Genomic DNA, 144179 nt, shown 5'->3' on the forward strand with positions numbered 1-144179 from the left:
AATTCGATATTTATCCACTCAAGACAGTTAAATTTTCAAATTTAAAACGTGAGGCTTGCCAAGAGTGGATAAATATCGTTTCACACGAGATTGGAGGTGAAATCTGTTTCTCTAATGATTTTTAACATTATGCAGGCAATCTTATGCCTTCTTCTCAAATTATCTGCAAAAAGATGTGTTCTTTTTATTTGATGTCATCAAGCATGGTCGCCTTTTTTCATGCCGTCACAGTAGGAAATTCAGAGGAAAGCAAAAAAAAATTGATGTCATAATCAAATTTTAACCAATGAAGTACTGAGATCAAACAAACCACACATTGATTAAACTTTTTTTCATACAATGGGTGCCGAAAGAGATAAATCAACGAAGAATTAGAGAAATAGAGATAAGACAATAAATAACAAAGAGTTTAAATGTTAACATTTATTGACCTTTCATCACAGAATTATTTATAAGTAGCATTGTCAACTGTGTCTACAATCATTCTACTATAAGTAAGTTTAAAAAGTTATATAATAGCCATGTGTATTTGCAAAGTGTGTTTTTAATTTCATCAATTCTTGCTACTCAAATTTAACACGAAAAATTGAATATTCTGCTTTTATTTCATTCAGTTTATTTTTTAAACATTAGCAATGAGTGCAAAAATATCTTAAATATAAATACATTCATTGAAAAAGAATGATTGTGTAAAAATCATGTTAAAAGTTCAATGGTTTATACAAATTGAATTAGAGACAAAAAATGAAGCAAGGCCTTGCTAATTATTAAGTCTACCTGTACATACAAATAATATGCAATACAATTTTGTTTTCTGAGTCACAGTGACATAATTAACAGATATACCCAGAATGTGACCATTACTTTAATATGGGTCACATTGACCTAATTACCACAACAATCTCTCTAGCCACAACAATGTTTATTTAAAACTAAGTCGCAATGACCTTATTCATATTTAACCTCTCTCTAGCAACAACAGTGTTTTAAAACTAGGTCACAACGACCTTATTCATAATTTACCTCTCTCTAGCAACAACAATGTTATAAAACTAGGTCACAACGACCTTATTCATAATTTACCTCTCTCTAGCAACAACAATGTTTATAATGACGTGCTTCAACACACATATATCCCATTTACATGTACATGCATATTAATTGAAGAGTATCCATATAAAATACAGTAAAATACTTTAACTTGATATAACTGTACAAAACATCATCTTCTGTTATTTAATAACGAAAAAGAAACACAAAAAAAATAACAATGAATACATAATTACAACATAATACATGTAGCTTACTATTTTACACTCAAACTCATTCAAGTGTTACATACTATCTTCTTAGATGGTCACTTCTGTGAATAAAAATCTATGTGTAAATATATGCCAATGAATCTGATTAAACAAAATAAAAACCTAAAGACATTCTCAGGTCAATATACTGATTTCAATATTTGACAAATATCCAAAAAATATGGCTTAAGCCAAGCTCTTAATCAAATTGAGTTTAGACTGTAATATAAATTGAGATACAAGTTCTAAAAATTTATAAATAAATAATTCAATTGAGTCTATGATTTTTATGCTTCAGATAATTCCACAGAAAATGTTGAAAAAATGGTGTACTTCTATGAAAATATTTGAGATCAATTACAAAGGGAGACGAATTCAATGCAATATTTCAGTTTTCAATATTTTCATGACAGAGTGTCCCATATTTTTAACAAAGACTGGCAGTATAAAATTCAAATATAGAATAGCTGTAGCAAAAAAAAAAAAAAATATAAACCACAGCATAATTATCTAAAATTCTTGGAAGCCTAATAGGAATGCAGTTTGATTTTTGGAATGTGCAAAAGCATGACTGTTGTTCAAGCATAGTGAAGATATTTTTAATTAAATGAGTATTGAAATGAAAAGAAAACAAGCCCTGAATAAAGAGTGCAAATTCGAGAAATTATTCAATGAGTATTTGAAAAACTAAAATAATTAACTAGGTCTTAAAGTAAAAAACTTTCAGCATCACATTAAATATGTAGAGGCTTAAACTTTCTGGATTGGAAGAAATTTATTTTTAGGGTAAATGTCCATTGGACAGCAAACCAACAACACAAACCTATGAGACTAACCTGTTTTTAAAAGACATATAACTGTGACCATGCTTTTAACAGTATTATAAAAGAACTTGGTTTATATCAACTATTGTAAAGTGGTTTATTTTTACCGAGTTCAAATTCCCACTTTCAAATTTTTTTTTTTGCATGATTGACTTGTTTCTGATTCTCATCTTCTTTGAAGCACAAATTGAGGATTTAAGGAGTGAATTAGTATGCTTGTAACCTGATATCTTGATTTCAATTACATCTCAAAATAAGCAAAATATAAACCCCTCACAAATATATCCAACTTTACTTAAATGAAGTTTGACACAAAATAACATTGAAAATGCAAACTGTTTATTTCTAATAATTTACATAATTATGCAACATAAGTAGCACTATTGCATATCATACCCATAAATATGCACCAGCCAACAGACTTTTTTGGACAGGTTACTTTCTCTGTGGTTGGACGTCCGGGTACTTAGTCAAGTAGGAGCAATCAAAAGAAGTAAAATCAAGCTTACGATTGGTACAATTTAGGATGGAAATTGGTCATTTAATTTTTTCTATGCATGACAAAAACTTCATAAAACAGTAAAATTTTCCTTCAAATTACACTGATTATAAGTGATTTTACTTCTTTTGTTTGATCTTACTTGACAGAATAATATGTTATTTTATCCAAGAGAAGGTAATGTCAAAAATTATAAAATCAAGGATCAAAAGCAGAGTATGAAAATGGTCTTCTGAGAGATCTTATAGATATGGAAAAATTAACACACTGATGATAGATAAACATTACAGTAGAATATCACATCTAATAAAATAATGACTAGCATCTTCAACTACTATATTGCAAATAAAATTAAAAGAATAACATTAGTGTATTTGATACAAATCATAATTTTTCTCCCTAAAATAATAGTTAATAAATTTACATCTTGATTACATAGTGTAATAACAATAATCAGATATTAAAAAGAAAAATATATATATACTTTGATCAAAAATATGAAAAAAATCAACATCAGCTGATGATCATGAAAACACTAAATTTGTGATATTATTGGTAAATGTAAAACAGACTTTTTCATGATGGCTATTATTCCTATTTTGATCTTCAAAACCCAATTTCAAGAGAACAAATGGAAGTTCTCAACTACCTGGCCTGGCTTTACAGCCCTTGCAAGGTCAAGAGAGACTAGGAAAGGACCCTTTATTGGTTTGAAAGATCTGTAGAACTATTTCTTTACCAGGTTTTTGCGTAGAAATATTTCATACACAAAATATTACTATCTGTTTACCTATTTTTCTATAGAGCACTTTCACTTAAAACAAGGACGGAACATTAAACAAATAAATTCTGTGAATTTTCCTAAGCTGACATATTTGTGACCAATCAAAAACAAGCAGAACCATAGCAGAACACTCAATAATTAATGTTTGTAAGACCATACATAATATGACAGTAAATTTGGATTAACAGGAAAAGGAAACAGTAAACTTGTATAATTTAACTCTTTTGGTTCTTTTCCCTTTTTCTTTTTCTGAAAATGTAAATTACTGGTACTACATAAACACGAAAAGGGGTGACACTATACCAAAATCACAGAATTTGATTGCGAACATAATACATAAATTATGAATTTCCACATAACATCAGATGACAGAGAGTGATTATCTATTGTGTAATGTACATAAATACACATATTTACCCACAATTCTTCTACAATGTACATGTGCACTTTTAAAAAGAAGTACAAATAATACTCTAATACACTGTTTTACTTGACTACATAAAATTATTTACAAAATCTTTATTTATAGTGCACTATGTACAATACAAGTGAAAGACTGGATTATTTAGCTAACGTGCAACAAAAATCATATAACTGTTAACATTTTATAATCAAATGGTCACCTGTTCTTTGACAGCAGAAGACATATGTTGTAGCTTAACTGCGCTTCATTTTTTTCTAAAGGAGGGGCAAAAATCAGAACCTATGCTTTATTAACAATTTTGGGCTAAAATTGTATCTCTGGAAGTTTCTTTTTAATAGACTTAGGTCGATGGGTGATTTAATAGCTTGACACTAATCTATTGTTGATTATTATGCTGATCTTTGAAAATATTTTACTTTTATCCAAATGGATTGCTATCTTATTCCATTGGAACCACAGGGGAAAGAGGCCAGGAAGATTATTTTTTTGACGACAATTTCAGCATTATATCTTTATCATGGAAGTCTGTTCTTTTTGAGGAAGCTGAAGTGGCTGGAGAGACCACATAGACCTTTGACAGGAAAACTGACAATCCTAGTTCATGTCCAGCAAGATTTAATTGAGCACACCTGCTATATACGGGCTTTCCAACTCATAACCACAGTGTTAACAGATTAGTTATACAGTAGATGAACAACTTGAACCAGTCTGAGGTTACACTGTAGCATGACCTTCACCTTTTGACATGTTTTACTCGTATAATCATTTTTGCTGTAAATATTTACGAAATAAAAAAGATCCTGACATATTGATATAATGCTAAATTTTTTCACATATCTGTGCTTTGGCGAAATCTTCCCAAGAATATTCATAACAACCAGATTTTTTTTTTTCAATCTGTAAATCCCCATGCTTCAAAACAACTGACAACAAAGTCTTCTGAGATTGTTAAAATGTCATTATCATAGGTCTCACAATGATTGGTCCTACCATGGTAAATATCTCCATCAAACCAAAGTCCAAACTGACCTCTGAAAAAAGAACAAATACAGTACAGGTAAGTATATCAAACAAAGAAAATATTTGATTTTGTATATGAATATGTATTGATACTGTGGATTTGTTTCGTAGGTATCAATTTTCGTGGATTCAGGAAATCTTGCATTGTTTATATCAGTAGCCAATTTTTTTAATTTCCAAGAGGCAAAGTTCTGTTGAGACTACCACTGACCTTTTAATTGTGTTTATCGGACCACAGATGAATTATCACGTTGTGATTAGTTAAACGCCGTCACGTGGTGACCCCCTATGAGACCCTATGGGGTTAGTAAGTTTCATATGGGGTTCATGACGCGTTAATGGCGACGTCATCTATTAATGTTGTTGTGTTTCATTGTTTATTTTTCAACAAAACGCCGCAGAAAAAGTCCAGCGTCCGATAAATTCGTTATAGGTTAACTATTGACCCCCTACGGATCCATAAATGGTGAATAAAGTCATAGGGGATTCGGCCTCCGACCTCACCACCTATGGATTTTACTTACCCTCTATGGATCCATAGGGGGTCAGTAGCGAACCATATAACTTATAATATATGTGTTGAAAATTTAAATTCATTGTTTGATCACGAAAACATTAATGAATCCATAATCAATTAAAACTAAATTTCAGACTTACTGTCCAGCACCAATAGATAAACTCTCCTGGTTTCCCTTCATGAAGAAATTATTTTCTCCGGTCCATCTGAATACCTACAGAAAAACAAAGGAAAGATAGAAATTTAGAGTTATTGTTATGTATTCTATCAAAATGCATTATAACATTGAAATTAATATGACAGCTTTATACTATACCCTAAAAGAAGATTTAAAATAACAATTATCTTGTACTTTTCTTACAACCTGGGCACAGTTGTTTAAAAGCGTTGTTAAATTTAACGATGATTATGCCTAAATGGTCGTTAAATCTTAGTTCAGTTATTGTCATCTGTTGATGTGGGTCATAAGTGTTCTTGTTTTTGTGCCCTAATCATTTTTATGCTGCCAATATGCCCTAGTAATATTTTTCAAATTATCCTCATAGACGATATAAAAAACCATCAATTATAATGAAGAATAATTCTTTTTTTCTCACCTTAAATTCTGGATAAAATGAATAAAGGAAAGATTCTCCTGTTCCATAGAAATGATCACTAACTTTCATCTCACATGACGTCATGGCACCAAACACCTAAAATATAACATAGAGATATTGAATAAAGGAAAGATTCTCCTGTTCCATAGCAATAATCACTAACTTTCATCTTACACAACGTCGTGGCACCAAACACCTAAAATATATCATAGAAATATTGAATAAAGGAACGATTCCCCTGTTCCATAGAAATGATCACTAACTTTCATCTTACACAACGTCGTGGCACCAAACACCTAAAATATATCATAGAAAGATTGAATAAAGGAAAGATTCCCCTGTTTCATAGCAATAATCACTAACTTTCATCTCACACGACGTCGTGGCACCAAACACCTAAAATATAGCATAGAAAGATTGAATAAAGGAAAGATTCCCCTGTTCCATAGAAATGATCACTAACTTTCATCTCACATGACGTCGTGGCACCAAACACCTAAAATATAGCATAGAAAGATTGAATAAAGGAAAGATTCCCCTGTTCCATAGCAATAATCACTAACTTTCATCTCACACGACGTCGTGGCACCAAACACCTAAAATATAGCATAGAAAGATTGAATAAAGGAAAGATTCCCCTGTTCCATAGCAATAATCACTAACTTTCATCTCACACGACGTCGTGGCACCAAACACCTAAAATATAGCATTGAAAGATTGAATAAAGGAAAGATTCCCCTGTTCCATAGCAATAATCACTAACTTTCATCTCACACGACGTCGTGGCACCAAACACCTAAAATATAGCATAGAAAGATTGAATAAAGGAAAGATTCCCCTGTTCCATAGCAATAATCACTAACTTTCATCTCACACGACGCCATGACACCAAACACCTAAAATATAGCATAGAAAGATTGAATAAAGGAAAGATTCCCCTGTTCCATAGCAATAATCACTAACTTTCATCTCACACGACGCCATGACACCAAACACCTGAAATATAACATAGAAAGATTGAATAAAGGAAAGATTCCCCTTTTCCATAGAAATGATCACTAACTTTCATCTCACACGACGACATGGCACCAAACACCTAAAATATAACATAGAAATAATGCAGAATTTCAACTGATTTTTTTAACATCAAACAACTTTGGTTATAACAAATAAACATACCCATTGTTGCTAATGGCAATGGACACATTTGGTTACAAATTGCATTCCGTGTCAGAGGATTAACATCTAAAATTTTCCTAAAAGTTCTGGACAACCAGTAACTAAGGACTAAATCTATATTGCCACGTTTCGCCCGTACCAAGTCAGGAATATAACAGTTGTTTAACATTCGTTTGATAGATTTGTGCTTTTGATTTTGCCATTTGATTAGGGACTTTCCGTTTGGAATTTTCCTCAGATTTCAGCATTTTTTCTATTTTACTTTTTTCCAGTAATATAGGACTAAACGTAAAGTGCCTTTTTTTCTGAATGGGAATAAATCTATAAACAGTACTTACATTTTCTGCAGTATCCTTGACAACCAGTAATATAGGAGTATCTATATCATTCATGTGTCTGTACATAGTCTTCAGACTGAAGCCATGTTTCTCTGTGCTGTATATCAGAGACCAGGGATATCCAACAGTTCGGGGAGGCATCACTGAGTTCAACTGTACAGATTTAGAAATTAAGTACTCAACTTTATCATTTTTATAAATCTAGCAATTCTTAAAAAAAATCTAATTTAATTTTACAATATTCTAACCAACTCACAAAAAACACAATGATTTTCTAATAAAGCTTATTTCTGTTTTCCAATGTCATAAATTAATTTAAATTGTAATCCTTATCATTGGTGCAGTATTTATTTTCTTGAATTTCTGGGGTGAAGTTAAACTATGAACTCAAATCTTTGACAAACTACAAATTTCCTATCAAATTGTTCGAAGAATTTTCAAACCAAGAAATCCAGTATTCGTTACATTACAATTTTTTTTTCTGATTGCAAGAAAATAAATAAATCAACAGTACACATAATAGGCTTCACAAACTGGAACCTTTTACAATATGGTCAGCAGATTAAGTTTTGTAAATTGTAGAAGGCTGTACAGTGACCTATAGATACTAACATCTACATCATTTGAACCCTGGTGGATAGTTGTCTTGTTTGCAACCATACAACATCTCCTTATTCTACATTAAAGGTCATAAAGGTTAAATGGTACAAAATACTGAACATGGAGAACTGAACTCGTGCATATAGTATTTTGGATCTTTGACAACCAACTTTCTGATGTCAAAACATGTTGCAATCCAAATACTAACTTATTGAAATGAGACTTTCTATCATTGTAATGATTATCTTGTAAATTTTTTTGAAAAAACAAAAAGATCACATTTATTTTTGAATGTGCAGTTTTATTCATTCCTGATCATATTATACTGTGGATTCTTTTATTTTTGTTGGTATCGATTTCTCATGGATAAAAGATTTTATTTTCTCATTGATATTTGATTTTGTGTGTGATTTTGTCAAAGCTTGGGTACAAGCCTATTAAACATCGGTACTTTGTCACATTGAAATTTGTAGTTATACTGTACCCATGAAATCCAGAAAATTGGTGTCCAGTGAATGTTAATGAATCCACAGTATTCTTGAACAATGGCCGAAAAGTAACCATGTATTAATAGCTATAGGAAGTAGGCATACATATTTAAACCTACCATTTCTAGGTGAAAGTCCTCTAAGATATTAGATTTAGCCAGTAATTCAGGCATCAAGATAATATCATCAGTATCTATAGATTTTCTCTTCATCATCTCTTCAGCACTGATTATCTGAAGAAAAAAAAACATGTAAATAAGATATTTACTATTGTGATTGCACATGTCAGCATACCATAAACTGTAATTTGTAAAATTAATGCAACATTTGTATTCACATTTTAGAGAAGTCTAATATTTTTAACAATACACCAAGGTAATTTTCATTAGGAATAACAAAGTGGTCATACTTGCAGCTAAAATCTATTGACTTTCTTTAGAAGTTGAATTTTAGGGTAATATTGTTTGGTGGTAACTAGATATTTATTTATAATTTCTAAAACAATCCTCATTTCTGAAATGTATTGTGATAATATAAAATTTGAAGTTGCATAAATCGTAAAAATATTCAGGATACTCTGAAAGTTTGAAGGTGTTATCTAGATTTCATAATACGGTAGGAAGGTAATAGTAAAGGAAAGACAACCCAAATCACATGATACCCAGGCTTCTCTGAAACGTTTTAGTAGAATTCCTTTCAATGCATGCTTCGTTTCTTTGTTCAATAATGCATGCATAAAATACTTTAAAAGACTTTCATAAAAAAATTCTGTAACTTCTAATCCCTATTTGTTAGTTTAAACATGTACATCATAGAAGCATGTCTCATAATGACAAAGCTTAAGCGATTTCAGTCCAATTTAATTTTTTTCTAAAATAAAGAAGAATTTATTTGATACAGATGCTTGTAAATATACAACAAACTCAGCAATTTTTCCAATAATAAAGGGACATAACTCAAGAACTATGTAAATTGATCTGTTTTGGTGATAATAAGCATTGTTTATAATATTTGATTACAAACTAGTTAGAGAATGGAAACCAATTTTGGGATGCATATTTTCAACAAAACTATGAGGGTAAAGCTTAATACCATGTCACCTGAAGAAGATTTACATGAACCAACATATATTTCTATCTTAGTGAGTTTGATTAATATAGATTCTTTCATTGATACGAGTGGATTATGGGATTAATCCAATCGAGATAGTTAAATAATCAATTTTTAAACCTGGGCAAATTCTTTAAAATTTATAATTTAACTATTGAAATTGGATAAATCCGATAATCCACGAGTAGCTATGTAAGAATCTGTTTCTCTAATAATTAAAAAATAAACTTGTTTTTTTTGTTGAATGAAAATCCCCTTCGAGTGCCTTTCACATTCCAAGAAGTTGTCAATTTCATTAACACCAGTTAGCATATTTTGATTCATCCAGTTAGCTAAAAAGGTTATGATTCTTAAAACATCCAATGATCTTTTTAGATCACCGGCAACCACACGTTGATTAAATTTTTATACAATGGGTTCGGAAAGGGATAAATTTCATATAATTAGAGAAACTGTATTAAATAATAATAGAAGCTGTGAATGATAAAGGCTTGCCTGCATTTTACTCTTGTGATTGATGAACAATTAACAACATTGCGAGATTAGGTTTCTTGCAGTTTCTGGAACTTATTAGAAGCAATCGTTAGAATTGGCTTTTATCTTGAAAGCGCTAAACTTTCATTTGTCAATCAATTTATTTTTAAACAAACCATTTCCACCACCTTCAAGTTATAAATAAATTTTTCAAGCCATAAATTAATTTATTCAAACCTTTTTATCTGCAATAAACTGTAATTCAGAATAAGTTATTATATCTTCTAATCTATACTATGTCTAATTTCAAGCCAACTTACATAGTAATCAACATAGCTCTGTACCTAAAGTTATAGGTCATGTGGTCTGACAGCAGTTATTTCAAAGTGCATTTTCATTTAGACAATAAATGAAAATTAAAAAATCCCACCTGCGCTTTTGTCAATAATATTTTTCAGTGTGTTGTACTACTTTTGCAGACAAACTATATCAAAATTATAGATAACTTTGTTGGCTCTAACTCAAAATATGGACAATATCATGTTAATAAGGGTGTCTTGAAATCTTTTGACAGCTTTCGAAGTGATAATGTCTAACCTTTTTCAGTATATCAAATGATGTAAGCTGAGATACACATTTATACACAGAAGTTGATTCTAAATGTTCTAAAATTGCCAATTTACTTAAAAAGTAGAGGCTCCTATGAACCTAACTTTCTCACTTGGCAAATACATGTATATTCCTCAAGAGAAAATGAACTTGTAACAAATTTAGCTGGAAATGACTATGTTTACATCTAAAGTCTTATTCAAGTTTGATTTCTAGAGACTTTAGCTTAAATTACCCATAGAGCCTGGTAAGCTATAAGGATTAACAAAAGGGGGTTCAAATATTGTGTATCAACTAAATGGGGACCAAAGTATATATTTATAATATTATAAGGTATTTCCATGAAAACATTCCATTACTATTAAATCTACCCAATGATATGTGATATAGATAGTTATATACATACAGATGTCTGGCAAACACAATACTTACTCTGCAAACTTTTTTCAACTGCAGAAACAAAACACATCTCACAAACTTACTCTAAACTTGTGAAGAGATGTCTCATCAGCAATCATACCACATCTTCTTTTTAATATAAGTCCCCAACTGCACTTGAGCAATAATTGATCTTTCATTTTCAGACTTGACAGGATTTTTTTTTAAACATACTCTGGCCTTTTGAAAATTTGTTAATGATTAAAAGATAAACTACCAAACCCATGATTTTAGTTAGTTCATAACATGAAAGACAAATAGCTTTGATTTAGTCCCTAAAGTTAGAATAGATTTTAATAGAGACAACAATTGTAAAAATTAAGAAAGAACAGTTTTAAAATGTTACTCTAAAAAGTTTAGTTTTTCATCTAGCATTTACTCCCAGAAGTGCCATTTTAATTATTATTAACCATAGAAAAAAAGTGTCTTGAATTGTTAGACGTGTCATACAAATTACATGCTCCATTCTAAAACAACCTCAAAATTTCAGTATATCTTTACCTCCCAATCTTTTTGTAAACTACCTCCTCCAAAATATTCATCTAAAATTTCAATGTCCCCCGACTCTTCTGCATCTTCGGACAAGACAACAAATCCTCGTTTTTCAGCCATCATGTCGTCGTCATCTCCGTATATCTCAGGTTTCCATTGGACAAAAAAAGCATACAAAGGATCTACTCTGAAATAGTAAATAAAACATATAAATATACAGATTTGATCTTCACAAAAATGACTTTTTCAATTATGTTTTTGTTAAATGTTAAATGTTTTTCTAATTGTATACTGTGGATTCATTATTATTCGTTGGATACCAATTTTCATGGATTTCGTGGTAACAGGTGAACCACGAAATTCAATGTTCAACGAACAGGCTTGTATGCAGATTTTGGCAAAACCACGAAATTAAATATCCACGAACATGTAAATTTTTCTCAATCCACGAAAATTGGTACCCACGAAAATAAATGAATCCACAGTACATCTTGTGAGTTTAGCCTTCTTCAACTGATTTTTCATAGTTTCTTCTTATGTTGTACTGTTATAGCACTGTCCAAGGTAAGGGGAGGGTTGATCTCTCAGAACATGCTTTACCCTGCCACATCTATTATGTGCCTGTAATTTAAATGTTTTATATCTTTCATGCCTGGGCCCTTAATAGCCGACCAAACCGTATGAGTTTTTCTCATTGTTGAAGTCTGTACAAACTGTTGCCTATAATTGTGGTAAAATACATCCACTTCATTTGAACTTTGCCAGATAGTTGCCACATTTGAAATCATAACACATATCTTTATCTTTATATTAGTATAGATTTTGAGTTCAATTCCTTGCAAACGTAAAGAACAAGGTACGAAAAAGCCTGTATTTGGCCCCCCCTATTTTCAAATTCTGTTTTGGAAAGCTACTTATTATGTTAAAATATTCTTAAGGTTTGAAGTTTGTTTGGATGAACTTCAAAACCACTAATTTTAGAAACTGGGTGAGGTGAGGGGGTAAACTTTCTATTTTTATTCAAATATTGTAATTATCCATCACTTTGCAGGTGTTCTGTACAACAAATTTTTAGATTTTAAGTGCCTGCGCCAAAGTGACCTACGAATATTTTTATTCCAATGTCATGAAAACTGTTTTTGCTGCATTAACCGCCATAATTTTCTCCTCTAATTACGTAGGCGCACATTATGAAATCTTAAGAAACAATGTTGAAAAATCGTAATTTTTCCTTCTTTTGGCGTTTTTTATGTCCTTTTACCCCCTTCACCTCCCCCATTTTCTGAAATTAATGGTTTTGAAGTTCATTCAAACAACCTTCAAACCTAAGAGAATATTTTAACGTGATAAGTATCTTTCCAATATAAAATTTGACAAATGAGAAAATAGGAGGGCCAAAAACGGGCCATATCGTACCTTGTCCTTTGGTGGCTAATGTCTCTTTGAAAATAGGCGCAGAGAACAAGTCTTCAGACAGTCGCTACTGCTAAAATTTCTCATGGGAAGGAAAATGATAATTGAGATTTGTCATATACCAATGAGTTTAACATCCCTTTGGTATCTTAAGCTTCTCTTAAATTTTCATAGGGGGAGGGGGAGATCTCACAAAACATGTTTAACCTCAACTGCAATTTTGTAATGAACGTCTAGCCTTTGTTAGTCCAAATTTTGTGTGTCCTTCAATTCACTGAGTTTCTGTATATTCTTGTTTAGGGGCAAGTTGAAGCCCACTTCCAGGTGAGAGATTTTATTGCTTCTTTGAAGACCCTTGGGCTGTTTTTTTGCTCTATGGTTGGGTTGTTGACTCTCAGACATATCCTGTTTCTATTCTCAATTCTGTTTTATTTTTGCTATACCTATCCTGTCACAATTTCGGAATGATAAAAACTTTTTTTTTTTCTTTCTTTTTTTTTACGGTTTTGAGACGTTTACTCACTCAGTTTCCACAATTTTATCTTGGTTCTGACAACCAGTTGTCTATCAACAACTAGTACCACTTACTTTTCTCTTGGTATTGAGAACCAGTATTCTGGTTTCTTTTTCTGTTTACTGTAAGCAGCAATAGGACAGGTCTGTGATATCTCTCCTCTGATTGGTTTACCTAGTCGTATGCAGAGGTACAATGGTGGATCTTCATAACTTACTGCTGGTTTTGGTATTAATTCTGGAAATAAAAAAATACACAATATCATCAACAGTTCATAAAATGACATAAATACAGCTATTTCAAATCAACTTTTGAACCTAACTTTTTTAAGTGTTTACCTTTTTTTCCAGTTTTGACTTTTTTTTGCGTTAATAATTATTTTTTTTAATTTAAATTGATAATGCTAATGTCAGAATGATTAACTGATTGAGTTTTTGGAGTATAACATCAACTAAGTTCAATCCTAATGGCTATTTTCCTGACTGTTGATATTTTTGGTGGAAGAAACCTGAGAGAACCACAAACATTAAGCAGGAAAACTGGCAATCCTAGTCAATTAAGATTAAAAATTAACCCAACTGCCACGGTGGAGATCCTGTTTATGGCAATAAAAAATGAAATAATAGCATTCAACTGGGCTTTGGATGAAAATGCAGATAATCCAATCATTTTAGAGTACTTTGAAAAATAAACCATTTATTTATTGCTAGTACCCTTTCTTCTCAATTTGCAACAGTAAAATAGAAGACTTACCTTCTAAAGTTTTTGAATTGCTATAAATTCTGTTTAAAACCCTACCTTCAAACACTGGGCATTTGTTATGAAATTTCATTGAATAACTGTCAACAACATTTATTCATGATAAAATAAAAGCAAATCTGACATAAAATCTAGGTTGTTCAATAAAAATATAGAAAAACTAAATTTCCCTGGCAACAGCTGTAATTGATTATAAACACTTTAATCTAAATATAGACGAATGTTTACATTTTATGTTAAAACGTTAACTTTGTAATGTCCAATGTCACTTAAGTGTACAGTAAAACATGATTTTGTTAAGATTGATCATAATATAATTTTTTAAGTTTAATCAGATAAATTTATTGGTTATTGTTTGCATGAGGCCCAGGAGGACTATCTATTGGTCAATTCCAACACTGAGAGAGAAAATTAATGTGAAAATAAAATGAAACTGAAATATTTTCTTCGAAAAAGTATATGCAATTTCACTAATTATTTGATATTTTCTATATTTCCTTATCTTTAATTCAAACCCCAAAATTCAAAGCCATCTTTCAGGAATCATTAATGTTTAATTGGCTTTGTGAGAATTAAAGACAACATGAAAGAGGAAAATTAAAACCTAAAGAGTGTGTTTGATGAAATATAAATAAGAATGGTGCAAAAGAAAATATGCTACTTGGTGCTCGAAATCTGAAGTAAAAATTGACAAAAGAGAACCACACAACAACTATATATTTAATATATTTAAAAAAATCATAACATCTGAATCATGTCAATAGAAAAATCACAACATTTTCCACACACTACAGAACTAATATGTCTAAACAAACATATGGTTCAGCATTTAAATTTTCAACCCTGGCCGGGTGAATCCATAGACTTGAAAATTGGTATTTGGTGCTTCCCTCAGCTAAGCACACAGCATTTAATAGGGGTAAGAGCAAAGACTAGTCAGGATATTGTGTCCAGGTCGAGTGACATGTCTACCAGTAGACTGTTACCTAGTGAACTGAAGCACATTTAAAATATTGCTGAGGGCTTTGGGTAAGCACAAATCAGAGTTTATTTTCATATCAAGGTCATAGACGTTATTGGAAATAAGAAGCAGACTCAGTCTGTAAATTACAATCATGACCACTATCATGACTATACATACTTTTAATCTCCCTCAGGAAAAGTTGACCACAGACTATTTTAGATGTTCTATCTGACCGTTTTTGAATCATGGCTCATAAACATTTGATGTGTTTGTCTTTCCAATCATTTGCAAGGGGTACAATCAAGATCACGTGATGGATATACACACACTGGAAGTTACAGTCGAACTTGCCGATTGAAAGGTCAGAAGTTGCATTTTCTTGTTTATATCAATTAAATTTTGATTAATAAGTTGGCACACCGAATGTCGGATAGTATGTAGTTTTAAAATACACAATTGTTTTTGCTAGAAAGCGAGCAGTTATTGCAAACACTTCGACACAGTTCCAAAATTTCGACGGATAACTATGTCGAAGTGTTAGCATTAACTGCACGCTTTCCAGCAAGGATAATTGTGTATTTCAAAACTAGATAGTATCGGACATTCGGTGCACTACCTTATTTATTAAATTTTGTTGATATAAACAAGTTAATACAACTACTTACCTTTCAAGAGGTCTGCTCGACTGTTACTTCCGGTGTGTGTATATCCATCACGTGATTTTGGTTGTACCCCTTGCATTTGGTTGATATTGGAATAACTGTCATAGGTACACTATATGTGCCCTGTCACTATTGAAATAATGGAAGCATTTTTGCAATATAATTATAGGGTTAGTTCACATGCCATGTTATCAGTTTATTAGATAATTTTAAATATGAATGAAAATCATATAGCCAATGAAATTTTAAACTCATAAATTGAAATGCATTGTGGGAAAGTATTTGGTTAGTGTTTCAGCATAAAGGGACAAAATGCACTCAAATCTTTATTTTTAATACAATTTTAGTACGAAGACAGTCTATTTTGATAATCTTACATACTGGAGGTTTCCCCACCTCTGCCACACTTTCATGCATATAACGGTTAAAAGCAAATGTTCATATAGGATATTTTATACAAAATCCATAACCTGTCAAGGGCATGGTATAGAGTTAAAAAAATTATATTACATACATATGAGGACAGGAACAAGTGACTGCTATAAGTATTTACAACAACTCATGTTGAAAAATACTCCTTTCAAAATGCAGTTTAAAGATCTATCGATCATGTAATTAAAAGGAATAGGTAGAGGAAAGGCTGTGATTACTACAACAATAATGACAGACATGTATAATATTGTCCGATTATCTCCCTTGTAAATGTATGTTATATTATAAGATTATCTCCCTTGGCAATATTTACAAGTAACTCGGTTTTCATCCTTGGTTAGGCTGGTAACCAATTACAACATGCATATGAAGACTCAAGAAATTTGGATATACATTAGGATGACAGCAAACTAACAACACAAAATAAGCAGAAGACATCTCAAGATTTATTATGTCTGATCTTATTTTTAGTTAAATTAAAATGGGAAAATCATGGGTTTTAGTGTAAGACACATGAGACAGGAGAGGTCAAGATGATCACATTTCTCAATCATTTATAGTTCACAGGGTCATTTGAATGATACATCTGGTCACATGGTCTTCTGCAAAAAAAACAAAGGTCACAGGTTAGATTTGCCAATGCTGGAGCCACAGGTAGCTTTCATTCAAGTCATATAAGATCTTTAATTTCCATTCCTGTAACTGCAGGATAGTCAGAATAACTCAACAAATAATGCATTTCTTCTAAACAGAGGGATCATACAAAACTTTACTCCAAAAAATGTTTAAGCAAAGGGTATGACTGAAAGACAATGTTTAACAATCATACATGCAGATACTTACCCATAACTAAGCAGTCAAAGAAATAAATAATATTTCATGTATTTATCAAAAAACCATCAAATCAACTTACAATTCATTGTATAAATCTCTGATTCAATAGCAGAATATTTTGGCTGTATCTTTAAGCTACAGCTCATATGGATTTTTTTTCTGCCAACTGTGAACAGTCTGTTCCTTTCCACACAATATAAATTTAACCCTAAGATTTTGTTCAAATATTAAATTCATAAGGCATATTTTGTTCATCTGTGCAGTTGTAAATCAAATTTTTTTTGGTGTTTTTATTCAAGGTTTTATCATCATTATCATGATTATGAACGAAGCAAAAAATGGCTTCAATTCATGATTTTGCATTTTACTTCAGCCTCTATATGTACTGTTAATCTATTCTCTTGATTATTTATGACTGAACACAGGCATTTTATTACAGAAAAGGGTCCAACATTTTATCAACATACTTAGCAATTATATTTTTTTCTTTTTCTTCTAATTGACTATCAACAAGGCAAACATCCTTTTAATCTGTCCCTTCTGACAGATAATAAAATGAAAAGGATCAAAATTAATAAAACAAAATTCCGAAATTGAGGTACCCTTTCACCAATACTTACTATCAAATGACTGAAATAATTCTGGTTTATCAGCAAGTTTTACAGCACTTTCAACAGCCACAGCAAAATCCTGCTCCGTCATGTTAATACTTAAATTAGTACCAGATGAGGAAAAGTTCCGTGGAGTTTCCTTCCGGACTTCACTATTCCGTGGGTTTTCCTTTGGGATTTCACTAACATCTTTAATATCAGCCCTACTGTCTGGTTTGAATAATCCTGTTGCATAATTTACAAAAGTGTTAATGTGAGGCGAAATAGAGGTTAGTGATCCACTGAATGATCCCAGAGATTTTGGTTGACTTGACGATTCTTTTTCTTTCCTACTTGTCATGCTAACAATCGGCACATCAACCGGAGCAGAGGATGTTCGATCCCTACTTTCAAAATCGGTCATACTTAATCTTGACAATGTAGTTTTGACATCCTGTATATCTTTTTCAGAAACTTCGCCTTTACTGTTTTCAGAGACAGGCATGTAAACAATGTTACCGATTCTCATCTCACCCGGAGATTGATTTCCATTTGTATCATCACTTCCAGAATTGTTTTCAGAAACCAGTTGATTTTCAATAATAACATCTTTATTATCATTTTTGTCTGAATTTTGATTGGTTAAATCATTTTCATTATCTTCTAGATAGAATTTTTCTGTTTTATTTTCTGGCACACTTAAATCAATTAAATCCACAATACCTTCATCATTTGTTTTGTCTTCGACCAAAGTATTTTCATTTTCTGATGCTTCATTGTCAAACAATGTTTTACGAACATCACTATTTTCATGTTCTTTTGTTGTTTCCCCGCCAAAAGACGACTGACTTATAATTTCAAAGTTTGAAGACACAGGTGAATAGCTCTGAGTAAGAACTCGATTGCTACTCGGACTTTTTTGTGGCGAAAGTTTTTGATCAGCTACACCACATGAACAAATACTTGTTGTTTCTGAATGTTCACTGGTTCCTGATGGACTCGACTTTTCTTGTATGACCTTTGAACCTATTTTGAAGGTCGTAACACTATGACCTCTGACCCATGACTGATAATGAGCACAAGTTCTATCATGGTATACCTCTGGTTTTGGAGTATCTTCTGATTCATCCCTGTCAAAAACAATTGTAATAATAAAACAAATGTAAGTAAGTAAAGTATCCATCTATAATTCAAATGATGCAGGGTAGCAGATAAATGCAGAGTACCAGTTAAAATAATTATACCTTTGTGAATTCTGTAGTCACATACATACAATCACTATTATACTTGCAGTAGTATACCAGTATAAAATATATATTTGTCTTAGTTCTGAACGTATTTTTATAAAACATATTTGAACACTAGAGGTCACCTTTTTTTGTTATAGGTTGATTTTGAAAATAAGGTACATTGAGTAATAATTACAAAGTTGATGCAAATTTTATGTGGTCTATCAAGAAATAAATGTATCAGGAACAAAAAGCACTTTCAATAAAATTGTGAAGCTCTGACTCCTTGCACAAGCTTTTTTTCTTTATATGGATTTGTAAACATCTTGCCCTCAAGCATTACTGAAGATCTGTTAATTGTTGAAATGCACATATAATGCATATAAACTGGTAGCATTTAATATTACAATGGACTAGAAGACTATATAAGTTTCATTAACTTGTGTATCATCCCTTTTGCACATTTAAGCAAATAAAATATATTTAAACTAATTACTATGGTCCATCACCAAAGGAAAATCTATCTGAGGATACATTTTAAACCTATAAGTTATCTCCCCTAGTGCAAACAAGTTATCCCCCTTGTTGCATTGTAGTTTTCCCCTTTTTCCTTACAATAAAATGCAATACAAACTTGTTTTTCTTTCTATTCATAGCAACTATATCGTGGTACATGGCACAGCTTATGATCATATCCATAGGGGCAATAACTCCGTATGTGTCTGCTCCATGCTCTATGACTAAAAGGTCTGACACATTTGGGTCAAACATAACAGCATTAGGGGTAACCAGCAATACACCAGACACCACACCCTGAAATTAAAACAGAAAAAGCATTATAAGATGTGAATTAAGCATCTAGGTGAACAGTTTCCAAAATTACGGTTGATTAATTTATTTTCATGAGTACCAAATTTTCAGTGGTTGTCTTTACTTTGACCTATAATGGTTAATTTTGGACTTGGACGGTGAGTTGTCTCATTGCCACTCATATACCACATCTTCATTGGCACTCAAATACCACATCTTCTTACATCTATTAAACTTGTTTTATTATAACACATTCATGGCTATCAAAACTAACCAAAAATGCATTATTTGATTAGATGTGAAAACAAAGATCTATACCTAAGGATATGTTAAAAATAAATTGGGAATGTGTTCATGGGACATAGATTATGCCCCCAATTTTTACTGATTTTGTGGTAAAAACTGTTGTGTACAAGTTTCAGAATATTTGGTTGAGGCAAACTTAAGTAAGATAACGGAAACTTTTCCATTTGTAAAGGGGCATAACTCTTATAGTTATTAAAGTGACACCACCCAAAATTCTAACATGATCTGTGTTTGGTGGTAATAAGCATTATACATAAGTTTCATAAGTTTTGGTTGAGGCAGACTTAAGTTAGAGAACAGAATCCAACTTTGGGTTGTACAGACAGACGGATGACAAGGGTAACCCTAATGAAACCTCGACAATGGAGGAGCATAAAAATCACAAACCTGGCCATCAGTAATATGTTTACAGTTGACTTTAATAAATCTCTCATAACAATCTTGGTCCAGCTGTTGTATTTCATCCTCATCTAATACATGTGGTATGACAAACTCAGCATCATCTTTAGGGGAGGTAACTGGTGTCTGTCTTTGAGCATGACCTGGTACCCTTGACGGTGGCTTGTCGGCCATCTTGACAATCGGTATGTCCTACAAAAGGTCACTTTAATATTAATTATTCAAAAAATCGCTAAGAATATCATTATTTTCAGGTTAACATATTTTTTTTTAATTTACTGAGATATTTAATCAATTGATATCTATACATTTGTTACATGTAGTTGATAAACATCTAATACCCTTACCTTATCACAGCTTTGTAAACATTGGTAAATATTATATATGTGCAGAAGTATGTTTGTGCCTGTCCAAAGTCAGGAGCTAACAATTCAGTGGTTGTGGTTTGTGTTTGTTGATGTGTAACATATTTGTTTTTTCTCTTAATTTTTTGTACATAAATTATGCCGTTAGTTTTCTTTGTTTTACTTTTGTCATTTTGGGGCCTTTTAATTTATAGCTGACTATGCAGTATGGGCTTTGCTCATTATTGAAGGTCAAAGGGTGACCTATAGTCATTAGTTGTTAATTTCTGTGTCATTTAGTCTCTTGGTGAGAGTTGTCTCATTGGCAATCATTACTACATCTTCTTTTTTATAGACGTAATTATTTGTAAGAAATAATCACAAATCTAAATGTCATATATTCAACACAAGGGAAAACAATTTGGATGACAATTTCATGACACAAGGATACAATTTTTCATAGTTGCAAATAAAGTAAATTCTCAATTGTTTAATTTTTTTTACAAGGGTCTGTAGTTGATCCATTTTAAAACAATTAAGTTTTGGATGTAACAAGTCTTCTGATTGGCTGACAGTGTTTTGTCTACCAGTTCATATATAGACATAATGTTGTCCTGTAATTATGCAATCTAATTAAAATCAAATCCTTTAATTGCTCCTGTTCTGATATGTCGTGTATGACAAATCAGTTTGAACAATCTAGCTAAATTTTTGTAAAAATTTGTTCTCGTCCTAAATAAGCATGAAACATTTGTCAATGGACAGTAAGCAATCACTCAATCCATATTTCATCTATTCATGGAACTTATTTGTTAATAATTCATCCTATTTAAAATTAATTGTAGATCATGAGCTGATCATGCATGCTTTCAACTATTTGTTTTGTTTTTGTTTTTTCTTTCTTGTAATTTGACTGTTGTTCATGTAAAGCACTGTTTGAATTTAAAGTCCCGTTGAAATTTTCAATGTTACTTCTTTTCCATCCTTGTCTTACCATTCTAGGTCTGTCATCCTTTGGTGGACTACCGACTACCATCTCTACTTCTTTCTTCTTCTCTGTTTTTTTCTTTCTATCTTCTGATGGAATGTACAATACCTGGAAAAATAAAATAAAGATATTTAACTGAAGATGAGAGTCGACTACCAATGTTCAAATTTTTCCTACTTCTAGGTACAACATAATGATACTTGGCAGACAAGAGTAATGGTTCTTTTAGACTTACACAGATAAACACTTTCTCACTTTTATTTCTAGTAAAAATTTTCGCTTTTCATGTTTTCAAGTTACAATCTATTTACCTTAAAAACTTGAACTTTCAAAGAAAGTATAGTGATTTGAAATTTTGTCATTACTATTATGTTTTTACATACAGTTTAACAGTGTCTTTTTTTCCCCACTTTTATCAACAACAAAAAAATCTAAAGGAAACTTTTTTCCATGAAATATTCTTGCATTTCACAATAAAAATATAGAAGAATCTTTCTCAGTGAAAAATTAAACAATAGATATAGGAAGATGTGGTGTGAGTGCCAATGAGACAAGTTCATTATGTATAATCATTGATTAAGATTTCTGAAATGTTGTTAAAAAAAAAGATAAAGCTACACCACACTTCAAAACAGAACTGAGAAACAATTTATATGTTATAACTGTGACAAACAAAGGTCTGGTCTATTATGCTGCTAGTTATTTTACTAATCTTTTAGTAATATTAAAAATATTTTCAAAACTTTCAAAACTTTTATTTAAAATTCTGAATATTTGAAAGAATTTTAACTCTTGTTTCAAAATACCAATGAGGAACACATATTACATTATTTTGAGTTTTTTTTATTGCCAAACACAATGAATAGAACATTTTAAATATTTTTTTAAAATATATTTTTCTTCCTTATAAAATTATACATTAAAATGTGTTTCCTTAGGAATTGAATATATATGGTTATATTACCTTTTTATAGACTTTAGAAATACTCCAATGTTTTCTAATTTTATGAATCTTTTTAAATTTTGACTTCAACATTTTTTTAACATCTGCCATCGTTAAAATTTATTATAAAATTGATTAAAAACCAACTTTTTCTGGTTTTGAAATATATTTGCACAATATCACATGTCTTGAATCATGATTACGAATGATCACCCTCACACCTGAGATAACCAATGTTTACTTATAAAACTATGTAACTGTTTAATCATTGCCAAGAGGTCAACAATTCTGATGTACACGACCTTTACATTGAATCAACCAAAAATAACAAAATTTTAAAATCACTACGAAAGTAAAAAAATACCATAGAAAAATTGATAAGTAAATAAATATTATGTTTGTAAACACCTGGACTACCCACAACCTTGTCTTACATTCCATAAAGAAGTTCAAGGTTTCCTTTATTATCTTTCAAATTCCTACTTCAATATCAAACATTATATTTTCTTTCTCAGGTCACAGTCCAATATCTACTCTAAGTTTTTAAATAACAAGATTTCTTGTTTTATTTTGAAAACCTGTATAAATCTATCAATAATTAAATTATGATTACTAAATCATTACATAATATTTTGAAACAATCAATACATTATTTATATTGCAATAGCAGTAGCTGTCTTTGGTTTATTAAAAATGAAACAAGTCGCCCATACTCATTTTTAAAAAGGGATCTTGGTTCAGAGGGGGAGGGGTAATTCAACAATATGTCCTCATCCGAAAATCATATTTATTGTAAAAAAAAAAAGGGAGAGTATATTACTTTATGATTTCAATATGATTCTGCCTCATTTTCAAAAGGGGAGAGGGTTCAACCATAAGTCCCTAAAATCAAAAGCATTGATTGTAAAAAATGGAGGGTATATTAGTTCAATATCACAGCTAAGTGAACAATTCTTCCCTTGTAGGTTCTAGTGACTCCAAAAATTTGGGGAAAACTCTGGATAGTTAGTTGAAAACACATTCTTAAGACTGCCATACCCAGAAACAATCGGAAGTTTCACTCAAATGTATAGGCAAACTTTTTGTTAACATGCTTACTGGGGTCCATTCTATATAAACAGACTCTAGTGAAATACATCTATCCCCATCCCTGTGTCTTCCACATCAAGTAAAAGGTGATAAAATCAGCCAGACCCTATTTGCACCAGATGACCAACTTCAATGCAGCATCGTTCCTGTCCACCCATTTAAGTATAGAAACAAGATAGCTGGCATGAAAAACAAACATTCTAAACAAGATTCTTAATTGCTGATGGTTTGACTTCACATTCAGTCTAACTTTACAACCAGATGCTTCGCAGGGCGTAGCTTTATACGACCGCAGAGGTTGAACCCTGAACGGTTGGGGCAAGTATGGACACAACATTCAAGCTGGATTCAGCTCTAAATTTGGATTGTGATTAAATAGTTGACACAGCATAGGTTTCTGACACAGAATGAATGTGTTCTAATGAACTTAAAATTTTTGTTTTCTCTTAGAGCAATTCACTATGCTGTTCAATATTAATCCTCTGAAAATAATTTTTGAAGAAATTTTCTTTTTATTTATGAAATTTCAAATGAGAAAAATTGAACCCAATTTTTTAATCACATCCCCCTTTCCCTTCTTCCAAAACTAATCTCAATTGAAATATTCTAATGGAGTTTGCAACAATAACTCATTTAAATACATCATAAAATAAACTGTAAATAAAATGTAAAAAAACTGCTTGATATCACTGAATGGTAAAGATTATTTAAATTTATCAGTTGGTAGTAAAAAGTGAATATACATTGTATATTGTATATAACAAAGATTTAAGTTGATTCTGGACAAAGAAAGATAACTCCAATTAAAAAAAAATTCTTGCAATAAGATATTTCTTGCTTACTATTTTGGACAAAGAAAGATAACTCTAATTAAAAAAAATTTGCTATTTCACAATATTGTGAAATTAGATATTTCTTGCCATTGCACAATACAGTGCAATTGAAAAGACTTGCTATTCCACAATACTTAATATAATAATTTTAGATCCTGATTTGGACCAACTTGAAAACTGGGCCCATAATCAAAAATCTAAGTACATGTTTAGATTCAGCATATCAAAGAGGCCCAAGAATTTAATTTTTGTTAAAATCAAACTTAGTTTAATTTTGGACTCTTTGGACCTTAATGTAGGCCAATTTGAAAACGGGACCAAAAATGAAGAATCTACATACACAGTTAGATTTGGCATATCAAAGAACCCCATTTATTCAATTTTTGATGAAATCAAAAAAGTTTAATTTTGGACCCCGATTTGGGCCAACTTGAAAACTGGGCCAATAATAAAAAATCTAAGTTCATTTTTAGATTCAGCATATCAAAGAACCCCAAGGATTCAATTTTTGTTAAAATCAAACTAAGTTTAATTTTGGACCCTTTGGACCTTAATGTAGACCAATTTGAAAACGGGACCAAAAGTTAAGAATCTACATACACAGTTAGATTCGGCATATCAAAGAACCCCAATTATTCAATTTTGATGAAATCAAACAAAGTTTAATTTTGGACCCTTTGGGCCCCTTTTTCCTAAACTGTTGGGACCAAAACTCCCAAAATCAATACCAACTTTCCTTTTATGGTCATTAACCTTGTGTTTAAATTTCATAGATTTCTATTTACTTATACTAACGTTATGGTGCAAAAACCAAGAAAAATGCTTATTTGGGTCCCTTTTTGGCCCCTAATTCCTAAACTGTTTGGACCTAAACTCCCAAAATCAATACCAATCTTCCTTTTGTGTTCATAAACATTATATTTAAATTTCATTCATTTCTATTTACTTTAACTTAAGTTATTGTGCGAAAACCCAGAATAATGCTTATTTGGGCCCTTTTCTGGCCCCTAATTCCTAAACTGTTAAAACCAAAACTCCCAAAATCAATCCCAACCTTTCTTTTGTGGTCATCAACCTTGTGTCAAAATTTCATAGATTTCTATTAACTTAAACTAAAGTTATAGTGCGAAAACCAAGAAAATGCTTATTTGGGCCCTTTTTGGCCCCTTATTCCTAAAATGTTGGGACCAAAACTCCCAAAATCAATACCAACCTTCCTTTCATGGTCATAAACCTTGTGTTAAAATTTCATAGATTTCTATTCACTTTTACTAAAGTTAGAGTGCGAAAACTAAAAGTATTCGGACGACGACGACGACGACGACTGACGACGACGACGACGACGACGACGACGACGACGACGCCAACGTGATAGCAATATACGACGAAAATTTTTTCAAAATTTGCGGTCGTATAAAAAGTATAATCATGTTTAGTTGTAAATTGATGCTGGCTATAAACTTTACAAACAGTCAGAAGTTTTTTAGGTGTTACATAATAACTTCAAGTAGTTCCTCATATGAACCAACATATTTGAAGTACATGTACTGTATTACCTTTAAGCCATCTCTCTTCCCCCTTCCAATGTATCCTAGTATTTACATCCAAACGAGCTTGTCAAACATTTTTGAGTCACATGACAATACGACAAATTCTCATTTATTCAAATTTTTTTATCTCCAAAAAAGTACAAATATTGAACAAACTGTCAAATATTATAAATATTTCTAAAATAAATCTACAATCTTTTTCAAAGTTTTGTTTTGCATATATAAGTACATTTATTGTTAACACATGTAACAGATGGGTCAATCTGTCTCCTATAGCTTTGTGGTAAAACTCAAACAATGTACAAGGTTAAAAATAAGTGAGCTATACATTGAAAGCAATCAGTAAAAAAAAGAATTCAAGGCATTCTTTCAATTACATTTCTTGTAACAAATTGATAGACTAATTTAATAGTTAACAGTTTATATCTAACATGGGTTAATTTAAACATCCTCAGATTTCAAATGTTTGGCTTTGAGCGTTCCTGATGAAGGTAAATCCAGAAAAGCGCTTTGGACGCATGAAATTGTTAAACGTGTTGTTTTCAATTTTTTACATCACTGGGTGGATACCTCTGCTGGTGGACTATCAGTCCCTGAGGATATCATCAGCTCAGGAGTCAGTACTGACATGATTTAACATGTTTAACAAGCTTTTCTAAAATTCCTCATTTATAAATTTTGAAATTATCAAGAAACTATAAGGTTTCAACTCCTTCAGGCAAAGTTGACTTTTAATAGACGAATTTGGCCTTTAAGTTTAGGTATTTTTTGACATATAGCTCTTAAAAGGTTTCGGTACTTATACATCCTCGGATTTCAAATGTTTGGCTTAGAGTGTTCCTGATGGAGGTAAATCCAGAAAAGTGATTAGGCCGCATGAAATAATTAAACATGTTGTTTTCGTTTTTTTATAGTCATGCAGCAGGTCAACTTAACTGCTTTTTAAAAGGAATCTGAAATTTTAACACTACGAAGACTTTTTAGGGGCCAGCTGAAGGATGCCTCGGGGTGTGGAAATTTCTTGTTTCATTGAAGACCTGCTGTTTTTTTCCCTGTGGTTGTTGTCTCTTTGACACATTCCCCATTTCCATTCTCAATTTTATCTAACATGGTTCATTGTGACAAAATAGTCGACAGCTTTACATCTGCTGTACATGTGAAAGATGAAAAATATATGGCAAAATTTTTTCTTTGTCTACAAAGTTTCTTAAATAATAAAAATTGTGAAAAAATAAGTCAATACAAATTTATGACAATCATCACTTACTTCTTACAAAGGTGAATTTGGGGGGAGAGGGACCTGACCCCCCTTTCTTGAAAAAAAATGGTTGATTATAGAATTATATAGGGAATCAATGAAGAATGACTAGAGCAGGTCTCCTGTTAGACAGTCAAAGTGACTCCTCTCATAAAAATGTCTGGATCTGCCACTTTATCAGATGAAAACTTTCATTATCTTAGTCTATTGACCATGTTGACAATGCATTGATAGTAAGGTCAAAAATAGCTATGTCAACTAATTCAAAACAACAATTTAAAAAAAATATTAAGTAGTCCCTGGCTGTAACTCCATCTTATAAACTCATCACTGATATCAGGATTAAAATTTGGTAAGCCAGTAGTGTTTTCCATCTCAACTCAATCAGTGACTCTCAAAGCAAAAGCAGAAGAAAAGCAATCAGAACAAAAATCATTTGTAATTCATAACTTATATGCAATACACCATTTAGGTATAAGTACAATTTTCAAAGGACATGCAGCTAGAAACATGCATTTATAAGAAAACTTTTATTTTGAAATTGTCTTTATACCCAAGTTATAATTTGTGTACAACTCGACCAGATCCCAGTAAAATAAGATATTTTATTCAAATCATACAATACCACATGTACTATTGGATGTAAAATATCGGTTTGTTGATCATGACCAACTTTTAAAGGCAAGATTAATGACCAAAAGGTCAGGATCAAATAAATTGGAAAATAACATTGAAATATATGAGGACTAAATTTAACCTAGCAAGATAGCATTATTTAGGATAACTTTCAATAATGCACACCAAAAAAAATATAGGTTTATGACCTCAAAATAAATATTATGAGGTGTGTGTGATCTACAAACCATTGCTCAGCCCCTTTGTAGATAAGGCAAATTTTAAAGTTCATATTCCTCTTTGGGAAATAAAAAAAATATTTGAATCAAAGGTGCAAGAAGTTTTGTGAAAGTTTCATTAAAAGAAACTTAAACTATAGCGCAAGAGATAGATTCATGATTATAAAATGTCTTGCAAAGTCCATGTTTTGCAAAGGGAAACCCCAAAATAAAACAGGATGTTATGCAGAATGCCATTAGTTGTTACCAGAGGTGAATTTATAAGGTTCTTCAGGGAGCCCATCCCATCCCCCCCCCCATTTTAATGGAAAAATTTGGTTTTTATGTAGGGAATCACTGAAGTCTGACTGGAGCGGGCCCCCTCTTAGGCAGTCGGTTGGGCCACCCTCTTATGGAAATTTCTGGATCCCCCATTCCCCCACTGGAACTTGCCTTAGTTTTCATATAAATTGTGGATATACTGTTAATTCAGAAATTATTGCGTGCATTTATTATTGCGATTTTGTCATTTTAGACTTAAATGCGATTTTAATGTTTACGATTTTTAGAAAAATCCTGTTTATTTCATATAAATTATTTTAAATTATTGCGTTTACAACTCTGTCCCTTTTTTCGCAATAATAAAAACCTCACATTAATTTCTGAATTTACAGTACTAATGAAAGTATGAAGAAACAAAAATGTTGACTGATCTTAAGTTTTGCAGGTAACTAATGTGGTCATATACAATAAACTGTTTCCAAACTGACAAAATAGCTACATTTTTCAATAAATGACAGACAATTTCACTGTAAAATGAAGCTGAGGCAATAACATGATTGTTGTGTGCCTTTATATCTTTTTTTCATTCTTTCATTAGCATGTCCAATCTATTTCATCTTGACCATGTGATCCTTAATCTTGAGGATTAGGTGTAACACCACTAATTCAGGCCCGGCCAGAAAGCACATACCAGAAAGTAGTACATATTTAACACAAAATAGTTCCTATGCATGAGTGTAACTTTCAAAATATGTAGAATATTTAGGTATTTTTGGTATCAAATGAAAGCTGAAGGACTGGTGATCATTGTAGAACACTTTTGGACTTTTAGTTTTGAATATTAAAAAAACTGCACCAAATTTTAAAAAGAGGGTACATTTGGTCTGATTGTCAGATCTGAAGTACCTGTTTTGGTACATCTGAAGTTCCGGGAACCAGTTCTTTCTTATATGCCATGCAAGGTATGTTGATTTTTTCAGTACAAGACACCATAAAGTGTTGCTTTGAAATGCAATGATTGCCACTTTATTTGAACTTAAAATAAAAGAGGTGTGCCAGCTTGAAACGGAGGAATTTAACATAGAAAGCAAGGGGACCATGAATTAGTGGTGTACTTCCTATTACAGAGAATCACCAGAAATCCAATTTTTAGAAGTTGTACCTATTCCAATGAAAATAAGTCAAATATGATGTTAGTAATCATGATTCATCATCTTTTTTTGGTCAACCAACCTGCTTATGGGAAATTTAAGCTCTTAAATTGGTTTACTCAAATATGTTAGCCTTTTATGGTCATACAACATGCATGCAGTTAGGACTTGACTCCAAGTTCTTATTTTTGCATTTTTATTGATTGAAATCCATAAAACATGTATTTTATGACTTGTATATGGAACAGAACAGCTCTTGGTCAAAATAATTTTCTGATTTTTCAAGATTTTTTGTTTTTCTTATGGTAGCCTTTTACAATCTAGGCAAATGGTATATACTCGTATAAGAATTCTAAAATCTCACTGTGCATGCAATTTTGAACCAGTTTAGCAAGTTATCTAGCTGAGGGATATATAAATTGCTCTTATTAATCTATGTTTTACCACAGAATTCATGGTTCATACAAAAAAAAGCCTTTTTTGAATTTCAAGAAAAAAGGGGGGATAATTTCTCATTTATGTCTTAAGTTTGGACTAATATATTTTTATTTAATGAAGAACCTCTGATAAAAATATGACTATTAGTAAGCGCATAGCTTTACTTATAGAAATTAATAATTAAAACAATGATATTGAGAATAAAAAAAGTATATTGGCCACTGGTAATATACATATGCAGTTTTCTTTGAATAACCCATATGTTACTACCAGTCCAATTTGAGCTTTGAAGTAATAAAATAGTCTTTGGACTAAAGCTTTATATGTTTTTTATTGCTTGAAATAGATCATAGAATGAAAAAAAGTAATGCTCAAGTCAATATAGCAAGTTTGGTTCTGTTATAGGTGTAACACCACTAATTCAGGCCCGGCCAGAAAGCACATACCAGAAAGTAGTACATATTTAACACAAAATAGTTCCTATGCATGAGTGTAACTTTCAAAATATGTAGAATATTTAGGTATTTTTGGTATCAAATGAAAGCTGAAGGACTGGTGATCATTGTAGAACACTTTTAGACTTTTAGTTTTGAATATTAAAAAAACTGCACCAAATTTTAAAAAGAGGGTACATTTGGTCTGATTGTCAGATCTGAAGTACCTGTTTTGGTACATCTGAAGTTCCGGGAACCAGTTCTTTCTTATATGCCATGCAAGGTATGTTGATTTTTTCAGTACAAGACACCATAAAGTGTTGCTTTGAAATGCAATGATTGCCACTTTATTTGAACTTAAAATAAAAGAGGTGTGCCAGCTTGAAACGGAGGAATTTAACATAGAAAGCAAGGGGACCATGAATTAGTGGTGTACTTCCATTATACAGATGTCAAGTGTAACCACATAAACTCTAGATCAAGTGACCACATAGCCTATGGGTCAAGTGACCACATTAAGCCACTCCGTCAAAAGATCAAACAAGGCACAATTTTACAACTGATGTGTGCACTTACACTACAAAAACAAGAAAAAAATTTGCTTTGCGATTTTTTAGAAAGCTTTGTCTCACAACTCAGACAAAGAAATACTGATAACATGCACATGTGTCGTAACTTTTTATACCTGACCTTAATAGAAATGATTTACATCTGTTGTATGAAAGTCTTTATTAATAAAAAACTTAACACAACAAAACAGACAAGAGTGTTTTTTTTTACAACTCAAAATGAAATCAAGTCAAATTTACACAAACCTGTAAAATTTCATAATTTCTTTCTCCAGTTATGAATTTTATCATGTTTAAGGCGATGCAACATGTGTTATTCTATATTTAGACATTATTTCCTTTGTAAATTCCGGTAATCCTATCAAGGCTATCCAAACGTAAAATCTAAGTTATGTGTGGAAAATTATGTAAAACATTTACATTTCAATGCATTCTTTATTATAGCTTTATTTCAAAATCTACAAACTTCCCGCAAGTATTCATGGAAATAGTTCCTTTTTTGAAATGTTTTACAAAGATCAGTATTTTGTTTTAGCAATACAAAGACTTGGTGTATAGAATTTATAAAACCAAACTAATGGAGCAAACTGCCTGTCTAAATTTGAAACACAAATGCTTTCCTTTTTATACATTACATGTAGTACATGATGTACATTAACTTGTGACCATATTATGCAGTTAGTACAAATTTTAATTATCTAAAATCAGGTAAAAAAATTGTGTACTGTAATATCAACAGTAAAAAAAAATTCTTTGATTTGCCTTAAATATAAAGGTTACTAAGTTACTTAACATATTTTATCAATGGGCATTTCCTTATACAGTCAAATCAGTCTTAACTGAAACTTAAAATTAAATTTATATACAAATATCAAATTATAACCAAGGTTTTTTGTAAGAACTTTATTTTTGATTTTATTTACAAAATTCATTATCAAGAAAACACCTGTTCAAAATCAATAAAACATGTTGAGATATACATTTTTTTCTTAGTACAGTATTAATTCAAATGGAATTTTCCATTAACTACAGCCAGAATAAAATAATTAACCAAATAAGTCTTCGCTGGTTTACATTTGAGTCCAGCTGCAAATATTTAATGCATATTGAAGACTACTAAGAACAAACTACGTATTCATACAATTACCTGGGAGAATATAAATAAATGTATTATTATGGACTTTCCTTTTTGAATTTTCCTCGGATTTCAGTATTTTTGTGATTTTACTTTTTAAATATTTTCTGTAAAGCATTTCAGATTGGTTGTCTTACGTATTCCATCTGTTCAAAAAGGTTGAACAATATTTTTTGAGTTTTTTTTATTAAACATCTAGAAAATTGCTGCATAAATTTTTTTCACTTTCCATAATAGGAATTAAATTTTGATAGTTATTTTAATGCGTTCAGTTAAAAATAATTCACTTTAAAATATAGTTGTATTTTTTTCAATTCAACACCATCCAGGAAGTGACACTTGAGTGACTGCAAATGGTATATCCAATTACCCAACCTTCACCTGGTTTTATAACTTCCTTGATCATTACCTGGATATGTTAAGGAATTCATTGAAGTACATCTTTTATCATTTATAGGGATAATATATACAGTACAGGTGCTCTTAGCACACTAAAATCTTATAACTTAAAACTATCCACAACTATGCTGAAATTTTCATAATCTTCAAGTATTTTTCTCCAAAAGTTTTTGTGAAATAGATTGGAAAAGCCAGAAACAATTGAAGATACTAAATAAAACATTACTTAACTTTAGTCTTGGTCTAATATTGAAGTCTAAATGGTTATTTATGGAATATTTTTTTTAACATATAATCAACATTCCCCCCCCCCCCTTTATAAAATTTACAGATTTAATATATTTTATAGAAAACAACTATTTTGCCAGAACTTTTTTAAAATTTAAAACTTCATACCTGGCTGCAAACATAAGTATTTTTAACAACAGAAAATAAAACAAGTTGTTTTAATCAAGGCCTAGAAATATCTGAAGTCAATTATGGTTAATGGTTTAAATAATAATTTTGTATATTTCTAATGATCACTTAAAATGGACAAAATTTTCCCAACCCTTATAGTTCAGATAAATTTATATGAAAGCCATACATTAAAACTCCTATGTGAAATGTCACAAAAAGTTTCATGTTTCATGCACAAAACTTGTTATTGATGATGCTTAAAAATATTTTTCAAGGTTTGTTACTTCTGAATGTGACAGTGAGAAAAACAACCCTATTCCTAACCTTGCAAGGGCTGTATAGCCAGTCAAGGTAATTAAAAACATCCATCAGCATCACCTGTTCTCATAATTGCCAAAAATTATAAGAAACCAAAGGCACTTCTTTCACAACTCCCCCCCCCCCCCCCCCCCTATAAACTTTGTATAAGTTGTATAAAGGTCTACATGGGAAAATTATAAAACAAGTGCCTGTGTGAGAAACAAATCTAAAAACAGGAGAAAGACTTTAACATTTACAGGATGGCTGAACTGTGGTCACCTTCAACTATAAAGAGCAGCCAGACCTGCTATTGGAATATTGTTACAAATGAAAATATTGATTATTCTACAATGAAATATTAATATAATAAACAATATATCCGTCTATTGACTTACAATCAAATGGAGGAATGAAAGAATTTTAATCATGAACAGCAGATATAATATAATCCTTGTGATATTTCTTTTAAGGTTTAATTTTCATCCATGGATATCTCTTTATGATATCTTTCAATCTTGAAGCCTCTTTTCTAAAAAAAATCTTTAAATGGCAAACAAGAATGTGTCCATAGTACACGGATACCCCACCACACTGTCATTTCTATGTTCAGTAGACCCTAAGATTGCGGTCAAAACTTTCAATTTGGCATTAGAATAAGAAAGATCATATCATAGGAACATGTGTGCTAAGTTTCAAATTGATTGGACTTCAACTTCACCAAAAAGGGCAGCGCTTTAGTGCATGATACGCCTGTTGCTCTTTTAACTTGTCTTTTATGCTTTAAATGTATTGCCCCTTTTTTAAGCATGAAAATTCATAACACGGAAATGAAAAATCTGAAATTTATAAAAACTGAAAGGGAGCTTACATCAATAGATATTAACCATTCACCAGTTTCATGGACATTGGTGAAAGCCTTATTGAGTTATTGTCCGAAGTGTTAAAAATCCCCCTTTTTTTATGAAAAAGTCCCGTCTTAAAGACAGGCGTATAAAAACTGTCTCGACCAAAAACTCTAAGCTGAAGCGGAACAGAAGAACGGATGAACGGAAACACAGACCAAAAAACATAATGCCTGAGTTGGGCATAAAAAGGAACTCTAAAAAAGCATTTAAAAATTTGGATTAAAAAAAATAACTGTTAAGTTTAATATGAAGCTTGAAGGAACCTCTTTACACATATCTATATATTACAATTGGTCATGAAAATTATCTGTATCTTATTCCCTACCTGTCCTAAAAGGTGTATTCTTTATCAGTTTTTCAGATAAGAACTATTAAACACCCAGATTATGATCATTCCTATGTTTTCAAGGTTAATACAATCAGATCAGTAAACTATATCTACATTCTGAAATATGTATATCAGACCTCTTATAAAAAAAATATAATTGCAAGCACTATTAGTGGAGGCAATAACAACCTGACATGTAAAATACCTTTTCTGGTCATTTGGTCTTTTAACAATGTATCATTTGCCTAGCACTGAAATTGCTATAACAATTTGAGGAAAATGCTCCAATTACATAGAAATTAAGCTAACCAGAATGAAAAAGATCTGTTAGACCTTTTTCTACCTACATGCTGTGGAAATATGTATTGACTTTGGTGTTCTGACATTATTTTTTTTTTAATTTACAAGCAATTAGAGGAGGCTAGCTTGTAACCTGAAAGGCTCAATACAGTTCAGACTTAATAAAATTTGTATCCAATATGAAAAGGATTATCATAGGAATATCTGACTTAAATTTATTTGATGAAATAGTTGTTTTTTCGCAATGCCTTAATACTTTAAAGCATATGTTCAGCATTTTATAAAAAAATCCTATGCGAATCAAGTATGCAAAAAAAAAATTTCAATGGAGGAAAGGGTTAGATAGTATCATTTGTCAAACATGGAAAATTGCAATTTAAGGAAAAATGCTTCATTTACATAGGAATTAAGCTAATCAACATGATAAAGACCTGTTAGACAGTTTACTACCTACCAGCTGAGTGTATATAAATATCAATTCCTGAAAGACTAAATACCTTTTTTTTTTACATAGTCGGTAAAGTTTTGGTTTGTACCCTTTGAACTTAAGGCAGTTAACTATGGCAACAGAATATGCATGCCTGAAAATCCTTCTGTGATTGGACAAAATGTTGTCTTGGTGGGTGATTTGGTTGTGTTTGAAAAAACGTCTCGTTAATTATGTTGTGATGGAAAGCAAGTGAAAAACTATAAATATTGAACTAGATCTTACAAAGATTTATATTTTTATTAAAATAATTGTTTCTCCAATAGCTCTTAATTTTGCATCCATGACAGCTGTTTATTCGAGACAATTATATAATTTTCAATGTAAACTTTGTTGTACGAACGTACATGACTTTTAGAACGCACCTACGCATGTGTGATTTCCGCGGGGTTTTGGTGAATATAAACAGAAAGATACCAGGACCGAGAATACTGAACACAAACAGAGAAAACGTTATTTAAATGGTAAATCGAAATAATAGTTTTAAACATATACTCAAATTTAATATATAAAAATACGTTGGATTTCTTTTTTAAAGATAGTTCTTGTTTTTCATTTGGTCATTTAACTTGGTCATTACAAAGTATCATTTTTCCAACATGGAAAATTGCAATTTAGGGAAAAAACTCTTCATTTACATAAGAACCAAGCTTATCAACATGACAAAGAGCTGTTATACATTGTTTTACCTACCAAATGTTGAGAAATATATATATTGGTGTTCTAACATTTTTTTTTAATTTGCAAGCAATCAGAGCAGGTCTATAAGACTCCTATCAAACATTATTTATCATTTGTCCAACATGGAAAATTGCAATTTAAGGAAAAACGCTTTAATTACCATGATTATATAGGAATTACGCTAATCAGAATGACGAAGATCTGACAGAAAATTTTCTACCTACCAGTTGAGGGTATATATATATATATCAATTTCTGAAAGACTCAATACTATTTTCTACCTACCAGTTGAGGGTATATATATATATCAATTTCTGAAAGACTCAATATCTTTTTTTTCTCACTTGGTCATTTAATTTGGACTTTACATCATTGTACATAGAAACATTTCTCTAACATGGAAAATTGCAATTTAAGGGAAAATAGTCAATTTACATAGAAATTAAGCTAATATACATGACAAAGAGCTGTTAGACAATTTTCTCCTACCTGCTGAGGGAATATATATTGACTTGTCAGTTTGTTAAGCTTCTTTAATTCCGATGGCGTTACATCGTAATGAGCTGCGATACTTGAAAGTGTGTCTGTGGCCTTCACCTACAAAACAATGTTTGAGAGATAAATTTTTATAACAAAAAACATTTATTTAGAACCCATCATCATGAAATACTTTAATTCATCGAAATTCTATTAAAAAAACTTTGGTTTAAATCACATATATATACATTGTAAAAATTTGAAAATAAATAATATTAAGTAAACTTACCAGTATCGTTTTAGTTTATAATCATAATTCAAATATTTCTAGATAGGGACTGTTATAAATAATTCCCATACACTGACAGTTTCAGTTTAACAACATTCATGCATTTTTGGCTATTACTATTTTGGGTCCACTAAGTATTTTCAGTTTAATAACATGTATGTAACTGAAAAACATGTATGTTTTATTTTAATAACTATTTCCAGTACACTTATGCAAACAGATTACCATACTATTACATAATAAATAAATGTATTGGACTTTTTAATCTGAAACTGTAAATTTGTCAATAACAGGTCATATAATGACGAGATTATAATACATTCAAACTGTCGGAGAATTATTATATCATAATATGACTAACTTTCCCATGTTTAAACCAACCACATACTTTATGATTTGATTTGATTTTATGGGTTATTTCTTGACGGCCAGTTTTTATTGGTGGAAGAAGCTGGAAAGCCCAGAGAAAACTAAGATTGGAGTCGAGTGCACCCTCACGAGCAGGATTTGAACTCACAACCCTCAGCGATGACTGGCTAGTTAATACATACTTTATGTGCCCCTCTTAAAAGGAGTGATAATTTTGTTAGGTACAAAACAAAGTCTTATGAGATATAAATAAGACTAATTATTTGTTGATAATTGACCTTGTGGTGGAAAGGGAAAGGTTACAGCAACAACTAAACAGATATGGGACAAAATTTCAGTTTTCCACCATTTGACATAATTAATTGCTGCCTGTTTCACCAAAATGGAAAAAAAAAACTTGCCACAAAATGTTCTTCTCATCTTCCCTATCATTTTTCTATCAATACAGTTTTTATATTATCATGATTATTTATAAACAGATACCCTTTTATATCTGATTGGGTTCACTTCAATATTTAATTGATAGGTGGTAGAGTTCTGATACTCCATCCTTCTTGTAAAATGTTAACCTACAGCAAGACTTTCAGCCATAGAGAAATTACGAGGCTTTTCATATATAACGTTACAAGTAAATGAGAACTTTATTGACCTCATCATATATTTCTGATAGTTTTCCTCACCTATTCACACATTTTCAAGCTGAAAATATTATCTATCATTAGTTAGAGGCATTTCCAATCTCACAGTGTATAAACACAGTATGATATAGTGATGAATGCTATGTATTAATGAGGTTAGCCTTTCGTAGGACAATGAAGGTGACATTTCTTACAGTTTCTTAGGGAGTCAATTAAGACAGGTGATTTTGTTTGAAATAGACAATTAGGGTTCAACTTGCAAAGTTATCAAAAAGTTATGGTCTGAAGGTTTTTATCCCCATAATTTTAGCAAGGGTCGACACAAGGTTGGTATTGACAAGAAAATTTTAATCAAGGACCTGACCAGGAAAAATCAGATTTCAAGAACATTGAGGTTGGCACCAAAAAATTTGAAAATAATAAACATGTTGATGGACGCGACTCTACCAAAATTCAAATTTGATCTGTGTTTTGTGGTAATAAGCATTTTGTATAAGTTTCATAACATTTGGTTGAGTCAAACTAAAGTCAGAGAAAGGAAACCAACTTTGGGACGTACATACAGACAAGGGTAAAACTTGAATGCCCCCTCCGCTACCACAGGGGAAATTAAAACCAATTTTTACTTACATCATACACAAATGTTCCATCTGGCTGAACCTTCTTCTTAGAACCAAGACTGCCAGCCCTTTCTAACTTAACAGGAGCATATGATTGGTCAGGGGGTGATTCCTTCTTACTGGTATCTGCCTGCAAATTGGATTCATCTTGAAGGAACCAGTTGCTAGAAATTTTTCCAGGAACTAGATAAAAAAAATTAACATTTTTATGATTGCCAATTGGTGAAATTAAAAGCAAGAAGAGAGTTCTTCATGTCTTAATATCAAGTTTTCATTTTCAAGTTGTATTCTGTATTTACCCAAAGATATATTTGTCTATTCGGTTTAAAGTATAATTCTAAATAAATGTGGATTCATGATCAGCATTATCTGTTGGGATACCAATTTTCATGTGTTTCATGGACACCGGCAAATCACAAAATTCAACAAATTACATTTTTTTTTTCTTAAGGCTTTGTATATACACTGATTGCATTGACAAAATCATGAAATCAAAATCCATGGAGATGCAAGTTTTCCACTATCCATCAAAATAAATGAAAACACAGTATGGCATACTGTGTTTCTATACATGTATCATATCTATTACAAATTCATTCACATACAATTATTGTTGTTTAAAAAAAAAGGAAATGAGTGCAAGGAGGATGTCCTAGGGAAATATAAAAATGGTAAAAAAAAATAATTCTGAAGCACTTTAACTGCATGCATAACTAATACCCATATCAATAAATACAAACATACAAATTGCATGTATTACAAGCCTATTATGAATAATAGATCTGATTATCATATATTACATTCAATTCTGAAATTCTACTTGAACCATTTTTTTCCAAGAGACTTGATTACCTGTTATGGAGCAAACATTATCTGTTTATCACCTTATACTTACAGTTAATAAGTTATCAATTACATTATTAAAACACCAAAATGTTCATCTCTAACTTTAAAAGTACTTCTTGTATAATAACGCAAGTCTACACAGCTACTTTTGCATAGGTACTATTTCTGTGCTATTTCTGTACTAAAAATGTGTAGTACTGGAAATTTACTTTTAACATTCAGTAGTATTTTGGTACTTTAAAATTATGGTAATATTTAGGTACCTGTATTTTACAGTACTTTATTTGTACTTGAAATTTAGGTACTACAGATTTTTGGTTACTATTGTTACATTTTCAGCATTATGAATGTTTTTTATTTCAAATCTCTTGACAATATGATTTTCAAACATTGTATTATTTCTGTACAAAAATGTTTAGAACAAATCAAGTACTGTAAACTACAAGTACCTAAATATTACAATAAATTTAATGTAAAGAAATAGTACTAAATATTCAAAGTAAATTTCCAGTACTACATACTGTTAGTACAGAAATAGTACCTCTGAAAAAGTAGCTGTGTTGTGTAAAAAAAAGTTGTAAAATCAATCTCTGAATCCCAATGTGGCAAAGCATGATAGAGGTAAGGTTGGAATTTCACAGCACTATGTTAGGTTATTGTATTAACTTAAAAAAGCTTTACAGCCCAAATTCACTGTGGGCCAAAGGTTAAAGGTTAAGTCAAACTAAATTCTACCAGTCTTTGATGTTTTCTTTGTTTTATTAGATAATGATCCTTTCTCTCCTGTGTCGATCAGCGGTTCTATTTCTGATTCACCATCATGGACATACCATGTAGTAGTTGAAGCTTTTCCTGAGGTCAAACATAATAAATATCAAATTGATTATCTCCCCTTTTATACCATGTGACCTGGAAGACTTTCCTGAGGTCAAACATTATATTGAAAAAATATTATTTCCCCTTTTATACTATGTGACCTTGCAGACTTTGCTGAGGTCAAACATAATAAATATCATTGATTATCTCCCCTTTTATACCATGTGACCTGGAAGACTTTCATGAGGTCAAACATAATAAATATCAAATTGATTATCTCCCCTTTTATACTATGTGACCTTGCAGACTTTGCTGAGGTCAAACATAATAAATATCAAAATAATTATCTCCCCTTAATTGAAATTCAAATTCAAACATTTAATACCTCTCATGGTGAGTTTTCGGTACTTGTATATTTCTTATAGTTTACAGTATTAAAAAGTGTCAGGAATCAGTGGAAACACTAATTTGAAGGGATGAATTTTTTGTCAACTTTTATAATTCAAAAGACATATTTATGTTTTCTATAAATTTCAAGATAGGGCCAAGACACACTAAGTTGACTAACCTGCATTGTTAGGGTTGACTGGCAAATTCTCATCACTGTGTGAACTCTTTGTGAACCTGAAACAAAAATTTGAACACTTGGTTACATGTTTAAATTCAAACCAGCAAACATATCCAGAATGAGAACTTGTTGATTATGTTTACCCAGTTTTTAACCTCAGATAGCAGCTCAGACTGAAGTCAGAAACAAAACACACTATTTTGTACACTCAAATTTTCAAAAGTACAGAAAGCATGTCAGGGCCTTTTATAGCCAACCACCGATTTGGATTTTTCTCATTGTTGAAGCCTATTATAAACTTCATACATCCACTTTATTTGAACTTTGGTGGATAGTTGTATCAGTGTCGTCATACCACATCTCTTTATTTTCATATTTCCTTCTTGGAACTCTAAAAGAACTTTTGATGCTACTTTTTGAAAAATTGTTAACAAATATTGACCTGGTAGAAACAATTGCATCATTCAATGCCATGAAACAAAATATAACCTAGTAAATTCATAGGGTACAACCTAAATATGTTATTTAGGTCAATATAACTGTGAATTCTGGTTTCCTATTTTAAGAAAGATAAATATATGATAACTGTACCTGCTACAGAAAATATTCATTGTGTCAAAGTTTCAGTCGTCATACAAATATGACAATAACATGTGACATTTTGTATAAGAAATAAATATGATCATTTCTCGATGCAATCTTATGTAGCCAGATGTTACCACTGCTAACATCCAATTATGCAAGCTGTACATAGTTTAATTGTTTTACATATTTATAACATAAATACAAAAAAATCTATTTTAGAGCTTTTCAATATTGTATGTCCTCTGTTTCCCTGCATAAAGTTTAAAGGAGTTTTCTACTTACATTTATACCCTGCTAATTCAATACTACTGGTACATATATATGTGTATGTATATTACTGTAGATTCATTACTTTTTGTGGCATACCAAATCATGTGGATTTTGTTGTTGCAGGTGAAACAAGAATATAAATGTTCACACAGAACACTTTTCCAGAAGGCTTAAATGTTCCAGTTTACAATATATCAAGAGTAAGTAACGTTCAATATTTTTTCATGCATACTTCAATACTTATTCAGAAAAACACCTATTCAAAGAACCTACTTTTTGAACCTAGCAATATTTCCTTATATTTAATCAGTAAATGATCATTGTACACTACAAAGAAGGTAATACATTTGTCAATATTGAAATTTTGCATTCTTGTTTTTAAATGATCGAAATGGTATACAAAAACCAAGTGCAAAGGATCTAATTTTCTAGATTGAATTGTTGTATATTGTCATTTCAGGGTCTTTTAAAGCTAGCTGACTATGGGGTATGGGCTTTGCTCATTGTTGAAGGCTGTATGGTGACCTACATTTGTTAATTTCTGTGTCATAATGGAGGGTTTTCTCATTAGCAATCAAACGACATCTTCTTTTTTTTTTATAATACAGCACTTTTTTCTTAAATTTAAGAGTTATCTCCCCAAAATACATTTTTTTCTTGTTATTGTGTCTTCATCATAACTAATAAATATAAGGAAAAAAATTCTTCACAAAGCCATCAACAATTCCTGTGGGATAAGGATCATCAAGTTCTCATCACCTCTCAACATTTTTTGTGGAGAAGACAAAATTATACAAAGCTATCTAAAATACACAGCCTGTTATTATATTACAGAAGTTCAAGGTCATTTAATAAATAAAACAAGATCAATCAAAAAGCCATTCAACCACTTACACAAATTAATTTATTTAGAAGGAGGGAGATCATTCTTCTCTATTTTACATTATTGAATCTGACCGCTGTGACAATATTGGGAATATCAGAGATTACGCGATGAAAAAATGCAATTATAGATGTATTCTTATCAATTCCCAGGAATATATTCAGCTTTCAATAATAGAATACCGGACAGAATTTATCGTATTTATTTCTACAATACAATATAGCAGGATAATATCTGATCATGCATTAGTCTTTTTTTATTCAGACAATGTTTTCCAGGAAGAAGAATAACAAATGAACTCGGAGGATTTCCCTGATTATTGTACAATAACAGACAGATTGATTCATTGATGTTTGTCTGGATAAGAACATTTTGGGCTCCAAGTTTACTTCAATTTAATTTCATTGAAATGTAGAAACGTTCGATAATTTGTTTGAGATGTTCAACAGTTCATTTCCCTCAATTTAATTTGTTGATTGCATAAGGGATTACATCAAAAGTTCAATGAAGGATAAAAAACTTAATTCACATAGTTTTTTCACTGACCCCCACCCCAAACTATTTGATTTAAGTTTTTTATCCTACATCGATCTTTTGATGTCATCCCTAAAAGGTTCATTTTTCAAATTTGTCAAATAAAAATTATCACAATAGAAAAAGGAGTAGGGGCATTAAGGCCTAGTTTTGGCCCAAGAAAATAAAATGTTTGATAACCATTTCAAATTGGCACATGATGTTTAGAAATGCATAGGGTCAAGAAATATAAATTAAAAACAGAAAGATTTTTATCTGCTGACGTCACAATTACGTCATAATATGTATTGTTTTCACAAAAACGATTAAAAATATAGAATTTATGCAGTTTTCTATCATTATTTCCTTTGAGGGAACATCCTGCGCAGCCGAGAAACAACAAAATAATTTAACAGAAGCTTTATTATAACTATTGGCATAATTTCACCAAATATAAAGTTGTTTCTTGGGTGCACACATACTTTTTCAATCTAAAATATACTTAAAATTTGATGAAAAAACAAGGAAAATCACGAAATTTAACAAAATATGCAAATTAGGTCATGATTCGTTGCCATGGTTACTTGTTTGATGTCAAATTTGTTTTGTTTTTCTTAGTACCTTATACCTTAGGTAGCACTCCACAGTTAGGTGTGTAGTTTCGCATTTTGGCCCCTGTGGATTTTTTAAATATGAGAGCTAGTGTGCAATAAAATTCATTTTTGGATAGCTGAGTATTAAAATAGCCTTTGTATTGGGTTTATATGAACATCAAGGTTATGTAATGTATGTAATATAGGCTGTTTTCTGTATGACAGTCCGTATTTGCATGTCCATACCATACATTGGTCCGGCAATTATTGTAATGTTTTTTTCCAACTTTTTATCGCACGAACTTTGTGATTGGATTTTACGAAAAAATGAGGCGAAAGACACCCATTTTTTATTTGATCATTAGGAAGATTTAAGAAAACAGTTTCTAAAAAGGTATCACTCAAAGGCATTGAAATTCTAGTTTGATCCAAATTTTGGGGGGATATATGACATGTTCACCCCCCTTTTTGCAATATTTTATGGTAAATAAATGCTGAATGTTGCCATGGATACACATAAAAGGAATTAATTTTCACCCTTTTAACTTTGGAAAATTGAATCTATGGAAGATACTGATTACATACATATGCACATGTACAACACAAACAGTTAGGTTTATGTATTAGAAATCCTGAAATAGGAGATGATAAAACATTTTGGGGCTCATTTTTAATTTTATTTTCTAACTGTGGAGTGCTACCTTATGGCACATCAGAAAGCACAGAAATGCACTTTTAAAGTTAAAATTGACCACAAATCTTTAGTCTTTTATGTTCTTGTTTTAGTTCTTTAGGTAAAAAAACTGCTAGGAATGCAATTTATGTTAATTTTATTGTTTACTGTCCTTAGCAACCAAATATACACATTTTGACACTTAGACATGTTGCGGTCTTAAATTTGTACCCCGTTAGCTTTGCCCTTGTAACCAAAGATTGCGCTTTATATGATAATCTCAGAATGTATCGCTTTATATTTTTGAATGCGAATAAGTCAAATAAACATTTTTAGCAGGATTTTATATCATAATTTGGCATTAATTAAATTTAATGATGCCAGTACTGTTAGAAATTTATACCCTGCTTGAGAACTTCTAAACCAAGGTAAGGTATGCTATTTACAGCAAAAATTACCTATAAGTGCTTTCAAACACCTAAAACTTGTACAATTTGTCCTCTTTTAAGGTAATTTTATAATTTCAAATAAAAAAAAAGGAAAAGTTTTAGAAATTTACCCCAAAAATGAGACAGACTTGAAGTTTTTCACTATGATCCAGCATTTATTTTAAAATCACTTTTTGTCGCGTTTCAACACCAACTGCTAACCTTCATAAAATCTTTATTACTGAACCAATTTTAAAAACCAAGGTACCATTTTCATCGTAACAACTAGTAGAACACAGAAAACATAAAAAAAGTTGAGGCAGGAGGGAAAAAATTTCACCTTAAGGTAGCACTCCACAGTTAGGTGTGTAGTTTCGCATTTTGGCCCCTGTGGATTTTTTAAATATGAGAGCTAGTGTGCAATAAAATTCATTTTTGGATAGCTGAGTATTAAAATAGCCTTTGTATTGGGTTTATATGAACATCAAGGTTATGTAATGTATGTAATATAGGCTGTTTTCTGTATGACAGTCCGTATTTGCATGTCCATACCATACATTGGTCCGGCAATTATTGTAATGTTTTTTTCCAACTTTTTATCGCACGAACTTTGTGATTGGATTTTACGAAAAAATGAGGCGAAAGACACCCATTTTTTATTTGATCATTAGGAAGATTTAAGAAAACAGTTTCTAAAAAGGTATCACTCAAAGGCATTGAAATTCTAGTTTGATCCAAATTTTGGGGGGATATATGACATGTTCACCCCCCTTTTTGCAATATTTTATGGTAAATAAATGCTGAATGTTGCCATGGATACACATAAAAGGAATTAATTTTCACCCTTTTAACTTTGGAAAATTGAATCTATGGAAGATACTGATTACATACATATGCACATGTACAACACAAACAGTTAGGTTTATGTATTAGAAATCCTGAAATAGGAGATGATAAAACATTTTGGGGCTCATTTTTAATTTTATTTTCTAACTGTGGAGTGCTACCTTAGTCAAGTTTTCAGTAATTTAAAAATATGTATGATAACTTTTAAATTTGCAGTAATTTTTGGGCCAAATAAGGGCCTTATTGCCCCTACTCCTTTATAAATTTCAAGTTTTTACAATCGGAAATATAATGTCATTACAAGGTGGAATATACAAAAATTCTAAAAATATGTTGGACAAGAGAATTTTCTTCATGATGAAAAATTTCAATTTTCATAAACTGGTATAGAAGAGACTGACCGCTGTGACAATATTTAGAATATCAGAGATTGCGCAATGAAAAAATGCAATTATAGATGTACGGTACTCTTATCAATTCCCAGCTTTCAATTATAAAATATCAAAAGGAATTTATCATATTTATTCCTACAATACAATAAAGGCAGATAACATCAGATCATGCATTAGTCTTTTTTATTCAGGCTATGTTTCACAGGAAGAAGAATAACAAATGAACTCAGAGGATTTCCCTGATTATTGTTACATAACAGACTGATGGATTGGGTCATAGCTGTGTGTCTGGATATAGGAGACTTTTGGCTCCAAGTTTATTATAATTTAATTTCATTCAAAAGTATATTTCAATTAAATTAAAATGTACAAACTTTCGATTATTGGTTTGAGATGTCTTATACATGTATCAATAAATTTCCATTAATTTTGTTATAAAAGGATCATTCGTGAATTTATCACATTTCAAAATATTAAAAAAACAAATTTTCCCCAAGAAAATTTGAATGAGTAGAAGTTCAAGTTACAATGGGAAATATAATGTCATTGCAAGGTGCATTATACAAAAGTTCTATAAAAAAAAGAGTAAGAAAAGAGAATTTCTCTTTATAAGTTTTTTCCCCATTTTCTCGCACTGGTCACTCCTGTTTTGACCCTACTAATACATGTTCTGACCATACTGACCTTCACAAATAAATGATATACAGCTTTGTAATGATCAGTACGATCTGTCAACAAGTTTTGATAGATGGCAAATCAAATTGTACAATTGTGTTAACATCCTTATAGAGCTATGGGCATTCACAGTTATATTGGATTTTCTCTTGTACAAAATATTCATGCCTTGAATGTTTTTATCCAGATTTTTTTTTCTCATTTCAAAATTTCAAGAGGGAACACATATACATGTACATGTATTATTAAACTATTTTTTGACTAATTGATCAAAGTATGATTGACATTAATAATAAGAAATCATTTGAAAAGTCCAGAATATACATGTACATTGAATAAGTATATATGGCCATTCATGTGGCTTACAGTGGGTAACATTTTTCGTGTCAATCATCACTCGCAATGAATATATTTCTTTTTTAAGTGTTTATTTTTATGCATGAATTTATGAAAACATAAATATACTGACTGAGTAAAAAGTTTTGCAAGATATATTTCAATTAGGAAACTTTATCTTAAACATTTCCAAAATTGTTAAAATTGATTTTTATAAAAAGCTTTTGTAGAATAAAAATTGCAACTATTTTGTTTACTTTCTTTGCTACATTAATTTATCTATCATTTTTATTAGCACTAGTGTATTTTTCAAAGATGAAATTTAAAACGATTGCAGCTACATGTAAACTTTTCTAACTCAGTACATATAAACCATTCAAATCTATTTTTATTGTATGGAAACATTTTTAATGTGTATATTGAACCAAAAAGGAAGAAAAATTTCCACATCTTCAAACAAAGCAATATAAACAAAGAAAGACAATAAAAATTGCAACTTTTTCAATTTTGTTTACTTTCTTTGCTCCATTAATCTATTTATTGTTATGTGTAGAACTAAAATGTATTTGTTTGATAAAAAATTCAAAACATTTGTACCTAAACTTTTATAACTCAATATATATAAACCCTTACAACCTATTATTTTGTATGGAAACATCTAATGTGTATATTGAACCAAAAAGGAAGTAAAATTTCCACACCTTCATACAAAGCAATATAAACAAAGAAAGACATTAACACAGTTGATCAATAACTAATTTTTAACAAAGTACCATGACCATCTGTATCCCTATATCTATACTGATTTAGTTTGGTCAAAATTAAATAGCAATTTTCTCCGACCCATCGTTACTGTACATTTACACCACTAGCATGACTAAAATAAATTGCTGGTATCTTTTGATGCCATTCACATCCAAACAAAGGAATCAATATTAATATGATCACGGCTACATGATTGATAAACTGTTATCCTGATGTATAGATCTGACCGAGATATTGTTCAATATTATTCTTAATAAGACCGACTTTAAATTCATTAGGTATAGATGTTCTGAAGGTTCAGAAGCATCCTTAACGAAATTACAATCTTCATAAAACTTTTTGTTTCTTCAATGATGTCATACTGTTCAATAGGATCCTTGACAAAAATTTAACAACTTTATAAAACTTTTATTCATTTGGCAGATGTTGTACCACTCGATGACAGCATCCATAATGATATTTATCTTGAAAAAAACACTTGATAAAGAAATTCAAAAATTTGTAAGATTTTACATTAGGGATATCAATTTTAAAAGTATCAATAAAACTTATTTTTGGCCTCTTTTATCTTTAGAAATATAATGAATCAGAATGTTCCGTTAAAAAAAATATGAATAAGCAACAACTTGCCAATTAGTTCAAAAACTGAATAAAGTCCAAAGGACTAAATGTGGATTTACCATAATTATTCGTAGGATATCATTGTTCATGAATTTGTAGAGAAAAAGTGAAACACAAATTCAAATATCCCACGAGGATCAAATTTAATAGCAAATATAAGACTGAAATTAACAACCATACATTGTACATGTAGGTCTTACCTGTTTCCTAATAACTTCTTAATCGTTCTGTCTTTAAATGACTGCTTTTCTGTTGCCATGGTTATAAAGGTAAAAGGTCATCAACAGAGTTGTCATTCAGCATGGTGTCTGTAAAACAATCATTTTTATTAAAATTAACAATTTTAACATGAATTCAAATTATTATGGTTTTTATGAACATGATGAAGGGATCAATAAATTTCGTTAGTAGGTAATCACCCTTCTTGAGTTTATCTGCTTTGCTTATCAATGTTAAAATAAGGGCAATAGCTCCTAGAAGAAGATACCTAACAGTTCTTTAGTAAAAAGGACAATATGTACATGTAGAGCTCAACAATCGGAAAATGTTTGCCTGGTAAGATTTTTCTCTTTACCTTGTACATGTATATGCAGGTTTCCAAAATAATAGACCATGTTAAACCCTGCCACATTATTTATGTATCACATACAGTATGTGTCTGTCCCAAGTCAGGAGCCTGTAATTTAGTGGTTGTCATTTTTTTATGTGTTACATATTTGTTTTTCATTCCTTTTTTTTTCTTATATAAATAAGGCCGTTAGTTTTCTCGTTTGAATTGTTTTACATTGTCATATCGTGGCCTTTTATAGCTGACTATGCAGTATGGGCTTTGCTCATTGTTCAAGGCAGTACAGTGACCTATAATTGTTAATGTATATGTCATTTTGGTCTCTTGTGGACAGTTGTCTCATTGGCAATCATACCACATCTTCTTTTTTCACATGTTTTATAAAACCTGCATTTTATCTCTATGTTCTACTTAAGCTACATATACAATGTATGTCAGAAATATTCCTAACCTAGATTGATACCCAATTTTGGGCCAGTAGTTTCAGAAGAGAAGACTTTTTAAAATAAGCCTTGACTGATGACTGACTCCAAGTGACGTGAAAAGCTCACAGTAGCCACTTGGATCTTTGGACTGGGTGAGCTTAAAAGGAGTCTGTTTTATAAAAATACAATTGATAAACACATGATATACATAAACTGAAAACAAATAAAGGATGGTGATTTGGACAGACACAAAGAAATTTGCAAGGTTAATCCTGTTTGCGAGTGATCATTCCTACATGTATAACCTATTATTTTGCATGTTTTGTAGAACTAATATCAAATAATTATAATGTAGACAGTTGAAATTACTGTCTGTGTTTAACCTGTATAAATTATGTGTCAAGTTTAAGAATCTCTTGTTTGTCTCACAATTGAATATATACATGTAGACAGGAAAAAGTTATTGTTTTAAATTGCTACAACATTTTTTATCACTTTTTTTATTGTTGTAATACAATGTATAAGCATTTAAGTAATTATAAATGTATACATCTGTCATTCGTGTGATAGGTTATAATCAAGACTTTGTACATGTAATTGAGTCACCTGCATTTTTTATAACTGTAAAAATGATATATTTTCAAAAAACAAAATACAGAAATATCAAAGGCAGACATTCTTAAAATGTCAAAAGTCTATTGCACAATCAAAACACCTAAAGACTAAGTACATGAAGTATGTACAATTTCATGATCAACTTTTAGGTTGGAAATTTTCTGGAAAGCTTTCAAAATCAATTAATTAATAGAAATAATCTGAAATCATACTCTGATTTCATTTTGAATATAATAAGTTTAAAATTTATATGTTAAACATGTTTATTATAAATGTATTACATGTATGTAATAAAATTACTGTAACACTAAAATAATTTTTCCCACAGAGTTCAATGCCAGTTTTCAAGAAAATATCCAACAATGTCGCAATATGGCATGGTCTAGTAGAAACATGTACATAAAATTTTATACAAAAAAAGTAAATACACATGTATGTACAAAATTGTAGTTTTCAAGGCAACTTTCCGTGTAGTAGTCATGGCACATTTAATAGACCAAGTAAAATTTGACTACACCTTTCAATCTGACTGCAGATACAAAAACATGTATTAAACTATATTGCAGGATTAATTTGACCATGATGAAAGATTTCAATGTATTTTTTCAACGACAAGGATCATTTGACCATGGTAGAATATAATTTAACTGAAGGCAATCATAAACAGGTCATTGAGTTTCTTGCGTTAGTGTAAAAACATTGGTTGCAGATCACAAGTACAAAATGTAGTTTTACAAAAAAAATAATCAGAAAAAGACTTATTAGGGCGTGATAAGGGATTCTTAGGGCCTGCTATTCAGAAATCCACTTTCAACACATTTCTCAGGAAGTGGTCACCAAAAAGAAAATATGTGTAGACTTTCAAGAGTCATAACGATTTGGACAAGCTCATCACCCAACCCTTTAAACATAACATGCATAAGCAACCGGTGTAACAGCACAACATTTTAATTTTTCATAACCCTTTTTCCTCCTATGAATATACACCTTATCGCTTTTTGTTCGACATTACTGGTCATCACAAAGTTTCCCGTAAATTTTAGACGTCATACATTTTGTCATAATACAAAATATCTGATGCCACAATGGAAAAGTGATTGTCATGTGACGTCAATAGTTCAAGCAGGACAGATTGTCGAGTCAGGCTGGACAAATAGCGATAAGTTGTATTTTGTAATATCATATAATTTGGACAAAATAATTTGTGGGAGAATCATGAGTTATCATGGTTATCACTGTTATAAAGATTCACGACTGAAAAAATAATATTTGTCAAATGATAACCTTACTATTAAACCCCTGTTTGGTTTCATAAAACAAAGACTAACTGATCAGGGTTTTCAGGAACAACATGCAAATATTTCAGCATCTCCTAAATTAATATTTTTCCAGAGTGTCTACAAAATTAATGAACGGGCAGGTTATGTTGATGCTTTAAAAAATAGATCAGATCGATCATCATTATGTAAATTAAGAGTTAGTGCTCATAACCTTGCCATTGAAAGAGGAAGATATTTAAAAATGCCCAGAGATCAAAGGATTTGTGAAATCTGTAAAAGTGGCGAAATTGAAAATGAACAGCACATGTTGCTACACTGTAGCGGTTACTCCAGTATTAGAGAGTCTTTTGTATTAAAAATGTTTAATATTACAGGAAAAAGTGTAACCACATTGTGTGATAAAAATATAATAAATCTTATACTTAATAATACATCTTATAAGGCACTAAAATTATCTTCCTCTTTCGTAACAAATTGTTTTAATGCAAGAAGTAATCTATTGTAATAGATTTTCATTATACATTTATAGTCGCCGTCAGCTGAAATTCGTAGCGGTTATCAATTAAAATAATCTAAGCTATCAACCACGTTCACTGGAGATATAGTTTTTCACATTCCATTCATAAATCGCAAAAAGAAAAACCACTACTGACCTACCTTATAAGTGAAAATGAACATGAAGTGATTGCACTGTGATAATCCTGACCTTCACATTTTCCAAGACTATTTTGAATGGTGGAATCCGCCATTGTTTTTTCCGGAAGTGTTCCCCTGGAGTTCAATTTCATAACATTTGCATAAAGCGCGGGAAACCGTATCACATCAATGAAAAGAACATTTCAGGAAACTGCGTAAATGACGAATTTAACATGTAAACAAATGATCCTCATAGAAACGAAGATGGCGGAATTACAATGGAAAACATTCTGTAAAATGTGAAGGTCAGGATTATTACAGTGCGATCACTTAAAAGGTAGGTCAGTAGTGGTTTTTCTTTTCGCGATTTATGAATGGAATGAGAAAAACTATATCTCGAGAGAACGCGGTTGATAGTTAAGATTATTTTTACCGATTACCGCTACGAATTTCAGCTGACGGCAACTATAATCGTTTATTCACATATATATATATAATTGTTTGTATTTTACTACCATGTATAGCAAATTGTTTATCCATTCGGTCATTACCATTTATTGTAAATGCGTTTGTGCCAATAAAATATTGTCTATATTGTCTATTTATTCATCCACTGATATAACGCTGCTTCAACATTTAAGAAAGCAATAGATATATCGATATTTACTTTGTTTTAGTGTTTGAGTGAGAGAGAGAAAAATATCTGGCGAAAGTTTGACGTTTGCAACAAACACTCTTTGTTTCATTTGTTCATGACTGATACGCTATATATCAGCATCGGTTGGATTGAGCAAACGTTTAATTGACAAGTGCTATGGATTGTTACCTTATTATCTACTAAAAACAAATACAAACAGCTGATTTTCAATCAGAAAGACACCCACAATAATTTCGCCATGTTTATTTGTATGTGTACTTTCTACTTCCGGTAAAAATCAAGAAAGGTAACCTGTGGAAAAAATAGTTAAAAACGCGGGGAATTTGTAATTTTTTATTAAAAAAAAATATTAATTAATGAAGAATTAGAAAAACAATTTAGTGAACTGGTGAATGGACAATTGGTCTCACTTCATTTAACAGTGAGCACATATCTGGGCAAGGTTTAGTTGCTCTGCTTTCTAAATTAAATTAAACACGTTTTTATTGGTCACGCAGTCAGAGACATATAATATATGTCTCTGACGCAGTACAGTAATTTAAAAGTAGAACTCACTATTGATTTTCACTTTTCAGAAACACCAGAAAACAGGTAGTCAACATTTTAATAATTTAGAATTTTTATGTTTAAATATGTCTTAGTTTGTCGTTGAAACTTCTATCAGCGTAATACGTAGCCAATTTGTTAAAGAACATTGTGTTTCGTCGTTTGTTCTTTTTTCAAAATCCTCCCTCCCATTCCCTAAAGGTGAAATATGTGTGTACGAGGCGGGTATGAAATTTATGTTTCATTTGTATTTCATAGAATTTTTAATTTGTTATGCTTCATTCTTTAAATTTATGAAGATACTACTTAGTAGTTCTTTAATTCAGTTTATTTGTCAGTTATAATCTATGATCACTTTGTATTTCATTTGTATTATATTCTTGACATATGTATATTATTCAAGTGGTGAGACTTTAATAAACTATTGAATCTGTATATATATGATTATGACTACCTGCTAAGCCTTTATTAGATTCAAATAATAGATCATAGTAGATCTAGAATTTTATACTTTTGCGGTTAGTGCAAACTTTTTTGACAACAATATATATATTGAACTGTTGTTAAATAAACAAACTAGCACTACTTATATAAACTATTGATACAAATGATTGGATTACTTGTCAAAATTTATACTTCATTCTATTGAATCGGTATATTCACATTTTTTCTTAATTTGAAACAAAAGACATATATAGTCAATTGTAGTAAACATAGTAATTTTTGTTATCTTTTCATCTTTTAAACTTTTTGTTATAGCTGTTTTGTTTCTCAATCCTTGGAATAATGTATTTAGCTCCAATAGAGCAATAGTCCGGTTTGCTTCCGACCTCAGTAAAATTGGAAACTTTCCAGATGCTAAAATTTTCAAAATACCTTGAAAGATGTTTCAAAACTTTATGTTTTGAGAAAAAAGAGGTCAAGCAAAACAAAAATAGAAGGAGCAAAAACATCGTCATGACCGGGAGAAAAAAACCAAAAAATAGTTCAAAAGACACTCCGAAAACTTTAGACAGAACAACACGAATCTTACATGATAAACAGAGACGAAATCATCCGCTCCGGAAGGCTCTAGTAGTGACAGTCGGCATGCTGTTAATTTAAAATAAAAACCCAACGAGAAAGTTACAGTAAGTGATGTTCAAACATGACGAAAAGATGATGGTATTATACCTAAGTTCGGAAATTCTTGCGTTTGTCTATTTGTTTGATGTGTTTTAGCTTTGGATTTTGCCATTTGATAAGGGACTTTCCCTTTTGAATTTTTACTCGGAGTTCAGTATTTTTTGTGATTTTACTTTTTTCCAAACAAAACTGTTGTACAATGCACACATACTGTGTTCTTAACCTTTTTCTGTTTCCAGTTTTACCAAGGCTTTTTGTCCTTATTGCATCAAGTTTTCAGTATTAAACAAAGTTGAACCATTCTACTCAAATCTACCACAATGAATTTAAAAGAAACATAGACGGATCCATGCCCCCCCCCCCCCTTTTCGTGGGAAAAATGATTGATTATATAGGGAATCACGGAAGCGTGACTGGTTGGGGACAGCGGTTCCCATTACAAAAAGTTATGAATCCGCCACTGAGGAAGAACAACTTAGATATGGAGTGGAAGTTACCAAGAGGACATTCAAAAAGAGGGACGAAAGATGCCAAAGGGACAGACAAACTCATAAATCGAAATTAAACTGACAACGCCATGACTAAAAATGAAAAAAGACAAGCAGACAAACAATAAAAAAACTAAAGAATAAACAACACGAACCCCAAACTCGAGTCGAACAAAATTGACAAAGCCATATGGCGAAATACGAAAACGACGGAACAAGTCCAGAAAAACTACATATAAATGTAAATATTTAGCAACATGAATCCCACCAAATAGGGGGATAAATAAGCCCCCACCGGAATAATTAGTAGTTTAAAAGTTTGTCCATCATTTTTTATACATTTGGAAATGCCTGTACCAAGTCATGAATATGACAGTTGTTGTCCATTTATTTGATGTGTTTCGTCATTTAAATTTTGCCATGCGATTAGGGACTTCACGATTGAATTTTCCTCGGAGTTCAGAATTTGTGCTTTTACTTTTTGCTATAATGTAAATGTTGAACGTCACCGTGTCTCAATTTCTTCACTCAGCCAACCTACATCACCCGGAAATTGTTACCGGTTTTATAATGAACTTGTTCTTGAGAGTTAACACTGATTGTACCTTTGGATTTATGTCACAAATGCTGCATAAATAGCAGGACATGTATGATTATATAGTTTACCGGCCATTCATGCAATTTTTAACTTCCAGGTTGTCTGCTTTGTATATGATTTACTGATATTTTAACCGAACATTTATTTCCTGTTTTTTTGTGTACAATCTCCATTGAGATATCTTGAATTGATTACAGTGTTACAAATCGTGTAAGTCTTCTGAATTTATCTCCAAATGCCGCATGAGACAGGACACTATTCCTTTAAAAGAATCTGCTAGCTATATATATATAATATATACAACTCGTCTAAACATCAACCAAACAATGTTAGATCTGTAAATTTGCTTTCGCAAATTTTTGGTTCTTCCCTCGCCGGGATTCGAACCCATGCTACTGTGATATCGTGACACCAAATAGCCTGCACTTCAGCTGTCCCGCTAGACCACACGACCACCTGGGCTCTCAAAAAAAGAGCTTTCGCTGGCCATGTGTTACCTTTCAACGTCAGTTTTAATCTAGCGGCGTACTACAGTACATGATATATAAGGCATGAATACATCTTCATGCCTTATATATCATTGTTGGGTTGATGTTTAGACGAGTTGTATATACATTATGTACACAGCCATGTATCACCATCATTGATGGCGATCCGATGGATACATCTGTTGTAGGGTTGTCACTGACTCAGACGTACTTATGTATATAATATATATATATATAGTGAGAGGTTGGATTTCGTTCAAGTGTTGTTTATTTTTGACATTCATACCTATTATATAAAAAAAGAAGATGTGGTATGATTGCCAATGAGACAACTGTCCACAAGAGATATGTCTGGGTTTTTTTCACACATTGTTGTCAATATAATGGAATTTGATACGATTGTCATCCAACCTGATACAAGAGGGGCGAAAGATACAAAATGAAAGCGATAGTCAACTCATAGATCAGAGATAAACCGACAACGCCATGAGTAACAAAGAAAAAGACAAATCTCCTTGAATTGATTGCCGTGTTGCAAATCGTGTATGTCTACTAAATCATATTCCTAATGCCGTATGAGACAGGAAACTTTCATCAAGAGAGTCTTTTAAAATCTGCTAAAGAATGTGCTAGTGAGAGTTTGATTTTGATTTAAAAGTGTTTCCTTATGTTTCCTTCACCTAAACATACTTCTACTTCTTATACGTTTAGGTATTTCACGTCCAATTTTTTATGGAAATATTCTTTATAAAGCACAAAAATGTCAGTATTCACCGCAGAAACTAAAAAAACCTTTCAATAGACTTATTAAGAAGGGATATAGTTACGATACTGTTGTCAGATCATTAAAGATTGCATATTTTGGCGTTAATATTGATTCACTTATAGCGTCTTTGCATCGGAACTAAACACATTTATTAAAAAAACAGTCGTTGGCATGACACGGGTTATGTTCTTCTCATATATGTTATGATGGTATGATACTTACCCCTTAACAGGAAGGATTGTGCCTGATATTCATATAATGAAATCATAATCTTTCAATCAGTTTAATTGATGTCCGGAGCTGGCATGTCAGTTAACTGCTAGTAGTCTGTTGTTATTTATGTATTATTGTCATTTTGTCTATTTTCTTTGGTTACATCATTTTTGCGCCTGTCCCGAGTCAGGAGCCTCTGGTCTTTGTTAGTCTTGTATTATTTTAATTATAGTTTCTTGTGTACAATTTGAAAATTAGTATGGCGTTCATTATCACTGTCTAGTATGTATTTGTTTAGAGGCCAGCTGAAGGACGCCTCTGGGTGCGGGAATTTCTCGTTAAATTGAAGACCTGTTGGTGACCTTCTGCTGTTGTTTTTTCTATGGTCGGGTTGTTGTCTCTTTAAAATATTCCGCATTTCCATTCTCAATTTTATTCTTAGACACATTTGTTTGTACATTATTCAGCATGATATGTAATAATTCATAAAAGTATTTGCATAACATTAGCATTGACCTAACACAGTAACTCAATATCAAATCCTTTTTACGATTAGAAAAGTATGTAACTAGCTGGAGTATTATTTTGAAAAGCATTTAGGACCTAAATTCCGAAAGATTTCACTAAACAAAGCTTAGGTAATGTATTGCTGTGTTGGAAAGTCTCTTGTACTTAATTTCAAAGTTTTGTAAACAGTTGATTTATAATTGTGGCTATATCAATGATAGCAGTGCAAACAACTCGGCGAAGGAAACCTCCACCAGTAGTGGCATACCCTTAAACATCCCGACATTGCGTTATTTTACTATGGTAAACTTTAATATTATTGTCTTTTATTTTAGCTATTATGCTTTGTCTTTATGACTTTTTGTTTTTCTTAGTTTTTTTTATAGCGACTAAGAGGATACGATGTTGACTGCTGTACCCCTATTTTTGACATGTTTACATATTATTTCCTTTTTTTTTCATCCATTGTTATCAATATAATGAAATTTTAAACGACTGTCATTCAAATGAGAAGTTAAGCTAGCTATACATCTAGATTTAACACCGTTTCTGCAAAAGAAAGTGCATGTACCAAGTCCGGAACATGATAATTGTAATCCATTAATTCGTGTGCTGTGTTATAGCCGCTTTAATTTTGCCATTTAATTATGGATTTTTCGTTTTGAATTTTCCTCGGAGTTTTGTATTTTGTTGTCTTGCTTTTTATAAACCCAATGGAAAGGTTTAACTTTTTGACGGTAACATATCAGTTGATGGTACCGGGCGAAGGTTGAGTAAAATATCTAGATCAGAATGAACATATATATAGATCCAATGCTTAGGCTAAACGTTAGGAAATCAAAATACAAACTTTTTTTATAAAGATTATATTTGAATAGTTTTACACAAGTAGTTTTGGGGCCCATTATAGCTTGTTGTTCGGTGTGAGCCAAGGCTTCGTGATGAAGGCCGCACATGGACCTATAACTTTTTTTAAATTGTTATTTGGATGGAGAGTTGTGTCATTGGCACTCACACCACATCTTCCTATATCTATTATAGTGTTGAACAGTAAATATAAATATAGTTTAAACTGTTCAAGTAAAACATAAACAAATAAACCAAACATGACATAAATTTATATGATAAAGTAAGACACTTCAAATAGGTCAATTATATTTTAATAATAGATAATGTTGACCAACCCTTGTCAACATGAACAATGCCTGATTTCCTGTCTCCAGCAGATGCTAGAACACTTATTGAATCCCCCATGCGTAGTTCAGTTGAAACCACACTTGTTCCACTCTGATCATTATCTCCGACTTTTCCTTGGATATAAACTTGAGATAAAGTAATGTTATTTTTATGAATTTCGAACCCCGAATCTTTTGTACCAGAATTCACTGTAACTGCAATTATGTATACGCCATCTACTTCCACTTTAAAGGTTCCAGTTGAATTAATGGCCGACAGGTTACTTATTCCAGTCGATGTCTTTACTTCATTGAATTTTATTTCACTTCCAATGGTAACATCCCCGCCTGCATTCCAGGCAGTGAGAGCAACTGTAAATTAAAATAAGTAAGTTTAAGAAAAAAAGTAAAATCACAAAAATACTAAACTACGACGAAAATTCAAAACGGAAAGCCCCTCATCAAATGACAAAATCAAAAGACCAGACGTGTATTGGAAACTTAACCATAAAATAAGTATAAAACACCTTGTGGAAAATAGGTTTTGGTCATACTTAAGCTGATATCTAAGACATATTTGGAATATCTAAATACGAGGCAATTGGATTTTCCTCAAATGTAAAAGTCTGAAGGCATAATCTATATATGTAAAAAAAATATATCCTTGAATCAATTCTAAAATATGACAAATGTTGTGTTAACTTCTGTTATTTTTTGACAAATTGCTTTACGATTTTTTTTGTTCTAGGAATAAAAAAGGTAGATAAGCATATGTCTATAGCATAGAAACAAACATTCAACCTGTTTTGAGGTAGATATACTATGTCAACTAGCTATCATTATCATCGTGCCCCTCCTCCTCCTCCTCCTCCTCCTCCTCCTCATTATATGTAAGCATATAATGTATGGACAAGAGGCAACAACAGTTTTACCGATGTTTAAATCTCATAAATATTTTGTATAAAATTTGAGTGAATCGCGTGCAAACTATTACCATTATTATTAATCACCTGGATAATTTTGCTGTGCTAATGTTGCTACTTGGATACTCTGGTTAGCTGCCAAATTTGCTATTTTCAAATCCAAGGCTTTGCTAAACTCTCGGTAAACAACTGTGTCTAAAAAAATCAAAGCAAGTGTTATCTAAAATAGGAGGAACACATGCAATGCGGACTAGAATTGATATCATTCATAGGCTGGTTGTCTCCCTTGTAACATATCTGATATACCATTGTGTGTCTTATATCTGTCAGAGCCAAACAAATGAAGAACAGGGTACCTGTTGTTGGTTTTCATGTAAGCGTTTAGTTTATACATATTTTTTTTGCTCAACTAGGCAAAAGGGATCGTCTCCCATCATGTAAGCGTTAAACAACATCAAGGAACGACAAAACACAAACCTAAACAGCTACCTTTTCTTTCATGTTTACGTTAGTAGACGACTTTCCATTGAGTAAGCTTATATATCTTGACTGTTTGAAATTTGAATAGTGGAAGGATTTGATCACAGTCTGTTTATATAGAAATTCATTTGTTTAAAAAAAAGTCATGATATTCAAAGCAAAGTGCTCATTGTGCTAATATTATTAAAATGGCATAGGTTAGTAGGTTGAAGGAGAGAGAAAGATACACAAATGAACAAACCAACGAGTTATGAGATGAAATGAAAGATAAACGAAATAATGAAAGTAAAATTTTTCCCCGAGAAAATTTTCTTAGTTACACAACCAGCTACAAAATTAAAGCAAACGACTTTTGACTTAGCACAAGGTTTGCATGAGAGAAATGAAATATAAACTATTTGTTTTTATATGTTGTAACGTTCAATAATTCAATTGAACACATTAGAATTTCTAAACTTACCATTTCGGGATTTTTCTCGAAATACCCTTTCAACGGATGTGATTTGCTGGGTAAGTTTGTGGCCAATAGTTTTGACATCCAATTGGTTCTGACGGGTTATATTGGAAATGGCGATTATATCTTGATTCCTCACCATATTGTTATATTCGAGTTGGTTCACTTTGTTTGATGTTGCCTGTACTTGCTGTTTTAAATTTTCAATGCTGACGACTGATTGGGTTTGTTTCAGAGTTGCAACGTCTTGTGATAGTTTCTGGTTTTCATCCTTCAACAAAGTATAATTAATCTCCAAGTCTTTGATTTTGCCTTCTAATACTCCGAAATTGTTTTGACTTAAACTGCACGTAGCAACTAGACCATTGACTTGCAGTTGCAAAGCAGAAATTTCCTGCGCATGCTTCGAAATGTCCTTTTGTTCAAGAGATTGCACTTTCTGTTGTAAGCTAGTAACAACGTGCTCTAAAAGATGTCGTGCTTGTCTTTCCTCCATTAGCAAATCAACGACGGCAATATAATGTTTGTCAGTTATAACGCCGGCATATTTGGGCGTAGTGCTGTCAATTAAAAATCCACTTACGCATTGGAAGATGAGAAAAATGAACATTGAATGATGAATCAACTCAGCCATCAATACTACAGACTTTTGTAAATACAAGGCAATACGTGCATTATCTACTTGTCTTATCTATCTATTGGTTTGTTCCAATTACAATGACATTTAATACAATAACCAATCCATCCGTTGACATATCATTAACCTGAACACAATGACAATTCTCGATCTCGAGCTCTACTAGTTTACAAATAGACAATTCAAACAGGAATTATGGGTAAATGGCTGCCAATTGGACACGATTTATCTCTAAAAGAAGCACATGAAGGTTTCCTGGTTATTTCTAATTCTTGCAGGGTTTTATCCATTTTTTTTCTTTTAAATAGTAATATATATACATCAGTGAACGCCATGACAAGTAAAGATCCCCCTCCTCCCAGTAAACCATCGGAATTTATAATAAATAATAACAAATACAATTTATTCATAGTAAATGTATGTAAGTATACAGAAATATATCCGTGTATAGTACTGAAAACTATTGGAATTGATAGTAAATAGCAAATATTATTTATTGTCGTTTCCTCCCAAAATATTCCAAACTGAAACACTTGCAAGGATGATAAATGTTAGAACTCCAAATGATAACAGAAAGGAAATGTATACATAGTCTGTGTATTTTCAAAGTACAGAAAAACACAAACCGGAAGTCTAATCTGACTTAAAGTTTTGTCCAATAACGGGAAAATATCCGGACGCATTTTTTTCGTTTTTCTCCCAAAATAACCCAAACTGAATGATCATAAGAATGGATGACAAATGCGACTATACATGTTACCTATAGGACACAAAGGTATAATGATTAATTTATTGTGGAAGGAGGAGAAGCGACACACAACATGAGGTCTTCTCGTTTAAAAGTAGAGATATATATATATATACAACTCGTCTTAACATCAATTCAACAATGTTAGATCTGTAAATTTGCTTTTGCAAATTTTGTGTTCTTCCCTTGCATGGATTCGAACTTATGCTACTGAGAAATCGTGAAACCAAATCGTCGCCTACACTGTATCCGACGCGCTTGACCACTCAACCATATTGGCTTCACAAATATAAAGCTGTTGATGGCCGGGTGTTACTTTTCCTCGTCAGTTTCAATCTAGCGTCTACAAATTAATGCAAGATACAGTCACACAAATCAAACTATGAGAACAAGTACTATATGCCAGATGTATCTGTTTGCAACAAGAGTGTTAATATTCTGCTGCAATTTTACAATGCGTATTATATGAATTGAAATAAAGGTTTGAGTTTTCACAAACCTCAATAGATTTGATTACTCTCATAAAATCTTGCATCTCCAAGTCCTTCTCATACGAAACCACTGTTGACTTTTGCCCTATTGTCTCATGATAAATTTTCTTTCCTAGTCACATTTTATCATTCTCATTGGTCCTTGTCGGTTTTATCAGCACTTCGTCGTTTACATTTTGTTCTGATTTTACAAATATTTGGTTTAAGCATCACTGAAGAGACATTCATTGTGAATGCGGTTCCGGTACAGTAAATTTGATACCGTTAAAATTTGTTATTACTGCTACTGGATCGATAACTCTGATGATTGACTGCTGGTTCCTGAGGGTAACATTCACCTAGTATCTTGGAAATCGGTACTTGCATGAAAATGTTAAAATCCTTTCAGATTAACTTATTTCCCCATACATGGTTCTGATTCTTTGTGCGATTTAATTCGATCATTTTTGGTTATATCAGCTCCTCGACGTTTGTCAGGTTTTATGATATCAAATTATTTGATCTAGAGCATAACAAATACATTAATACTCCAAATGCGTAGCTGGTGCAATTAAATAGATACTGGTAATGATATCAAAATTCAAATAAGGGATATTATAAGTTCGATGATACCAATTTTTAGGGATTTGATCTTACAACAAAGTTGTCCTTCCAGGCCAATTTGTCGGTTGTTTGAAATATAAAAAAATCGACTTCTTTAAAATTCGGAAGAACCTGTTTAAAAATTGAATTAAGGATATGATAGGCTGTGACATTTTTCCAACTATTTTTTTCCCTGGGACAATAAGACAAAAGCAGAGTTATAATCATTATATATGTAATCACTTTTATTTTTTAATCATATGTTATATATGTATACATTGCATGTTACAATATTTGATTATAGAATGGTCCATTTAAGATAATGTCCTATACAATTATCAGTTTTTATATGAAACGATCAGCCTTTTTAATTCTTCTCAAACTACATCAATATTCCTGTAATATAGAAATATGAATATAAAGCCAAAACCTTTTTGAATATCTTCATTATATATGTTATATAAAATCATTATTAACATCGCATTCAGTCAATTGCTACACTGGAAACATTCTAATAAAATAGTTTCACAATGTTAACTATATACCTGTTGCAAAAATGGATAATCTTTTAACAATAATAAGGACATTGAAAGACAACAAGTCAAATAAACTCATCATAGATACCAGGACTAAATTTTGTATATACGCCAAACGCGTGTTTCGTCTACAAAAGACTTATCAGTGACGCTCGAATCCATAAATATTAAAAAAGGCAAATAAAATACAAAGTTGAAGAGCATTGAGGAACAAAATTCCTAAAAGTTTTGCCAAATCCAGCTAAGGCATTCTATGCCTGAGGTAGAAAAGCCTTAGTATTTCAAAAATTCTAAGTTTTGTAAACACATAATTTATAAATATTACCATATCAATGACAATTCATGTCAGCATAAAAAGTGCTGACTACTGGGCTGGTGATACCCTCGGAGAAATAAATCTCCACCAGCAGTGGCATCGACCCAGTGGTAGTAAATAAACTCATCATAGATACCAGGACTAAATTTTGTATATACACTAGACGCGCGTTTCGTCTACAAAAGACTCATCAGTAACGCTCGAATCCAAAAATATTAAAAAAGCCAAATAAAATACGAAGTTGAAGAGCATTGAGGACCAAAATTCTTAAAAGTTTTGCCAAATCCAGCTAAGGTAATCCATGCCTGAGTTAGAAAAGCCTTAGTTTTTCAAAAATTCTAAATTTTGTAAACATATAATTTATAAATATTACCATATCAATGACAATTTATGTCAGCATAAAAAGTGCTGACTACTGGGCTGGTGATACCCTCGGGGAAATAAATCTCCACCAGGAGTGGCAGCGACCCAGTGGTAGTAAATAAACTCATTATAGATACCAGGACTAAATTTTGTATATACGCCAGACGCGCGCTTCGTCTACAAAAGACTCATCAGTGATGCTCGAATACGAAGTTGAAGAGCATTGAGGACCAAAATTCCTAAAAGTTTTGACAAATCCAGCTAAGGTTATCTATGCCTGAGGTAGAAAAGCCTTAGTATTTCAAAAATTCTAAATTTTGTAAACATATAATTTATAAATATTACCATATCAATGACAATTCATGTCAGCATAAAAAGTGCTGAATACTGGGATGGTGGTACCCTCGGGGAAGTAAATCTCCACCAGGAGTGGCATCGACCCAGTGGTAGTAAATAAACTCATCGTAGATACCAAGACTAAATTTTGTATATACGCCAGACGCACGTTTCGTCTACATAAGACTCATCAGTGACGCTCGAATACGAAGTTGAAGAGCATTGAGGAACAAAATTCCTAAAAGTTTGACCAAATCCAGCTAAGGTAATCTATGCCTGAGGTAGAAAAGCCTTAGTATTTCAAAAATTCTAAATTTTGTAAACATATAATTTATAAATATTACCATATCAATGACAATTCATGTCAGCATAAAAAGTGCTGACTACTGGGATGGTGATACCCTCGGGGAAATAAATCTCCACCAGGAGTGGCATCGACCCAGTGGTAGTAAATAAACTCATCATAGATATTAGGACTTAATTTTGAATATATACGCCAGACGCGCGTTTCGTCTACAAAAGACTCATCAGTGACGCTCGAATACGAATTGAAGTTGAAGAGCATTGAGGACCAAAATTCCTAAAAGTTTTGCCAATTCCAGCTAAGGTAATATATGCCTGAGGTAGAAAAGCCTTAGTATTTCAAAAATTCTTAATTTTGTAAACATATAATTTATAAATTTTACCATATCAATGAAATTCATGTCAGCATAAAAACTGCTGACTACTAGGCTGGTGATACCGAGACAGCATGGGAGGCGAAATATACCTTAAAGAAATTGTTACTCATTAAGCGAATAACAAACCGACAATGCAAAGGCAAAAAAAAAAAAAACCAGCCAATTGACAAACAACAGTATACAAAACAGAAAACTGAAGACTGAGTACCACCCCCCCCCCCCCCCCCCCAAAAAAAAAAAAAAAAACACAACACAAAACAAAACGGTATTGATCTCAGGTGCTGAGGAAGTTTTAGCAAATCCTGCTCTACATGTTGCATTCGTAGTGTTGCTCATGAAAGAACAAACCACGTGTTAAGTTTAATTTGGTAAGTAACGTTTGAGGAAAAAGAAAAGACTGTGGTTTCGACAATTTATAACATATCCGTTGTCATATGTGTAACATATATTCCATAACGGTAAAATATCTCGTGATGGCGTTCTTCAAAACTAAGGGATTATTCCAACTCCACCACTTAAGATGATATGATATCCACATAAAACTTACTTTTTACTTAAATGTTGCCCACCAAAAAATGTCTAGGATTAACACATAATAATAAGGACACGAATTAAAAAATACAACGGCTATCATAGTCATCTTGACGGTTACACTTCAAATGACAGGAGGTCGTGAGGCCTGGAGTAAATATGGAAGACAAACGTCAAATATATTGTATCTACTAAGTATATACCTGATTCAATATTAAGGTTGTATTTTGCTTTTTCAATGTATGTGGAATTTTTTAAATCAAAATTCAGATTATTTATGGTATAACTAAATGTCATGTTTTAAAATAAAATACGACAACATATAACCAAAACGAGGCATGGTTTTAACGAGTGCACACGCAGTCTTGTGTTTTTCAAATGAATAAATAATCTTGGTTTTACTTTGAAATTTTATAATTACTATTAATATCGCGGCATTAAAAGCCGATTTTGACCTTTCTTCAATATAAGACCTATAATCTTTTATGCTGTGCAGTCATTACGATCGGTAATACATATCATACATGAGATTGTCTTGTGCTTGTCTAATTCGTTCTTCTGTGTATATTTTGTTATCTTCGTGTTAGAAATTTAAGGTGGATAATACCGTGTTAAAGCATATTTTGATGTACATGTGTCTGTTCACAGTCCGGGACTGCTTCAGTGTTATACATGTTTCTGTTCCTTAAGAAAAATGAAGTTATGGTAGATTTTTCATAGGTTCTATCTTATTAATTCAAGACTTAAGTAGCAGATTAAAGAACCGATTACGGAACATAGTATAAACACATACCTTTTGTTCAATACTGTAGAGGGCATTTATTTTTTTCTGTCTTTTGGTTGCAGCCTTTTTAATGCATACCCGATATCTTTTTTTAATTCATATCTATGACTTTGTATAGTAGTAACCCAATTTCATAAAATTACTTGAAAATTTATATATTTAAGTATAAGTCTATGCCCTACACATGAATTACCTGCTTCTAGGTTCTTCCACGTCACCCTTCTACCGCCCCTGTCGACCGCACTGTCTCAATTTCTTTCGTGGAAGTTTTTGCCTGTTTTCCGATTTTTTTCTTGACGTACTTGGAATCAAATAATAAAAAAAAAAAGAGAAATGCATTCCATATTATACATATATACAAGCAATATACCATTTATCCTTATCTTTATTTGATTTATCTTTGGAAGATTTTTTTGAAGGTCACAAAACTATTTTCTGAGGATAAAGAGGATCAGTTATATTCAAATTATAAACGTTATGACAAATACTTTTAGAAACGATCAGAATGTTACAAATCAAGAAATCACATAGATAACTAGAATTGCCATTGCAAGTAATAGCGGATGTCACCCTTCCCCCTATTGTCACTAAGTGACAGCCATTTGAAAAAAAATGTTTAAAATTGAATGCACAAATATACATGGCTATACATCTTTCTGTATTTTTTTTAGTTTATTTAGAACATTTTAAAACAAATTTTATTTCTGTCGTTTCCATGGCAACGACAGCCATTTTGAAATTTCAAAGTCATAAGTTTCATCTGTACTTGCCAGTTAATTAACCAAAATATCAAGTTTCAATAAGTTCAAAGCATTTTGAATGTTTTTGACATTTTGGCAGTTTTCATGGCAACAGTGGCCTTTTTGGAAATTCCATCATCAAAAGTCTCATTCAGACATGCCAGTCTACAATCATATAAAGTTTCATAAAATTTTGAGCATTTTGAAATTTTTGAAATTTTTGAAATTTTTTATGGTTCCTATGGCAACAGAAACATTCCCAAAAGATAATGGCATATACCACATTGGTTCATGGGAGGGACCATACCATCAAATTTTCGATCAATTTGACCTATCATTTTAAGAAACTAAATTCCACTTTAAGGTTTTTGGACCACTTTGACCTGTTTTGGATTGTTTCCATGGTAACAGCAGACAATTTTTAAATTCTATACACCAAATTCCACATCTACCAATGTTCCTCATTATTACTGTAAAGTTTTATTAAATTTGAGCAGAAACAGAGGAAATGCAATATGTCACCCGAAATTGTCGATCGGGTGACATAATAAAGCAGAAAAGAAGATTCCATTGGTTAAGAGATAAGCATTCAAACTAAATGTTCAAAAGTTTGAAAGGATTTACGAAATGGTTCTGATACATAAAGATGCAATCATACTTTATCAATACATTAAAAGAAAGGTCTTATTTGAAGAAAGGCAAAAATATCCTGTAGATATACAGTAGAATGTTACCTCTTTTTGCATATCCAATGTATGCAAGTGGTTTTGGTGTTTTTTCTTTGGAGTTCTACTTTCAATGCTATGCGTTTTACAGTAAGCCTGAAATTATATGTAAAAGCTTCAAATGGAGTTTCTATCGATTTTTAACAATAAATGAAATCATTAAAAAGAAGTTGTCTCTAAATTTATCAAGAATGTTCTATGACGCATAGTATTGTCAAGGTTATGAGTAATAAATCTGTTTACAGTGCTTCTACCAATATGCTACTCCCCATGGGTGACTGGGGAATAGAAATATGGTCACCTCGTCTTCCTTCAACTTCCGGTCAGAACGGGGACGTTAAATCGGATGCCTCGTGTAAAGAGAGTGCATCGCTCTTTGCACGTTAAGAACTATTAAAAGGGTCCGTAGGTGGCCTGTTGCAAAAGTTCTGCTCCTATCAAATATACCTTCATTTGTTATTGGCAGTCAAATGAAAGAAAATATGAAGGTAAGTGCACCCATGAAAAATCAGAAATCAAATCATATCGGGATATCACGAATAACAATTAAATCCATGACGTTGTAACCAGGAAATAGTAAATAAGCAAAATCAAATTGAGATACATTTTTACGAGTTTTTTTCTCTTGAGAGAGATGTGCATTTTCAATGACAATGGAGTGAAAGTGGAGAGAGCATTTGTATATATGTTATCTTTAAGTTTTTGGCAAAGAGAACCAATGTGTGTTAAAATTGTATATATAATGACCATATAAAACCAAATCGGCAACTGACAAATAAATTAGTACTAAGCAGTTTCGAATTATAAGAGAGACGGAAGATATCAATGGGATAGACATACTCATAAGTCGAAAACGAAATGACAGTGCCATGGTGATGGTAATTTAAACATGTTCAAATATCGTTGGTCGATGTAGAAGAGATAATTCATGAACTTCAACAGGCGCAATACCGTGTGTATCGAGAGTGTACAGAAGACGTCTCCTGATATGCATACATCACCCGTTATTCGAATTTTAACAAAGTCATAATGTCACAATAAAGAACTGGAAACCATTGGTAAATAACAGTATAGACGATGTTAATGGCATCAAATTGCAAAGATCTAAAACACGCTGCTGATAAATTGGCACATATACAAATGGTATCGGTCATTCAATTCGTGATAGTGATCGTAAAACTTATGAATTCTCGATTTGAAACATTGTTTATTGTGACAGAACGTAAACAATATATCTGAAAGTGAAATTTAAGAACTTTGTAAATTGTCTTTTTCTTTTTGTCTAAGGGAAAGTTCTGTATGAGTTCAAAAACAAATCGGTCCGTAGCGGTGCTAAATTCGTAACTCAGAAGTCAGTGTTTCAGTACTAAATTGATTGTTAACATTTTTTCCCTTAAATTCTCCGTTAATTAAGCAATTACTAAAAATGCTAGGCAAAAATACCTTTAGACGAATTGGCTACTTTTAAGTCCGTTTTGGTAATATAGCTCTTTACGTGTTTATGTCTTGTTAATCCATAGCTTTCAATTACTTAGGTTTTGGCGTTCATGATAAAAAGTGAATCTAGAAAATATTCGCACGCAAGAAATTGATAAAGTGTTAAGTTCATTTCGAACTGCAACTGTCTGCAGAAATTTCAATCACACAGACTCAACAAATGACCTGTGTGGTTCTTCACGAAGTAAGGTTTCTTTATTACCTAAAACAAGGACTTGTATCTACCTTTCCTATTTTTGTAGAAAAAAACCTTCTGTTTAATGAGACGATGAAGTCACAACCACCGTGGACAATAATACCATATTTTTTTTTATATAACTAATAGGTTAAATATAAATCCATATCATTTGAATAACTTATTTAAAAAGAGAGTATTTTTTTAAGTGCATTACTTTTATAGAATCTTCGTTAATTTTGTTTATACCTGTAAAGTGAGATCTGGGTTAACGTCTGAAGAGAATGTATCCATTCGTAAACCATGTGAATATGCACACGTTACATGGAATGATTTAGCACAATTCCTTACAATGCACTTGATACATGCTCCATATTTTTTTTTACACAACGAACAGCTACGAGACCACATCTCTTCCTACAACAATACAATACAATACAATGTGATACATGTGAAACAAGAGGTAAATTACAAAATACAATTACATACAATTAAATAAATAAATAAAACAACTTAGATATTAAATGTGTAGAAAATTACTTGACTAAACATATATATTATAAGTAAGCTAACCAAACTAGCAACTTGATTCATTGATCATTGTAATATATTAAACGATTCGTTAGGTAAAAGAAGAATTATCATTAAGTTGCCCCAGTGGCCTCAAACACACACTTTAAGCAGTTTATGTTATTAATTTTAAATTTATTTATTCAAAATAAGTACAATACAACGGTCCAGTTTACTTATTGTTTCTTTTGTAGGGGATATAGTTACGGAACTTACCGGAATTGTTTCTCTGCCTTCTATCGGTGACATATTTTTTTGGTTTCCTATTGTCAATCTTGATATCCAAAATGCACAGTTAACGTGAGCCCATTGAGTATCATCGCTAATAAAAGTTTGAAAAATAAAAGAATAAGTCACGAGCATTACTTTATTAGCGTATACGTCGTAAGAATGGTGAGCAGATAAGTTTTAAAGCCAATGATCCTGTAATTTCAGATTCATTTGTACGAGTTGTTTACCATAGGAAGAACATAAATTGTCAGTATCAAAGGTGAGTAGAAGGAGCACATTTATCTTTTCGTAATGTATAATATCTGTATGTGTTTTTTCAAACTTTTAACTACAATTTAATAATTTATTAAGCTAAACCTTTGTTATATTAAGGGTTTTTTCAATACAAATTTGTTTAGCGCCTCTATCTCGCTTTTAAAAAGTCATGATTTTCAGGGACAGTAGCTAGTCTAAAACCGATTACAATTGTATTAACCTTGAACTTCACAACCGACTAAGTTGTAGCTCGTATTATATTTGATTATATATATAATAAGATCCAATCCCAAGTGAGGTTCTTCAGTTAACATCTGAAAACCTTAATTGACCGACGGACTGGTAAACACTGTGTGTACTTTTCCGTCGTAGCGTAGAGTAGTAATTATACACAGGTAATTGTCACAACACGAACAGACAAAACGTCATGAGAGATTGAGACCCCAAGAAATGCACAATGCAATAATAATTATGGAACGTTCGTCATTGAAAAACTGTAAATATAACAGACGACTGAAGTTATGACGAATACTGTATAATTATTAAGAACTATGCGCTTGAGATCTTTAAAAGATAGAAGGTATTTCCAACAATATAAGTTGGAATAATGCGAACACAATAACGAATAATGGTGTGTGCTCATTAAACTTTTGTTCCAAAGACGTTGTTCAAATTATTTTGTCCGGACATTTATAAGAAGTGAATCCATTTTTTTTTCTCTTAACCAAAAGTGTACAAAGCTTAACTTAAGATTTATTACAAAATTTTTTTTTCAATCATGGCAATTATACATTACATGTATTCCGGCAAATATTTAAAGTTTTCTGTTTAGTTTGTTTTAACATGATTAGTTTAGACCAAATGGTTATTGTGAGCGAAATACACTTTATAGTCCTTAATTATTATGTTGATAGAGGCAAAGAATATTCCTTGCTTATGTAATAATGGATGATATTTCATTTTCTAATATAAAATTGTATACCTCATCATCATCATCGCACCACCGTATTGTGGACACAGCAAACACTTTGGTTCGACACCTGCTACACATACTTCGCAAAACCAGTCTCCTTCCGGAATTACTCGAACCCCATAACATGCCTACACAATAATTATATCATATGTAAGAAATCAAAATGATAAAATAGTTGATAATGAAAACATTTGTAAATATAATAACAAGCAAAAGAATAACGTTGAAAATTTGAAAAACTTTATTTAACATTCATAAAATAATGCAATATGTCAATTTATTTTTAAGAGAATAATAGAAGTTAAACCGATTTTAAACGAAATAAATGAAAAGCAATAACATTCGATTAAATCTACTAACTTACTTTAAACATAGACAACTACAAATTGTAGATTTCGAAAAAGCGATCACTAATGAGCAAACGACACTAGAATATACAGTAAAATTCATCGTGACATAAATACAAAAACCGTTTCAATCTCGAAACAAAACAGGACGCATCAAATTAGGCACTTATTAAAAAAGTAATAAGACTGAGAGCACACTAAGAATCTTTAAAAAAAAATATTTGAATATATATACAAATATATCTAACATACACAAGATAATTGTATAATTTATCTGAATTTGTTTCATTTATGTGCCCAACATAAAAGTAAGAAGATGTGGTATAATTGCCAATGAAACAACTCTAAACTAAACACCAAATGACATGGAAGTTAACAGACAGCGATATGTCAATGTACGGTCTTCAACAATAAGCAAAAACAAAAACCCATAATGCATGTGAAACAATAAAAACGAGAAAACTAATGGCTTGATCTATGTACAAAATAATGAACGAAACACAAATATGATGTACAGCAACAAACGACAACCACTTTTAAAATTACAGGATCTTGACTTGGAATAGGAACATACAAAATGTGGCGGGGTTAAACTATTTTGAAAACTCCAACCCTCTCCCAACCTGGGACAATGGTGTAAAAATACAACATAAAAACAAACTAAAAAACAAACTGAAAATGGTTTAACTCATCAGATTGATACACAGGAGAAATATATCTAACAAAAAAAACAAAAAAAAAACGGACGTGGCAGTGTACTTATACATCCCAATAACAAAAAAGACAACACGTACAGTAATGAAAGAAATCGCAGTAACTGACAACTAGTTCAAAACCAATAACAACTAATAACAAAATCATGTATCTAAGACTTAAATATCAGTAAGTACACATCCAACATCCAATGGATTTAGTATAAAGACGCCATTAACAGGTAGAGTTAAACTTGACCTTGAGCAATGCTACATTTTTTGTAAGATACACGTATCGACATTGAAGAATGTAAATGTGTTATATTTTTTGTAAGTTATTATAGCAAGAATAAGAAAACAGAGTTTTACTCTTGATGAGACTGTCGTACAAAGTGAGAGATTTAGCGCTATAAAACCAGTTTAGTCCACCACTCTCTACATTTGAAAGTTCCTGTACCAAGTCAGGAATATGACAGTGCTTGTCCATTCGTTTTTTTTTATATGTTTTGTCATTTGATTTTGCAATTTGATTAGGGACTTTCCGATTTGATTTTCCTCTGAGGTCAGTATTTTTGTGATTTTACTTTTAGCTCCTTTCTATTTAAGAATACAATGTAAACACCAGATAAAAGTTGACGCAACTAACAATTGTACATGTGAGTTGAATGATCAATCTTATATTTTACATACCTGATGAACACATAAATTGCAGCCGTCGCAAAATATCATTCGATCTTTGTGTGTTTCTGTGCCCTGAAAGTGAAAGAGTTTTCAACTGTTGAACATTTTAGATAAATCACATTTTGTATATCAAGCGGTAATTTATGTTTGTTTATACGACGACAGTTTTAATGAATCAATGTTCGAAAAAAGAAATAGGACAATGAATTAGTGTCTTTTGTTAAAATAAATGTGTGTGTTATAAATATCAAATAACCGTTATAGTATTAATTGAACTCAATGGTATATTTTCCAGTCGTTCCGATTGTTGGTACAGTCGAGCATTTTATTTTGTCATTTATTTTTCATGGTCTTCCCCTCTGTGAATTTTCATTGATGTTTAGTATTTCTGTTCTTACATATCTAATTCTTTTCTTATTCTCAGCTTAACTGCACTGAATTTCTTATTTTGCTTTGAATAAACCAATCCTCATTAAAAAAAAACTTTTATCTGAATTGAAATGGTGTGCATAGAAAATCAGTTATAACATTAATTCCTGAAAAGTAACTAATAGCGGTTGCGAGGGCCGAGTGGTCTTAGTAGTCGAACTATATCTGTAGCCTGTCAGCACTGAAGTTGTAAGTTCGAATCCCGCTCTTTGTAGAAGCACTTCAATCTTAATTAACTAGAGCTGTCAGTTCTCCTCACTACTGTCATTGGATACTTAAAAATTCCAAAGATCTTTTAGAGTACATACAATCTAACTCTCTTTCATCTTGTAACAGTATTAAAACATTTGACTTTTCTACTCTTTACACAAGTATTCCACATTCCAAACTAAATTAAAAGAGTTGGTATTACTTTGCTTCATAAAAAAGAATGGCCAACGTAGATATAAGCATCTCGTCTTAGGGAGAGATAAATCCTACTTTGTAAAGAATCACTCTGATTCAAACAAAAAATTCTCTGAAACCGATATTATCAAGATGCTTGATTTTTTGATTGACAACATATTTGTTACGTTCGGAGGACGTGTTTTTCAACAGACTGTCGGCATCCCAATGGGAACAAACTGTGTCCCTCTACTTGCTGACTTGTTTCTTTACTATTATGAGGCTGACTTCATGCAGGAACTTCTTAGGAAGAAAGAGCAATATCCTTTAACTCTACTTTCCGCTATATTGATGACGTTCTTTCACTAAACAATTCAAAATTTGGTGACTATGTGGATCGCATCTATCCCATAGAATTGGAAATAGAGGATACTACAGATACAGTTAAGTCGGCTTTATATCTTGACTTACATCTAGAAATTGACAATGAGGGTCGGTTGAAGACAAAACTTTACGACAAAAGATATGATTTCAGCTTTCCAATTGTGAACTTTCCATTTCTTAGTAGCAACATTCCAGCAGCACCCGCATACGGGGTATATATCTCTCATTTGATACGATATTCCCGTGCTTGCATTTCCTATCATGATTTTCTTGATAGAGGGTTACTGCTAACAAGGAAGCTATTAAACCAAGAGTTCCCAATGGTGAAGTTGAAATCATCCCTTCGTAAATTTTACGGACGACATCACGAGTTGGTTGACCGTTATGGAATAACCGTTTCACAAATGATATCGAATATGTTCCTTACGTCGTAACTACAATCCCCTTCCCTTTCATGAATTTGACCTACCGAATTAGACTATTTACCGGATTTGTAATCACATAAGCAACACGGCGGGTGCCGCATGTGGAGCAGGATCTGCTTACCCTTCCGGAGCACCTGAGATCACCCCTTTGTTTTTCTGTTTGTCTTTTTCATTTTTAGCCATGGCGTTGTCAGTTTGTTTTTGATTTATGAGTTTGACTGTCCCTTGGTATCTTTTACTGTTTGTTTCTCTCCAGACACACTGGCTACCTCCGCAAACCACAACTGACCGTCACGAAATATCACAAAATTGTTGAAACTGGCGTTAAATACCAATCAACCAATTACTCAATGTAAACTTATACAGAGAAAAATGTTAAGGAAATTACATCAAGTGAAAGGAGTAGGTCCGGTAAGGACCGATTTTGGCCTCAAATTTCAGGTTCATCTGACGAAAGATTTTGACCAGTTTTAAACACTTAAGTGTCTATTTCATTAGATTCAACTAGTTTATGTGAAAGACTTCACACAAGAGGACACTCGAGTAGATCCATGTGTTCGTGGATAGGTTTTTGTTTCCTGTTAAATTGTTCCTTTTGTAAGTTTTGGATTCTCATAAATTCTATGTATAACTTTTGGACTAGTTTGATTTCTGTAATTTATTCTTACATACTTTTGATTTTTTAACCCTGTCTGCGCTCATTGCCTATGTAAAATTTAAAATTGTTTATAATCCAGGTACTTTTGATAACTATTGTATGCACATTGAACGACAAATTTATGTGACGTATATAATTTTTCTGACGTCAGACACTCAAATCAATCCATGTGTTCGTAGATAGTAGATGTTGTTGTGTCCTGTTAAATTGTTATACGATGATGACTGATGTTCCCATATTTTGACTATTTTATTGATTGTGACTGTTTATTTAACGCATCATGTAAATGTAACGGAATTTGATGAGACTGTTATTAAAGTGAGAGGGTTAGCGCTATAGAACCAGGTTTAATCCACCATTTTCTACATTTGAAAATGCCTGTACCAAGTCAGGAATATGACAGTTCTTGACCATTCGTTTTTGATGCGTTTTGTTTGATTTTGCCATGTGATTATGGACTTTCCAAATTGATTTTCCTCTGAGTTCAGTATTTTTGTGATTTTACTCTTTAGTCTTTGAAAACGATTCGATTCAAGCTCAAATATGAAAAATCTACCAAATATGCCGAAAAAAGTCGTTTTTCAGATGGTTTTTGCCAAAAATGAAAGTGGCCGCATCCGTGTTCATCCTCAACCTTTACTTATGTTATGTATTATCATCAAATACAACTTACATTTCAATATTAAGGATGAACACGAATGCGGCCACTTTCGTTTTACACGGAAATCGTCTAAATTTAACTAAAATGCTAGAATTGTGAAGATTTCATTAATTTAACATGACTTAATGGTGCTAGTACCCGACATATAAGCATTGTATTGTCAAAAACAGCCCATATTTATGCAGCAGAAGCATTATCTAGCCAATAAATAACTAAAAGTTTTAATTTTAACAATTTTGTAAAACTTCTATATTTTGGGGCCAAACAGGGGTCTTACTGGACCTACCCCTTTAAGCGGTTGTAATAATTCCATATTTCTGTTCCAAACTATATATATTATTTATCCAAAAGGATTCAGTTCTTTGGTATTGACACGGTTCAATATATTTCTTTTTTTTAGTTAGGGAGATTCTATGTGTTAAATTAAGTTATATTATTTATAAATATAAAACTGGCAAGAACAGTAAAAAAACGAGTTCTTGTTTTGAATTTAGATGTGTGGTTAATATATGCACGTCAAATACTTTGGCGGTTTAATTTGTGAAGTTTCTTTATACTAAATAAATAATTGTTGAGCTCTCGGTTCATTGAATGGGCACACAGTAACTACAACGTACATTTTGCAGTTTATTGCCTGTGTATATAATGCCCAACGTAGATCTAGACCACGATATAAGAAGTGCGGAAGAATCTGAAGGCACTATAAACGACTAATTTACAGATGTTGCTGTTTCTTTTTTTTTCAACTGTCTTGAACAACGCATAATTGCGTACTAAATTATAATCCTGGTACATTTGATAACTATTGAGCAACAACATACTAACATTATTCACAATTTTGTTAGTCAGTATATTTGCGAGAAGCTTTTTGACTTGATGCAACATAGCTGTGGTCTGCAAAATTACGACACACTGACCTTAAATGACAGTAACAGCAAGTTAGCTTAGTTAGATGCTGTCACTTATAATATGATTACAGAACAGAAGGAAGCAACAATAAAGCGTAACAAAATATTTAAGATAGCCGTCAATACGACAGTTCATGACAAAATTGTGTTTAGGTGATTGTGATGTGTTTGTACATCTTACTTTACTGAACATTCTTGCTGCTTACAATTATCTCTATCTATAATGAACTTGTCCGTGTAGTTTCAGTGGAAAATGTTAGTAAAAATTTACAAATTTTATGAAAATTGTTAAAAATTGATTATAAAGGACAGTAACTTCTTAAGGAGTCAATTGACTATTTTGGTCATTTTGACTTATTTTTTAGTCTTAAATTGCTGTACATTATTGCTGTTTACAGTTTATCTCTATCTATAATAATATTCGAGATAATAACCCAAAACAGCAAAATTTCCTTAAAATGACCAATTTAGGGGCAGCAACCTAACAACGAGTTTTTTTAGTTATAAGCCAAAAACTGCATTTTACCCCTATGTTCTATTTTTAGCCGTAGCGGCCATCCTGGTTGGTTTGCCCGGTCACAAAACACAATTTTTACACTAGATAGCCTAATAATGATTCTGGCCAAGTTTGGTTTAATTTGACCCAGTAGTTTCAGAGGAGAAGATTTGGTAGCACTCCACAGTTAGGTGTGTAGTTTCGCATTTTGGCCCCTGTGGATTTTTTAAATATGAGAGCAAGTGTGCAATAAAATTCATTTTTGGATAGCTGAGTATTGAAATAGCCTTTGTATTGGGTTTATATGAACATCAAGGTTATGTAATGTATGTAAGATAGGCTGTTTTCTGTATGACAGTCCGTATTTGCATGTCCATACCATACATTGGTCCGGCAATTATTGTAATGTTTTTTTCCAACTTTTTATCGCACGAACTTTGTGATTGGATTAAACGAAAAAATGAGGCGAAAGACACCCATTTTTTATTTGATCATTAGGAAGATTTAAGAAAACAGTTTCTAAAAAGGTATCACTCAATGGCATTGGAATTCTAGTTTGATCCAAATTTTGGGGGGATATATGACATGTTCACCCCCTTTTTGGCTATATTTTATGGTAAATAAATACAGAATGTTGCCATGGATACACATAAAAGGAATTAATTTTCACCCTTTTAACTTTTAAAAGTTGAATCTATGGAATCTACTGATTACATACATATGCACATGTACAACACAAACAGTTAGGTTGATGTATTAGAAATCCAGAAATAGGAGTTGATAAAACATTTTGGGGCTCATTTTTAATTTTATTTTCTAACTGTGGAGTGCTACCTTATGGCACATCAGAAAGCACAGAAATGCACTTTTTAAGTTAAAATTGACCACAAATCTTTAGTCTTTTATGTTCTTGTTTTAGTTCTGAAGGTAAAAAAACTGCTAGGAATGCAATTTATGTTAATTTTATTGTTTCCTGTCCTTAGCAACCAAATATACACATTTTGACACTTAGACATGTTGCGGTCTTAAATTTGTACTCCGTAAGCTTTGCCCTTGTAGCCAAAGATTGCGCTTTATATGATATTCTCAGAATGTATCGCTTTATATTTTTGAATGCGAATAAGTCAAATAAACATTTTTAGCAGGATTTTATATCATAATTTGGCATTAATTAAATTTAATGATGTCAGTACTGTTAGAAATGTATACCCTGCTTGAGAGCTTCTAAACCAAGGTAAGGTATGCTATTAACAGCAAAAATGACCTATGAGTGCTTTCAATCACCTTAAACTTGTACAATTTGTCCCCTTTAAAGGTAATTCTATAATTTCAAATAAAAAAAGGGAAAAGTTTTAGAAATTTGCCCCCAAAATGAGACAGACTTGTAGTTTTTCACTATGATCCAGCATTTATTTTTAAATCACTTTTTGTCGCGTTTTAACACCAACTGCTAACCTTCATAAAATCTTTATTACTGAACCAATTTTAAAAAACTAAGTTACCATTTTCATCGTAACAACTAGTAGAACACAGAAAACATAAAAAAAATTGAGACAGGAGGGGAAAATTTCACCTTAAGGTAGCACTCCACAGTTAGGTGTGTAGTTTCGCATTTTGGCCCCTGCGGATTTTTTAAATATGAGAGCAAGTGTGCAATAAAATTCATTTTTGGATAGCTGAGTATTAAAATAGCCTTTGTATTGGGTTTATATGAACATCAAGGTTATGTAATATATGTAATATAGGCTGTTTTCTGTATGACAGTCCGTATTTGCATGTCCATACCATACATGGGTCCGGCAATTATTGTAATGTTTTTTCCAACTTTTTATCGCACGAACTTTGTGATTGGATTTAACGAAAAAATGAGGCGAAAGACACCCATTTTTTATTTGATCATTAGGAAGATTTAAGAAAACAGATTCTAAAAAGGTATCACTCAATGGCATTGAAATTCTAGTTTGATCCAAATTTTGGGGGGATATATGACATGTTCACCCCCCTTTTTGCTATATTTTATGGTAAATAAATACAGAATGTTGCCATGGATACACATAAAAGGAATTAATTTTCACCCTTTTAACTTTTAAAAGTTGAATCTATGGAATCTACTGATGTGCACATGTACAACACAAACAGTTAGGTTGATGTATTAGAAATCCAGAAATAGGAGATGATAAAACATTTTGGGGCTCATTTTTAATTTTATTTTCTAACTGTGGAGTGCTACCTTATGGCACATCAGAAAGCACAGAAATGCACTTTTTAAGTTAAAATTGACCACAAATCTTTAGTCTTTTATGTTCTTGTTTTAGTTCTGAAGGTAAAAAAACTGCTAGGAATGCAATTTATGTTAATTTTATTGTTTACTGTCCTTAGCAACCAAATATACACATTTTGACACTTTTGACACTGTGGAGTGCTACCTTTTGTAAAAGTTAACGACGCCGGACGACGGACGCCAGACGCCGGACGCCAAGTGATGAGAAAAGCTCACTTGGCCTTTTAGGCCAGGTGAGCTAAAAAATAGAAAAAATGGATGGAAATGAAATCTGTCAAAAGTATAGATTTAAAATTATAGCATCTGATGTTAAATTTTGAAAACCTGTAAAAACTTATACAGATGTTCTGTAAGTAATACATGCACTTATATTTGCTATTTGTTGTATAAAAATTCATCATAGAAACCATACCATTCTATTGATTTACATTAGGTTAAAATTTTTGAATAAGAGAGAATAACATAATTAACTCATAATTTATAGTTCAATTACTTTCTATGATTTTGCAACTTTTAACGTTCAATGCGTTTAAGGTTAAGTTAAAGTAAGGCAACATAACAGTCAATGCATGTCAAAACTTACCATTCCTTTTGCCGAAAATTTAACATACTTGCATATTAAAGCGCACTTATTCCCAGAAGTTTAGACGTATTAAACTGCTACTTCTGATCGGAGCCACAGGGGAAAGTATGTCCTCTAATTTTAATTTCAGTTATTTTTTTATTTTATGGTAACCTTACCCAAGTCGTTAAGTTTATATTTGATACAAAACTTCCCAAATGTTTTGCTGATTGAGAAAGTTTTAGTTCTGCATTTTTAGGTACTATTTTGTGTAAATATGTACTAAGTATGTTTTTTTTAATACCAAGCCGCATTAATGGTTATATACCTTGAAGAAGAATAGATAATCAGAAGGAATGCAGACGAGCTCAGTAAATATTTGATTTTAGTGACTGAGGTGTTTGCTTCCGGTGTTTGTGCATATAAAGAGAATGTCAGATTTAAGTTATTTAAACATTATAGTGAATGAGTTATGTACTATAAAGACATTTTTTTACAAGATCGCTTGTTGTGAGGTGTTTGTCGCCCAGTGCGACATGAAATGTTGTTAAATGTTTGATTTATAGGGATAATGATATTTGTAATTTTCATTAAGTATATTTTAGGAATCTATTTACTTTTATGAAACAGACAAGAGAAATTGGATATAAATTAAATCTTCTAAAATTAAAATAATAATACATGCAATTTGGAAACTCATATGATAACAGTATTTTATAAGGAAAGACTCGCACAGTTTGTTCACTTTACTTGATGTTATGGAATGCAGTAATCTTTGCGCAGTTCGAAGATGATTATTATCACGCAGGATGATTTGAGTTACAGTTAGTTTGAACTGTTTTTATTTTTGTTACGCATGTTGACTTGTTTATCAATTAGTTTGAACTGTAGTTACATTTATGTATGACACTCAGGGTCACCTGAGTTGGTTAGTTTGAATAGTTATCAAAGGTACCAGGATTATAATTTAATACCCCAGGAACGCGTTTCGTCTACATAAGACTCATCAGTGAAAGCATCAAAAAGTTGTGCCAAATACAGCTAATATTATCTATTCCTGGGATAAGAAAATCCGTAGTTTTACGAAAAATTCAAAATTTTGCAAAAGTTAATTTATAAAAATAGACCATATAATTGATATTCATGTCAACACCGAAGTGCTGACTACTGGGCTGGTGATACCCTTGGGGACGAAACGTCAAACAGCAGTGGAATCGACCCAGTGGTATGAATAGTTAACAAAGGTACAAGGATTATAAATTAAATCATCGTATAGTAATGTTCAATATACATTATTTCACCAGATCGTTTGGTGCAATGTTTAAAGTAGTCCTATGCTACAATGTTGCTACTAGTTTGATATATATATATGTACGAATATAAATGTTTGTGATTTTTACTTTTTATTTATTTATAGTCACAACAGAAATCAAAGATTTACCAGTTCATCTGATTTTTGGGTTGCCGTGTTTAATGGAATCATCAAAGCCAGTATCATGAAATACAGCATTGATTTGAGACATTTGAGTTTGATGCTTGTGTTTCATATGGTTTATAGTATTACTGCGTTTTTATCGATGGAATCATTCGATGGGGAAATAGTGTGTCTAATTTAAAATCTAATTTCCTTCGATAAAGTGTAATAATATTTTTTTTCTCAGTTTGGTAAAGAATTTGAATCAAGCCATCTTGACATTTGGTTCAAATTGTATTTACAATGGAGTATACGTTGCCCGCGCGGCCGGTGATACCGCGCGTGAGCTGATTTCGTCATATCAACAAAGTATCACAAATAAAATCGTTCTTGTTATTGTTCTAGCCTTCCGAAGGGATAAAAAAGAATAAAATTGATAAGTTCAAGAGTTAAATATAACTGCAATCCGTGCTTTTCAACATTTGTCCAATTTCCGTTAAACAAATTACATCATCAGTTAAAATTTGTTTATCTATATCAGATTGAAATAAGTTTTGCTGTGCATCCTTGACATGCTGTGTGGTTGGTTCAATTGCAGCTATATTTCGGAGTAGGAAGTCTTTCCTTTTTTCAAAATAAGCTATTTTTGAAAGGCATGCGCGAAATCACCGGACATTGGAGTAACTCTCAGAACAGGGGTTTCCCTTATTTTGCACACACAATACACAAAATCTTGAAGGTGAAACCATACAAACAATAGATTTTATGAAATAAAAGTATGTTATAAATGTGTTCACACAATATTTTGCAATTATTGGTTGTATCAGTTGACTGAAGTGAAGTCAAAAGTCTTAGGTGCTAGGAAAAACCAGACTGCACCGTCCTCCTTGGTTTCGTCGAAATAATTGCATTAGATTTTTATCTAATGTTTACTAAGAAATATTATAGATTTGGACTAGTATGAAGAGGGATAATTTGAAATAACAGATGTTTTGTGATCATAAAGAAATATGCAATTGTAATTAAGCTAAGGTTGCAACTCCCTCGGGAAGGGTAAACTTTTAAGTCAAAAATGGGAAAAAAAAACATAGTAATAATAACTGAAGCAAGAATTGACGTTCATAGCCAACAAAACACAAAACATTTAAAGGCGCTATCATGATGGTAGCTCAGAAAACAACAATGTGAAAGAGAAGAAAATAAAAACAGACCTTAAGAATAGAGTCAGTTTTGAATGTGATTCGTCAATAATCATATATATTCCACAATATTTTCCAATTTCGGAAATGTGGAGTTAGATTTTAATACAATTATTTTGATTAGGTTTAAGACCCAGTCTCATTCAATGTCCTTATTGCATGTTGAGTTGAAATTAACACTTGTTAGCATATCATTTATACCTCAAATATAGGAAGTACAGCAAAAATGTGTTATCAATAGTAACAAGAGGAGAAATCTAGTGTTAAGGGGTTTCATTTCATAAAATTGATTAAAATACATCGTGGCCGATTACGTTTTTAAAAGCTTTACAACGATAACATAAAAAAAATTCGTGCACTTTCCCCTACATTTCCTATGTCACAATGCTTATGTAATTACGTCGCAGTAAGACCCGATTGTTCAAGAACGTTATTTACATCGATTGAGCTATGGTCAACAGGTGTAACTAATTCATAAAAAAACCAAATAGAGATCGAAGTAAAAGTAGTACTGCTGGAAAGAAATATATATGTTTTTCAAAAGACTTCAAATTAAGAAGAATGATGAAGTAGTGTTTAAATATCGTTATGGATTAACTAAAACTACACAACTATTTTTTTCTTTTTCGTCAACAAGGAATAAGTTGAAATTAGGATACCGTGTCCGTGTGTGATACCTTTTCTCCCGGTATACAGCTATCTGGTGACTTAGCCAACACAAATCAAAGTCTGTCTTAAGGGATTTGTTACGTATGCAGCCAGGAATATGTTCATATTGAATCAGCATGCATTGTCCGAATATGATTGAACTAAACGTATAACAAATCGCTTTGTCAAAACTTTTAGATAAAGAAATGCACAAGAAGGACTAATGATATGTACATAGAAATGGTTATGGACCCCACATGGAGATAACCGGTGTCACAATCAGAATAATGTCAGACACAATAAAAGTGCTGATTTGTTTCAATATACCCGGGATATATATCTTACATATATACACATAATTAGTTCAATAATAATGTGTATATAAAAGTCTCCCTTTCCTATATAGCTTTCAATTTATAGTCAAACATTGAAATTTCAAATAGTTCAATCCAAAAAAATCCCCACAACTATTTTTGATTTTAACTGTAAATCTGCTGCACCTCTTGATTGACAAATACAAATTGTTGTTGTTGTTACAAACATTGGCGAAACACTAGTATCATCTGTATATATTGAGCCTTTAAGGTGCTTTTTTTATCACTGATTAAGAAAGACTTTACAAAAACTTAGTAATCAAGATTTATCCCATGCAAAACCTGACGAAAATCTGCTTATGTCGAGAAAAATCATATTCTTACTTCTTTGCAAACATCACATAATGCATCTTCATCAACCTCCTTTGCATCTTGTCTTTCCTGAAGTTCACGACCTGAATGGAGTTTGAAAGAATTATGAAAAAACAGTTATTCGTTATGGTCATTTTGAACAAGGATGCATGCATATAATGTATTAAACTGAACAAAATTATCTAGATTTTGCAGTTCCTTTATCCTTAATTAAATATATTATACAGTTGTATATAAAAAAAGAAGACGTGGTATGATTTCCATTGAGACAACTATCCACAAAAGACCAAAATGACACAAACATTAACAATTATAGGTCACCGTACGGCCTTTAACAACGAGCAAAGCCCATACCGCATATAGTCAGCTATAAAAGGCCCCGATAAGACAATGTAAAACAATTCAAACGAGAAAACTAACGGCCTTCTTTATGTAAAAAAATGAACGGAAAACAAATATGTAACACATAAACAAACGACAACCACTGAGTAATAGGCTCCTGACTTGGGACAGGCACATACATAAATAATGTGGCGGGATTAAACATGTTAGCGGGATCCCAACCCTCCCCCTAACCTGGGACAGTGGTATAACATTACAACATAAAAACGCAGTATAAAAATCAGTTGAAAAAGGCTTAACTCATCAGATAGACAAAAAATACAAGTGGAAGTAGTATGTTTAGATATATATAGTGTTATTATTTTTTCCCCATAATTTATATCCTAACAATCATCAGGTACAGATTTAAAATTCAAATTAAGGTGTTAGATAAATGGCCTATTTACAAGTTTCTCAAAAAGGCTTCTTTTGTAGAGTAAATGTATTTCCATATATATACGTCATTAATACTGTTTATATCAGATAGAAAAGTATATTTACCGCTTCTCGTATCACCAACCTCTTCCTCATCAAATTTTGCCTTCTTTGTTTGTCGTTCTTAAATAAAGCAGAAATTTGTTTAATCGTCAGTAACTTAAACGATTTTAGAGTTTTTTATGAGTTATTTTTGGGTGAATTTTAATACTGCCCAACTTGTGTCGAACTGTCAACATTTACATTTAAAAAAAAGAGATAAAATGCTTTATACGTATAAAGAATATTAGGTTTAAGTAAGTAAAAGGCAAGTACTTTGTATATATTGCAGACATTATATACAGTATCTTTGCTGTCTTGATTGTAGATGCACTTGTAATGGTAACGTGAAATATCCTCGAGAATTACATAACAGGCAAATTATTATGTAACAATCCCCTACCTCTGTGATTTCAATTTACTTTAAAGAAATCAAATTCAAATTAATAATTTCTCTCTAAAATCGATCACCAAATATAACAATTTAGGATTTAAACTTTAAAGAAAACTTCCGTGCTCTTTCTATAATGTTTGATAAATGCCATTAAATAAACATCTGTTTTATCATTTTTTTTTCATTTACTGTTAGGTCTGAGATATACATTTAGCTATGAAAGTGAAGTGGTGCAACTGGTTCTTGTTTTTGTTCTTATCCATGATTCTTATATCACAAATTTTATATTTTAAGGGAAAAGAAGATGTTGTGGCAACGTAATTTTCCCTATTTCTTTAAAATCGAACAGCATTATGATTTTTTCAAAATCGATCCTCAGATATTAATGATAAACAGTTCTGTAATGTATCAATAACAATATATTTGTATTGTTGTTGGCATTTCTGGTTCAATAGAACAAAATTCTTTTACTTCGGCAAAAACTTCTTAATCTGGTAGATCCCTGTCTTATTTTCCGATCTTTTCATTAATCAATAGATCTAATCCAAAACGTTGCCCCCTCCTCTCTCTCCCTTCCAAGCCATTTTTGTTTATCATACGCATATTAGAATTTACCCCGAAAAAGGTTTACATAAGAACATAAACGATACTTATCTTAATGCACCAGATGTGCATTTCTCCAATAAATTTCTCGAAAATATGCTAGTGATGACTTGTTTTTGCTTTCACAATGACATTACAAATGAAAGTTCCTAGTTTTAATACCAATAACCAGAATACATGGTCCAATTTATTTTGCAATTTTTATGGCCAGATTATATCTTTCCAATTTAGTCATGCGCTCAATCAGTTATAAAACTGGCCCTATATCATAGTAAAATGAAATAAAAATGAAATAAAAACCAACCCTATTCCCAAAGAAGCGAATTTATTCATAATTCAATAACATGTACCTTCATATGCATGTTCTTCCTCCTCATCCAGTATTACATATTCCCCTGCAACATCGATCGATATCTTATTCGTTTTGCCTTTTTTCCATTAACATGATATACATAAATGATATAAAAGAACGAAAAAAAAATGAAAAAAACCCAACATAATACCCGGGATTATCGTTATTATGAAATACATGTATTATCAATATCAGAAATAGTGAACAAATAACTGCATAATACAAGGCATTTCATTTTTACAACTGAATTTCAAATTGCTTGATTTTTTTATTTGATCGGTGTTGTTTTTTTTTAATCCGGAATGCTTTTATTTGTAGTAAGTTGTATATGTTATCTTGAAAAATCGAGAAATGTATGTGTATTAATAAATCAGAAAATTATGTATACTACTAATGAACCTAGAACAAGTGCTTTTACTGATTGAACGTCCTCTACTATACATGCATGACCCGCCACAATTATCACGAATCACTTAAAAATGACAAGAACGGTTAATTGTCTTTAAATTAAAGATCGTGAAAACATACCTAACTGTACAAATATTTCCATTAATGTTTTCCTTTCTGATATTGTTATTTAAACTCACTTTTTGTTTCTTCAAATTGGTCAAACATCTCTGAAATTAAATTTAAAACTGCATATGTATGTTGTAATTCACCTTAATTCACAGTAGAAACGTTAATATCAAATTTATTGAACATTTTATAAAGAACATTGTATTTCATATTGAAGTGCGTGTGTATGTTTTTTTTAAATGAATTTTATTGTATTTTGTGATGTTTTATTGTTTCCTCATCTGAGGGGGAGGACAGGGATAAGGGAGACAGGGAGAAAGGGGATAGAAGAAAGGAGAAAGGGGGTGGGAGAAAGGAGAAAGGGGATAGGAGAAAGGAGAGGAAGGCTAGGAGAAATGAGAAAAAGTTGGAGAAAAAAAAACTATGAAAAAATAAAATATCTCTCTTCTTTCCGGTAAATTAAAAAAAAAAAAAATAAGGAGAAGAGGGGTAGGAGAAAGAAGAAGAGGGGTAGGAGAAATGTGAAGAGGGATGGGAGAAGGGTATCCCCTGTCCTAATTTTTCTTATAATTTTGCAATGTTCCCTAGGCATCTTCTTACCCTTTGTTCAGAGTCCTTGCACAGATATATATTTCATGAGCTGGAACATTTAGTTATAAACGCATAAGGATATATGATTAAACATAAGAGAAGACAAGTTTACGTGCCCATTCCTTGTAAAAGGATTACAAAGAGTTAAGAAAAATAAACCCATCAAAATTTGATTCATAATGTAAAATTACTTGTTATGACGCTCTTCTTTAGCTTTCTGTAGTTTGCCATAGTATGAATCTTTTCTCTCTCCTTTTCACTCTGATTTTCTAGGGTCTTCATTTTTTCATTGGTTGCCTTACATTTCTTTTCCAATTCTGTGATCTTTTGACGACTTTTTTCTTCCTGTTTTCTTGCCATAGCACTCTGCTTTTCTAGGATTTTGATTTTTTCATTATTTGCTTCATATTTCTTTTCTAAATCTGCAATCTTTTGACGACTTCCTTCTTCCTTTTTTATCAGAGCTTGATTATGTTCATGACTTTTTTCATGTTGCTGTTCCATGATTTTCATCTTTTGGACACTCTTTTCACACTTCGTGCAGCAAACATTATAATGACACGGTGAACATTCGTGTAAACAATTACCATCAGTTAAAGGTGAAGTACATTCTGTTATTATCGTCGTTCCTTCAGTTTTCAAAGAAAGCATGCTATTTTCTATCAAATCTTTACAATATTTAAGAAATTATCATTCACAATGTAGCGTTTATTATTACAATTTGTTTTTGTGTACATGACATTGAAAGGAGTAGGTCCGGTAAGGACTCATTTTGGCCTCAAATTTGAGTTTCATCTGACGAAAGATTTTGACCACTTTTTAAACACTTAAGTGTCTATTTCACTTGATTCAATTAATTTATGTGACAGATTTTAACTGATTTAGTCATTAAAAACGATCCGATTCAAGCTCAAATATGAAAAATCTCTCAAATATGCCAAAAAGACACTTTTCAGATGTTTTTTGTCAAAAACGAAAGTGGTCGCATCCGTGTTAATCCACAACCTTTATATATGTTATGTATTACCATGAAATACAACTTAAATTTTAATATTAAGGATGAACACGAATGCGGCCACTTTCGTTTTACACGGAAACCGTCTAAAATTTAACTAAAATGATAGAACTTTGAAGATTTCCGTAATTTAGCATGACTTAATAGTGCTACAACCCGATATATATGCATTGTATTGTCAAAAACTACCCATATTTATGTAGCAGAATCATTTAACTGTCCAATAAATAACTAAAAGTTTTATTTTAACAATTTTGTAAAACTGTTATATTTTGGGGCCAAAAAGGGGTCTTACCGGACCTACTCCTTTCGATGATACAAGTGAGGATTATGTACCCTTTACTTGTTGCAATGCTAAACATATGGAAATTTTATATTTCAAAAAAGTGCAGAGGATTTTATTTTCACTTGACAATGGCATATAAATTGTATTATACACTTTTGCAGTTCTGATATTGTAGCACTGAAAATATCGTCACACAGGCTTATAAACCCTAATCAGTATAAATTCTACAATAATATAAATTCAATGATCTGTCAATCGATTCTTCATTGACAACGAAAACACTTGCCGAATTTATATTGCAATACACGAAGTTAAGTTTAAATGCATGATACATTTGCAATGGGGCAGAGTTCCCTCCGTTTTTATTTGGTACATTGGTAAGTTTCTTCTTCACCGATTTACGGGATTTGAACATTGGTAAACTAGTATAGACTTAATTTATATTACAGCAAAAAATCCAGCAGATTTATATTAATCAGTATTTAGAGTGATTCTTTTCCCCCTTAGCTTCTATTCGTACCTTTGCCTCGCTGAAAGTCTTCGTTCAATTCATCTCTTAGAGCACCAAGCTGATATTGACTGTTGGTTTTGAATATGTCAGTGCTATTGCTGCCGTCCTGTTTCCTGTTTCCAGGAAACTGCATTTGTATAAGGAATATTTGTATTATTGATTTACCTTTGTTAACGGTCATTTTAAACATTGATTTGGATAAAAGCTAAGGATTTTCTACCCTAGGTATAAATTAGTTCAAAATCAATATAAAAAACGAGAAACGAGAAACACATATAAATTACATAAACAAACGACAACAACTGTACACCAGATTCCTGACTTCGGACATGTGCAAACATTTGCAGCGGGCTTAAACGTTCTAATGGATCCAAACCTTCTCCCTTTTTCTTAAACAATGGCATAACACCACAACATAGACAAACATGCGATAAAATATCAATTGGCAGACTTAATTCAATCAAAAAACGTAAATTAATACACAATAATGCATTGACTCGTTATAATGTATATAGCATTTTGTGTGTATTTTAGAATAGACGTCATCTCAGATAAAATATATTTGTGCTGAGGCGGCGTAAAGCAAACACCAAACAACCAATCTAATTAACCATTTCCGCTGAAACTGTCGATAGTCATTCGACCCGATATCCACATAACTATGAATACAGATAGGATGAGAGGAACATGAAATTGTGTAATAACGAGTTATCCAAGTAGTTTTAATTTCATATCAAAGAGGAAACATGTAAATCTTTGTTTTACCTGGATATGAATGATATCCTATAGAATGGTCATACTGCGCATCAATCAAATACAGAAGGTCGTAAATCCAATCAATTCCCTATTCCTTATATTTTACGTAGTCCTTATTTCTTTTGAGTAACATATTCCTTACTCATTATTTGCTGCTCTTTCGTTATTCTTACTTTGAATAACATTTATTCCTTTAATTATTTTCTTAATTTTAACAAGATGTTTAGTTACTTAGAAAGGAGGCAAGTGTGTTAACCACAACTGGACCTTTCTTAGGGCTTACTCAGTCTGTAAAACATGTAAAACGTGTAAACCGTCTCAACGTTAGATTATTAGGTTTTAAATAACTTTCTTTTGTTATGCCTTTATTGTTTTCCTTTCTCCTGTAAGTTTAAAATTCGTCGATGCAAATTTACCCTCTTATTACCGTGCGTATGTTCACGTCTCCGCGCTCGACGGATACCCGGTTACGTTTTCGCTACTGATTCATTTTTTGTATGAAATGCACTGCCGCTTTTTCATGATTATTTGTCTCTGGTATTAGTTGTGGGTTTGCACATGTGTGAATACCCAGTTAGCGAGTTTGTATCCGTCATCCGAGCTAAACAAGTACCCTATTACTTATTCATTCCTGATTTGCATTGTATACGTTTCACTTTTTTAATAATTTCTTTTGTGATATTTTTTTATTCTCTTGTGAAAATTTGAGGACATTCAATTACCTTGTTAGTGCGTAGGTATTCATTTCCGGCCATGCCTGATACCCTGTTACTTGCAAAGAGGTAATTTATCCTCCACACACCCATAAAAAAAAGCAATCACACGGGGTACATTCACGCTATCTGAAAAAATTCTCATCGAGGACTTTAGAACTTACAAAGGACAGAGGCAAAAAAGAAAAAAAATAAAGGCATAAAAGATCAAGTTATTTATACCAGATAGTCTAATGGTGGAACGGTTAACACGTTTTACAAAATTATTTCGCCCTGAAATAGGTTGATTTGTGGTTGGCATACATGACTCTTTCAAAATCTATAAAAAATCGTTAAAATTAAGAAAAGAATGATCAAAGCAAAGAGCTGAAAGAGATCAAAGTTCACACAACTCAACAATTTATGACTAATTATCCTTTTATTCAAGATAAATTTTGGTTAACTGCCAAATCCGTTTCATTCTATCATACCTATTCGTTATCTTTTGATTCTTTGCAATAAAATATTGACCTGAATTGAAACGAACTATTCTAAAATCAAACTCGACTGAATCTTTTTGGGTGAAAATGAAATGATCAAATCACAAAGAATAAAAAGCAAAACAAACAATATACTCTTTCTATTTTCCTTTGCAGTATTTGCGCCAATGGACCCGCTTCATCGCAAAGATTATTTAAATATTCATAATATGTTCACTAAACGCATGGTATATTTACCTGAAAATAAATAATTATAGGTACATTTGTTTTACAAAAAAATCTTTTCAATAACGAGGTTAAGGCTTTCATTCCGAATACAGTGTTTTATTTCAAAACCATTTTGTCAACTTTGCATTATTAATGAAAAACGTGGGATTATGATTTGAGGTATATGTTTGCGATATTTTCAACGGTTAAATCCATTGTTACTGTAAAAAAAGAGTATATAATAAATTCCATTCAAGAACTTACCATGTATATATAGTTCTTTAATTCCAAAATAAGTATTGGAAGTGAACTTTTAAAACAGTGAAGTTTAAGTCAATCCGATCTGCATAAATGTTTTTTGTAAAATACATGTGACCTAGTAAGTTTAAAATTCAAATCTTATCGTATAACGTTTACAGAATGTATGGCGGGTCAATGTAACATATTTAGAATACAGAATGGAAACGGAAAATATTTCAACTAATAACCAAATATTTACAAAACACAAATAAGACATACAAGCTACAATCTTCTGACTTGGTATAGACGTATAAAGAATGTGGCATGGATCATGTTTTGAGTGCTAAATCCTGCCCTAACATGGGACAGTGGTGAAACAGTACATCATAAGAAAGAACTATTGACATCATGTAAAAGAGGCTTTACTCATCTGAAGAATAGAAAAAGCTTAAGGTTCCAAGACAAACACATTTACCTGTTATTCAAATCATGTGTCTAAGACATAAATATGAATCAGTAAACATCTAACATCACATGGATTTATTGTAATGACGTCATTAACAGTCATGATGAAAACACAACCGTATACAAGGCCAAACTATAAGTATTGACAGAGTGAAGGAACGTGAAAGTTGTGTAATATTTAGTATGGTTTTAATTTACTGATAACAAAATCAATACTACACCTATAAATGCAATATTCAAAAAATCAATAACAGTGTTGTATAGATTAAATTTATCTAAAAAATTGATAAATTAACCCAGATCGTATCTAAATTGCCGGCTTGGTTTACAACATCACCGTTTAATTAGTAATGCGGTATTCCGTGTGAACAAAAATTTCTACTTCAATAGCTAACCTTGATACAATGAGTTCTGTGCTTTATCTGTGGCCTTTTTTTCAGTAATTGTCGTTTGTTTCAATATATGATTTTTGTTAATTTCACTTTATTGTTTTGTAAATAGATCAGGCCGTTATTTTTTTTAATGTGTTAAATTTGTCATGTCATATTTATTTTCTTCAGATGAAACGATAACATACGTTTCTTAATCATTAGAAACAACAAAATAGAGCAACCTACACAAAGATAAAAGTTTAAAACATTAAGCAACTATACCAATTTCTAAATTTCATAAATCGATTTAGAAGATAAAAATAGAGACATGTGCTTCTAACGCAGTACATTTTTTTAACTGCATATGAACTTTGAACGCTAGGTCTATTCCGCAGCCGTTGAGTTTATGGTATCATTAGATCAATATGAAGAACGTCGGTACTGGCATAAACATTCTTTTATTTTCTTCATTCCTAATATTTCACAGTTGGTATGCTACTTTTTTTTTTATTCTGGTCAACTTTCTACCCCTGATAATGTTAAACAATCAAACAACGACCTGATCAAACGTATCTGAATTGGCCAATACGTAAATTATTACCTGATTCCTTTTGCGATACCGAACTCGAATAAAAAAAATCTCTATATAGAAAAATGTTGGCAACTGTCATGACAGAAGTTTTCCGATGTTCAAATCTAACTAAATGATTACGAAGATATAAATCAAGGTAGTAAACAAACTAAAGAATCTTAAAAATTCAAAGGAGCAACGCTTTGTGCATCGACAGGAAAGGCATTACGTGCAATGCGCGAATCACTTGTCAAAACATCTTACAATTTAAATTTATACATGTAATAAAATTGTGTACTCCCCCATCCTTTACTTTTTGCCTACTTCAGAATTAATTTTTCACATCAAAATTATGCTGTTATACTGGTACCTTCTGAAGATATGTCTTTATGAGATGAAACATAGAGATGATATCTATTTTATGGATGGCGTGAATCAGGTGTGAATATAAAAATGCAAAGATCTTTTAGAGTCAATACAATCTAAGACTCTTTCATCTTGCAAATATTATCAAAACATTTGCCTTTTTTCCCTTTACACAAGTATTCCCCCATTCAAAACTAAAAGACGTATTGAAATAAGTGACCACTGGTATAGCTTTGTTTCTTACACAAAACGGCCAAATAGATAAAAGTAACTTGTCTTAAGGAGGGATAAATCCTACTTTAAAAAGAATCACTTTGATTAAAAAAAATCTCTGAAACCAAAATTATCAGGAAGCTTGATTTCTTGATTGACAACATATTTGTTACGTTTGGAGGACGTGTTTTTCAACAGACTGTCGGCGCTCAATGGGAACCAATCGTGCCTCTTTTAACCGACTGGTTCCTTTATTATTATTACGAGGCTGACATCTTATGGAAACTTATTAGGAAGACAGATAAGAAGATAGCAATATCCTTTAACTTAACTTGCCGTTTTTTAGATAATGTTCTCTCACTAAATAAATTTGGTGATTTTGTTGAACGAATCTATCCAATCGAACTAGAGATCAAGGAAGAAACAGATACAGGTTAGTGTCATGTCTTGACTTACATCTCAAAATCGATAGTGATGGTCGATTGAAAACAAAGCTTTACACCAATTTACTTCCCAATTGTGAACGTACAATTTCTATGTAGCAACATTCCAGCAGTGCCTGTATACGGAGTATACATCTCCCAATTAATTCGATATTCTAGGGCTTGTATTTTCTATCATGATTTCAATGATAGAGGGTTTCTGCTAACAAGGAAGCTTTTAACCAAAAGTTATAAATGAAGCAATTGAAATCATCTTTACGAAAATGTTATGGACGCCATCACGAGTTGGTTGACCGTTATGAACTAACCGTTTCTCAGATAATATCGGATATGTTCCTCGTGGGGTAACTAAAATCCCCTTTCCTTTTAACGAATGTGAACTTCCAAATCATACCGTTTCCTGAGTTTATAATAACATGAGCAACACGACAGGTGCCACATGTGATGGAGAGAACTTCTTACACTTTTGGGGCACCTGAGAACACTCCCATTTTTTTGTAGGGTTCGTATTGCTAAGTCTAAAATGTTCTATGTTTTGTCTTGTGTACTTTTATTTGTCTGTTTCCTTTTTTTTTTAGCTATGGCGTTGTAAGTTTATTTTTGATCTAGGTGTTTATATGTTCTTCTTGTATCTTTCATCACATAAATCAAAGACTCGAGGCATCACTAGAAATGAAATACTCTTGTTTTAAATCTGTCCATCAATATCAATCTTAAAGTTTTTGTATGTGATTTGTTTAATCAGTTGTTTAATTTGTTTAATCAGTCAATATGACATATGGAATGATGCTAAGGAAAGGTACAACATATTCCAGATACTTTAATTCCCTAATGCAAAACATCATACTTTGGCAAGGGTAAATGTAACATTACGCTACAGTATACAGAAAAAAAACCTAACATTTAATAGCAAAGCATCTAAAAATTCAATAAAACAATTGTATACGAGTTTAATAATAGATTACTCGAATATCAAAAGAGTTTTACTATAAAGATTAACAATAAGAGGTTGGGTCTAGTAAAAATTCAAGTTCTTTTTTGTGTTCTAAACTTGATCTCATGAATTTTTCGTATTCTGTATTTTGTAATTGAAAGCATTCTTAAAAAAAAGCATATAAACAAAACTATCGAACTGACACTACCGAATATATCAGTACAAGAAATAAAAATGTAAGGTATAAGACTACAGAGCAACCCAACAAAACGAATAATCAGAGACATCTTGAGGTCAAAATATAGTAAGGCTTAATGTTATGAAGACATAACAATACTGACTGAAATGATTACTTACTGCAAAATGATTACTGAGTCCTTTATAAGATTTCCACATAGACGTTAAACCGTAATGTTAAAAAAAACCGCATTTGAAAGTTAACGAATTTTGAAAATAGAACACCTGACCAGATCAAAAGATTAATTCAATCCATATACAGGTGATAAATAAAAAAATACATCTTAACAATAAAGAGCAGACAAAAACCAAGAAAAAATCTAAATGTGCCTGACATTGAGGCATTGCATACTATAAGGAAAAGTAAATCTGTTACAGCTGTTTGAACTAAATTTTAATAATAGATAATGTTGACCAACCCATCTCAACATGAAGTGTTTCGCGTGAACCAACACTGACTGTATCTCCATTTTGTAAATCAATCGAAACCACACTTGTTCCACTTTGGTCATTGTGACCAACTTTTCCTTGAATATAAACCCGAGATAGAGGAGTATTGTTTTTATAAATTTCAAAAGCTGAATCGTTCGTATCAGAGTTGACTGTCACCGCAATAATGTACACACCATCTATTTCTACAGTAAAAGTTCCAGTTGAATGAATGGCCGGCAGGTTACTTACACCAATTGATGTCTTAATTTTGTTGAATTTTATCACCTTGTCAGAGGTAACGTTCCCACCTTCATTCCAGGCAGTGAAGGCAACTGAAAATTAAAACATACAATTACTTTCAATTGAGTAAAATTCATTTTGACTTAAACCAATTTGAAAGAATAATAACGGACATATTACTTGGTCGGTTCCTACATTTCAACAACAACATATACAGTTCTGATTTCAATATTATAACATTCAAACTGGACAAAAGTGTAATTATCTGTTTGAAACTATTTTTGTGACATTTATGTTATGACTGTATCATAACCATGTCTTAATGAATTCAATCGATGAAATATTGCAGTTCTACGTATATTGTAAAATAAATGAAATATTATTGTATAACAGGATTTTGTTTAAGACTTTTTCTATGAGAAATTATAGTGTGATGGGTTATCTATTGCATGAGAAGAAATGTGAAAATTCAACAAAGCATGTTGTTTTATTATCTAATTCATTACCTGGTTGATTGTTATGTGTAAATGATGCTAGCTGAGTATTCAGAAAAGTCATATTAATTTCCAAACTTGCTATTCTCAAATCTAGGTCTTCGGTTAACCGTTTAATAGCTGTATCTGAAATATTAAAAGTGTTATTATTTGGAAACACATGTAATGTGAACAAGAAGGTTACTTGTATATATATATATATATATATATAATTTATTTCATGATGATGATATGAATAACAAAAGGTATTATGATTAAAAGTTCACATTTGCACAAGTATTCATATAAATTAAACATACGGTTAAAATATTAAAAAAGCATCGAGCATAAAATGAAAGAAAAGTTGAGCTCTGCATTACATTAAAAAAGACGGTTTATGTATTAAAGACCAAACAGCCTATTTATTTCTATCAGTGATTTTTCCTTCAAATTTTGTGTGAAGGTGTTGCATGATTTGAAGAACAAAAAATGATGAAAAAAATTGGGGGTCACCGACTTAGTTTTGTCACTATAGCAACCTCAGTTTCGTGTTTTCCCGAATATTAACATAATATTTGCTTGTTATCTAAACTCTCAAAAAATGCTTCATATCAAACCTACAAACATAATTTTTGTTTCACGTTAACCAGTAGATTTGTATCTTTCAAATTCAGGTTTAAGAGTTTAAGGCTCCTATTGATTTGATCTTTAAAAATATGATTTATTTCATTCCCGCCAAAAATTAAATGTAAAACTGAAAAACGTTTCCAGTTTAAAAAAATATCTACCAGTGATTTCTTCATAAAAATTTAAAGAAGGAAAGTGCCATATGTACTCTTCAAAATAAAGCAAAATAAAGTGTATGTCACCGACCTTTCAAAAAAGTTATGAGTAATTTTCATGTTTATTTCTCGTTCGTTTTGAAGAAACGAGTTGTTTTCTTCAGAACATTGCATCTGACGTCATAGTACAAACTTTCCTTGCTGGCGCACTATTTGAAAAAAGAAATCGCAAACTGGACGTTTGAAACCCACATTTAAATTTCCAAGAACAACAACTATATTCACCTACTTTATTATCCGGTAATACAAGAGATTAAGCATGTATCAATTTCAGATCTTTATGATAAGTTGTTGTCGCACAATATTAACCTTCAGAAACACCATCCATCGGAAAGGAAAATTGTTTGAAATAACCTTTCACGCCACTTTTGTATTGAAAGTCTGTTTTGTCCTTTGTCCCACATAAGCAAAATTATTGAAAATAAAAAAAGAAATGAAAGATGGCACTGGTTAATTTACACAGTATTTGACTATACCAGACTAGATGTGCTTGTTTCTTTTTTGCGTCAATTTCAGAAGTTTGCCGTAACGAACTCATTCGGTACTGTTGAAAGACGGACATACAAAAGCATCTGAGTTTTTGATACCATTATTTTCCCGACTAAGACGAACATTTAGAAATTATTGCATTGAGTTTGTGAATTCATTATTTTTGAATATCTAAGATATAAGGAAATAAAAATTATAGGTATGATATATGAATGAAAGTTTTGATTCTAAAACGTTATACATCTATCTTAAAACACAATCCTTTTATTACTACCTCATGTGTTTTCAAAATACGAGACAGTAAATATAAAATACAAAAAGTTTTTGATTCAAAAATTAATTTAGAACAAATTTTCCGTTGAAAACTACAAAGTAAGATACTCCAACAGGATAAAATATAATAAATATAAATTGCTCATTTTGGAAATTGAAACAAAGAAAAGGTTGTTGCCGGCATTGAAAATCGAAATTTGTTTTCAATCTTTCCGGTCACAGTTGTAGCTAAATGAAAGGGAGCGATTTTATGTAAGATAGTATTCTTGGAGCAATTGTTTTTGTCATAAGTTAAATTTACAACAATTTAGTTTTAAATCCAAAAATTTGAATTTAATTCACATTCGCTGAGTATTTTTTTGCCTTACAGCTAATTTCCTAATGCGTGTAGGGTAAAACTATGATGGCTTCCTTGCTTTGTTTGTATAAATGTTTACTCAAGCTCTGTAATTAAGCAGTATATATGCTATTTAATTGAATTGGACATTATCAAAATATAGTTATACAAAATATGCAAACAAAGCAAGCAGGCAAACCAAAGTGTTGATCTACATACATTAGGAAATTAGATGTACGTTTCAGTGAGATTAAACGATATGTTTATCATATCTCCTTATCACAATTTGAAATGAAACAAATGACAAACAAAAATGACCCTTTTTCATCATTTTATTTTTTACTATAAGATTTTGTCAAATAAGCAGTTTGAATAAATTTTAACTTCATTGCAAGATCGGACAATATTTTACGAGAATTCATCCAGACATCAGTTATATGCACATGTTGCCAGTGTGTCAAAACTTTTAGGAATAATTGATTATCGGCCTAACCTTGTGAACATACACATTTTTTTTTTAATTTTTTGCAAAAAACGACACTAAAATTAGAAGGATCATTGCTTAAGGAACATGTTTACTAAGTTTAAAGTTGATAGGACTTCAACTCCGTCAAAAACTACCTTGACTAAAAACTGTAACCAAAAACTTTAACCTGCAGCTGGACAGACGAACAGACGAACGGACGCACAAACGGACGCACAGACCAGAAAACATAATGCCCATAAATCGGGCATGAAATTAACTTTCACCTAATCTGTACACAATCGGGGCAAACGAAAGACAGAATCTACGCAAGTGAAGAAGAAAAAAAAATGAAATGCAGATTGACGCAAATATAAGACAAAATTTACGCATGTGAAAGAATAAAAAAAAACTGAAATGCAGAACGGCGCAAATGCAAAAAGTCGAGATCAATGACTTTTTTATATTTTATTATTTTTATTAGAACGAAGGATACATATAGTGTAGTATCTTATGTGTCCATTTGTGTTGAATTTCCACAGGATATTAAAGTAGCGCGACACATAATAGTTCCTCTTTTCTTGGGACACGTAGCGTTTTTTAATTGCTAGAAACAACGTCATTGAGCTTTTATGTCACTACCAAGTTGCGTTAGCTGATGCGCATAAACAATAGACTGTTTGGTCTTTAAACAATAGGTCACACTTATAAATATCTATGCTTACCATTTTGGGTTTTCTTTAGGAATTCTTGTTTAATCGATGTGATTTGCTTAGTAAGATTTTGGCCAACACTTGTGCACGTTGTGATATCCATTTCATTTTGGTTAGTTCTTTTCGACAGGGCAATAATATCCTGATGCGTCACCGTATTGTTATATTCGAGTTGTTTTACTCTGTTTGTTGTTGCCTGTACTTGCTGTTTTAAAGTTCCTATGTTACCAACTGATTGGGTTTGTCTCAAGATTGCAACGTCTTGTGATAGTTTCTGGTTTTCATCCTTCAACAACGTATAATTCATTTCTAAATCGTTGAATTTGCTTTTCAAATCTCCCAAATTGTTTTGACATAAACTGCATGAAGCATTTAAAGTATTGACTTTCAACTGCAAAGCCGAAATATCTTCTATATGCTTTGAAATGTGCTTTTGTTCAAGAGATTGTAATTTCTGTTGTAAACTATTCACAACCTGCTCTAACATATGACGTGATTGTCTTTCCTCCATTAGCAAACCGATGACGGCAATATAATGTTTGTCCGTTATAACGCTGGGATAGTTGGTCGTCGTACTGCTGTCAATCAAAAATCCATTGATGAGGTCAGAAAGTACGTATTGGAAGATGACGAAAAGAATGTTGAGATTATGAAGCATTTCCGTTATTAAGACCACAAACTATTGGACACAACGATACGTATAACGACTGTAATTCGTGTACTATCTACTTATCTTATTTATCTTCAGGTTTATTTGCCCTAATTACCATGACCTATAGTACAGAAGTACATATAATTATCCTTAACACAATCAGAATGTGTCCTCATTTCTTTGTCAAATCAAATTGTTCAAATTTAACATTGAAGAAGATTTTCAAGTTATTTTCCATCCGTTCATTTGCACGGTTTTATTCTATGAAAGATTGGACTTTGGTTGATAAATAAAGGTATACCGCTGTTCGAATTTCATCGGTTTTTATGGACTTTCCTCTTTTTCATATACCTTCGATTTCGGTATTATTGTTAATGCTTTTTCACTTTATTTTTCAAAGTTTAATATATATTCAAGTATATATGTATGTTTCTCTTTGAATTAGTTATTAGAAGTAACAGCTGTGAGTATTACTTGTTTTTGTAAGTTTGATGGAATGATGATGGGATTGCCCAAGACAAAGTTACAAAGTAGAAAAGTATCTAGTATCTAATTTCGTGATTCTAGCAAAGTAGTAATAAATACTAATTGAAATCTCTATGTGACGAGCACCTTTTTTCTGTGCAAAACGAAGCAAGGAGTGTACTTCATTCATACTATTTCTGAAAATTTCGGTACCGTTGAGTACATTTAAAAAGTGTAATTTTTGAAATTCTATGGAAAAAGCTGCGGAACCATATGTGTTTATAATTTTATTCACACCCATATGTGTTGTCAATTCGGAAATTGTTAATCTTTAATAGCATGAATAGTGAAAACGCTCTGCCACAAAGCTTATATTGTTTCCTATGTAAAACATTATTTGCTTTAAAATCAATTGTTTTTTTTATTAATTTTGAAATTTTAAATGGCGTCTTTACATTTTGAGTACTTTTTGTCCGTTTTAATTTTGTCAAAATATATAATAACCGGATAAATTTTAGCTCACGGCTCACTTCAAAATAAAACCCCATATCATAAAGCCAGGTAAGTCATTCATTAACAATACTTATCGTTCTTGATTTAAATTTGGAATTTGCTGTCCTCCGTCATACCTTTAATTTCAAATCAGTACAACATGGCTCAGGCTGCGTCTAAAACATGTGAAATTTGTGTGAGTGCCCCTGGATCACAATACTGCTTAGACTGTGAGCAATACTATTGTGAAAATTGTAAGTCACTGCATAAAAGGCAGAAGTTATCGACAAACCATCTGTTTCAACACGCCTCCAAACTTATCCCGGAAGGTAAATCTAGATGTAGCCAACACAAAGAAGAATTCAACCTAATGTGTAATACATGCAATGTACCGGTATGTACAAGTTGTGTGACAGGAAATCACAACGGTCATAAATTTTCTAAATTGGTCGATGTAATTGCTCAATTACGAGGGGAAAACGAAAAGCAAATTCGGGACAAGACAAATGAAGCAAATAAAAATATAACGAAAATTGTGGATAGCTTGACATCGTTTGATAATGCCGTAGAATCTGTTATAAAAGCTATTACCGATGAAAGTAACAATATTAAACACATGGTTGATAAATCAGTAGCTCAGATGATTATTTTAGTAAAGGAACAATCAATGAAGGAAAAAGATAAACTAACCCAACTGTTATCTGCTGCTAAATCCGTACTTGTTGCTGGACAGAACTTAGATAAGAGAAGACAGGATCTAGATAAAACAAGACCGGATGAAACTATGGTACAACAGATCAACAAGATGAAAGAAGAGATCAACGGACTTCATTTTGAATCTCTTCCCGAGTTTCCAAAGATATCCTTCAATAGCAAAGCTGTAACTGAGTATGACATTAGGCAACTAATTGGTTCATATACTTTAACATGTTTAAGGTAAATATAAAAAATTATGTTATCTGCTTTTTCGAAAACCCCGAATAACCGATGAGAAATATCTTTAACGTTTATTCATAATGTCAAACTATTTATAAATAAAAACAATTATTTCAAGCTTTAAGTAAAAGACAGGAATGTCTTAGTTCAGAGATCTCTAATCAACAAGTCATTCTTTATATTGACCGTATAAACTACTTATCTAAAGGCAGTCACCCATAAAGATCATAACTATGAGTACTTAGACGAACTATCTTTCTGAAACAAATCAAACAAGGGATTATTATTTCGATTTCAATTGTTTTCTCTATTACCTTTAATTGTCATCTAAAATTATCAGATGTCTCTACCTTGAATCGAAACGAACTCAAGCGTTATCAAGAGTAAAACTATTTCTTATTTCATAACAATTCCTCATTTTTTAGGTTTCGTCTCTTATTTTCTATAATGTTGTCTTGTTTCTTTCTTCGAATTTTTTTTTAAAGCTGTATGACAGCACTTGTATATTAACCCTTCTTCAAAGCGTCATCTCAAAGACATATCAGGATAACTGCTTAAGTTCGTCAGTTGCGCATTTCGTGTACACAGGTACCCTGGGTCAAAACTGTTGGAGATAAAATTTTAAATCAATCAATCAAATACTTGTTTTTAAAAAAAGGAAGAAGGGGCATTAAGGCCTAGTTTTGGCCCAAGAAAATAAAATGTTTGATAACCATTTCAAATTGGCACATAATGTTTAGAAATGCATAGGGTCAAGAAATATAAATCAAAAACAGAAAGATTTTAATCTGATGACGTCACAATTACGTCATGATATGTATTGTTTTCACAAAAACGATGACAAATACAAAATTTATGCAGTTTTCAATCATTATTTCCGTTGAGGAAACAACCTGCGCAGCCGAGAAACAACAACATAATTTAGTAGAAGCTTTATTATAATTATTGACATAATCTCACCAAATATAAAGTTGTTTCTTGGGAGCGCACATACTTTTTCAATCTAAAATATACTTATAATTTGATGAAAAAACAATGAAAATCACAAAATTTAACAAAATATGCAAATTAGGTCATGATTCGTTGCCATGATAACTTGTTCGATGTCAAATTTGTTTTGTTTTTCTTAGTACCCTATACCTTAGTCAAGTTTTCAGTTATTTAAAAATATGCATGATAACTTTTAAATTTGCAGTATTTTTTGGGCTAAATAAGGACCTTATTGCCCCTACTCCTTTGTCTAAAGACATCTATGAACAGAAGTAGAAAAGCAAGTTTGTTTCTAATATTTGTAGATCTTAGTTATAGATATGCTTTTTTCACAAATTAAAATTGAAAAACGATAAGCCTAATGAGTTAAATGAGGACAAGAGTCTACAAAAAAACATAAAGACACAGTTTGACTTTTCACAAGTCACTCGATTACCACAATAATTCATTATTAACTATAATATGTGAAAAAAATGAATAATTTAACTATTTCTTATACATCCACGCATATGTCATAAAATTCATAGTTTTGTTAACTTAACATCAATATTCTACTTTTATTATCACCGTATCTCGTTTTTAAATAAAAAAAACCCCATTAATATTAAAATAATGAATTTATTGTGAGAAAAAACCTTAACATATTACTTTCATATTCAGCATATATCATAACATCTCAGAGTTTTCTAATCTTATCTTCATTCTACTTTCATTGGCTAAAAAAATCATACATAAATCTGTATCTTTTTTTTAAATATACAGTTTTCATATACATTGTATATTGAAAAAATATATAATTGTAAGAAAGAAATATGATTTACACATTACCTATAGCCTATATACATTCAAAGAGAACATCTCAAAAGGATTTTGATAAAGGCATTTCATTGTCATTTCGAATTTGGTTTTTTTTCCTTTTAGTAGCTGTTTACCAGTCGAAAAAGAAAATCCAAAACACGGATGGCTATATAAATGTCCAAAATGTGGGTAAGTTCTGAAAGACATTTTTCTTGATCATTTTAAATTTTTGATTACGATCAAAACACTTGTAATGGTTAAAGGCTTACCGGATTAAGCTATCTTTTGGACAAACCAATACTTGAAATGAAACTGATAGCAAACACAATAGACAGAAAAATATCTTGTTATCTATAACTGTAATCATTTACATCTGATTTTCCTGTACCATTGTACATGAATCTTTTTTTTTTTTTAAATATAATGCGTCAATCAAGTGACTGTTTGCAAACACATGAAGCATATTGCTATACAAGAAATTTCTTGGTGTTCATAAACGGAAGGTTATACAGACAAAAGAAATATACAAAATTATTTCCATTTACCTGTGTATAAAATAATTTCAAATGGCGGATTTTTTTTTTTATTTTCAAGGTTGTTTTTCTGAAATTCTTTAACATTTCACAGCGGTATAGCACTCTTACTTTTTTTATTCGTCCCTTATTAATATCAATTCTGTATTTACCATGTATCATAGTTCGAATGTATTCGTTCTGTGTATTTTCCTTTGTGTTATTACTTCTTTTTGATTGAGTTGAGCCATTTCAATTAATATATTGTAGTGTGTCTTTCTATGTTGTGATGTTACACTATTGTTGTAAATTAGTGTGAAGGTTTGGTACCATTAAAACGTTTAAACCCGCTGCACTTGTTTGCACCTGTCCAAAGTCAAGAATTTGATGTTCATCAATTGTCGCTTGTTGATGTGATTCATAAGTGTTTCTCATTTCTCGTTATTTATATAGATTAGATGGTTAATTTTCCCTTTTAAAGCCTTTTAATTTCTACCAGTGTTTTTGTTCTTAGAATTCTAAATGCAAATATTTCATAATTTTAGGAATGAAATATGATGAAAGAAATTGGGGTTCACAGAATCCGTTTCGTCACTATAGCAACCACAGTTTCGTGGGTTTCACCAATATGAACAATATGTGTCTGTTGTTTTTATTTTCAAATAATACAATAATACCGGAACTACAATTCTTTTTGCACATTTTAAAAACAGTAGATATGTATTTTCCAGTATTGAAAAAATCTCCTAATGCTTTTTTTTTTGGAGAATTTCAAGAAAGAAAGTGGTTTGTGTGATCTTGAAAATAAAGTTACAAACAATTTTTGTCACCGACCTTTCATATAAGTTCCCGTTTGCAATTGTTTTCACGAAAAAAATTGTCTTTCTATAGAACACTGAATATGACGTAATAATACAAGTTTCCCGTAATTTTCGCAAATCAATGTTGCCAATTTACCGTTTGAAACACACATTTAGATTATAAAAAAATCTATTTTAATAGTATCTACAGAATAACACAATAATCAAATTGTTACTTGTTGAAGTCCGTACAGAAAACGTTTATTTCAGTTGGTCTCAGTGGTGGATAGTCTTCTAATTGGTATTTTAGACTAATTTGGAGTGTTGACGGCCGGACTAGTTGATTCCATGCAACTAATTCTAATATGACCTTCTTCCTTAGCTTTGGGTACAAAGCCATGTTCTAATTCGAATAGAACATGGGTTGCACGTGATTGACGTCACAATTGAAATTGCAACGTCAGATGAATTGTAAACAACACCAGAGATCAAAATGGACACTGTTGTTGGTGTTGCTTGCAAGAAAATTAAATAAAAACATTCTAAAAGTAAGTTTACATATTTCTGTTCTTTTTTATTGATGAACTGCTGATTTTCTAAAATGTGTTGGGTTCATCAAATCAAAATGGCTAACGCTCGGTATTGAGATATTAACAAATATAATGCCTACCCATGTTAAAATGAGCATAGAGCATGGCATGAAAGAATTATTTCTTAAGTCAGGCATGTAAAAACTATTGGTAGGTTCATAATCTTTAAATATTAAAAAATCTAAGGAAGCTGAAATGATAGGTAGATCTAGGTTATCAATACTTAAATGTCACAAGTATCTTGCCTTTTTATAAAATACGATTTCTGTTATTACTCTTTCATGGGCCTTGAATTAATACAGTAGACAAAAGGCACAAATAAACCGCAAAAGACATCTTTATTCAACAAATTTCGTTTTAACAAGCTGAAAGAAACAATTTCCATTGAAATTATAAAGTATTTCTCAAAACCAAATATTTGAAACGATTACAGTTTTAGGTATTTAAATGTCTTCGAAAAAAGGGACAGCGTATTGAAATTTGTTTTCAATCTTTCCGGCTATTGTAGCTTCTTTAAAATTATTATATTCCGGCATTTGTTTCTTATAAGTTTATGAATACAGTTTTGGTTACAAATCTAAGATTTTGATTTAAATTCACATTCAAATATTGATTTCTTAAAACTTTTGCCTAAAACATTATCTAGAGGATTAGTTTAGTAAGATGCAAGGCGAGAGCACGCAAAATCTTTATCTCGGCAAATTCAAAAATTCAATGTTTTAAAAGATTTTGACAATTAAGCAGTAATCATAAAATTGAACTTCATTTCGAACGATGTTTTACGAGAATCAGTTTAATTTAAAAAGTCAAAATTGGTGCCATTAGATCGAAATTACTATAACTAAGTATAATGTAGCTCAATTATGCAAATAACGAATGATCAAAATTCTTAGTGTTAGTCTTATACGTTTATTTTTGTTTGTTTGATATCTACGGAATACTTATCATTATGGCTGCTGTTTCTCATATTTATTTTTCTTAACACATGTTGAAGCGTTCATCATTTTGCAATCCGTGAAAAGTGACGTTTGTATCACTCGCATTTTAATTTTACCGAGCTAGAGACAATGTGATAGAGCTTTCATGTCAATATAAAGTTGTGTTATCTTATCGGGCCTTTTATAGCTGACTATGCGGTATGGGCTTTGCTCATTGTTAAAGGCCGTACAGTGACCTATAGTTGTTCATGTTTGTGTCATTTTGGTCTTTTGTGTATAGTTGTCTCATTGGTAATCATACCACATATTCTTTTTTATATTAGCGTATGCTATTAAACAATAGGTTGTTTGGTCTTTAAATGATTTTACACAAGTAATTGTATGGGTCACATTATAGTTTGAGGTTCTCCAAGGCTCCGTACTATGACCTATTATGGTTTACTTTTATTAATTGTGACTATAAAGGGCCTAAAAAATGACTGATGTAAAACCATTAAAACGGGAAACCAAACGGTTTAATCTTTATAGAAAACGAAAAACATAAACCACGTATGAACAACGTCAAATTACGACAACCACTGAACATTATGATCGTTTTTAAACAATCAGCAGTTTCCTTAAAAAAAACCCAGAAAATATGTTCCAGTGTATTTCATATCTAAAAAAAATGATGGCGTTTAACTTTGTAGTGCATAACTATATATATATGTACTAGGTGAATCAGTATTCGTATTTACTGAATTTAAGAAGTCTTTTTCAAAATAGGATTTGAAAAGCTTTATTTTCAGAAACATCTGAAGTTGTTTTATTAAACTGCTACAGGAATATGATTAAACTAGTAGTATTAATCTAATTCCATCAACGGTTTCGTTAACACTGTTGGTAAATTGTATGTCCTCGAGGGCAACATCAGTCAGTTCTTTGGTATTGATATATTACCTATAAAACATTTCTTCAATTCCCATAATAATCATCAGAAGTTCCAACTCCTTCTGAAAAAGTTGGCCTGAAGAGAGTTTTTTTGTTATTCTGTTAAGGTTACTTTTAGTTTATCACGCTATCAAGAAACTATACATCCATGTCTCTTTTTTTGTTTGATCGACGCAGAGCTCTCGAAATTCTTTGTTTCATTGTGTTCCTTGAAGTAATCTGCTTGTTTTCACTATAATTTCTAATGCGAAATACCAAAATTGTGGTGGTCCTTTTAGGAATTTTGGTTACCACCATATTTGGACCACCAATTTTCGAAAGCAAACTGGTAATCGACACAAAGTGCGTCGTACATAAAATTTGAGAATGGTTTATTATGTGCTTGATTTCTTTTTTGTCACTTGTTTTATAACAATGAAATATCACATAATGTAACAAGCATAAAGGTAAGCATAAAAGTAAATAAAATACAACGAAAACACAAAAATGAGAAATACAGAGGTTCTGTATATGAACATTTATCAATATATTTTACCTATCAAATGTCATATATCATTAATGATATCAATTATAATCATTATCGTTTAAGGAAAGAAAACATACGACCTGAAAAAATAACGTAAGTATATTATTTATATTTCTTCAAGAATAGGAGAAGGAATGCCGTTATAACTTCAGAGTACGGGACAATTATGGCTCCTTTTTAGGAGCCGCAATCAGACCATTGCATCTTAGATATAGCTTATATTGCCGCAGCAATATTTATGTTATTTTGTTTCCGTTATAATGAATCTGCAACCTGCTTCAGACCAGTAGAAAAAGTGCATTAGTATGAATGTATCATGTATTATATTTAATTTGTAATAAGAATTAAGAAACACCTGTGGTTTACCGGTGTTTAGATTTCAAAAATACATTTAGAACATCAAAATCTCAGAAACAATCAAGGGATCCATATAACGTAAGGAAGTCAACAAGTACTCAGTAACAAATTTAGTTTACTGATTGACTGAAAACTACTATGAGTGCATTTCTTTCTCACTCAAAAGATACAAACGGCTAAGCGCTCAAATGTTTTCTAGTTGTTTCTAACATACGTTTGAAAAGTTTACATAAACTATGCACTCGCTAAAAATGCGACAACAGTTTAGCATTAATCGTTTGTTAGTATAAACGTAAAATTTTTGAACTAACTTCAACCTTGAATTTAAGTAAAATTATCAGATCAAATTAGTAAAATCTGCAAAAAGACAAACATTGCAATGAAATCTTCACCCTAGTGACTATCATGGCGTATTAACGTTACACAAATATAAAAGAATAACTTGTTAGATCAAGGCAATAGTTGGGATACTTTTGATGCTTTAAACAGTAAATCCCACAACACTGTTAGTGATAACCTTAATCGTAGGCAACAAACTTTCATATATATGAAATAGAAAAAACGATGTAAAGTCTTGAGATATATTAGGTATGTTGGTTAAATAAACCACATGTAATTATAACCGCGTAATAATTCTGTTTAGTATTTACCAACAACACGTGCATGCATTATTGAAAGTTCAAATACAAATGTAGGGTAAGTAAACAAAAGTTAAGCGATATATTTGTTTCTTCTATTGTACATGTTATAGCGTTTGGCAAACGATAACAAACACCACACAACGTTAACAAAATTAAGGTCAGAAAGAAAAGTGCCCTTAGACAAAATTAGTGTCAGGGTTTAAATCTGTACGAAAAAAGCTTCTGCAATCAATTATTTTGAATGGAACTGACATCGATATATCAAGGCATATAGCAAGCTTTTTCCTCTTTTTAAACTAATATGAAAACTGGTCTGTCTGTTTGCAAATTCCGCAAAAGTCCTATTAAAAGGTCATTTAGTCTGTCAATTTTGACATATTTATGGTAACATAAATAGTGACATCATAAGCGACTTAATATGCATTGCGTTTTTTAGTCTTTCTGTACAACAAACATGTTTTGTACGAAATATGAGTGTTATTTTAAAACTATCAACTTATTACAGCCACTTGCAAATTAAACTGCACCTCAAGAACAAATTTGTGATTGACTGGTGATAATTGTGCAAACATATACATGATGACAGTTTTATAACATTGAAACACCATATCATTCAAGTGCAAAAAAATCATTTCTCCAATAAATTGAGTTATTTCTTATGAATTTTGATGTATCAATATAAAGATAAAAGAAGATACACTAATGTACGGGTCGATTAAAAAATACCTCCCATGCTATTAACCCTTTATTTCACTCATTGAACGATAACATTGAGCGAGACAAACAAAACAATTGGCGCCTGATCTGAAAGTATATAACCTGTCTTGTCATGGAGGTATCACCAGCCTTGTAGTCAGCACTTCGGTGTTGACATAAATATCAATTATTTGCTCATTTTTAAAAAAATCCTGTTTACAAAATTATGAATATTTCGAAATACTTAGGATTTTCTTATCCCAGGCATAGCTTACCGTAGCCGTATTTGGAACAACGTTTTGGAAATCTAGGTCCTCAATGCTTTTCAATTTTATACTTGTTTGGCTTTATAACTATTTTGTTCTAAGCGTCACTGTTGAGTCACAAAACGCGCGTCTGGCGTATCAAATTATATGCGTGGTACTTAGAAAACTATTGCCATACCTTTAGAATACAAATCTTTAATGTCTAGAGTCTAGAATTGTAAATCATCATACATACATACAGGACACATATGCTGCTGTTCTGGTCGATAAGGCAACAAAAATGTGTGTTTCATTAAGATATTTGTTTCTCATTGCATATAAAAATGTCTGAATAAAAAAAGAAGATGTGGTATGATCGCCAATGTGACAACTCTCCACAAAAGACCAAATGACAAAAAAGTTAACAATTATAGGTCACTGTACGACCGTCGACAATAAGCAAAGCCCATACTGCATAGTCAGCTATAAAATGCCCCGAAATGACAATGTAAAACAATTCAAAAGAGAAAACTAACCGCCTACTCTGTATACAACAAAATGAACGAAAAACAAAAATGTAACACATAAACAAACGACAACCATTGACTTGGGACAGGCAAATACATACAGAATATGGCGGGCTTAAACAGGTAAGCTAGATCCCAACCCTCCCCTAACCTGGGACAGTGGTATAACAGTACAACATAAGAATGAGATTCATTAAAGAATCGCACTACCATAATTGCTTAAGAAACAGTAGATAGAGTATACATGATTTAATATGTATATATATATATATATATACATAAGTACGTCTGAGTCAGTGACAACCCTACAACAGATGTATCCATCGGATCGCCATCAATGATGGTGATACATGGCTGTGTACATAATGTATATACAACTCGTCTAAACATCAACCCAACAATGTTAGATCTGTAAATTTGCTTTCGCAAATTTTTGGTTCTTCCCTCGCCGGGATTCGAACCCATGCTTCTGTGATATCGTGACACCAAATCGCCTGCACTGCAGCCGTCCCGCTAGACTACAAGACCACCTGGGCTCTCAAAAAAAGAGCATTCGGTGGGCATGTGTTACCTTTCCACGTCAGTTTTAATCTAGCGGCGTACTATAGTACATGATATATAAGGCATGAAGATGTTATTGTTACAGATCAGCTACAGACAAGTGCTTGTCGTTGTATTCGCTCTAGTTTGTTTGAATCTATTATATTGTAGGGGTCCCATACTGTCTGAAATGACTGTTGCTGCATATGGACCATAATTTGCTATTGGGCTCGTTTCATGATCTATAAGGCATGAAGATAATATTGTTACAGATCAGCTAAATTATCTATAGTAAAGGATCCTACAAATTAATGTAAGATACAGTCACAGAAAATAATTATATTCATAAGTACGTCTGAGTCAGTGACAACCCTAAAACAGATGTATCCATCGGATCGCCATCAATGATGGTGATACATGGCTGTGTACATAATGTATATACAACTCGTCTAAACATCAACCCAACAATGTTAGATCTGTAAATTTGCTTTCGCAAATTTTTGGTTCTTCCCTCGCCGGGATTCGAACCCATGCTTCTGTGATATCGTGACACCAAATCGCCTGCACTGCAGCCGTCCCGCTAGACTACAAGACCACCTGGGCTCTCAAAAAAAGAGCATTCGGTGGGCATGTGTTACCTTTCCACGTCAGTTTTAATCTAGCGGCGTACTATAGTACATGATATATAAGGCATGAAGATGTTATTGTTACAGATCAGCCACAGACAAGTGCTTGTCGTTGTATTCGCTCTAGTTTGTTTGAATCTATTATATTGTAGGGGTCCCATACTGTCTGAAATGACTGTTGCTGCATATGGACCATAATTTGCTATTGGGCTCGTTTCATTTAACTATAGAAAAGTGATATATATATATACGAGCAGGGTTTCCCCTGGGTCATTTTTTTTCGTCACCTCTTTCGTCAAAACAATATATTTTTTGTTTATAATTTTTTTCGCCAAGTAACACAAATATATTTTTCTCTTAAAATTTGTCCTTTTTTCCAGCCCCACCCATATTAAGAAGTGGTTTTTACAACGAAAACGAAGCATCTTATCACTTGGAATTGATTCCTTTTGTAAGGTGTGGTCATTACATTGAAGGGTTACTCTCATGCCAACCTTTTAAATAGATTTCTTCATAACGACAGTTTCCTTTTCTAGACCATCGTAAATAAGTAAAACTATATGCTTGAAACACATGTGTAACTGAAACGACTTTGAACATGTTGAAGTACCAACTCAAATCAAGGATCTATTTAAAAGTTAAATGATAAAGGTTTACATCAGAGACCTTTCTTGCTTTTGAACATTTTCGTCATAACAACAATTTTCTTGTCAGACTATCATTAAAAGAAGAATTTCATAAATATTTTTGGATAGACCTCCATGAATTTATTATAAAATCTTTCAATTATAGCTTAGAAACTGGATCTTTTTCGGTTAGTCAGAAATAAGAGGTAAAAACATGCATTCCAAAAGAGGGTAGATCAAAATTTCAATTAAAAAACTGGAGACCTATCACTTTATTTAATGTTGATACAAAAATTGCGCATGCATCAGCTGCATTAGCAAATAGAATAAAACCTTTTCTTGGGGATATAATTAGTGAAACACAGCAAGGTTTCATAAAGGGTAGTTAATTGGAGAATGTACCAGGCTTATTTTTGACATTATGGAAAAGGCAGAAGATGATAATCTACCAGGTCTTTTACTTTTATTAGACTTTGAGAAAGCTTTTGATACTCTTGAGTGGTCATTTATAGACTTGGCTTTGTCTTTTCTAGGATTTGGTCCTATTTTTTATAGATGGGTCAAGACCTTATATTTAGAATCTCAGAGCTGTATTATAAATAATGGACATTGCTCTCAATTTTTTAATATTGGGCGGGGTGTTAGACAAGGTGATCCTCTATCTCCATATCTCTTTATATTATCTTTAGAACTTATGAGTGCTGCACTTAAAAATAACCCAGATATAAATGGTATGAAAATAAATGATTCTGAGTATCTACTAAGCCAGTATGCAGATGACTCATGTCTCTTACTAAATGAGGATGAGCAATCTTCAGAAAAATGTTTATTTACTTTAGAAAAAAAAATCTGAGTGTGCGGGACTTAGGGCTAATATTGATAAAACTAAAGCCATATGGATTGGGTCAAAGATTCACTCAAGGGATAAACTAACAACTACAAGAAATTTAAACTGGAATCATTCAGGAAAATTTAAACTTTTTGGAATAAAATTTGATCTGTTCAGTGAAAATAAAACGCTTGTAAATTTGGAAGAAAAAAAAAATACAGAGCCTGCTAAATTCCTGGGTTTATAGAGATTTAACATATATGGGGGAGATCACTGTCATTAAATCACTTGCTCTACCTATTCTAATTCAATCATTGACAGTTTTACCAAACCCGCCGGATGATTAAATAAAAGAAATCCAAAATATTTTTTTTAGTTTCTTGTGGTCAGGAAAACCAGCCAAGATTAAAAGAAAAGTTATGATAGGGTTATTTGAAAATGGGGGGTTGAAAATGCCAGATATAAGATCCTTTTGTTATTCATTAAAGATGACATGGATAAATAAACTTTTAGACCCCTTGAATATATCCCCATGGAAAATATTGTTAATAGATCAATACAACAGATTAGGAGCAGACAAAATATGGTTGATGACCCCTGATGGTATCCAAAAGATTTCTTCAAATTTTAATAAGTTCTGGAAAGATATTTTACTAAACTGGAATATCCTAAACACTGTCACTAATGACACTGTTGTAGAGATCATGAAACAATCCATATGGCTAAACAAGAGTTTGAAAATTAATAATAAAACTGTCTTTTACCAGAGGTGGTTTGGATCAGGAGTTTTCTTTATAGGTGATTTACTTGATGAAAACAGTATTTTTTTTACTTTTAAGGAATTCAGCGAAAAATATAATCTTAATATTAATTTCTTGGAATACCACTTTTTGCTGCATATGATACCAAAAGACTGGAAAAATTTAATCACTTCTTCAGAGAAAATTACGCACATATCTAACGATGAATTTGATTTTATAAAAAAACAATAAAAAGTCATGTCAGTTCTTTTATAAAAAAATGCTTGTCAATGTATACAGAACGACCTACAAAACAAGAAGACAAAATGTGTAAGGAACTATGCACTCATATAGAAAATTGGGATTTCATTTATAGTTTACCCTTTTGTTGCACCAAAAACAATAAATTTAGTATGTTCCAGTTTAAGATTTACAAAGAACTCTCGCTACAAATGCATTACTGCAGAAATATGGGTTAAAAGAAACTAATTTATGTAGTTTCTGTAATGAAACTAAAGAAACTATAAGTCACCTTTTCTGGGAATGTACCCTAGTTAGAAATTTGTGGTTAGAAATTGCAGCACTTTTTCAAGTTGAAAATAATTTGAATTTAATTCTTAATGTGGAAAACATTGTTCTTGGGTCAGAGTCTTGTGATATTTCCCTAAACTTATTCACTATTCTGGTTAAATATTACATTTATACATATCGCTTTAATATTTCATTACCGACTCTTACGGATGTCATAGCTATAATTAAAAATTCCTACCAAATAGAAAAAAATATCTACCTCCTTTTACAGATCCCCTACAGGAAGAGAGAAATTTGATTGTAAATGGGAGTTAATAAAAAACATAGTTCACATGTGAGGAGAGATCTTTCTATTTTGTACTTACTTAAGGCTATATAATAGTTTATTTAGAATTAATTATATGTTGATGCACATCACAACTGGACAGTGATTTGTGTGCATCTTAAAAGTACTATCTATGTTTATTGCTATTGTTATATATATATTGATATACTAGTTTTTGTTTGATTGTATTTGAATTATCTCCCCTTGACTTAGGTTGACATTTATTATGAGACTCTGTCCAACATGTTGTCCAACATGTTATCTGATAATGATCTCTGGTGGCCTCTCCTGGTACCTCTCATGTTCAACATCATTGTATAGGGAGTGATACAGGTGGCTAGAGGAGAAGGCTGAAGCAATCATTAACCTTATCAGCAAATTCCGGTATTCTAATCCAGAGTGATAAAAGATGTGTATGATTTAGTAGAAAATTTAGAGCAATTAGCATAACTAACTTTTTAATTTTAGACTGTTATTGAAAAATTTAATATCAATATATGTATTATGAAATAACTATATAATTATAAGTATATATCACAATATATACTTGGTGTATTTTCAGTGAAAATAAAAATAAATTACAAAAAAAGGAGAGGAAGCGTAAAAATTTTGCTTCAGACACGTGCGTCGCAAAATAGATAATTATTCCCTTTTGTGACATGTGACAGAAGCCATTTAACCACATCATTTGTCATATTATACAATCAACACATTTATTAATTAGTCCTTTGATGTCGATAGCTATGAATGCAATCAGCTGATTATTAATTTTCTGTTCAAATCTTAACGAGTTCAAGGTGAATTCATATTATTGTATGATCGGTAAAGTCAGAGAAACTTGAAAAAAAGTAAATAAACAAGATGGCTGAAAACAAATCGTTATATATATTTCTTTCGCCAAATTCTTTCGCCAATGACGAATTTTAATCGCAAAAATTATTATTTTTTCGCCAGCGGAAACCTTGTATACGAGTTTAAATTGAAAACTATGTTCAAACCTATGATTGGGTTGAATAAAAACCGCAATTTTTATACGTGTGCATGTAAAACAAATTTCGTTGTAGAAGGGTATAAAAACAGCACAAACAACATTTTCCAAAAGACCAAAAAAGTGATAAAGTATATTTAAACAAAACGCATTTGACTAACAGGCCGAACAACTGATGTTCTTTAACCCTGCTGACTTCCATTGGCGATTGCCAAAAAAATTGATCACAAGATGTAACAAAATGGATCTTAATTCAAATTTTATACTAAACAGAAAACAATTTTAACTTGTGGCTACAATGTTATGCCACAAATATACGGTGTCAGTATTTTTTAGTACACCAGATCAGGATTTCGACAATAAATGTCTCCTTCAGTGATGTTAGGGATCGAAACGGTTATTGGAAGGCCATATAAAAAGAACCCTAATTTTTATAAAAAGTACCCTCATTTTAGATAGACTCGACTCTTAAATTTTAAGAGTCAATATAGGATGAACGGATCATATAAACCGGAGGGAAAATATGAAACAAGCCCAAATTAAAAAATAGAAACGAGTCTAAATTGAAAACTACGTTCAAACCTATGATTGCGTTGGATAAAAACCGCAATTTTTATACGTGTGCATGTAAAACAAATTTCGTTGTAGAAGGGTCTAAACACAGCACAAACAACATTTTCCAAATGACCAAAAAAGTGATAAAGTATATTTAAACAAAACGCATTTGACTAACAGGTCGAACAACTGATGTTCTTTAACCCTGCTGACTGCAATTGGCGATTGCCAAATAAAATTGATCACAAAATGTAAAAAAATGGATCTTAATTCAAATTTCATACTAAACAGAAAACAATTTTAACTTGTGGCCACGATGTTATGCCACAAATATACGGTGTCAATATTTTTTTAGTACACCAGATCCGGATTTCGACAATGAATGTCTCTTCAGTGATGTTAGGGATCGAAACGGTTAGTGGAAAGCTATATAAAAAGTACCTTCATTTTAGATAGACTCGACTCTTAAATTTTAAGAGTCAATATAGGATAAACGGATCATATAAACTGGAGGGAAAAAATGAAACAAGCCCAAATTAAAAAATATAAACGAGTCTAACTTGATTGAAAACTACGTTCAAACCTATGATTGTGATGGATATTTTTTTTTTATACGTGTGCATGTTAAACAAATTTCGTTGTAGAAGGGTCTAAAAACAGCACAAACAACATTTTTCAAAAGACATAAAAAGTGAAAAAGTATATTTAAACAAATTGGCGATTGCCAAATAAAATACATATAAATTTAACTCGTTTAAACATCAACCCAACAATGTTAGATCTGTTAATTTGCTTTTTTTTGCTCTCTCTCTCTCTCTCTCTCTCCCTCTCTCTCTCTCTCTCTCTCTCTCTCTCTCTCTCTCTCTCTCTCTCTCTCTCTCTCTCTCTCTCTCTCTCTCTCTGTATATATATATAATTTATTTATTGTGTACATGTATCGTTACTCGTAACGATCCAGCGCCCTCGTGGGGAAAATCGTTGACTACTATACAGACGTTTTATATATATATATGGAAAATGTTGTTTGTGCTGTTTTTAGACCCTTCTACAACGAAATTTGTTTGACATGACACGTATAAAAATTGCAGTTTTTATCCAACGCAATCATAGGTTTGAACGTAGTTTTCAATTTAGACTCGTATATATATATAAATATATATAGCTTTAAAAAGGTTTGAAAAAGTAAAAATCCATCAACAGTTGTTAAAAGCTAATTTTGTAATTTCTTTTTATTTTCAGTCCGTAAGTAGCAAGTTAAAGTTTAGAATAGAGAAGTATATATTATAAGTACTCCAATGCACCACCTGTGTTTCCAGTTTAGTTCGAAATATTTTCCTTTTAGTTTTATATTACCTGATCGGACATTAACCACGACCAAAATAAACTATAAAATGACACATTTCTTAAATTAACTGAGTTGTATTGCTTATAAAATTATAAGTAGAAAAATCGCTAAATCTGTATATCTAATAATGCAATAAGAAACATCGATGTACGGGTAGTTAAAACAAAATACTGTAAATTCAGAAATTATTGCGAGGTTTTTATTATTGCGAATAATGCGACTGAGTTGTAAACGCAATAATTAAAACTCGCATTTTGTACTATTTTAACTGAATTAAGCATGACTTTTCTCAAAATCGTAAAAATTAAAATCGCATTCGAGTGTAAAATGACAAAATCGCATTCGAGTGTAAAATGACAAAATCGCAATAATAAATGCTAGCAATAATTTCTGAATTTACAGTACCTCCCATGCTATATAAATCCTTTATTTCACTCATCGAACATTTAACGAGCTGAACAAGAATTGACACCTCATCTGAAAGTATAACCTGTCTTGTCACGAGGGTATCAACAGCCCAGTAGTCAGCCTTTCTGTGTAGACATAAATATCAATTATATGTTGATTTTTTTTTAATTTCCTGTTTATAAAAGTATGATTGTTTTCATAAGAAGTAAGATTTTCTTATCTCATGCATAAATTACCTTAGCCATATTTAGCACATATTTTTGGAAGTTTGGTCCTAAATGCTCTTCAACTTCGTACTTGTTTGGCTTTATAACTATTGACCTGAGCGTCACTGCTGAGTTTAATGTACACGAAACGTTCGTCTGCGTATTACGTTATATACTGGTATCTTAATAACTATTGTCATACCTTAAGAAGACAAATATTTGATTTCTAAGGTCTAAAATTGCAAATTATCATACCTCCGCACAGGACACATATGCCGATGTCCTAGCTGATAATGCAATATATATGTTTGATCCATCAAAATATTCGTTTAACTTATCATTGCACATAGAAATAGTCTGAATACATAAAGAAGATGTGGTATGATTGCCAATGTGACAACTCTCCATAAAAAACAAAATGACACAGAAGTCAACAATTATTGGTCACCGTACGGCCTTCAACAATGAGCAAAACCCATAACGCATAGTCCGAAATGACGATGTAATACAATTCAAACGAAGAAACTAACGGCCTAATTTATGTACAACAGAATGAACGAAAAACAAATATGCAATACATAAACAAACGACAACCACTGACTTGGGATAGGCACATACATACAGAATATTGGCGGGTTCTTCCCTCGCCGGGATTCGAACCAATGCTACTGTGATATCGTGACACCAAATCGCCTGCACTGCAGCCGTCCCGCTAGACCACACGACCACCTGGGCTCTACAATAATAGAGCTTTCGCTGGCCGTGTGTTACCTTTCCAAGTCAGTTTTAATCTAGCGGCGTACTGCAGTACATGATAAATAAGGCATGAAGATGTTATGGTTATGGTTACAGATCAACTAAATTATCTTTAGTAAAGGATCCTACAAATTAATGTAAGATACAGTCACAGAAAATAATTATATTTATAAGTACGTCTGAGTCAGTGACAACTCTACAACAGATGTATCCATCGGATCACCATCAATTATGGTGATACATGGTTGTTTACATAATGTAAATACAACTCGTCTAAACATCAACCCAACAATGTAAGAACTTTCAAAAGTTTCGAAAAAGTAAAAATCAATTAAAAAATCGGACATTAACCACGACCATAATAAACTACAAGATGAAACTATATTTGAGGCATAACACCCATCTTGTGCATATAAAAGAGCAAAACTATGATGATTATAGTCTTTAAAAGAATATGATTTTTGTCAACACGACACATAGGGACCTAGGATGATCGAGTGGTCTATGTTTTCGAAATAATGTATCACTAGCATGTCAAAGCTGGTGTTGTCAGTTCAAATCCCGAATGTGGTAGATTGCTTCGAGGACAAACATAACTGAATAAGATTGTCGCTGTTTCTATCGACGATGGGATGTCCTCTGCGAGCATTTCGTCTTCCTTTATCAATAAACACTGACCGCCCTGAATAAGCAATTTGCTGCTGTTATATTTATTACACACACATGCATCAATCAAAACAATCCACGTATGTTGATGGCCAAGTCGACCCGACATCATCGCTTCTGTGATGTGAAGAAATCATTGTTGTCATTGCTCATAGAAAATAAAAAGCGCATATAAAAATGTACATCTAAATAACGAATGCATCAAAACATGTTTCGCACATACAACTTGTACAAGAGTTTGTTTTTTATAACTTTCTTTAAGTAACTTACACATAAATTTGCGCCTAAAGAAAACATTGCGCTGTTGTCTGTTTTGTGGTCGGGTTGTTGTCTCTTTGACACATTCCCCATTTCCATTCTCAGTTTTATTGTTGATTGCCCCTGGCGAAGAAAAATATTTTTTTCCTTTGTCCTTTTGCTGTTAAAAAAATATGCGTTTTCCATCTAATTGCAGAATTGAAAAAAAACCCCAGGTTTTCCAATGTTATCCCTTGTGAATATAAATAAATTCAGAGACATACGTTCATGTTAAGCATATCCCATCTTTTATGGTCGTTTTCTATGCGAAGCATTATAATTTCGTCATTCACTTCAAACATTTATTCAAACCTTTCAACAAACTTTAGTACAAAAGATGTATTTACGATACTGTTGTGAAGTCATATAAGATAATATTTTGTGGGTGTAGTATCTGTTCATTCAAAGGGTCTTTGCATCGGAAATACATTTATTTATTATAAAACCTGATGTCAGCATGCTATAAGTTATTATCTACTTGCTAATGTTTGAATAATTGATGATAGCATGATACTACACCCTTTAACGGGAGTCGTTTTATGATGTTAATATAAACTGTTCATCACTTTAATTGAAGTCTTGCGCAGGTATGTCAGTAATGTTGACGTTTTACATACTTCTGGCGTATTAAATTTTTAAACCTGGTGCCTTTTGTTAGCTATTATTCGTGTGTTTCTCTGTCCTATATGTTCTCCAAAGGGTTTACCAAATTATATTTGGTTTCGTATTTGATTTCTTAAATATGGTATACTAATGACTATATTTAATTTGTGTCATCAGTTAACTTGTTGATACTCATTATTTCATTATGTATTTTTTTAAATCTTTATGTAACTTCAGTAATGACTAGAACCTGAATGCATCATATAAAGAAAGCATTGGCAGTTACTATCATACAATTCCAGGAAAAAAGGAACGGTTTGAGCATGTTTAATCATTTTATGATGTTCAAATCTTTGAAGAGTTATTTATTAAACCTTTTTCTTTTCATTAAGTACTGACACACATCTGTGTCTATTGAAATTTTAATGATATTCAGTTCCTACGAAAACTAATGCACCCGAAGCCGGTATTCAGCTTACATATTTTTCGTTTAATGATATGTTTTAACGTCATGGCATATTTCAAAAATTTCAAATATAAATGCTAGCAAAAAAGTATGTAAAAAGAAAGCTTAAAATCTTGTAGTTTTGTTGTATCAATTTTGCATATATAATATAATAAAAATATTTTCAGCATAAACTTTTATTTAGACTAATATCTTTTTTTCTTGCAGACCGATGGATTTTATCAAAGAAGTTTAAAAGCAGCAACACAGCAATACCTATATTTTTTTTCCAAATATTAAAGTGTTAACTAAAATTTTTACTATATACTGAAATAGTGTATTTGGAACTTTTGGTCCTCGGCGATCTTCAACTTTGTAGTTGTTATGGCTTTTAAACTTTATACATCTGATGATAGTTTGGCGTGCACGTAGCGCGCGTCTGGCGTATAAAATGTTTTTTTACCTGTTACCTTTTGATGGCTATTATTCGTTTGTTTCACTGTCCTATATTTTCTCCTATTTATTTGTAGTGTAGTTCTGTAATGCTATGTTGTCATTTTAATGTTATATCTTACATTGCCATTAAAGCGTAAGGTTTTGCATGCCACAAAACCAGGTTCAACCAACAATGTGTTACATTTCGGTGTTGTGTTTTTGCTGTGTCGTAGTTCTCTTATATTTGATACGCTTCCCTCAGTTTTAGTTTGTAACCCGGATTTGTTTTTTCTCTATCAATTTATGAATTTGAACAGCGGTATACTACTGTTGTCTTTATTCTATTTAAGGTTAAATACATGTTAAGTATCCACCGTGGTCACTTATATATTATAAAGACTGTCTTAGTATATCAGTGACCGCCGTGAATAGTGAACTTGGAATTAATAAAATAGCAAATACACTTTATCTCAAGTATATATGTGTACAGAAAAATGCAAAAATAATTTTCCTATCTCCAAGTACCAATGTTGGTGAAAAGCTCATTAGAACGTATGCTATGTCCTTGTTTATACACTATGCTGATTTATGAATCTATATTTATTATAATAAAATATTGTATAACAGACCTTAATGAAAGTCTTGTCTTTGACTTAAAAGTCCGTCTGAGGACGGAAATAATATCCGGTCGCTTTCATTTTCAGTTTCCTCCCCAAATATTCTAAACGGAACAAGCAGAAGCGTGGATACAGAATGCGACTATGCATGGTAAAATTGAGAAAGGAAATGGTGAATATGTCAAAGAGACAACCACCCGACCATAGAGCAGACAACAGCCGAAGGCAACCAATGGGTCTTCAATGTAGCGAGAATTCCCGCACCCGTAGGTGTCCTTCAGCTGGCCCCTAAAATATGCATAATAGTACAGTGATAATGAACGTCATACTAAACTCCGAATAATACACAAGAAACTAAAATTTAAAATCATACTAGACTAACAAAGGCCAGAGGCTCCTGACTTGGGACAGGCGCAAAATTGCGGCGGGGTTAAACATGTTTATGAGATCTCAACCCTCCCCCTATACCTCTAGCCAATGTAGAAAAGTAAAAGCATAACAATACGCACTTTAAAATTCAGTTCAAGAGAAGTCCGAGTCCGATGTCAAAAGATGTAACAAAAGAAAATAAATAAAATGACAATAATACATCAATAACAACAGACTACTAGCAGTTAACTGACATGCCAGCTCCAGACCTCAATTAAACTGATTGAAAGATTATGTCTTCATCATATGAATATCAGGCACAATCCCTCCCGTTAGGGGTTTAGTGTCATACTATCATAAAATATATGAGAAGAACATAACCCGTGTCATGCCAACAACTGGTTTTTTTTAGAAATAAATGTGTTTAGTTCCGATGCAAAGACCCTATCAATGAATCAATATTAAAGCCAAAATAATTTTTAATGACCTGACAACAGTATCGTAACTATATCCTTTTTTAATAAGTCTATTTAAAGGTTTTGTAAGTTTCTGAGGAGAATACTGCCATTTTTGTGCTTTATAAAGAATATTTCCATAAAAAATTGGATGTGAAATACCTGAAAGTATAAGATGTCTGCATGTTGAGTTATATTTACTTATTAAATTTTATACCGGTGATAAAATTTGGTAAATGTTTTGACCAGTTTGTGATATTGAAAACCCTGGTGTAATAATTTTTCAGTAATACATAAATTTCTCTCGCTAAAATCTAATACGTTGTTACATACACGAGCGAATCGTACAAGTTGAGATAAACACCTATCTATGACACAGAATCATTATGATTAATTTCTTGAGGGAGCAACACACAAAATGAGGTCTTCTCGTTTAATAAAATAGAAAACGATAACTGATATCAATATTCTGAGGGTAGAATAGATATGATAATAATGGGTTTTTTTGTTTGTTTTTCAGTTTCTATATTTTCACATCTAATCATGCACTCGTTTTATGTGTAATAAAACAATGCCTGTGAGTAAAACGTATTTGAAATGACGAACAGAACCGAGTATTAATGGTCATACAACTATTAAACGTGAATTTCCTAAACTTTTCTTCAACACTGGGTCGATAACTCTATTCCACACTATGTCGTTAACGCAAGGTTTAATAATACAAAAGAATATGTCATTCAAATATTCATTTGCAATATGTGATACAATTTCCATCAAAAATATGGAACCATAATATTTGTTTATCGAATATAAGTCAGATAATGCATATCTAACGTTTTTTTCTTTTCTTATAACACACGTTAGGGAATCAAAACTGCACAAAGAAAGAGTTCAATAGGATCGGTCAACCTTCAGATCGATCTTGACAGCTTTCGGTGTAATTTTGTCAACTCGCGTCACATATTTCAGGTAGTTTTTGTCGTAAAACCCACAATATGATTTTAAAATGCAGTATAAGGTATCTGGGATCAAGGAGGAATTCCATATTTTTTCTATAATATATTTTGAGAATCCAATAAACAAATTTGCAGGAAATCGTATGTGCCTTCATAATCTTAAACATGTTAAAAATAGGCTATTGAGAATCGAAAAATACTAAAGAAATATTCAAGCTCTGACATGGGTCGTAAAGAAATTGACAAAGTCATGACAAACAATCAAAAACAACCAAAAGAAATACACCAGAATAAAAACCGTTACATATTAAACTAAAGACGGAGTAACACGAGTTGATACAATTGCGACATGGTAAGAAAACAAATTGGTTGAGTAAAATTATCATTTCACAGAAAGAGATAACATTTAATTCAACAAACAGGGCACCCCCCACCTCACCGTAACAGTTCACAGGACAGGAAATCTGAGTGGAAAGATTTTGGAATGAGTAGTATATAAATGTGTATGTTGATTTTTTTAATCAACGATTTTTAAAGATAGAATCGAGACAAAACAGGTCTAGGTAAAACAGCAAGAACATTCTATGTGAACTTTTCCCGATTGTGTCGAAACCACAGTTTATACAGGATTAAATACTCAAGATATGTACAGATAAAATGAGTAAGGTAAATAGTTATCAAAGGTACCAGGATTATAATTTAGTACGCCAGACGCGCGTTTCGTCTACATAAGACTCATCAGTGACGCTCATATTAAAAAATATTTATAAAGCCAAACAAGTACAAAGTTGAAGAGCATTGAGGATCCAAAATTCCTAAATTCCAAAAAGTTGCCAAATACGGCTAAGGTAATATATGCCTGGGAAAAAAAATCCTTAGTTTTTCGTAAAATTCAATGTTTTGTAAACAGGAAATTTATAAAAATGACCACATTATTGATATTCATGTAAACACCGAAATGTGGACTACTGGGCTGGTGATACCCTCGGGGACGAAACGTCCACCAGCAGTGGCATCGACCCATTGGTGTAAGTAGTTATCAAAGGTACCAGGATTATAATTTAGAACGCCAGACGAGCGTTTCGTCTACATCAGACTCATCAGTGACGCTCAAAATATTTATAAAGCCAAACAAGTACAAAGTTGAAGAGCATTAAGGATCTAAGACAACCCGTTATTCAATAAATGAGAAAATGTAAGAAAAAAAATCTTTAAAAGTTAAAAAAAATAATTCAAAAATAAGACAAATGTGAGTAGAAGATTTTTGTGAACAAAGAATGAAAAAAAATACAAATGTTTCTGTGCATTGTCTCCTTCCATTTGGATGTCTCACGAATCTAGATTTGTTTCGCTTTTATTGTTGTCTTGTTATGACATAAATTATGACATCTAACCAAAAAGATGTGCTTCTTTTAATTCTATAGTTTTCCAATCTTATCTTCATTAAACATGTTAAATGAAGATCGGATAGATAAGTTCGACACTTTTCTTCATGTCAACTAGACATATTTCTCCCAAACCCTATCATAAGATGAATAAATACTCCATCATCAGACAAGTGATGTCGGGAATACGTGAATTATTTATCTGGGAGGGGGGCCGGTCAAAATACAGGGGGGTCAAGTTTGTTTCTGTGTTTGGAAAAGGGGGGTTCAAATTTTGTACATTCAAAGTGGGGGATCAATATTTTTTACACATTGAAATAAGGATTTCACACACTTCAAGGGACATGTCAAGAAGAACATTGCAACAGTCAAATCGTATATTTTTAGCACCATTCATATACAAGTAAGTAAGACAACTCAAGAATTTGGTGATGTAGGTGCTTCATAAACCAAATAATTCCGCAGTTCAGTCGTTAGACATGTATTTCACTCACTTTGATCACTAATTTAACAAGCATTACTGCCAAATACAAAGCATGCTGCATCATGAAAGAATATAGTGTAGAGTAATAAATTCTCCAATAAATGATTAAACATTCATCTTAGAATCTGCATACAGACAGTTGATTATTTAATACAAAATGATGTTGAGATGATGATCACCACTAATGTAACTTTTTGTTTTCATTACAAGATCTCTTTGGGTCCATTTATACCTCTTACTCCCGCAAAATTTGTACTGTTAGGCTAATAAATCAAAATTTTAAGGCTACATGTACTATCACACATTTATGAATGAAATGTGAGAATAAATGAGTAACTAAATTGTTCAAGCTGAAAGCATGAACTATCTCTATATTTACTCGAAACACTGGCTTGTGCTATCATGCTTAACTTCATGGAAGAGGCCTCATGGAAGTGACCCATTTCAAGACAATTTTCCTTCAAATTATTTTTTTGACTCAATCCACAGAGAATCTATCATTTTCAATATTTTCGTGAAATAACATGATAAGTATTTTGCATGTTAAAATGTTGGCATGTTTGATAGAAAAGGGGGGGTCAAATTTGTTTAATGTTTTTACTGGGGGGGATCAAATAAAAATAGTGAAATATTATAGGGAGGATCAAGAAATTTGTATGTTTGATTTCAAAATGACCAGCCCCCCCCCCCCCCCCCCCCCGCGGTAAAAATGATAAGTCCCTAAGTAAGACAGCGTTACATTTTTTAATATGTGTAATCGATCTATATATTAACAAAAATATACATGTGACACATCACAAAGTCTTCACGTTACAATATAAGACATAAGAGACGTGCCCGCGTTGTGTACGTGCCGCATTCACACCATTCTTGGGGCCGCAAAAGGATAAAATTCAATGTACAATAAATACAATCTCAAACTTGAATAAGAAATTTCAAATCAAAATATTTACGCTTGAAAATTAAAGTATCCATGCATAGAACATAATAACTGTCTCTGTATAGTGTTAAATTTGGCACTTACACAATTAATAACGATTCACAGCTCATAACAAGAATGTGTCCCCTGCACTATCATATTCTATGTTCAGTGAACTGTGAAATTGGGGTCAACACACTTATTTGGCATTAAAATTAGAAAGATCATATCATAATGAACATGTTTTCTACGTTTCAAGTTGATTGGCTTTCAACTTCATCAAAAACTACCTTGATCAAACACTTTAACCTGAAGCGGGACGAACGGACGAACGGACAGACGAACGAACGGACATACAGACTAATTAAATTTTACGTCGTGTTAAAGCCGAGATAACGGTTAGTTAAATTTAACTAACGTTCGTGCAACCGGGTCCAGAATACATGATGCTCCTCTACTATCGTAGGTGGGGCATACACAAGGGGTAGTCAACAGTTCACATCTGTTCTTAATCATCTCGATTTGCTGGTACATAATGTAGATTCATCTTGGACGGTCGAATGACTTGTACGATACTTTGTTCACACGCATCTCCTTTTTTTCTAACTCGGTGGTGCTGTATGTAATGTTTTGATTTTCTATTACATCCCTCGTTATCAATTCTTCAACGAAACTTCTTTACTCTTTGTTCTTTATTGTATTGTCATAAGCTTTCACTATACTTGTTTCCTTTAACGGACCGGATAGAAGGTAACCTATATTTAGTTTTACTGCTGTAGGTTCATCTACGCGGATGATTTGGTCTCCAACAAACTGCCAATAGCAATCTGCTCTTCTCAAACGTCTATTTCGATTAAACCTTCGTCTTTGATCGGATGAGCCAGATTTAATCCTTGTAGATACATGTAATTGTTTTCAGTCAAGTCTAATTCGCGGATATGATTTTTCAACGGGACGTCTATTTTAGGAACGACAAGTCCATCAATTGGCATTTTCTGTTTTGTACCTGTCTCGACCAGTAATGTACCTTTACCTAGGTGTTGCATTATATTGCCAGTGTCTCCGAAGCATGATTGTTGTATAGTTTCTGTGTCGACTTTTAGTTTTAGTTTCATAGCAAGATCTTCTGTTATGAACGATCGTTGCGCACCTTCATCAAAAAGATAATTTGTCTCAATACCTTCACTATCGGACAAAACGGGTGCAACTGTTTTTAATAATACGATAGAATTTGCCTTATGCCATGTGTATTCTCTGAATCATTCACAATGTTAACATTTAAGGATTGTGATTGTAAGATTTGAAATATTCAAATTTTAAATATAAGTTTATTATTTATTAAATGTTTAACTAACATATTCATTTATTCTTGTTAGAATAAGAAACACAGTTTTTACTATTTATTTATGAAAGCGCTAATGTAACGTTGCGCTCTTTTGAACAACACATTTTCCCGTTTCTGTTTTATGACGTTATGCCTTTGACCTGCGCTTCGTGGTCTAGACTTTATTTTGATAACATACGGATGCACATTGTTTTATTAGACAGATTAAAAGAATCGATTGTTAGCGACCATATGATTTTTATAAAAGAATAAAAGATAGATACATGGTTAACTCGCGTACTCATCTCTTCGCCCTAAGTTAAACTTTATGTGATTCGTACAATTCTCAACTCTGGAGAGGAGGAAATTCTAAAATTGTGCCGAATTTTGAATATTTGTTAAAAAATGGCTACCGATAGACGGAAAGAAGACTGTCTGGACTTCAGTGATGCAAAACGGACTCGTAGTACGAATTTAGCGCAGCTTACTAAATTGTACAAAGAATTGGAGAAGAATTTAATTTCATATAAGAACGTGGAACATGCAAAACAATTATATTCAAAGTTATGTGAAAGGTTTGAACAATTTAAGTTAGCACACTTACAGTGTTAAGATTTGTGTACACAATCAGAAGTTATAGCAAATTTGGAAGTGAACTATGAACGTTGTCATGAGAACTTTGTAGAATTCCGGGATATATTTTCTCAGTATATCGCGAGTGAAAAATCGCATGAAGAGGAAATACCCGAAGAAAGTGATACAGTTTCAATTGATAGCAGTTTGAGTTCACGATCTTCAGTTTCATCACAATCTAGATTTCGCAGTGCCAAAGCTAAGCGGCTCATCGCAGAACTTAAACTCAGGAAAATATCAGAACAGCATGAACTAGAACGTGCACAAATAGAAATTAAATTTAGACAACAGGTATTTAATCAACTATCCGAGATGGAAGAGGCCAATATCGAAGAATCAGTGTGGCAAGAAGCAGTGGAAGAAGACACGGATAATACCAGTGGAATCGTGAACATTCGGAACATTTCGCAAACAGTCTCGCAAACATTACAGAGCTCTGTTCCTGCGAGTGAAAAGTGTATTAATATGAACTCTCTTTCCGAACAAACTGCAGCAACTGATAAACCAAAGATGAACATTAATAACAGTACACAGGGAATCAGTGCTCAGTCTGGATTTTCGGATGCAAGTGTTTCCAGCATAGATTCGGCTTTTCAACGCCTAGCATCTACACTTCACGAAGGGTTTAATTTGCCAAAACCAGAATTATTAACTTTTAATGGAACTCCGTTAGACTATAGTAAGTTTATAAGGAACTTTGAGACAAACATTGAAGGTAGAATAAGTGATAATAGTTTGAGACTGAGTTATTTAATTCAGTACTGTAGAGGTGAACCAAGTGTTGTATAGAAGATTGTGTATTATTAGATTCTGATGAGGGTTACAAACGTGCTAGGGCAATATTGTACTCCCGATACGGTAGGCCACATGTAATTGCTAGATCATTTATTGAAAAATTAGTGTACGGGCGCTCAGATTAAAGCGTCAGATATTGAAGGTTTATCTTAATTGGCATTAGAAATGCAAAAATGTGAAATCACATTGTCTCAGTTAGGTTTTAATTTAGATATTGATAATTCTGAAAATTTAAGGTGTATTGTTAAACGCTTTCCAATGCATATGAGAACAAGATAGGTCGATATTGCTCATTCAATTAGCGAGTCTGGTAGAGAACCTCGTTTTCCTGACTTAGCTAAATTTGTAGACGAAAAATCACGCATTGCTAGTTCTATGTATGGGTACGATCTTTGTAGAGAAAACAATCAGAACAAGACTGATAATAGGGTTTTTACAAGTAAGCATCATAATAATGATACAGTTAATAGTAAGGTTACTACGTTAAGTACTCAAAGTTTAGATAACACAGCTAAATATGAGCACAAATGTAAATGTTGTACAGGTACATGTGTAGATTTGACATCTTGTAGCAAATTTAAGTCAATGAGTTTAGATGATAGGTATAAATTAGTACGCATGTTAAAATTGTGTTACAATTGTTTAAAAGGGAAGCATTTTGCTAACAATTGTAGAAAACCAAAAGCATGCACTGTATCTGACTGTAATGTTAAGCATAATATTTTATTGCACAGTTGGTCTCAGCCCGGTTTTGATCATTCAGCTACTCAGCCGTCAGTTAATTGCGCAGCTACTAAAGGTTCTATGATTAAGAACTGTTTAGGAATTATTCCTGTCCTCGTTAAGGGTCAGAACGGTAACTCTTGCAAAACATTTGCCTTGCTAGATGACGGAGCAGATAAAACATTATGTGATGAACGATTACTTCAGAAATTAAATATAGTCAGCAAGCCGGTCACTTTCGAGATGTCTACTGTTAACTCTTCTGGTTGTACAATTCACGGTCAAGAAGTTGACTTACAAGTAAAAGCTATTGACGGAAATGATAAGGTGTCGTTAAAAAAGGTCTGGTCAGTAAAGAAGCTTCAAATTTCATCTCGATCTGCCGCAGAAAATGTAGACATAAGAAAATTGCCGTATTTAGCCGATATACAGATACCCTCTACTGATTTAGCCGAGGTCATGTTTTTAATAGGTACAGATTCACCTAACGCTCACATTCCGCTAGAAGTAAGGTCCGGTAACGAAAACCAACCATATGCAATTGCTCACGCCTCGGATGGGCTATTCGTGGTCCTATTGAAGATATGCATGCGTCAAATGTTATAAATGATGATAGAGCACGAGAAGACAAGAATTGCTTGTCTACAAATGATACAGAGGCTATGAAAATGACGGAGTCAGTCTTACATCACCCAGCAAGACGGATGCCAAGCCCAACTCATCGTTCATCCAAGTCCATGTCCAACAGAAGGAGCAGGAGCAGGTCAGCATTCGCCTCCCCGGGAAAGGCAGCAAAACGTGCTCGTTCCAAGAACCCAAGAAGGGGAAAGAAAAGGGCAAGGTCTCCATCCAAAAAAGCAAGAAAGGAGGAAACAAAAGGAGGTCCAGGGGAGAGAAAGCCGCAGCAAAGACGCAAATGGCAGAGGGAACAACAAGATGTTGAAATAGACGATATTGTTTTAGTTGCTGATGATATACAGAGGGGATAACGGGTAGAATAGTCGAGATCACAAGGAGCCGTTATGGTCATATCCGTAGCTGTGTGGTCAAAACTAGTCAGTCACAGATTTGAGACACAAATAAACTATGCTTACTCGAGTGTTCTAAATAGAACTATTTTTTATTGGTGACAAAATTGTATTATATTTTTCTAACTGTATTAAGAAAAAGATTTGAAATATTCAAATTTTAAATATAAGTTTATTATTTATTAAATGTTTAACTAACATATTCATTTATTCTTGTAAGAATAAGAAACACAGTTTTTACTATTTATTTATGAAAGCGCTAATGTAACGTTGCGCTCTTTTGAACAACACATTTTCCCGTTTCTGTTTTATGACGTTACGCCTTTGACCTGCGCTTCGTGGTCTAGACTTTATTTTGATAACATACGGATGCACATTGTTTTATTAGACAGATTAAAAGAATCGATTGTTAGCGACCATATGATTTTTATAAAAGAATAAAAGATAGATACATGTTTAACTCGCATACTCATCTCTTCACCCTAAGTTAAACTTTATGTGATTCGTACAGTGATAATTCAGTAGTATGCTCGTGATCATGTTCGTCGTTTTGGATACAATTTGCGATTTAATTCCTAGTTATACTTTGGACATGTGTACCTCTGTTATTAACCATTGATTCATTGCATATGCTTGTATGATTTTTTATTTTCTAACAATGACGGCATACATGTATATATTCACATTCATTGACTCAGTGCTTACCTAGACAATTAAAACAAAGATTGCTGCGTTTTACGATTTTTATCCGTTCCTTTTGTGTCTGTAATCCGTGAACAATTCACCAGTGCGTGAATTTCTTGACAGAATATGCATGGTCTCGTGGTTAGAACACGTTGGTTTATGTTTACATGCATAATCGACTATTCGTGACGAATATAATTTTTTTCGTAAGATTCATGTGTTTCTACGATAAACGTACATGTAGGCGTGGTGGCATAGCTTTGTCGGATACCGTAATCCTGGCCTGCTTTGATAATATTGATCTCATTCTGAATAGATTTGCGTAAATCTGATAGTCCAAGTAACTATTCCATGCTTTCGTGCTAGATGTCAAATCATTATTAGCGGGTATGATGTCTAGCACTGCTTTCATGTATGCTTGTTCAATTTTACTAGATTTTTCGTATCTTTCTTTAAACGAGGCCCGATCTAGAACGCGTTTTTGAATATTGCGCAACTCGGGCATTTTTTGGTAGTTGGTTTAACGGTTATAACATTAGACAAAAATAGATGTAGACAATACTTTTTCTGATTACTTTAGGCAATAAAATGATAAAATAAATAATTTTTTGATCGTAGTTATATTATATTTACATTTATACTGTTATTATTGTTTACGACATAGTTTCGCGCCATTTATGGCAATGTAAACAACATCAGACGACATGCCTAGCAGGAAGAAGAACGGTCGTTTTTTGAAAAACTGTCAGGCAGAGACTTACAACAACAGAGAAAGAAAACATTTCTAGACAGCTGTTTCTAGACCCGATTTATCCACAACTGATTTTGATACGCCATCTAAACTCGATTTTGATACTACTCTTACACCCGATTTTGATACATCTTTTACGCCAGGTTCTTTCCAACATGATCACACGTATCAGCCCTCTGCATCGTTTGATGAGATAAATGAGTTCTATTTTTCTGGAAAATTAAAGCCAATAGGTTATACCAGACATGTGATTGACATTCAGACCTTTTTTGATAATATGAGATGTTCTAGATGTGACATTACATTGAAGTTAAAAGATGGAATTGGAATCTTGCCTGCTGGTTAATGTGGTCACCTGATTGTTCGTTGTTATAACTGTAATGACTTTGTACGTGTTGCCATGGGCAAAACCCACAATTCATCCCATGGGCCAAGGATATTTGATGTCAACACCAAACTTGCAACTGGTAACTGCAAAAAATAAAATCTACACACCCTGTATATTTAAACTTCATATCCACCCCCCTCCTTGTAAAATTTTACCTTTTAAGCATGTTTTTTTAATTAATAATTACAGTTTTGTTGATAAGGGATTACAAAGAGACAACTTGTTAATTTATTTTAAAATTAATTTTGGATATTTTGATTTGATATCTTGATTTTCATTTTAAAAAATCGTAAAATGTGGGTTTTGAGAGCCCCCCTATCAAAATTTTCCCCCGCAGCCTAACTAGACATCAGTTTGCCAAATTGTACAGTGTAAATAGTTTTAATTATTTTGTTAATATTTACTTTTAATCAATGAAGAAGCCTCCTGTTTTACCGAGCGGAGTAAATCACTCAAATATGAGGTCAACTCCTTAACGGAAGAAGAAGAACATCTGGTTTTCTGACTTTAAATGGAAAGAGTGGTGTTTGATGCATGTCATATGTGGGAAAAAAATTAGTTATTGAACAGTTTTTTTTTAAATCACTTTTAGTTCATTTCAGGGCAATTTTTACTATGTATCCATAATAACATTAGCCCTATTTTAGCATGTCCCTCCCGTTACTACAATAAAGGTAAGGTATATATTTTTTTTGCTTAATCCATTCATTATACTAAAATAGGAATTGAGGAAAAAATTCAGACATAGTTATTGGTCAGATTTTTCATAATTCTTTTAGATTTGGCCTCGTTAATACGTTGACTGCTCCTTATAATTAGCGTTTGTCAATGCGAACCCACCAATAGTATGTGAAGCTTCACATCCGAGTTGTGATTTTAAATAATTGAATTTTTGAATATCTGATAGACTCGGGTTCATATGTACTACTGATTCGTAATAATCTGAGGAAGATTGCCATTCAAGATTTCCTATCGATTTCAGCTTATTCAAATCCTGGTCACTTGGAAAACGTAAATTAAGTAAGAAAACGTTGCATGTTCTAATATTAGTAATAGATTTATATAAACCAAAGTATAAATGTGACACGTCACAAAGTCTTAACCTTACAATATAAGACATAAGTGACGTTCCGGCGTTGCGTTCTCGCCGTATTTACAACAAGGAAAATGACCAGAATGACATATTTTAATATATAAACCCATGAAATTATAAAATACTTTTTTAAACACGTTTTCTCGTTTAACAATTACTTTCTTATAGTAAGTTTATTATTTTTTAGTTAAAAAGACTTTTAATTGGATTGTTGTATATCTTCTATCCTTGCAAAATCTTGACTATGAATAACTAAAAAAGAATTATAGATTTCAATCTGAAATATGCTGATGTATACAAAACATTCTTCTTAAATCATATCGTAATAAGAACTGTACACCAGGTGCTCAGCAGGGCGCAGCTATATACGACCTCAGTGGTCGAATCCTGAACAGCTGGGGCAATTATGTTCACAATATTCAAGCTTGATACTGTCTGAATTTGGATTGGGATCATATTTTTTTTTACATAATATGAATTTCACACAAAATAATGAGGTCAAAGATCTTACAAATCTATTGCACAATAATTGAATACTTCTTCTTAAAACTTTTAAAAATTGGAAATTTGAAAAAATTTGAAAAACAAAATGAATCCCTTAAAAAAAATTGGTAAACAAAAAATCCCACCCCCCACTTTTTGAAACCCCCATTGGAGCAATAACCCTTAAACTCAATCCCATTCTTTCTTTTGTAATATTTAACCTTGTAGTACAATTTCAGAGAGATCCATACACTTAAACACAAGTTATCATCATGATTGTTGAGAAACTAGAAACATGCTTCTTTTGCCCCTTTTTAGGCCCCTAAATCCTACATATTTCGGGCAACTAATCCATAACCTGATCCCAGCCTCCCCTTTGTTAAATGGTACATTGTGGTACAATTTCAGAGAGATCCATACAATTACATACAAGTTCTTGTCTGGAAACTAGAAAAATGCTTGTTTTGGCCCTTTTTTCGTAATTCCTAAACTTTAATTGGCCCCATATCCCTGAAAAGAAATCCAAACCTTCTACTTGTGGTTTTAAACATTGGGATATAATTTCAGAGCAATTGAAATACTTGTACACAAGTTATTATCCTGAAATTAGAAAAAATGCTTGTTTTGGGCCCCTAATTCCTAAACGGTTGGGACCATCATTTTGTGGTATTGAACCTTCTGAAACAATTTCATAAAGATCTATTCACTTAAACTAAAGTTATTATCCGGAAACCAATGTGTTTCCGGACGACGACGACGCAGACGGCGCAGACGACGACATCATACAATTATACGATCCCAAAATATTGTTGGGGTCGTATAAAAAAAAATCGTATTGTTTAGGTGTACCAACTTAACAAAATGTCTCAACTGCTGCAATTTTAGAAGTAAAAACAGATATCGAGATTTTTTTCAATTCGTGTTCATGTATTTAATTACATTCAAAATAATTGCAATGCACTTTTATTATTCAAGTAAAAAAGAAATATTTAATATAATTCTGAGTGCTGTATTTGATTTTGGAATAAAGTATTCAAGATAATGTTATATACAACAAGTAGATAATTAATATGATAATTTCAGTTTTTTCGTTCCATGAATAGTTTTCCAGCTTATACCATTATTCGCTCCTGTAAAAAAATGTAAAATGAAACACTATTTTGAAATTGGTTAAACATTTCGTAAGCATTACTTTTGTTCTTGTTTCTTAAATGAATAAAACAGGGTAACCTTTCAGAGAATGTAGAAATATCGAAAGAATCATATAAGACAGCAGAAGTTAATAATATGCATCTGAACCTGACATTTCAATTAACACGTTGGACTAGTTTTTAAATTGTTTGTCCACAGACTTAAAGTGAAGCAAATTACTTTTATACGTAACAATTTCTGCGGACCAGCCAATCTTTGCTCCTAACACTAAACGCTGATTGGTTTGCAGAGAACCAGCTCACAATAATTCTTGTAAATTTTTTTAATTCTACTAAGGTCGATGGGCAACAACCCCATTACGAAGAGCAAACACGCCATAGAGCTTTCATGTCAATATCAAGTTGCGTTATCTTATCGGGGCCTTTTATAGCTGACTATGCGGTATGGGCTTTGCTCATTGTTGAAGGCCGTACAGTGACTTATAGTTGTTAATTTCTGTGTCATTTTTGGACTCTTGTGGAGAGTTGTCTCATTGGCAATCATGCCCAATCTTCTTTTTTATAAAGTATGTTGGTTGTATGTCTAATTTCGTCACGAACAGATGTCAGAATCTACAAAAGTAATTACCTTCTAAATTTGGGACTGAGGCTATAGGCTGTTCCTCAATTAACACTTCACTTGTGCCTGTTGAGGAATCTGGCTTACTTTCTCTCGTTGAGGTAATTGTTTGATTCATTATCTCTTTTCTTGACGACAAAATAGAAAACATAAGGTAAATATATAATGAAAAGTAACTAATTAAATTAATAGTAAAAAATGTAATGCTATTCTTATATGTATTACACCATACTTGTTTTGAGTTAACATTGCCTTTAAAGCATCTTAGGTTTTTTTTATCTTTGGCAGAAGCTTTAAGATCGTAGCAGTCTCAGAGATGACTTCTTTCATTAAATTTAAGGCATTAACTTCCTCAGGCCAGGTTGAATGCTGCTAATAATTTTATGCGTTTTTTGTTTGTTATATACATTAAACACTTCAACTTTTTCCATATTAATACATCATGATCTTTAAGTTATTGGGTCTCATTAATATCTTTACCTCTTTGGTCTACTTTGTGCATTATAGTCTCTTCGTCGTTTTTTCTTCAGAGTTTTACCTTGATTGCTATGCGTTTTACAGTAAGCCTGAAAATATAAGTAAAAGCAGCATATCAAATGTCTTTCGAAATCTAGGTTGTATTGGTTTAAAAATGATTATATTTGTCTAATATTCAGTTTGCTATTCAGTGAAGTTACTGTAGATCTGTATACAACAAATATTAAAACTCAAACTGATCGTAAGTTAGTTTCTAGTATGCAGGATTCCATACAAGTAGTATCTAATGTATTTTTTTTTCAAATTATACTTAAATTTGATAGCCTTTTATGTATGCACAAGTCACGAAATACATTATAAGCTTTCGGCCAAAAATTACCAAGTAAATAGAATATCAAAATTCAACTGATGAAATATATGGGTGAAACTGGATTTTTCTAGCTAAACCAACGCACATTTATGAGGTTTTTTTATAGCTACGTTGTATTGACAAAAGAGGGTGTGAAAATAAAAATAACTTTAAATAAACATTCAGCAGCCGAAGTGCTATTCTTTATATTCACGTTCACCAATAACGCTCAAACCCAAATATTAAACTGAAATCACAAGGAAAACGTTAACTACTGACAAGGTTCTTGACGTATGATAGGCACATGAAAATGTGGCGAGATAAAATTTGAATTTCTACAACCACATCGTTCAAACCCTGATTATTTTAATAAAAACTTTCATAATAATCTATACAATAATAACAAGAAAAGGACATGCACTTAATTTCGAAAGTAACGGCATAACAGATCACAAAAACACAAAATATATAACAAAGGACACATTATTATAGAATGCCTGATGGTATAGTACTAAGAAACAACCTTTAAAAATATTGCATAGGTGCTTGCATTAAATATGTTTTGACCACAGATTGGCCCTTTATGCTAAATAGCTTACCATGAGCGAAAGTTATATTGAAGTAAGAAAATATGCTTTCAACAAATTTTATCTTTTTTTTTAAATAGATACCTGTTTATTCCAAACACTTTAACATATAATGGTTTGCTTTTTAAATTGTTATCTGATGGAGAGTTGTCTCATTGGCACTCACACCACATCTTCCTATATATATTTCCTGTTTACAATTTGTACAGTTGCCCAGGATGCAAACGGAGTATTCCCTTTAACGTTTAAAACCAACTGTCCGGAAAGCAAGAGGCTGAACAAGTGCACTGTATCATCAGACAAAATTACCTTAGTTGTTTGTGTTTAAATGTTTTGACAACTTTCAATTTCACATTTCATGCATTTCCCCGTAAAATGGTTATATTCTTACGTCATAGTTCATATCAAAATATAAATTAAAAATTAGTGCAAATTATACCACAGGGTAAAACGTACTTCAATAATTGATTGCTCAATTGAATGGTGTTTAACACCACTTTAATGACTATTGTGCTACTTCATGGGGGTCATTTTTTAATTGTCGTATGAACCCGGAGTGCCCGGAAAGATCCACAGACCTTCCCATACAACTTTCAGACGAGCGGAACCAAGATTTGATGTTTAGGGTGGGCCTCTCAGAATTTAGGGGGTAAGGGGGGGGGGACCCGGCTTGCACGTCTGAACTTCTTCATTTTTTTCTTTACCTGAAACATGCGAGCTGTGTTTTCTTCTGAAGGAAAATCATCCATTCTTAAACCATGTAAATATGCACATGTAACATGGAATGGTTTCGCACAATTCCTGACAGAACACTGGATACAAGCCCCATCTTTTATTTTACATAACGAACAAATAAGAGACCACCTCTCTTCCTGCAATGCATATACTATAAATAGAACTAAATATCATAGGAAAACTGATTTAAATATCCTGATTCAAACACTAGGTTTTTGTCTACAGATATATATTTTTTTTTTAATTTACAATCGACCTTGGAAAATAAAGTCAAAGTTTAATAATTGATATTGATTATTCAAACAAATAAACAAGTTTTTGTTTTAAACTAGAACTTTTTAATGATGCCATTAGTTCTTTAAATAGTCCTACATGTAAAAACTGAAGTATTAACTAAAATATTATTAACAGATGTACAACAAAACAGCTTTATCAAATTAATAAAAAAAAAATCAATTTAAGAATGAAGAGGTGACTAACTAACCGGAACTGTTTCTATGCCTACTATCGGTGCCATTTCCTTTGGGTTTCCTATTGTCACTTCAGGTATCCACCATGCACAACTCACGTGAGCCCACTGTTTACCATCGCTAATAATTAAGACATTTAAAAATAAAATAACCAGTCGAAAGCGCTCTTTTTATTTTGTGTAGATTGTGAGAATATTTGTTTTTTAGTCTAAATAGGTAATTGGAAGTTTGAATACCGACCCATTTCTATGAATTCGAAACCAGTGATTTGAAATGTTGGATATGTATAAAAATACAAATATAGTTTTATTGAAATTTTCTGTTATATTAAGAAATGTATCTCACTCGGATGTATCTCTAATTCTTTGCGTAGGTTTCTTTGCATTATGGAATTAGAGGGAAAACAAATGCTTGGATACAAGGCTTTCTCTCTAATAGAACACAGTGCGTTGTCATAGAAGGGGAGAAGTCTGACTTCATAAATGTGAGGTCTGGAGTCCCAGAGGAATCTCTACTAGGACCAAGCCTATTCCTCTTCTACATCAATGACATGCCGGAAGATGTTTCATCAACAGTGAGGCTATTTGCAGATGACACCATTGCGTACCTCACTGTATCATCAGAAAACAACATCCTTCAAGAAGACCTAAACAAGCTAGCCACATGGGAAGAAGAATGGATGATGCAGTTCCATCCTAACGAATGTTTTGTTCTGCCAATAACCTAAAAGAAGGACCCCATACACAATAATTACATTCTTCATGGCCACAACTTAAAACATGTATCATCAGCCAAGTATCTAGGAGTCACAATAACTTCTGATCTAAAGTGGGGTGCTCATATAAATAACATCTGTCAGAGAGCGAATAGGACAATAGGATTCCTAAAACGAAATCTAAACATAGCTAACAGTGAGATAAAGGAAAAATTATATACAGCTTTAGCATGTTTAGTTAGACCAACAGTTGAATATGCGAGTTCAGTTTGGGATCATCACCTACCAAAAGCATAAACTAGACATGGTACAGCGTAGAGCAGCAAGTTTTGTAACAAACAGGTACCACAACACATCATCAATTGAATCCATTTTTCACGAACTAAAATGGCCAACACTAGAGGAGAGAAGAAAGAATGCTAGACTAACCCTCTTATATAGAATCCACAAATGAGGAAGTAAAGGTTGATGCTGGCGACAAACTAATACACCAGACAGATTATCAAGACATACGAATGCTCACTCTTTCCAAATACCATCATGCAAGACCAGTAACAGGAAGGAGTCCTTCTATCCACGTACAATAAGAGATTGGAACACCTTACCTGCCTCAGTGACCGCTGCAGAAAGTCTTGACTCGTGCAAGAACCTACTGCATGCACATTAAATTTCAAGTCCCATGTTTTTATTTTTATTTGCACCATGAATAAATGTTATGTACAGCACACAAATTTTTATTTGTTTAAATTATTTTTTGGAATACTAGTTAAGTTTGCAAGCGCACACCGAACAGTGACAGGATAGTCAATCTAATGACGGTGGTCACTAAGTGATAGAAGTAGAAGTAGAAGTAGCACATTTATCTGTCTGTAGTAGTTTTTGGGTTTTTTTAATACTTTGCTTCGATGTCAAAATGTCCAATGAGAGATGTCTGATTGGAACCATTAACTTAAAAAGAAAGACATCATAAACATTGAATTGAAATTACTCAGAAGAAAAGAGAACGCGTACGGAGTAAGAAGTTTCTGTTTTTCATGTTATCCCATCATATTATTCAGAATCTAGTGGCATTGGTTGGCAAGAAGAACATGAAAACACTTTTAATAATACCTTAAATTTTCTTGTTTACCTTTTCCGTCAACATGTTTAATCAATAAGATTCGTACTCTTATATGAACACATTCTATATATATCAAATTAAGACTCCAGTCTAGTCCAAATAAATTAAGTCTCTCTCTCCGTAAACGAGATCTCCTACTAACTAAGCATTCATAGAGCAGCGATTCCAAGTTAGATTTTTCAGTTAACATCCGGAAACCAAAGTTGATAGACGGACGGGTAAACTATGCTTCAACGAAGCGTTGGGTAAAAGTATTTCAACAGCAATGAGTCACAACACAAACACAGAAGTAAACGATGATAAATTGGGTCTTCAGAAGTGCATAATGAAATAAACAGGATGTTTATAAAGAGGGACAAAAGATATCAGAGGGACAGTCAAACTTCAAGATAAGAATATCACTGACAATACCTGTTTGTATGCAGCGATGACTTAATGGACCAGTTTAAAATTAATTTTTGACTCCTCACATTTTACATAATCCGCTTCGCAGATTATTCAATGTGAAGAGTCAAAAATAAATTTTATGGTTCAATAAATTCAAAATAAATAGTAGCCATTCATTAATTACAATTACACCTTTTGAATCAATCCTACAGGTATTTCGGAATATATCGAAAGTCCTGTGTTGATTTTTTTAAATTTTAGTAGTCAGGATCAAAAGGTCAGTATGGAAAAAACACAATGCAAAGTCTTTCAATTCTTAGGTTCCCATATGTAGAGAAAATACATCTTTTGATTATTTAATAAATGAAAGATTTTGCATATTCCAAAATTAAACTGTTTACCTTGTCATTTTCATTGCGCCTTCATTGTGTGGACACAACGCACACTTCGGTTTGACTCCTGCGACACATGTTTTGCAAAACCAGTCCCCCTCAGGGATAACTTGGACCCCATAACATGCCTTCAAAATAATGGTATCCTTTGTTTATCATGTAATAAACTAAGGTAACACAGCAATTTGAATGAAAATATGTGTACACATAGCAAAATACAAAATAATACGCTTATATTCAATAAAAACCTTTTAAACTTTAATGAAAATACAACACAAAACGCTTATATTCAATAAAATTTTGCAAACTTTAATGAAAGTATATAGAATGATAAAATTTCTATTTTTTAAAGAGAATATTAAACTCTGACTGTTTAAAATTAAAAAGAAAATATTGAACATAAAACATACTCACAATCTCAGAACTTTAAACATTGACAATTAATTTGTCAATTTGATTTTGCATTAGTGGCATCTATTAGCAATAGAAACTTGAAACATTTCCCGAGATTAAGAATTCGTTATTTTGCAACGTTTCTGTTTTGAATGAGTATTAATAACAAACAAATATTGAAAGATTTCTGAAAACATTGATGCTATACATAAATTTAAATAAATTCGTAATCCTAAAACAAAACAGGACGCCCTATTCGAAAAGTCACTTCGACTGAGTGCAGGGAATCCTTCAAAATATATATTTAAATATTTATAAATATCTTACATAAATATGCATAATTGTATGATCTATTTGCATTTATTTCATTTGTGAGCCCAAGTTTGTTTTTAAGCAACAGGCACATTTTGGTGTAAAAATGATTTCCATAAGTAATGTATATATACTGGTAGTTAGTACTAAGTAATAAGTTATACATAGTATGTGTACATTTCTTCCTTTTTGCAGGTAACAGTTAGTAAACAGGGCTTTACTCTAGGACCTTTCAACTTCAGATAACAATGCCAATAACGTTAACAGATACAGATTGATATAAAAGACATATGATCATGCGACTTAAAACTTATACGTTACATACTTGGTGTACACATAAATTACAACCATCACAAAATATCATTTCGTTATTTTCTTCTTCTATGATCTGAAAGATAATAAAAATTATATTGTGGCAAAAAACATATAGCAGTTTATTTCTAGTTTTGATTGTTCTATAAAGTAATCTCTCAAAAATCTTAAGTTCAAATATTTGTATTTTAAACAATAATCAATAAACACATGGTTAATTTCAAAGGGAATACGATTTGAAAACTAGAATTGAGAAAGTAAGTGACGAAATTGCCACAAAATGGAAGTAACCGGTAGTATTTTATTCAAGATTTTCATAAATGAGTAGGTCCGGTAAGGACCGATTTTGGCCTCAAATTTCAGGTTCATCTGACGAAACTTTTTAAACACTTAAGTGTCTATTTCATTTGAATCAATTAGTTTTTGTGAAAGATTTCAACTGACTTAGTCATTAAAAACGATCCGATTCAAGCTCAAATATGAAAAATCTACCAAATATGCCGAAAAATGTGACTTTTCTGATGGTTTTTTGTCAGAAATGAAAGTGGCCGCAACCGTGTTCATCATCAACCTTTATATATGTTATGTTTTATCATCAAATACAACTTACATTTCAATATTAAGGATGAACACGAACGCGGCTACATGTTGCAGTAAGGTTTCGATCTTGGTATTAATTACTTAGGACTTTAAACACTTATATTCCACTCTGTGACTGATAACATATCCGTATGTGGTATATTATTATCTGGTACAGAGTTACCTGTTATTTTACCCCGGAATAAATCTACCTCTGGGTTTCAGTTTAGTATGAAGACAGTCATGTTTTGTGGGCACTAACACAAATATATAAGTGTTGAAGGCCGTATTTTAAACTCTAATTGTTTACTTTTGCTGTCTAATTTGTACTCATAGCACATCTTCTTTTTTAAAATAACCCTTTAAAAATGGGTATCATCAGTAAATCTTGTTCCATGAGGGTACTTTCATCTCTTATATTACGATAGATTTTACAAAATAGTTTTTTTGTTGCATACAAGACTTGTTTCAGCATGATAATTTCGAGAATAAGAATATGCTTACATGTTTGCAAACATCGCATACTGCATTATCATCAACCTCTTTCTCAATTGGTATTTCCTGAACTTCTAGACCTAGAGTTAGAATGAAATATCAATAATAAACGATTTGTTATAGTTATTTTGTACGAAAGCGGATACGTATGTTGTGTAAAACTTAACATCATTATTTAG

The 144179-nt window shown here is 32.0% G+C and overlaps 6 protein-coding genes and 1 long non-coding RNA gene across 9 annotated transcripts in view; 2 read left to right on the forward strand and 5 right to left on the reverse strand.

Moving 5' to 3' along the window:
- Positions 1–4173: 4173 nt before the first annotated feature.
- Positions 4174–52894, reverse strand: LOC134701110 (oxidation resistance protein 1-like). Of its 3 annotated transcripts, XM_063562244.1 has the most exons (18): positions 52805–52894; positions 48655–48762; positions 40875–40930; positions 40226–40342; positions 38655–38827; positions 36741–36848; positions 21944–22045; positions 20594–20797; positions 19725–19903; positions 17892–18991; positions 13695–13857; positions 11703–11880; positions 10392–10409; positions 8690–8803; positions 7483–7635; positions 5966–6061; positions 5510–5583; positions 4174–4863 (listed from the first exon to the last, which is right to left on the reverse strand). In XM_063562244.1, the coding sequence occupies exons 2-18, from the start codon at positions 48711–48713 to the stop codon at positions 4725–4727; spliced, it is 3033 nt and encodes a 1010-aa protein (XP_063418314.1). In that variant the 5' UTR covers positions 48714–48762; positions 52805–52894; the 3' UTR covers positions 4174–4724. The 3 variants fall into 3 exon arrangements, with proteins under 3 accessions (XP_063418314.1, XP_063418315.1, XP_063418316.1); XM_063562245.1 differs by lacking the exon at positions 40226–40342; XM_063562246.1 differs by lacking the exons at positions 36741–36848; positions 38655–38827; positions 40226–40342; ... (1 more) ...; positions 48655–48762; positions 52805–52894 and adding an exon at positions 31564–31628.
- A 5625-nt stretch (positions 52895–58519) lies between these two features.
- Positions 58520–61045, reverse strand: LOC134701081 (uncharacterized). Its single transcript, XM_063562223.1, has 3 exons — positions 60406–61045; positions 59553–59660; positions 58520–58914 (listed from the first exon to the last, which is right to left on the reverse strand). Exons 1-3 carry the CDS (start codon positions 61031–61033, stop codon positions 58520–58522), a joined length of 1131 nt encoding a protein of 376 aa, XP_063418293.1. The 5' UTR covers positions 61034–61045.
- Positions 61046–63179: 2134 nt separating this feature from the next.
- LOC134701096 (uncharacterized) lies at positions 63180–69943 on the reverse strand. The gene is made up of 4 exons (XR_010104038.1): positions 69790–69943; positions 67878–67964; positions 66597–66704; positions 63180–63253 (listed from the first exon to the last, which is right to left on the reverse strand). It is a non-coding gene; the product is annotated as an uncharacterized LOC134701096 (long non-coding RNA).
- Positions 69944–95929: 25986 nt separating this feature from the next.
- Positions 95930–100471, reverse strand: LOC134701082 (uncharacterized). The gene is made up of 3 exons (XM_063562224.1): positions 99817–100471; positions 96721–96834; positions 95930–96306 (listed from the first exon to the last, which is right to left on the reverse strand). The coding sequence occupies exons 1-3, from the start codon at positions 100460–100462 to the stop codon at positions 95930–95932; spliced, it is 1137 nt and encodes a 378-aa protein (XP_063418294.1). The 5' UTR covers positions 100463–100471.
- A 1102-nt stretch (positions 100472–101573) lies between these two features.
- Positions 101574–102353, forward strand: LOC134701083 (E3 ubiquitin-protein ligase TRIM71-like). Its single transcript, XM_063562225.1, has one exon. The coding sequence runs from the start codon at positions 101574–101576 to the stop codon at positions 102351–102353; it is 780 nt and encodes a 259-aa protein (XP_063418295.1).
- Positions 102354–113112: 10759 nt separating this feature from the next.
- On the forward strand, positions 113113–113544 carry LOC134701084 (uncharacterized). The gene has a single exon (XM_063562226.1). It carries the CDS (start codon positions 113113–113115, stop codon positions 113542–113544), a length of 432 nt encoding a protein of 143 aa, XP_063418296.1.
- Positions 113545–135854: 22310 nt separating this feature from the next.
- Positions 135855–144179, reverse strand: part of LOC134701099 (protein Jade-1-like) — a 9003-nt gene continuing 678 nt past the window's right edge. Inside the window, exons 2-9 of the mRNA XM_063562236.1 lie at positions 144010–144080; positions 142940–143002; positions 141919–142037; positions 139310–139415; positions 138795–138962; positions 137158–137243; positions 136687–136805; positions 135855–136037 (exon numbers count right to left, since the gene is read on the reverse strand). Coding sequence (XP_063418306.1) covers positions 135973–136037; positions 136687–136805; positions 137158–137243; positions 138795–138962; positions 139310–139415; positions 141919–142037; positions 142940–142978 — 702 coding nt within the window. The 5' untranslated portion in view covers positions 142979–143002; positions 144010–144080 and the 3' untranslated portion in view covers positions 135855–135972. The remainder of the gene's footprint in view (positions 136038–136686; positions 136806–137157; positions 137244–138794; positions 138963–139309; positions 139416–141918; positions 142038–142939; positions 143003–144009; positions 144081–144179) is intronic.

This window comes from Mytilus trossulus, unplaced genomic scaffold (genome assembly GCF_036588685.1).
Source record: "Mytilus trossulus isolate FHL-02 unplaced genomic scaffold, PNRI_Mtr1.1.1.hap1 h1tg000215l__unscaffolded, whole genome shotgun sequence".
NCBI lineage: Eukaryota > Metazoa > Mollusca > Bivalvia > Mytilida > Mytilidae > Mytilus > Mytilus trossulus.

What these genes read in the sequence shown, in the direction of transcription:
- LOC134701110 (XM_063562244.1), bottom strand. Translation starts at nt 48,713, where the DNA reads ATGGCAACAGAAAAGCAGTCATTTAAAGACAGAACGATTAAGAAGTTA. An exon ending in ATTATTTCAGTCATTTGATA is followed by an intron (nt 13,858 to 17,891) that starts GTAAGTATTGGT and finishes TTTTATTTCCAG; the next exon opens with AATTAATACCAAAACCAGCA. An exon ending in TTATCTATTGGTGCTGGACA is followed by an intron (nt 4,864 to 5,509) that starts GTAAGTCTGAAA and finishes TTCTTTTTTCAG; the next exon opens with AGGTCAGTTTGGACTTTGGT.
- LOC134701081 (XM_063562223.1), bottom strand. Translation starts at nt 61,033, where the DNA reads ATGGCTGAGTTGATTCATCATTCAATGTTCATTTTTCTCATCTTCCAA. An exon ending in TCGAGAAAAATCCCGAAATG is followed by an intron (nt 59,661 to 60,405) that starts GTAAGTTTAGAA and finishes TGATTTTTTTAG; the next exon opens with ACACAGTTGTTTACCGAGAG. An exon ending in AGCACAGCAAAATTATCCAG is followed by an intron (nt 58,915 to 59,552) that starts GTGATTAATAAT and finishes TTTAATTTACAG; the next exon opens with TTGCTCTCACTGCCTGGAAT.
- LOC134701082 (XM_063562224.1), bottom strand. Translation starts at nt 100,462, where the DNA reads ATGCTTCATAATCTCAACATTCTTTTCGTCATCTTCCAATACGTACTT. An exon ending in CCTAAAGAAAACCCAAAATG is followed by an intron (nt 96,835 to 99,816) that starts GTAAGCATAGAT and finishes TTAATATTTCAG; the next exon opens with ATACAGCTATTAAACGGTTA. An exon ending in TACACATAACAATCAACCAG is followed by an intron (nt 96,307 to 96,720) that starts GTAATGAATTAG and finishes TTTAATTTTCAG; the next exon opens with TTGCCTTCACTGCCTGGAAT.
- LOC134701083 (XM_063562225.1), top strand. Translation starts at nt 101,574, where the DNA reads ATGGCTCAGGCTGCGTCTAAAACATGTGAAATTTGTGTGAGTGCCCCT.
- LOC134701084 (XM_063562226.1), top strand. Translation starts at nt 113,113, where the DNA reads ATGGAAAAGGCAGAAGATGATAATCTACCAGGTCTTTTACTTTTATTA.